Source organism: Miniopterus natalensis, chromosome 13 (assembly GCF_054644295.1).
Source record: "Miniopterus natalensis isolate mMinNat1 chromosome 13, mMinNat1.hap1, whole genome shotgun sequence".
NCBI classification, from domain to species: Eukaryota; Metazoa; Chordata; class Mammalia; order Chiroptera; family Miniopteridae; genus Miniopterus; species Miniopterus natalensis.
Window position 1 is genome coordinate 2,151,208 of NC_142093.1, and position 107,705 is coordinate 2,258,912.

Below are 107,705 nucleotides of genomic sequence, written 5' to 3' on the forward strand. Positions count from 1 at the left end.
CCGCAGCCCCCAGGTCGGGCTTCCACCCCGTCCTGCAGGGGGCACTCTGACTGCCCCGCCCCTGGACCCGCGGTGCACGGGCTCCCCGCTCCCTCCCTGCCCCCCGCAGCCCCCAGGTCAGGCTTCCACCCCGTCCTGCAGGGGGCACTCTGACTGCCCCGCCCCTGGACCCGCGGTGCACGGGCTCCCCGCTCCCTCCCTGCCCCCCGCAGCCCCCAGGTCGGGCTTCCACCCGGTCCTGCAGGGGGCACTCTGACTGCCCCGCCCCTGGACCCGCGGTGCACGGGCTCCCCGCTCCCTCCCTGCCCCCCGCAGCCCCCAGGTCGGGCTTCCACCCGGTCCTGCAGGGGCACCTCTGGCTGCCCCGCCCGCGGGCCGGGGGTGTTCGCAGCTCCTGCACCCGGGCCGCGCTCTGCCTCCTCCCGGCCCTTCACCCGGGCGTCCGGTCCCGCCTGTCCAGCCGGCTCCAGCGCCTGACCTCTCCGTCTGGAGGGCACAGTGCGCGCGGCCGTCTGTCCCGCAGCCTTCTGTGCGCGCCCCCGCCCGCACTCCAGTGTCTGACGGGGCGTTGAACCCGTTTGCTTGTCTTCCCCCCATTCGGAGGCTTAGGCCGTTCTTATCCCACCTCATCCCGTTTAGCCCGTTCACATAACTTTTATTACACCGCCTTGCTGTCATTGTTCTATTTTATTAGTAGTTATTATTATTAATATCTTACTGAGCCTATTTTATAACTTAAACTTTATCGTAGGTATGTATATGCAGGAAAAAATCGTGTATACAGAGGGTTAGTTACTATCCGAGGTTTTAGGCATCCAGTGGCAATCTTGGAAGGTGTCCCCCAAGGATAAGGGGGGGGGTGACCCTATGGGAAGAGTCAGCAAGGCATTTGACAGGTTTTCTTGATGAGTCTGTAGACACAAAGGGGAAGTGTGGGTTATAGATCAGGGGTTGGGTCAAAAGACTGAAAGCTCTCACTGAAGTGTGTCTGTTAGTGCGAGATGATGCGGGAGGCAGGTTCGTAAGTCCCAAGGACCTTCCCCTGTGCAAACACCATTTTGAGACGAGCTGGCCCCATGATAATCCCCACCCTTCCAAACCACCTCACCACCACCACCCCCGCCCCAACCCCTTCACCCCTAGTTTCTGTAACCCCAGCAGCATAGCCTGGTTAGTGAAACTGACTTCCACACAAGCCCAGGCTGCACCTGCCCACCAGGTGTGAGCCACGCTGAGGGGCGGGGACCCAGCACAAGCAGAGCTCCTCTTCTGGGGACACCAGAATACAAGAGAAAGCCAGGGGGAAAGGGGGTAGGAAGGGGTGGTTCCCCAACCTAGGTGGTCCCAGCATCACCACACAGCAGTGTGGGCTTCTCAGTCAAGAGCCTTGCAAATCCGGATCCAAAGGTGGGACTCATTCAGGCCCAGACACTGGAAAGACGCCACCTGGGCCACCTGAACCGCCTCCCCACCCCTTCCCCCAAATAAAAACCCCTGAAGATGCTTAGTGTACAAGTTGTTCTTTGAGAGAGATTTTAAAGCAGTCCAGATAAGAGCTTGGAAAGAAGCTACTAGAAACAGGCTCCGCTCGAGTCCACAATTTTAATGGAGGACGAGAGGAGGGGCAGAGAACAGATTTTCAAGAAAGTCCCCCCTTTGTTGCAGGCCTGAACTGGGGAAGGGAGAAACATTAAGTCCACAGGTTTTATTATTATACCAGGCCAGGCATTTCATTACCAAAATGCGACTTTTTAATGACCAAATGTGACTAGGTAGTATTGGCCTCCGAAGCCAAAGTTCCCCTATCAGCACGGATTCCCACGACGGGGACAAGGGCTGGGGCAGAAAGAGGTAGCTAATGCTGCATCAGGTCCACTGCTGATGCCGTGACCCTTCATTCGGAGACTCTGAATTAGTTTCATTTCATTGTGCCACAGAAACTATGTGATTTGAATCTGACAGTTGGCATGTGTTTTGAAAGATCACCTGTCTCCTACCTTAATCATGAAATTTAGTTTCATTTTATATTTTAAATTATCAAGTTTTTCCTCCCCAAAGATTAAACATTTAGGTGAGCACATCATTTAACTTAGATTCAACTGCTTTTGTTATTAATGATTTTAATTTATCTCTATTTTTTTTCTCTAAAACCAGCGTTCAGCCTAAAAAGAGCTGCTCTTCCATTTGTTTCTTATGAAATATGAAACCTTTTCTCCTGTCCTTCCAAACTGCCTGCCGAGTGGTTCCTGGTATTTTCCTAACGGTGCACCTCGAAGTCCCAGGACTGAGCCAGGTTTGGGGAGCTGGGGAGGGGGTGGGAGACGGGCTGTGCAGAGCTGCACGGGATGGCCAGGCTTCCCTTTTCAGTGTTGGTGAAAACAGAGATGATACGGCAAACAAATGGATTGAGACAGGCCGGCGAGGCTCGGTGGCTGAGCGTCAACCCATGAACCAGGTCACAGTTCCACTCCCTGTTAGGGCACAGGCCCGGGCCCGATCCCCAGTGGGGGTGGGTGGGAGGTAGCCGATCCATGACTCTCTCATCATTGGTGTTTCTCTCTCTCTCTCCCTCTCACTTCGTCTCTCTGAAGTCAATAAAGATATATTAAATATATATATTGAAATGCTATGAGTCTAGACATAAAAGAAACGTCCATGTAGTCACTGGGCCGCACGAAGTCTGGGTTGCTTAGGGGTTCACAGGAATTTCCACCACAGAGCAGCCCCACCGTGCGCTAAAAACACCTGCTGACCCTGTGGCCTGGGGCCCGCACTCCTACGGAATGAAGCGTCAGGAGCACATGAGCGTCGGTGTAAACCCCCTGGTCCGTCCTTAGTCAGTTTCTCCCTGAGCCCAGCGACTCAGAGTCAGACGCTGGTCACCTGGGCCACTTCCTCGCGGCGGACGCAGCCTGAGTCACTTCCTTGTCTACTTTTCTGATATTCTTGATGAAAATTAAGAAATTAATTAAGTTTTAATTAATGTTGACCTAACTGTGCCCCTGAAAGATGATTACGTTCGGGAAAATGCTGGGCACCGGTGTAAAGGGCGCGGTGGGAGAGGACAGTTCCACAGGCACTAAGGAGACACCTTTAGGAAGAGAGCAGTGGGCACAGCCCAAAGCTGCATAAACCCAGTGAGGGAAAATGGGAAGCCGACCCTCACGCTCAGCAAGGGGCAAAGACGACCCTGCAAGCGGTTCAGCAGAGCTGGGGCGAGGAAGGAAGCAGAGGGCCTGTGCTGACCACTTGAGTAAGCGGCTTTACTGTAAATGCTGAGGGCTGGCTGCGGGGTGGGTTTCCACTACCCGTTAGTTTTGTGTATTTTTTTTTTTTATTTTGGATGTGAGAGCCTCAATCCTAAGGCAATGTATATATAACACTTTTCTCGAGGCTAATGACTCATGCATTAAAAACATGTGCAGTGGGGAACAGGAATCAACCTTCTGGTGGCCCCTTGGCCAGAGGGAGGGCCCTTGGTCACCGGGTGCCAGGCAGCTGACTTCCCCAGGGATGACTGTAAACAGCTGGCATACAAGCTCCTGTCGTGGGCCTGTGCCAGGCTGTTCTCATGCTCACCCTGCAGAAAGGGGTGGCAACCAGCAACTGGCATCCCCCGGGCACAGTGTGTCCGGTTCTGCTTTTCCGCTGGCAGAGCTAATACACACATTAGATGTGACAAAACAGAAAACTCAAACACAGAACAAAGATACTGGAAGAGTAAAAGATAACAGCATTACAAAGTAGAAAAAAATTTACGAGCGGAGAGAATGCTGTATCTCAATGGCATTAAAAACCTAAGCAGCCACCTGGCTCCAGCAACAAGCAGATCTAGTCAGCACAGCCCTTCTTGCTATGGACACCTGGAAAAGCTGCGGGAAATAGAACATAAAATTATTTTTAAAACCACAGAGCTAAGCTTCCAAGAAAGGCCAAGCACATGAGCAGCTTACTGAGAGAGGCTCGGCTCAGGCTGACAGTTATCACTCCCAAGGAGGGCGAGGGAGGCTGGCCTTCTGGGCAACGTTCTTTCAATGGAAGAAAGGAATTTCTAACCTGATGGGGCAGAGCAAATGCATCTGCCGTCTGAGCGCTGGGCGTGCGCGTCTCTTCCACTGCTCTGCAGTGAACTGTTTATGTGAAATAGTTCAGTCTTGTTTTTTAAAAATTGGCTGAACTCAATTTCTTCCTATTATTCCTTTCTAATTAGGGGGAAGATATGTTATCATTAGATAGTTGGCGCATAGGTCTAAACTTGCACAACTCCGGTTATTTCTATTCCACTTGTGGACAGCGCTATGAAATCCTTGGCATGTCTTCCTCTCCTCGCTCGGCCTTCTCAGCCCCAGCCCCTCCTCCCGGCCAGGCCGGGTGCCAGCTCCTCTGCAGGGGTCCGACCCCCCTCCAGTCCCGCCCTGTCCCTGCCAGAGGTCCTTTGCGCCCGCCCCTAACGAAGCTCTTTCCATTTTATCTGGTGATCATTTATTAGCTGCTGGAGGACTAGGGCAGGGACTTCTTTAGTTACCCAGCGCGTGCGTAGCAACTCATTAAGCAACTGTGGAGTAATAATAAGAGAAAAACAATAAAAAGTGTTATAATGTTCGCCTAGATAGGCTTGTTCTCATCGGCCTTCCAGGGTCTTCCTTCCTGCCAGGTCGATCAAGTTAACCTTCGCGGCCATGCTCATCAGACTAAGTCAGAATAGACACATAAGGGCGCAGGGCGGAGGGCGCTGGTGGGCAGCTCTGGGCGCGGGCCGCGCTCCTCTGGGCCGTGGCCCAACTTTGGCACAGCCCTCAATCTCCAAGTGGGGTCGTTTAAATCTGCCATCATTGTCTAAGGCCTTCAGGAAAGAAAGCACCCAGACTGGCCTCACCTGTATGTTTTAACCTGCACCAGGCTGGCCTCACCTGTATGTCTTACACCCAGCATCCTGGTACAACAGCACGCCTTCATATAAGATGTTCTCCCCACACTCTTCGCCACAGTGTCCACAGCCACTCCAAGCCCCCTAAGTTTGTGATCGTGGCACAGAACCCTAGTGGGACGCCCCACGCTCTGCCTCTCAAATGCAGAACCCAGACGTGGTCAGGCAGGGAGAGGGCCAGCAGCTCCGCTCCTTGGTACGTGAGCAAAGTCGGCACCCTCTTTCCCCAGAGAGAACACGAGATACTATGTACTAATTTAAGGCTGTTTTCATTGCCTCTCAAAGTGTTTATAGTGATAACAGTTTCTTTTAAATAATTTTTAAGCAGTTAGAGACAATGACTCCTTAAAATATTATCATCGTTCTGAAGGATCCTGCAGTGAAAAAAGACCACTGCTTCTCACGACAGGCCTGCTCTTCAGTTCTACACGTGGAAATGAAAACCCCCGAAATCACAAACACACACATATATTTTTAAACTACTGTTTAATCCGTTTTAAAGACACAGAGATTAGAAAAAGACATTCACATGTAAGTTAAAAACATGGCTGAGACCCAGCAACAAGCCACTGGCGCAGCTCTGAGGACACAGGCTGGAAACAAGTGGTTAAGGAATCGCCGCGTTACAGGGGACCTGCCCCAGCGGTAGCTTCAAGATGCCACACAACCAGAACTATCTGCGGATCTGCTGAAAAATAATGCTTCTTTAAAAAAATATTCTGGAATCATAAAAACAAAACGCGCAGAACACCACATCCCAGTCTCACCCAGAGATGTGGCACGGGGACCCCCTCCTATCTGGGGCACCGTGTCCGAGTTCTCCTGGGCGGAACTCAAGGTGCTTGTAAGGCCCACAGGAGTGAAACCGCACGTCTCCCCTCTCTGCAGAAGGGTCTCCCCTGTTTCACCCGAATTATGTTTACTTTCAGTCCTATCACCTGTGTCACTGCCCCTCTGGTCCGGGGAGGCAGCGCATGCAGGTGACAGAGATGGAGGAGGCTGGTTCCCAACGCGTCCGTGTTGGATGCTGGATTCCTGTCTCCATGTGAGAAAGTCAAGAGCAGATGTGTTTCTGTGACAAATCCATACATACAGAACCAGAAATACTGAAACTGGGGAAAGAGGCACATTGTAAAAGTCTGTGACACTCTTAACTAGGAAAGAACAAAAAGGACAACCAACGACACAGCAGTTTCTCAAAGAGGTTACCCCAGAATAGACGGCAGGACCCTGTCATTTAGGACTCCAGAAGACGGCAGCCAGTCACTGTTTCCATCTCCAACACGGTATTCAGAAAAGGGTTAGTCATCCTACGGCTGTTATTCTGTAACTTTTGGTTTTTCATTACATTTCCATTTCTTTTTATAGCAGCAAAATCTGATAACAATGACTGAGAGGTGGCCCTGCGTCACCGAGTGAGCTCAAGACGGCGGTTTGCGTGGATCTTCTTACCAGTATTTATAGAACATGGGGGGGGGGGCAGTGTTGTTTGTTTGTTTGCTTTATAAAAGGTGTACGAAGACAGTTATAATCCATTTTAAAGGCAGATTAGTCGGCATAAAAACCTGTCTCTAGGCTGTTTCAGAGTCTCCCCAATGAACGGCCTGGAGAGCTCGTCGGTTCTTCACTGGGGTCCCATAATGTTTAAAAGCCTATTAAAATAAATATTTTAAAGCATATGAAAACATGATTAAGCAGCCCATCCATCAGAATGGAATCGGCCGCATCCTCTGTGCAAGAGCCTCTAAGTGCAGCTTGGCCACGGATAGTAGGGGCTCCTACAAACACCACCAGGGGAGCTTCACTTTCAATTTTCTCCCGTAATGAGAGCTGCTGTAAATAGATTTGAGCGCCAGGTGCTGCAGAAAAATTCTGGAGACACCCCCTACATTCTAATCTTTCAAACCCAAATTTGACTGGAATTTCTTCTTTTAAATGCAAGTCTTTCCGTTGAGCGTCGGGACCAGGCCGGATACACTCCCGGCTGCGGGAGAGGCTGCGAGCAGAGCCCGGCCGGAGGGGCAGCCGCTGCCCGGGGCCCGGAGGGCGGGAAGGTGGCATCTCAGTGAGGTTCGGGACTCGCGCCCGCGTAAGCCCGAGGTGCTCCACTTCTGATGGCTGAAGCCCCACAAATGCTGGTTACGTCTCAAACTCTGGACACATCACTTGCCGACAGCAATAACATTTGGAAACAATTCTTCCCTCAAGGGATGTTTTCCTTTCGGTTATAATGTGAAACTCTTAAAACCAATCAACTAATCATTCTGAACAGTTTGTAATAAGGGAACAAACAAAAAAGTATAAATGTCCAGAGCCGTTCATGAATATTCAAAATTTTAAATAGGAAAGGCTTTTGTCCTAAGTGTAAGCCAGTCCTCAGATTAAAGCATCAATTTAATAATTATTTTAATGGCAAACATTTTAATTTTTCTGGAGTTTAAAATAAGTTGTAACTAAATTAAACGTTTTAAATACCTTTGAATGAAATAACATTTGAGCAGTTATATAGTGGGAAAGCCAGGAAAGTTGGTAATTTGTATAAACTATTTTTAGCATATATCTTCAGTTTTACAAGCACAAACAGAACACACAAAGCCAGAGAAAGATAAAGGAAAACTTTTTCTCCGGCAGGAGGCGATTTCCTTATGAAAGACTCATTTTAAGGGCCACCTTCCGAGTTAATGCTTCAAAGGTTTTCCTCTGTTGCCACCGAAAACCTTGTGAAAAGTCAGGGCTTTGAAGACAGTAACCCTGACTGTGACCCTGACAGTAACCCCGACTGTGACCCTGCCCTCGCCGGGACTCTTACAGATCCTGCTCACACTTCCACTCATCACACACACAACCGGCCACAACTTTGAGAACTGACCCTTTGGGCTCATGAAGCTGCTCTGGTCCAGAGCAGGCGCCTGTCCGAGTCACAGGCTCACTAAAGACGAGCCACCGGTCGCTCCGGGTCCCCCCGGCCCCCCATCATTAGGGCCTCAGTGTGAGCCCTTGGCTTCTAGAACCACCTTCTCACTGTAAACTTTTCTCAGAGCTGGCACCTGGGGAAACCCTGTGTGTGATGTCACACAGGGCTGGGATCAGAAACAAAAACACTTCTCACACGAAGCACTGCGGCGGCACAGGTGGTGGCTGGGCGTTTTGGAAACCACTAGTATGCGGGACGTTTTAGAAGCTCAATAAATTTCCCCAATTATCCCAAGTTCCAATAAAAAACGCATAACCCATGGACACAGACAATAGTGCAGTGAAAGCCTGGGGAGGGGGTGGAAGCGGGTCAGTGGAGGGGGAAGGGGACATCTGTAATACTTTCAACAATAAAGATACATTTTAAAAATGCTTATTTTAAAAACGGAGAATAAGCCACTTGTAAAATGGAGACAGCTGAGATACCTCAAATTAAAACAACTGTTACTGTCCCAAGAAAACAAAAGCGAGAGGAATAATTACTTTTGCTCCTTTTATCTGAGTGGTACAATAATTAACCAAAAGTATAAATACGATACTGAGTGATCACCTCCGGTGGTCTCATGATGCAGAAAAGGGGAGAAATAATATAGATATGCCCTGAATCCTGTTTGTGACTGAAAAAGCTGCCAGCGTGCCCCGGGGACTCGCCCTCTGCTCACAGTGAGCTAACAGCGGCCGAGGCCGCCTCGGGGTCTCCTCCGGAAGTGGGGTGCCGATCCCACAACGCTCCAGGTGGATCGACTCACTTCTCAGAGCGCAGAAGTGTCTTCTGGAGAAAGGCCAGCTTGGGAACTGGAATCATCCCTTCAGTTTTTCTTCTAGATGACACCCTTGTGATTATGTCTCCAAAATTAACCCCAATATATGTAACGGAAAATAAAATAAATTTCTCTAAAATTAGAGAAAAGCTATCCAAAAAGCCCGACATACCACCCCACCCCACCCCCCCAAAAAAACACCCCCACCTAAGTTGATCTAGGGCAGGGGTGGGGAACATCCGGCCCACAGGCCAAAATCATTTGGTCTGGCCCAAGGCAGCCACAGGTGGGACTCGAAATTCAATAAATCTAGGAGCCTTTTTTTCCCCCATAAGTCTTTTTTTTTAAATCCTTACGAGAGGATCTTTTTTCCATTGCTTTTCAGAGTGGAAGGGAGAGAGAGAGAGAAACATCAATGAGAGAGAGACGCATCAATTGGTTGCCTCCTGCATACGCCCGGACCAGGGTGGGGCTCGAGCCTGCAACCGAGGTACGTGCCCTTGGCCCGAATCGAACCCGGGACTCTTCAGTCCTCGGGCCGATGCTCTAACCACCGAACCAAACCAGCCAGGGCATAGCTAATTGTTAAGCTGATAATTCTGTATGGCCCACGAATGACGTTATAAACATCCAAATGGCCCTTGGCAGGAAAAAAGTCCCCCACCCCTGATCTACGGGCATGAAAATCAGTCTATCTTCTAAGTAACTGGAACGTCCATCAATTATCTTGTTTTCACCGTGGTAGCTCTATGATTATAGTCACTGAGCAGGAGGTAACAGTGATCTTAGGTTCACAGGCTGAGAAATAAAATACAGTCAGGGAATAGGAACAAGTGGTGACTGTTTGTAAACGGCTAAATAGGCTGAACAAAAAAGGTTTCATTAACCTTTCTTGTTTCCACTAATGACATGCCTAGACTTGTCTGTAAATTCTAAACTTGTTCACTTTTTCTTAATCATGACCAGATTCCCTGCAGCATTAATTAAACTGAGGAGATTTGGGGGCAGGTACTTGCCATGATTACTGTCCATCCTCTCAGGATGCACAGCCAGCTCCAAGCCAAGCACGGGAAAGGGGATTCCTCGGCCACCTGCTGTTCCCCGGGAGGTAATGGGGCCCGGTTGACCTCCTCCCGTGGGAAAAGTCACCTTTAGAAAAATGGACATGTTTCGCCCGGCCGGGCGTGGCTCAGCGGTTGAGTGTCAGCCTGGGATCCAGGCGATCACGGTTCGGTTCCCGGCCAGGTACATGCCTGGTTGTGGGCTCGATCAGTGGCTCTCTCATCATTGATGTTTCTGTCTCTCTCTCTCCCTCTCCTTTCCTCTCTCTGAAATCAATAAAGAAATATTTAAAAAAAAAAAAAAATGGACACGTTTCACACAAACAAACACTCTCGTGTTTCTAAAGTTCTAAAAAGACACATTGATATTTTTGCTGATTAGGGCCTCAAAAGTTCCAAGTACGCTTGCTCTCCTTTCAATGAAATACATCGCGAAGGCAGGGTGGCTGCTCTGTTCTTAACTTCATTTGAAAGTTGACTAATGACAAAAAAGAGAGACTTACCAGAGATAGACAATTTGCATTTCATTAAATAAGGCAAAAAGAAAATAAATCCCACAAGAGGTCGGTCAAACGCAGGTGCAGTCCAGAGGCCCCTGCCTGCCCGGCTGGCTCCCAGCCCCGCTGAGGGGTCCGTGGCCGAGGCCCTGACCAGGCCGCATCTCGGCCACTCGCCCCTTTCGGCTACCGCAGCATCGTGAGGCTGGGATTCCCGGAGATGCTCGGGACTCGAGGCGAGCTCATTGTGGGGAAAATGGCCCAGGAGATAAAAGCACATGTTTCTACTTACAGAATCGAACACTCATTAACAAGTATTAACAGCAAAATTTTAATGTGAGAAGTTAAGAGTTTGGAAACTAATTTATAGTATTCTCTAAAAACGTGGCTCAGACCCAAGGACATTAAGTTTTCATTTCCCTAAAACCTTCCCAAATATGAATTAAACTGTCAAGGGGGAGAAAGCGACCAGCCCGACAGCAGCCTCCCTCGGCGGTCTCTCTTTCCAAGCCTTCGAGCCAGCCACCACTATTATTCTCATAGCCCTTTTATAATTCTACATCGTTTACGCCTGACAGATTTCATTGAAGAGTCCAGCACACTAAAAAGTTATTAAACTTTTACGTCTTACATATCACAAAAACTCAGATAAATAAGGATGAATGTGCTTCTGCCCAGCACCTGGTCCCCGCCCCGTGCGCCGAGCCTCCTGTGTCTGCCACTGGCTCCAGGCCCCGCCACCCGGGCCTGTCTTCCTTCACGCCTGCTGCCTGCCTTCATCATCTTCTCTCTCTTTCGTAAGAAAACAAGCTTCAAGTATCGCATTACCGATCTTTAATTACGTTTAAGAAATTCTTCCTAGGAGGGCTCTCTGGCTGACACAAGGTAGTTAAACTCTCCAGGAAAATAAGCTACCTATAACTTGGCATCCATGCTGTTGACAAATTCACTCTGTACTATAGTCATTTGAGATACTTTCAGAAAACCCTTCGAATACTGAGATGTTTATTGCGTTTTTAAAGCAGCCACACTCTTAAACACCCTGTCTCAGACGTCCCCAGAACTCCTTTGCAGCACATCACACGGAATATTGACATAGAGTCCTCACAATGTCACACTTGAAAATACCATTGAGGAACAATATTTTAGGAAATAGAGGGTTTAAGGCAAGACATTCATTTGGAAAAGTTCATTTCTCTCGATGGTCCGGATTGACACAATTCTTTTCCGGCCTCCGCGGTGCCTTGGGAAACACAGCGTACATTCAGCAACAGGGCGCACAGATGACCCTGCGGACATATGCTGAGGTCCTGAGTGCCCGTCGAAATCCTGGAACTATTTTCTATAAGGCGTGGCCCCGGGGACATGGCATGGGAGGGGCTCTTTAACTCCCGTTTCCAATCAGGGACACAGGAAATTCCCTACAGCAACAGCCCGGCTCCCCCACCACCTACTCTCTTTTCAAGCAAACCCAAACCCCATGAGAAGGTGCTAAGATCGGTCGCTGTTAACAGAAAACACAGCTGCCGAGCATGTTCCCATCACTGCTTTAGCGGCGAATGTCTAGAGGCTATGTCTTGGTTCTGGTTGCACACATTGTTTGTTGTGAAAAAACTATTCTGTCCCGACGCATGTCCTGTTTCATCAAACTTTTTGGATCCCGACAGCTGCACGTTTTCACGTGTGTTCTTTCTTCTTTGAGTTTTTTTCACTGGTAACAACAATAATACTAAGATACCAATAATGTGAAGGCAGTAATACCAGGAGCTAAAAGGGAAAAGATTAAATGTGGATCAATAACAACCTTTAATAACCGTACATCTGTCCACATGCCACATGCCCCCCCCTTAGGATGTGTTTATTTACCAGGCGATTCTCTCAGCCACCCCGCCCCGCCCTGAGACGAAACCCGACAGTGCGCCCGGGGGAGCTTATCAGGCCGATTGGAAGCCTGAGAGCAGCCATCACGTGGCATTCGTTCCTCTGTAAGGGTCGCGAGGCCACGGCCAAATAGACCCACGACGAAAAGGCACCGTTAGCAGCTGCGGCGACCTGAGAGTAGCCTCTCCAGCCCGCAGAGGGACACACGGAGCGAGCAGACAGCTCGGGGGTGGCAGAGACGTCCCTGCTCGGGCCGCTCCTGCCGGCTACTGTCCCTAGTTAAGTTACATGGAGTCTCGGGAAGCGAGTGACCGATCAGCAATGCTGCCACTTGACGGTTATTGTTGCGCAATAAAGAAATGTCACGCTATTAAAAATACGTTCAGAAGTCTCATTCCCCAGATGAAACATAAGCCAAACGGGACCTGAACTCCTCCTACAGCTCTAAGTCGAAGTGACGGGTTGGGAGGAGCCTGGGGAAATTCAAGCAGCTCAATCACATTGAAAAACGTGGAGCCCGGCCGGGCGTGGCTCAGTGGCCGAGCGTCGGCCTGGGGTCCAGGCGATCGGGGTTCGAGTCCCGGTCAGGGCACATGCCCGGGTTGAGGGCTCGATCAATGACTCTCTCCTCATTGATATTTCTATCTGTCTCTCTCTCTCCCTCTCCTTTCCTCTCTCTGACATCAATAAGGATATATTTAAAAAAAAAAAAAAAAAAACGTGGAACGACTCTGTTACAGGGCATTTCAGCAGGAGCAACTGCGTGTCTTCCCGCAGGCTTATCCGACACGGCCGACCCCACAGCCGTGCTGACCGTCCTACGTGTAGGACAGTGGGGGAATTCAGGGGGAATAAAGGTTTGGGTCGTAAAGGTACCACCCGTGGGGGGGGAGAGGCGTGAGATAAATAAAATACCAAATTCAAGTAATTTCTACGACAGGGACGGCAGAGGGCCGATGAAACATAAAAGACGGAGTGACGCCAAAACAGGTAAATAAAACTTAACCAATCTATGCTCTTCCGATTAACGAGATGGAGAGAATGACTCCCCGCCGAGGGCAACCCTCCTCTTCCCAGTCGCCCCGCCGCGGGGTCCGAGGAGGGGCCGCCGGCCGGCGCTTCTCTAACTCAGCCCCTCGTCCGAGGGCTGGGGGGACTCGCCCGGCCACGCGCCTAGGCCGGGAAGGAGGCCCCGGCGCCCGCCTTCCACGGCGCCCGACAGCTCGGGGCGTCCTGCGAAAACGAGGGGCCCCCGCGCCGGAAGGGCCCCGCTCACCTATAAAACGCGAGGGACGGCCTCACGGAGAGCAGCACAAACGGCACCACGGTGTAACTCACGGCCACCTGCGTCGCCATCCACGTGGCCACGTCGTACAGCAGTTTAAGTTGCGGGGATTTGAGGAAATAGTGTCTGCAGTTATTTCTCATCTGAAATAGAGAGAAACGCGGGCTTCAGGGATTCTTTGCCACTTTTCTGTAGATTTCAGGTTGTATTAAAACTAAAAATTTCCCCAAAAAGTTAAAAATAGCTCCTTAAGTCATTTCTGGTAAAGCACAGTCTCCACGTCAAGCTGACCCTGTTTTCCGTTTCTTCATAGTAACGCTGCCCCCGGCGACCGGGCGGCGACGCGGCCCCTCCCTCTCCTGGTCCCGGCACCGAGCTCTCAAGTAAATGACCGCGTCACTCGCAGCTGCGGCTGGTTATCTGTCCGTTAACGGAAGCTGGGACGGGCCTCCCAAAACAGGCTGCGGGTTCAATTCCCGGGCAGGGCACACGCCCCGGTGGTGGGTCTGATCCCTGTCTCAGTGCACATGGGAGGCACCCAAGGGATGTTTCTCTCTCTCCCTTCCTGTTTCTCTAAAATCAGTAATAATGATAAATAATAATAATATATCCTTGGGTGAGGATTTTTTTAAATCCTATGGGGGAAAAAAAAGTTTTCTAATATCACTGTTTTAATGCTCTTAGCTTCTAGAACATCTGTTTTAAAATGTGTAGATTTAACCAAAAGTCTTGTCTCTTTGTGCTGTGTCCCGGCTCCTCCCGCCTGCTGCTCCCGGAGGTCGGCTGCGAGGACCCAGGTGAGTCTCTCCGAGGTGACGCGCCGGTGCTGAGCGGAGCGTCCAGACACCATCCTTCCGAGTGGCCAGAGGGGGCCGGGGCGCCTGCCACAGCGGCTGCCGCTCTGTTCCCTCTGCCCGCCTAGGACCAGGCTCTTCCCCGGCCGGGCCTCAGGCTCTCCTGTGACCGCCCGCTTCCCTTCCTCTGCTCTTCCGGACTGTTCCTCACTTACGCGCTATGTACGCGCCCACGAACTTCCTGCCCCAGCCACAGGTACCTGTCACGCACTTTCAAACCGAATTTTCCTAGTGTCATTTCCGTGCCTAGACGGCCACTTTCCCCCATTGCTCTCACTAATGAAATAACTTCCATCTTCCCAAGCCCAAGTCCGACCGCGTCCTACTGAGGTCAACTCCAGTGGACCAGCCAAAACAGACTCCTTTCCCCTCTGGGACTTGCTGTCTGTAAACCCACAGACTCTGTCACGTATGCTTTGTGGTTACGTACGCGTGTACACACATGCACACGCACACATGCATGCATGCACACACACGCACACCTCAGGCCCCCACTTAGACCCCAAACTATGAGGAGGCCCAGCCCTTAGCCAGCCCTTCTTGGCATTTCCCTCACCCCCCCCACGACCTCACCGCTGAACGCAGCAAACACCTGCCAGTGTGTTCAAGAAGCCACCTTACCTGTAAGGGACACAAGCTTGTCCCAACACCGCCTTTGTCACGTCACTTTCCTCCGACGGACTCTCAAGGCCTCACACTCAAGTGTCCCTCTTCTCTTCTCACCCACACCACCAACCTAACTGCTCAACTGTTTCCCAAAATGCTTCTCCAGGTCCCAGCCAGGCCAATACCCCGAAGAGCCAGGGGTGGCCCGTCTGCGTGGTCAGGCCTGTCCGCAGCCCCCTTGCCCCCGGAACCAGCGCCCACAGGTTACCGCTTCCAGGAGCCAGCGCTCAGCAGGCCCGCCCGGCGGTCACCCCACAGCCCGGCGGTCACCACACAGCCCGGCGGTCACCCCACAGCCCGGCGGTCACCGCACAGCGCGCCCGCCCCTGCGCCCACTGAAGGGCCGCGTGAGGGGCGAGAGGGATTTCCCGGCACTTACCGCTCGCGCGGCCAGTGTCATCACCACTCCGGTCAGAAACGTCAGGTAGTATCCTGGGTACACCCCGTGCCAGATGGCAGACAGGATGAACGTCTGGACCGTCGGACTCACGGTGGCGCGTTCGTAACACACCCTAGGAACCGTGAGAAGCACGGGGACAAGCGGGTGATTAGGCCGCGTAAAGCCCGCGACAGTCCTTCCTCTACCGCCCGAGAGGACTCAGGGGAACCAGGGGAACAAAAGCGAGTCTCCGAGGCCACAACATAACCTGCGAGCTCAGGGACATCCCTGCTGTACAGTGTCAAGTTCAGGAAACTAAGTTTAATTCCCATCCTCTTGCTGGTACCTGTCACAGCTCAAGGGGTCACGCTGGTGTTTGGGAGTCTATACTGGTTACAGAGGAAACCAGTTACAAAAGTAACTATGGTTCAAGTTATTTTCATTTTATGCTACTTTATAATTCTCGTTAGTAACATTAAGACCCTTCCACAGAGCCCATAACACTCTTCTTTCCGACGAGTGGGCTTAGTCTAGAGTTTTCTTTAGGGAACTCGGAGGGAAACAAGATGCTCCTAAGGCATCAAACTCAAAATCGAGCAGAACGGCACAGGTAACACGGGATCAGCCCGGGGGCTCTGCAGCCGCCGGGGAGACGGCCAGGCGGCAGCGAGCGAGGGTCGCACGCAGTGTGGGCATCTCGAGGGAGACGCCCAGTAAAGGGCGTCACGAGGGGAGGCTCGTGCCCAGGGCCCGGCACAGGGCAGCCATGAAAGAAATTCGACGCAGGGAACAGCGAGGCGGAACCTCGGGGGTCCCCGAGCCGTTTCCTCACTTCATCTTGTGACCCTTGCTCCTCCTGAGCCGCCTTCACCCCCGGGTCGGCCGGGCAGATCCCTGGGGAGCCCCGCCTCCCCGGTGCTGTCCCTGCTCCCCCCCTTGTTCTCACGGCAGGGGACGCACCTGCAGAGGGCTCTGCTGTGTCTGTCACAAGGCTGTGACCTGCAGGGGCTCGGTTTGTCTCACCCTGTGCCCAACATCGAAGGATCTGCTGAACTGAAATACTTTCAAACTGGAAAGTCCAGCGCATGCGTACAGGGGTTGTCCCCTCACTTATCCTGTCTGACCGACTCTCCCATGAACGAGAGCGGGGGGGGACGCTCGGCAGAGGCCGTCACGGGCCGGAAAAGGGGTCAGCGACGGCCGCCATGAAAGCCCGGCCTTGTGGGATGTCACCCGTGTTCCCTGGTGAGTGCCAGGCCCCATGTCACTCAGCACGCTGCTCATTAACCAGGAGCCTGAGCTCAGTGCAGCCCGACCTCGGGTACCAGCTGCCAGGGGGCCGCTGAAGAGTGCCTGCGAAGGAACCTACCTTTTGAGCCAAAGAGCCGTCTGAATATTCCAATTATCGAGAAACATCTTGAAACTTGTTGACATCTGAAACACAAAGGGACTTTTTTCTCTGCCCAACAAAACCACAAAGTTTTTAATGTAAGTAATAACGTGTTGCTGTGCTAAAAATAAGTGAGCTTGACAATGATGGTAGTGGAGGGGTTTCTGTACGAGTCCTGCTTTTCCGACATGGTAACGTCAGGCCCTGGGGGGGGGGGGATGTATTGTAGGGCAGAGGGACGAGGTAAAGGATTCCCGCCCTCTTCTCTTGTATGTTAACATTTACAGGGGTGCCCTGGGATTATCCCCGAGAAACTCCTCACAGAGTCAGCAAAGGGCTCTCTCCTGAGGATGGACGTCCTCTCAAGGATGTAGAGTTAAAGACCAACTAGAAAAACTAGGGTCGTTCCTATAGGATACTCGTTCCCTGGAGCCATGCCCTTCAGCCACCCCTCCCCGGCTCCTCGGAATTCCGGCCCCACCTGGCCACCCCTGCAAGGTGGGCCCGCCCCGTCTCCCCACCCTCCCGGCCCCTCACTCAGCCCCTCCCGCTAAAGCTGCCCCCCGTCCCAGAGGCAGCCTTGCTACTGGTTCAATTACTATTAAAAATCCTTCAGTTCCTCTCTCGGACATCACATCACAACTGAGGAGAGCAAACTATGCTACTTCAAGTTAGTTACGGTCACTAACTTCTTAATGATTGACCAACCTCTATTTGCTGAATCCTCAAATTGGAAATTAGGTCCCAACGAGCTTCCCCGTTTTTGTCATATCCCCTGAAACCGAAGCCCGCGGCGTTGTTTATAGCGTCAGCTGTAGGGAGCAAAGGGGGAACAGTGTTAAGAGCCTCTGGAACAGTCTGCCTTGTTTCCCCAGAAGGCGTATGTTATCATATATATCACCGTTTACTCTTAAACAGTAAAAATGGATTTATTCTCACTTTAATCTAATAAAATGGGCTTCGATCCAGTTTTTAGGATATATCCTCATGTTCTGGGTATGAGCTATGAGGTCCGTTTCTCCTGTATGAACGACCCTAATTTTTCTAGCGGGTCTTTAACTCTATGTCCTCAAGAGGGCACCCTCATGGCTACGCGTAGGGCAAGGGACACTTCAACACATTAACAGAAAAGTCCGTTTGTTCCCGCGTTACTCACCTAACGTCCATGCAAAATAGTATTTGGGTCTGGCAGCCAAAAGAGAGACATATAGATAGATAACCTTTGTCGGCCACGAAGCGGTAGCTTGAAAATGCTCGTCGATGTTGTGCTCCACAGGGAATGCGTTCGAGACGGTCAAGTGAACCAATAAGGAGAGTCCACAGACCAGGAGCTTCTGAACGACCGCCGCCTGGAAGCACGAGACAGGGCGTCACCGCCTAACCCGCCCTGCGACGTCCTTCCCTGGCTCGGCGGCCGTGGGGCCTCTCAAAGGGTAAGCGCTCGGCCTGGGGACACAAAACGGTCAGTGGGAGGGACCTGAATGCACCCATTCTCGAGTCCGAAGCTCAGCCTAGTTGGATGCAGGGTTTTTCGATGAACCCTGAGCCAGTAACCGGGAACATGAAGACAATAGCACCTTTTTGGCCTGGAGCACAGTGAGCCACACAGCAGGAGAGAGAAGGGAGAGCTTTGGAGGGAGGTGAGCCATTCCCCGCTCACCCTCTGTCTGCAGTGACTTGGAAAGGAGGCCAGTCCTTGCTCCCAGCCCCTCGTTCTGAGAAACACGCGAGCCCCCTCTTAGTGTCCCTTAGACTTTCTGATCAACCTTCTCGTGGGACTTTTAGGTTCCGCCAGATGGATCCCGCAGGGCGCTCGCCCGCACGAAGCCCACGGCCCTTCCTGACAGGGCAGCACCTCCGCGGTTCCGGGGGCCCCGCATGCGGCTCGGAGGGCGTGAAGACTGCTCGGGGGAGGGGCCTGCGCCCCCTAAGCTCCCACTGACGACCTGAGCCTCGGAGTCGCGGCTTCCTTGTCCGTGAAATGGCGAGACTAAGAGGACCAACCTCAGGAGACCGCCGGGAGGGCCGAGTAACTGCGCCTGGGGCCCACGACAGCGCCCGGCCCGGGGGACGCGCGCTCAGAGTGTCAGCTGCTGCTCTGCCTCACTGCTGGAGTCGGAAAGCGGCTCTTAGAGGTGGTGCCATTGGAAGTAGGTCTTTAAAGGGGGGACAGGTTTCAACGGGCAAGGGAGAGAGGGGAGAGCAGGGGGAGAGAACAGTTTGAATCTGCTGGAACCTAAAGTCTGGGTAGGAAAACCCTGGAAAACCGGGTTGGCTCAGTCCCACGAGAAGGGGAAACATCCATCGCTCTAAAGCATTCTTCCCAGGAAGGAGATCGGCAGTTTCCCAAGTTACCTATTTCTGTTCTATCATGATTGTACTTCCACCGAGCATCTCTACTAGGTACTGGGAAAGGAGTCATTTCTCTTGTAAAAAAAAAAAAAAAAAAATGTGTATATTCCACTTACTGATGCCTCACCGGTGACTCTTGTGTGTGCCCTGCCTGGGGATTGAACCAGCAACCCTGGTGTATCGGGACACAACACCGTAACCGACTGAGCTACCCGCCAGAGCGTGCAAAATATGTTTAAAGGAACAGATGGGTGCATTCGAAACCTGGAAACACTGGCATCGTTAAAGGCGCAGGACTAATCAGTACGTGCGGTAAGGCCGGGAGACCCTCGAGCTCTTACGTTCGGAGACGGCTCTGCCCTCTCGCAGTGCGGTTCTCCTCTGCCGCTCCCGCCCGACTGTGTCCCGTGGTACGACCTGCCTTCGATGAAGGTGATGTAGTCCTTGTAGGAGCAGAGGGGGCCGGCCAGGATGCCCATGAAGTTGCAGTTGTAGCTCAAATACTCCAGGAGGCTGGGCATACGCCTGCGTGAACGACAGCAGCTGTGAGACGCGACCGGCGCTCTCGGGAAACTCAGCGAGAACCACCGCCTTCCCCCTCGCCGCTCCCGCCACGTCCCACATAAAACAAGCTTTATTTTCCACCTGCTTCCACACAATAAGGATCCTGAAAGACCAGGATGCAGTCGTGCTCAGCAGCAGCTCTGGACAAAAGAGCCTGCACGCAGATCCCTATGAGCAACTGCAAATTCCTCACGAGAGAAACCTGCATGGACAAGGCCTGGCAGAAAGAGCCGTCCCCACCGGTCAATCATTCGCTCATTTAAAACGTCCGTGTGCACCTACTACGCGCTCACACGCGCCAGCGTCTAGATGCCGCAGTGAACAGAGAACCTGCACGCACAGAGTTGAGCCTAGAGCTGCGGGAAACACACCAAGAATGTATAAAATATTCCCAGAGCTGCTAAGCACTACGAAGAGAAGGGGCCATGCTGTTATAGTAATAAGGCAGAGGAGGCCTCTCAGACAGGACGGCTTTGAGCAGAGACCGGGAGGAAGCGAGAGAGGGAACCGAGTGACTCTCGGGGACAAGGGTCCCAGGCAGAGGGACCGGTGATGCCAAACCCCTGGGCTGGGGCATGTGGGCAGCCCCGGGGCCTGGGAGGCCGGAGCAGACGGGACCAGGGCAGAGGAGGAGGGAGGCGGCGGGAGCCGAGATGGGGGACACCCAGGGCTTTATCCTGCAGGCGAAGGAAACCTACAGCAGGCGTCTCAATACCCTTGTCTCAAAAGATCCACAGCCCCTGTGGGCGGACAGGGCAAGGGTGGGGGTGGAAGGCCAGGCAGGAGGCGCCCTGGCTCGGGGGGGGGGGGCATCCGCACACAGGGCAGCCGTGGGTTTGCTAACGGACTGGGTGCGGACGAGAGAGAGAGGAAATCGAGGCTGTCTCCCAACATTTTTAATGCTTCGAGGTCAAGCCCCAATGGCACATGTCGCCTAAAGTCTACCAAGCATGTTAGTTCTCAGTGCGGGTGCCAGGTAAACACTGGTTAGTGACACAGGAGACTCCGCAGACTACATATACCATCATGTAAGTGAGTTAATTTTTGAGAACCGGCTCCATGTATCGATTCTGCTGTCCACTGATATAAATCATCATAAATAAAAGGGCTACGCCTGGGAGCAGGGAGCAGGCTCTCGGGCGTGTTACCGTCCCTCCTTTCTCTCTAGAACGAGCTGTCCCCTGAAAAAGCACAAACACTCTGTGGGGCCAGGGGCAGGGGACAGAACCCCTCAGACATATTTTTATAAAAAACAAGCAGAGAGAAAACAGTGTTCCCTGCCCACCTGGCACCAGCTGGGCCGCCGCCTAACCAGGGCTCCCTGTTAGTTTCCTCACAATCACTTGTCTGCCTCTCCAAGTGTTTTGAGCCGTGAGCATTTTCTCTGGAGGGCTCCCAGCTGATCAGAGGGAAAGGTCCCCAGCAGCGTCCCCCCACAGTCCCGTTTCATGCTGAGCCCGCCCCCTGCCCGGCCCTCCAGCGCCGGGCCGCGCCCTGCCACCACCCTCACAAAGGGCCTCCTTGTGCGTCCACAACAGAGCTCCATTGTCCATGCCAATGATTCCAAGACCAAAGCCGATGCCAACTTGTCCAAGTTCAGCCCAATCTCACCAAGTCAAACTATGTATCACAATTCGCAAGGACGGGAGATGGTTCTCAACCACGAAATTTGCTGAAAATAATTTCTGGCTCAACGGTCACATCCTAAAGGACGAGTCATTTAGGGATTGGGGCAGAAAACGGTAACATCTGCCATTAAAGTGAGAGCCAGGTATAATGCTATGTACGTCATGAGTGGCATTAAATGAAAGATTCGTTCTGTCCTTCCGTAAATACTTATTTGATATCAACTACGTGTAGCCCGAGGTTAGGGCCTCTCAATCTCAGCGTTACTGACATTTTTAACAGTAATTCTTTGTTGTGGGGATGGAGGATGTGTCTCCAGCATCCCTGGCCTCCACCCATTCGATGTCAACACCACTCCCTCCATTTGTGACGACAAAAATGTCTCCAGACATTGTCGCGTCTCCTAGGGCCACAATCGCACCCCGCGGTGACCTGCTGTTAGGTGATGAGGGTGCAGTAAGACCAAGTTCTGTCCTCGGGTAGGAAGGGGAACAATCTAAATAAATAAATACCATCAGCCGATGATTCACGTTGCGAAGGAAAACAGAGCAGGCCCGGGCCGGGGTGTGATGCGGGGAAGGCAGGCGCGTTCCTGGCGGGGATCGGGGTCTGCGCAGTCACCGGGGACTGAGCGGGGGAGGGTGGGGGCCACGGGCGCTTAGGTGCAGTGGTCAGAAGAGAGAACAGTTCATTCTCGCTTCTCAAAGGATCCAAGGGAGGATGTGTGTCCGGGGAAGACAATACAACTCCATGCACATGAAAAGCACCTCTGCCTGCCGGGCAGGGGGGCTGCAGAGGGCAGGAGGGAAAATGGAGCCCGGCTGGGGAGCGATGACCGCAGACCCCGCAGGAAACAACAAAGCTGGGCTGGGGAATCCCGGCGGAAGGGTGGGAGCTCAGCCAGGTTAGAGAGGGTCAGCCGTCAAGGTCAGGTGAGGGAGAGATCTCACAGAAACCGTTAACCGGCCTTGCTGGCGTGGATTTGCAGTAAGAGAAAGGCAGCTGGCCTACGTTTCTGCCCTAGGTCACTCGTGACAAAAGGTACCATAATTTTAAATCCGGGGCATCAAATTCAAAATGAGCCCAGTGGGCGAGACCAGACGTTTTCCACTCTGGTTTCTCCCACTCCTCGGACAGTGGAGCAATGAGTTGAACTAGGTTTGGGGTCTTGCCAGGTGGCTCTGTGAGAGACAGAGATGAAGTGGGACCTGCGTCTCCACTGATGAGTGGTCACTGGGACAGACCAAGGCTCACGGAGATCACGGAACCCGGGTCAGTTTAACCCCTCCGCAACGAAGCTCATTCACGTGTGTGGGCTGACATGTAAAGACCGACTCTAGGGACTATCAAAGCAGAAACTTCTAAAGGTGGGGAACACAGAAGGTGCTCCAGAAGGCAGGCTCCCCGGGATCAGAGGTGCACACCGCGGGGAGGCCTGTCTACGGTCACACACGCGGCCTCCTTCGCCGGCAGCCGCGCCCGAGCCCGTCGGTTCTAGATTTTCAGGAAACAAGCGCTTCCGAAGTTTTTCTTTACGTAAAACACGTATCTGATCTCTAATTAGATGATGTCAAGATCCTTCCAAAAAGTAAGCTGTTCCTTAAATTAGTCAACGGAGTTCCTACAATGAACGGAGCAGAAGCCAGGCCCAGGATGAGTTCCTCACACTGATGAGCACACCCGACTGGGTCTCCCGCATTTCAGAGCACGGCACCCATGCGCTGTGTGACTATCACAGCTGACCGGGGCCTGCCGCCGAGTGCTGGTCCACAGAGTGTAGCTGCAATCATTACTCAGCACGACCGCAGGGCCGCCACGGAGACCAGGGGCTCTCCCGTCTTCAGGGAGCCGCAAGGGGCAGACTGAACATGCAGCGGGTCACCTCATGGCACCCAGGAGGTGCACGCGGAACGAGGACACAGTCGGGGTGCTCTGGGGCCTTAGACGGGACGCCTAGCCCAGGCCGGCGGGGCGTGGGGGCAGGGAGGCGCGCCGAGGGAGGAGGCTTCCAGTGGCTTCCATGAAGGAAGCGCCTCCCGAATGACCAGGCCGCCCCGGCCAGGTGGGTACCGCGTGCCCCGGGCAGAATACAATCGAGAGGCACGCACCTTACAGCTAAATCTCTCTGCGACGGGGTCAGTTCTTCATCTTTTCGGAACATCCCTGAGAAATAAAAAATATATATACTTTTATCAATTACGGTTTCTCCAAAGAATGGTGTTTTTCCCACTCACACATTCATCGCTTTCCTCATTTGACATTCGTGCTCTGATCCCAGTTTGGGTATAAAACTGTTTGGGGTAATCGGCTCCTTTCTGGCTCATGGCAACACCAGCTCCACGGGCCCTCGAGCCACCCAACATGCCCAGGCCTGTGCCAGATGAATGCACACGTCGGGGAACTACTTTGACTTTTCTTTAGAGGAAATTATTACTAAGTGAAGAAATTCCCCACAGCAAACATGTCTTTTTATTTTCATTTTCATTTTTTTAAATTCTCACCCGAGGATATTTTTCCCCACTGCTTTTTCAGAGAGAGTGAAAGGGAGGGGGGAGGGGGGAGGGGGAGGGAGAGAGAAACATCGACCGGGGCCGGGGATCCAGCCTGCAACCCAGGTCCATGCCCTTGGCCGGAATCAAACCCAGGACCCTCAGTCCGCAGGCCGACGCTCTGACCACCGAGCCCAGCTGGCCAGGGCAGCAAACCTATTTCATAGTAAATGCTGTGACTCTTCCAAAGGGGCATTCGAGCGTTTCTGTTATTGGATGACTTAAATGACCATCAGGACTGCGGAAGGGACCCTGGAGCCCTGAGACCTGGGCCCCTGCCCCCCTCGCCCCTCTGGCTTCCCCCAGACCGGAGGACGTGATGGTGATCACACATCACATGCCAGATCCTAAACCCAACTTAAAGGCCACAAGAAGACTAGGTTAAGATGCAAACAGCACTTAAAAAGCACGTGAGGGTCCTCCCCAGCGGAGGGCACAGGGCACAGGGCGGGCGACACAGGCAGTGGGGCTGCTGCCGCCCAGGAAGCTCCGAGGCTCCTGCGAACGGCGGGCTGATGGGGAGGCTCCCCCAGCCTCTGAGGGACCAGAGTCTAACCCGCAGGGCGCGGGGCCCTGACCGGGCGCCTCCTATGGCACGGGGTCATTCCCCCGAGACGTAAGGTGGACCTGTAAACTCTTACACTAAAAATACGCGTGCGTGTGCGCAGAAGGGGGAAGGGCCGGGAACTGCTCAAACTTTAACACGCATGTAGCACAGAGGTGAAGCAGGAGCTAAGAAAACTTCATTTAGACCGAACGTCTATTTCCTTTATATCCTGAATTGCCACTAACGTGGGTCACGTGTCTGAATCGCACTATTTTACTTTGTTTCTGTCACCGAATCGAGTGCAAAATTAAGGTGAAACACGGCAGAGAACCCGCACACGGTAACAGCCCTAAGTAGGCGTCGGCCTTTCCTTCCCCTGCCTCACCGCCCCCCCGCCCCCCTCTCAGGAATGGCGGGGAGCGAGGGCAACGCCCCGAGAACAGATGCGCTGAGCGTGACCCCTTCCAGCGATGAGAAGTCAGTTCCTAAATTCTCACCGTCATGAACTTCGTAGGCCAAACTCGTGATCTTCTGGGTGAGTATCATCATGGGGCTGTGACAAAACAGAAAACAAATACGTTAAAAGAGTATGTTTTAAAGAACAGATGCAGGGACAAGTTTATTCTGCTTATACAACTACAAAATCCTGACATTTTCGTAACATAAAAAAAAGACCTCCAGGGAATTTCAAAGGGAGACCCGGGGGCTGCTGTGTTTGGGGAGGTGCAGGAGGCAGGGCTGCTGGGCCTCGCTCTGCAGAGCAAACGGGGGGGGGGGGGGGCTCCTCCCGAAACGCAGTCGGGCGTGGGCACGTGGGAGCAGGGCCTCAGGCGCGCCCTCGAGGTGCCAGGTGATGCGAGGCCGGGGGAGGACCCCACAGACCTCAGACGGGCCTCCACCCCACCCCGCTTTGACTCAGCCCTTTTTCCAAACCCGGTGCTGCCGGCTGCCTCAGGCTGTACTTAGAGGCCACAACCGAGCTGCCTGGGGAGAGGGGACTGGGCGCCAGAATGCAGGACGCCGGGTAAGATGCGTGACAGAACAGGACAAAACTGGAAGGGAAAGAACAGGACACGTCTGCCGCCCGGTTCCAGGAGCCAGGCCCCAGGGGTCAGGGGCCCGTGAAAGACGCCCAGAGACAGCCACCCAAAGCGCACAAGCCCCGCACACTTTTAAGAAAAGAAGACTTAAAACCACGTGACAAGTAAGAGAGCCACCAGGGTACACTTTTACAACTAGCACATTAGCTCACAGACAGAAGTGCTGCAGAACACTTAGCGCTAAGTGACTTATTAATACTTCTTGGAATTTTAATAAGACCAGGAGGCCGTGCTTGGGCCGCAGGTAGGGGTGAGTCCCTGCTGCAGGCCCAGGGCCCCAGCCCCGCTGGCCCCGCCCCGCTGGCCCCCTCCTGCCCGCTGCTCAGAGCGCGGGCCCGCTCGGCGTCCACGGCCACCCGCGGCCAGCACCAGCACCTTTAGACCCTGGCAGGACATTCATCCCTTCCAAATCGTCCACAGAGACATTCGTTCCAGGCCAGAGGGTCCTTGAACCTCGGTCCTTGACAGTCGGTCCTGTCTACAACGTCCATGAAGCCTGCGGTCCACGCTGACCCGTCCACCCAAGGCCCTGAGCCCTGAGCAGCCAGGCGCGGGAGGCAAGGAGGGTTCTCGCTGGCGATGCAGCCACAACGCCACTGTGGCGCCAATAGAACATGATGGGATTTTTTTTATGTATTAATCCTGGAGACCGAAAGTAGAATAAACGTTATGGGCCGTCTGAACCCAGGCATCTCCTAAGTGCGGACGTTTTGGACAGGACCAAAGGTCCACCGGCCCTTAAACACGTAAAGAAAGGAGACGGCGTCTCACAGCGTCGGCAACGCCACCGAGAGCTCGTTTCAAACGTTCCCTCCACTGGCCCTGGCCGGGCGGCTCCGTTGGTTGGAGGATGGTCCCGTCCGCCCACTGATTCCGGGGCAGGGCACACACGAGGTTGGGGATTAGATCCCCGGGCCAGGTGCCTGTGGGAGGCGACCAATGACGTTTCTCTCTCCCACCAATGTCTCTCTCTCTCTCAAATCAATAACAGCATATCCGTGGGTGAGAATTTAAAAAGATAAAAGAAAAAATAAACGCTCCTTCCACTGGCCATTAGATGCCCAGACCTGGACCCCTGAGGACTCACAGCTCATCCCTCTTCACCTAAAAGGCCAGGTCTCCCGAAACACTGTCAGGCGATGGTGGCGCCGAGGCCGACCTACGGGAGGGAGGAGACTCCTCCGGGCTCCCGGCGGTTCTCCTGCCCCCCCCCACAGGAAATTACTCCCCCCCAGCCCAGGTGCCCGCTGCGGGTGAGCTGTGCCAGGGATTCTACGAGCCTCTGAGGGTTACACACTGTCCCGCAGGATCCATCTCCCTGGGGGGAGACTCGTTTTCTCATTCTGCCTAATTCCATTCACAGTTCAGTTCACCGATGAATTACAAAATACCCCTCGGTTCTGAATTCTAATTCCCACGTCTCCTTAAAACATAATTAGCCCGGCCAGTGTGGCTCAGCGGTTAAGCGTCATCCCAGGAACCATGAGGTCACTGGTTCGATTCCCGGTCGGGGCACAGGCCCGGGTTGCGGGCTCGATCCCGTCAGGGGCGTGCAGGAGGCAGCCGATCAATGACTCTCATCATTGATGTTTCTCTCTCTCTCTCCCTCTCCCTGAAATCAATAAAAGATATATATTTTTAAAAAATCTATTATTCCTCCTGCCCGTGTGTTCTCTGCTCTGCGTGAACGCACCCACCACACTGCTCCGTAATCACGCGTCTGCTTCTCGGAGGCCGCAGAAGGCACGGGCTAGATAACAGCGGGAGCCGGGCCGTGCTTAGCTCTGCGCTCCAGGGCCCGGCGTACACACGGGCTCAAGGCACTGACTGCTTTGCAGAAACGTCTCACCATCTTTCCGTTTCCTTTACTGGTGACCGTTAGCCCTGAACACGCCCTTTGTTTTGTTTCATTTTTTGTTTTAAATGTATCTTTATTGATTTCAGAGAGAGAAGGGAGAGGGAGAGGGAGAGAAACATCAATGATGAGTCATTGACAGCTGCCTCCTGAGCGCCCCCTGCTGGGGATCGAGCCACAACCCGGGCCTGTGTGCTGACTGGTAATCGAACCGCGACCTCCTGGATCCTAGGTCGATGCTCTACCGCTGAGCCGCGCTGGCCGGGCTCCCTTTGGTTTTGAATTAGCCCAGTTCCACTGCCTCTGGTCCTAACTGTCACAGGGTGTGGCCAGGGCAGCTAGGGAGGGACGCAGAGGAGTAAGTTATGGACACAAGTAAAGCAGCACTGCAGTTCAGCAAGGGGCGAGCAGATGAATGACAGCCCCGAAAAGGAAAGCAGACGGGGACAGATGAGCCAGCGCAGGCGTGGGCGTCACCAGGGGACGGGGCAGCGATGGGGGGTCAGGACACATCTCCGCCCGGTGCAGCAGAACCCGGTGCGCAGAGAACACCCTTCTAAGTGAGAACGGCCCCAGCATAAGGTTAACTGCGGTGACTTTTCCTGCTCCGGCGACAGTCAGAGCGACCGCCCAACACCTCGCTCACACCTTTACTGACGTTTTAACTCCTGCTGACTTTGCCTCCAACAGTCCACCGCTCCCCAAAAGTCTGAGATGAGTTTATGTGACTCAGAAAGACCCCCCGCTTCCCTAGGGTGCAGGCTGCAGAGGGTGGAGGGGAGGAGGCAGGCGGCTCCAGAACCTCCTCCGAGCGAGGTCAGGGCTGCGGGGGGAGCCCCGCGCCTTCCAGGTGACGGCGCCGCTGTATTTCAGCGGAAGCAAGGTGTTTCTCCCATGGGCACTGCACTAGGAAAGTGGAAACTATGGCTCTAACTGTTCAGAATAAATACTTGGGCCCAGCCGGGGCTGGCTGGGGGTCGTCCAGGGCACCGAAAGGTTGCCGGTTCGATTCCCGGTCAGGGCACATGCCCGGGTTGTGTGTTCAATCCCCAGCTGGGGCACGTACAGAAGGCAACCAATCCATGTTTCTCGCTCACGCTGATGTTTCTCGTGGGTTTCGGGCAGAGAAATGTGGAGCCAGGGGTGGGGAGGTGCAGGCAGGAGGGCCTGGGGACAGCACCGGGGGTGGCAAGTGCAGTCCAGCTACCTTCTGAAGGTCAAGCCAACAGGAGTCGATGGTGATTTGACAGGACTCACTGCAGGGTTTGAGAGGAGATGCCGCCCAGGTTTCTGACCAGAGCACCTGACCGGAGCTGACCGAGAGGGAAGCGGCGGGAGCAGGGAAAGGACCAGGCATCCAGGGTTGGGGTGGTGAAAAGGCCCGCCTATTACACAGCGGGCGGAGATGGGAGAAAAGGCAGCTGAAGGCTCGTCAGAAAGCTCAGCTTAGATCCTGACCTCGCTGCTTATCAACTGGGCAAGACCGGGAAGCTGTCCAACGTCCCCTCCCAAGTTATCTACAAAATGGGGCAATAATGCCACTGCGTGGGTCAAATAAAAGAGCAGCGTGAGGGGTGCTGAGAGGCTTTCCCTCTAAACAGGAGATAAAGGGGAAGGTGAGTAATTAAGGGTGTGACAAGCCAAAGGAGTGATCTGAAGAAACGTGCAGAGAGGAAGAGGCGGGACACCTCAAACAGCGGTCATTTCACCTGGGCCTGTAAGGCCCGCGAGGCTCGGAAATGCAGACACAGCCGGGCGGGGCGGCCAGGAGGAGCGGCCAGGGCGGGCAAAGGGCGAAAGTCCCAGGGGTGAGCGCAGTTCTGTCCCCTGAGCCTCAGGCGGCTGAAGAGGGAAGGGGGAGGCAGGTGGGGGGCCGGGTGGGGCGCGCTCCGCTGAGGGCTCTGAGGGACAGCTGTCCCCTTTCTAGAGCCTTAAGAATCGGTGCAGGTCTCTGATAAAAGTCGTTACAGCCCACGGCTCTGCGACTGGGCGCGAGGTCAGGGAGAGGGAGAGGGCTCGGGTGGGTGGGAAGCGACCGGTAACCACGCCCGTTTGCTCCTGGCAGCCTGAACTACTTTGACAGCAGTAACCAGAATGTTCCCTCGTACCAAAGGTAGGTCAAGGTGTCAGGAGACTCCCACAGGCTGGCACAGGATAAATGGGACACTAGGGCTCAGCGGCTTAATAATTTACATCAAGCCTACTTGCAGCAGAGCTGCTGGGCCCGGGGGGAGAGGATGGTGCAGCAGCGAGGGGCTCCTAGGGTTCCCGTCACAGGGCCCAGAGTTGCCTAAACCCAGACTCCCGGCTTAACAAGGCTTCTAAGAGGAGGGAACGTGGCCATCGCACCTGTAGGCCAAATGCCCTGTCCCTCTATGCCGGGCAACACGGTCACCTATGAAATCGCTTGGCACCGGGCCACGGCACAGAGAATGCCCAGTGGATCTCAGCCGACTGGACCCACGGGAGTCACCAGGAACCCAAGTTACTGAGCGCCGGAGGCTATCTGCTCAGCCTGAAATACACAGGGCATCCCCCAAAATGTACACCCTCTTTAACAGCTGATGGCTCAACTGATGATTCTTTCCCTTCAGATTTAACCCACTGGAATTAATAATGGTACTGTGAATACATTATTCTGGGAAACCCTGTGTTCTTGATCTGAATGGAAAATTACATCACATGTACCTTTTTGGTGGATCCATTAAGCCGCCCCTGTGGCATTACAAACATCAGCGGTCTCCAGTCAGAACTCATTACCTGTCTTCATGCCGAGAAATGTGTTGTTCTCGCTTCCACCTGCACATCACTTATCCACGGAGGAGGCAAGCATCTGCCCTTCATCTTCTGTCTCAATACTATGTACTGAATAATCCAGAGGGGGCTCCCCACGGACCCCCAGTCCCGCCGTTTCTGCTCTGTCCGTTTACTGCTGGCCCTGGCCTCCGGGGCCTGTCTGTCGGTCCCACGTGTCTACACGGCTGCTGCTTTACCGACTCTGGGTCCTGCGCTGACCCTGCTACCCTCAAGCGCTCGGGGGGCCTCCTCTCCCTCCGAGCCCCAGCCTGGCCTGCATCACACCGACGGGTGGACCTGAGAGGCATCGCCGACCGCCGTCCTTAGGACAGTGATTCACTAACATTTCCCCGGTGAGCCCTCTCCTGTGTCCTACAGTAGTTTTATAGTTTTCTGCACAGAGGCCCCGAGCCTTCCTTTCCACATATATTTCTAGGTATTTCAGTCTTTATGGCTGCGGGAACTAGGACCCTTTCCCTATTATATTTTCTCACTGATTATTGCCGACTTAAAGGAAAGATGGGCAGCTGGACCCTGGGCCGCTTGGCGCCCCCGGGGTTCGCTCGCCTGCAGTCCTAGGACTCCGACGTCAATTTGGAAAGTCGTGATTTCACAACATTGTTAATTTCTATTATCAACATGCATACGCTGCATTAGTGGAGAACATCCTTCTTGTTTCTATTTTATATCAAATGCTTAATTCAGTTCTTATTTATCAAAATGCAAGTATTCAAAGCAGTGAATTTACCCCTGGGGTGGTACAGCTTTGCCCGCATTGCTCGGTTTTCCCCCAGTTTTCTCACCGTAGCTTCTACTTTCTTCTTTACTGAAGTGTTAGTACTGATTCAGTAAGTGTCTGCGTAATGCCACTCTGAGCGAGACCAGTTCGGCCACTGTTCTCAGGAAAATGGAATTTTCTACATGATTCGGATTCTTCTGAACATACACAACTAGTTCCTCCTTTCATTTCAGTACGATGACATGTGACCTGGGTCTCTTCTTCAAGTTCACGGTGGCCCAAGGTACTTATGGGTCCTGCGCACAGGCCCACTTTCTCCACGAGACCCGTCATCTGGGAGCTCGCTCACCAGCGTCTGGCCTCCGTTTCCAGACTCCAGGTGTATTTCAATCCCACTCAACATACTGCTAATTGGACTGTCTCGTTTTCTTACTGTATTTAATCAGTTCTGCTTTGGCTTGGCTTTGTTCTTTTGAATGCAGGTTTATTTTTAAACTGTTTAATAAAAGTAAAATCCATTTTAATCTCATTAAGGAAAAAGGGAACTTCATCTCCTACGATTCCCTTGTTTCACAGCAGTGGTTTCTCTCCAAGCTCCACATCTTTGGTCCATTTCTACTGTCAAACAATTATTTTCATAGATCCCATGATTTGATTTGTCTCATTTTTTTCCACATTAGTTGTCCTTAAATTGGATTTTCTGTCTACCCCGTTCAGATGACTCAGGACTGACTTAAAAGCAGGTCTCCTGTATCTCCTTCTAGAGAGAGCGGCCGGGCTGGGCAGAGAGAACACAGGGGTTGGTCTTCAACTCCCCCACCGCGTGCCGAGTCGTTAGCCGGTGCCCCTTATAAAGACCGTGAGCAAGTTAGTTCTTAGGGGCTCGGCCCGCGCTTATCTCCTAACGGGCACTCCGTCCGTTCTGCTACAGGCAGAGAGAGCCGCAGAGGGACCGAAGCCCCTTTGAGGGAACACAAGCCAGAGTATATTTCCACCGCTCGGCTGGATACGGGATAGAAGCAAGCAGAACATTTCATGAACGTGAGATGCCAAGAAGCAATATCCACGCTCAAGGGCGTTCTCCAGGAGATTCAGACAGCTGCAGCTCACCCCAGGACCTCTGCCCCAAGCAAAGCCCGTGGGTGCTAAGAGGCAAGAACAGGTGCTCAGAGCTGCCGCAGAAGCTGTGCGTGGCCGTGCGAAAGGCACTCGGAGACGGAGGGCGAGAAAGGGGAGCGGGGACCAGGCTCGAGGGGGCGGGTCTGCAGGCTGTGCGGCCGCAGGAACTTCGACCAGGACCGGGAAACGCTCTTAACGTCAGGATGCCACAGGACAAGTTTAACTGCTACGTATTTAAAATATTTTAAGTCAACATAAAAGGACAGGTTATCTTATGATTATATAACTCTATAAAAGACAACTTTACAAGAAGAAAATTTCTAAATTCATAAAGGGCTTTTCAACCACAATGTTTAGTAACAGCTTTTCATTTGAACTACTAAATGCAACTGTATTTTGTCCTTTAACCAACATGTTAGAATAGAAAGAAAAGAAAAAGAAAAAGAAAAAAAAAACACAACAGGCTACTAAATCAAAGTTTTCATCTTACCCTGAAAAATCAGCAGAATATTGTCCATAATCAAAGATATAGACTCTAGTAATTTGGCACACTATGAGGTATCCCAAAGCAAACACAAAACAATATCTGGAAAACAAAAATAAGCTGGATTAGTGAAAATAAAAGGTTCATTTTGTTAAAGAATACATTTAAGTAACTTATCAGACTATGTGACATGGCTGGAAACCTCAGTATTACTGGGTCTGCTCCACAATGGCTTTCTTCCATAAATGATGGAAACTCTTTCCTAGTTCCCGCTTGTTTACTGGAATCCTGCACCGTGGTCAGCGGTGAGAGCATTCGCCTGCTGCCTTCGTTCACTTTTTCCTTCTGGAAGGCCTCCGTGCACCCAATTCCGGACCTGAAAGTCACGCTCACAAAAGCATAAAACTGCGAGTACTGGTATTTGTTCTATTAATTCCTCCTTCTTTCCGGAAACCAAAATTTAGCCCAGAAATATCCGGCTGACAGGTACATTAAACAAACCCTTAATAGGACTTTTTAAACTTGTCCTCACCAGTCTACAAGCACACATCCTTTGTGTGCATCAGCTGTGCCATTGCATTGAGGCATGAAAAGGCAGTGACTTTCACAGTCTTAAAATGCTTGGAAGCGAGTCACAATAACTAAGAACATAGTACGGGGGAAGAATTTACATGGCAACAGAGGAGAACACAGACCGAGAAGCAGATCCTAGGACATAGGACACCACGTAAAGGGCAGGCCGCAAGGCCAGTTAGCGGGATGGATGGACGGACGGACGGATGGCTGGATGGGGGGTCACCCAAGTAGTTCACGACCTGGGTGGGGAAAGGGTGCTGGACCTGCATGTGCACAATTCTAGGCAGATTAGAGAATTATATCCAATACAAAACCAAAACACATAGAAGCTGTGGACAAATATTCAAATGTGCTCCAATGGGGGAAGGACTTTCTAAACACACACACACACACACACACACACACACACACACACACACACACATATAAATAGAAGAAATCAATAGAAAAAAACAATATGTTTTGCTAAGTTAAAATCTTAAACTTTTCACGAAGGCAATTCAGGTGGTTTTATGAAAGAGCCCTTTCAAACGTTAGACAAATCGGTAATTTGATCTGTTTGAACACTCCTGAGCAAAGGAAAGGGAGGAAAGCTTCCTGATGCAAATGTTCTCCAAAGTTAACATATTCCTGACAGGCACATCTGATGAAACAGCACATACGCATACTCACACGGTATTGACAAACCAAACCGAAAATAATTTCTTTAAGTCATGTGGCCGATTGCACTTTCCAAAGGTGGCTGCAGCAATATCTCCCAGTTCATAGGCTCTCCCACAACCTGACCGGCTCGCCCACCGAGAGGAAGTCCATTTCCTTTCCCACCCTGAACCCAGGCTGGCCCTCGACCTGCACTGACCAGTAGATTATAGCAGCAGTAACACGTTGCTACTCCCAGGCATAGCCCATAGTTAGCCTGGCAGTTTCTACTCCCTGCCTTTTGGAAGCTGGTTGTCAGGAAAGCGTGACTATCCTGAGGCCACCACACGTAGAGGCTCTGGAGGATGGGACAAGGAAGAAGGAGGGAAGGAGTGAGCGAGACAGGGAGGCGCCGAGCAGGGTCAAGTCATAAGCGTGAGGAAGCTGATGCCAGGTGAAGAAGAGGTATCTGCGCGGTTGAGCTTTCCCTGAATTCCGGACCCACAAAATCGTAAGCAAAACAATGTACCCATCTGTTCCAGGTCACTATTGGTGTAGTGACATAATCAGAAGAGAAATAAGTGAAAATAGGGTGCTATCAAAATGAAAGCCTGAAACAGCCCTGGCCTTAGGACAGAGTAGCAGGTGGGAGCAGAGAGGCCTGCAGGACATGGTTAGCGAAGACTTGAAGGGCAGTGAGGAAACTGTAACTGGAGGCTAGCGAGAAGGCAACCCATGCTACATAGTGGCAGAAACTAAGTAACACTGTTGCTTGTCCTAATTGGGAAAACAGGACGTATACCTAATAAAGTGCCAACCGGTTTCTTTTACATGCCTATGACAAAGTATGGCTAGAGAGAGATGAACTAAAAAAGAAAGGTGTTCAGGTCTTTGAGCTAAATTGAGAAAAAACAGAAAAGGCTCAGGACATCTTCCCAGTCAGCAAAATATTCTTGAAGTAATCAAAGTTAATATGAAGTCAGGGGTACTCTCTGATGACACCTCAGAAAGATTTAAGGGCACACCTTTCTAGAACCTCTTAGATTAAAAAAAGAATTTCTAAGAATCTTAAGGGCCTGCCTCTTAGACAAGAATGTTTGTAAGAATATTATGGGTGTTGTCCCACAGCCCTTTCAGACCAAAATAAAAGGAGACTGTCCAAGAGATCTGTGGGTGCAGCTTTTGTCTAATGCATGGCCCTTATTATTATTTTTTCAATATATCTTTATTGATTTCAGAGAGAGGAAAGGAGAGGGGGAGAGAGAGAGACAGAAACATCAATGATGAGAGAGTCATTGATCGGCTGCCTCCTGCACGCCCCGACTGGGGATCGAGCCCGCAACCCGGGCCTGTGCCCTGATCGGGAATCAAACCCTGATCGCCTGGATCCTAGGTCGATGCTCAACTGCTGAGCCACGCCCGGCTGGGCTGCATGACACTTATAATCAGATACACAGGAAGCCCACATAGTTTTTAAGGGGGTTGTACAAAATTAGACTGAAAGGGAGAGACAGTTCAAAATGAAAAGAGATCTTTAGGTCCCCAACAATCTACAGGTGTGTAGCAGCTAAGAAAGCTACTCAACTGCAAAATCTGGCCATTTCTTAAGAAAAAGGAAGGACAGTTCAGGGTGTGGAACCGAGAGCCACAGAGAACCACTTGCAGGGACTAGGCCTGGGCCCCAATCAAGGAAACAGTAACAGGTGTCTGTCTGGATTTCACAATTGCTATGGGCCAGAAATTGCTAAGTGACTTGCTTTCCCCTCCTGTTTTAACAGAAGTGGCTACTACAGTTCCTACAACTGTTCCTCCATTGTATGCTGGGTACATGAGGGACCAAAAACTTGCCTCTTTAGTTTCCTGGTCCTCAGACAGAGAAGACTTGTACTTCAGGAACCACACACAAGAAGCCTCATTCATACTAGACCTGACTTAGATCACAAGTTAGAGATCTGGAGCTCGATGTCATAAAGAGGTAAGACTTTGGGGATCTTGGGAGAAAAGTGAGTATATGTAACGTAAATTGTGGGGGATGAATGTAAATTGGGGGGAACGGAGAACAGACTGTCTCCAATAACAACCCTCCCTGCTGCGCATGTAGCTCTCTGTACATCAAGAGTTGGAATATAATTCTCCGCCCTTTGCTTCTGGACTGGTTTATGAATACAATATAACGGAAATGATTTCCAGAAACTTCAAGGCCTGGTCATAAGAAGTCTTGCAGCTTCCCACCGGGTTTCTTGTAATGTTTATCCTTGGCACGCTCTCTGAGCCCAGCCGCCGTGTGTGAGCAGCCCACGCCCATGTGGAGATGTGACGCATGGGTGCTCCAGTCACCAATCCCAGAGGACCTCCCAGCCAACAGCGACTGCCCTCCAAACAAGAAAACCATCTGAGATGTCAAGCAGTCAAAAGCAAATGACTGCAGCCCCAGCCAACATTTAACAGCCACCACCCCAGACCCTAAGCCAAAACTGTCCAGCTGAGTCTAGTCAACACGCGGAACCATGAAAAAGAATAAATTGTTGTTAAGCCACGAAGTTTGGGGTGGTCTGTCATGCTGCAATAGACAACTGAAATAATTCCTTAATAACGTTTAGCACACTAAAAGCAATAGTAATTTAAGAAACTTGGCCTTAGTCAAGTAGGATTTATTTGATAAATGCGAGTATGATTCAATATAGGAAGGCTAGTAATATATACCATCACAGTGATGAGTCACAGGGGGAAATAGTTATGACGGACACTAAACCTATGTCTTCTTCTCTTCTTTAGTTACATTTTTGTTCTAGATAATTTCATTATGGGGGGATATAACTTGAAGCTTTTACACTGAACACCAGACTCGTCTGACTGCCAACTTGACGTTGCCATATGAATATCTAACAGTATCAAACTTGACTTGGCCAAATGAGCACTCTTGACGAGCAAGTAGTTTCTCCCCAGCCTTCCCATCTCATAAATAACAAACTCCACCCAGCTGCTCGAGCCAGAAACAGTTGCTTTGTCTGTTTTCTTCAGGCCCCACAACCAATCTTCACGATGTTCTCGTCGTCTTTGTCTTTCAACAATGTGACTACAATGTATCTTGGTGAAAATCTGTTTGTTTATCCTACTTGGGGTTTGTTGAGCTTCTTGGACCTGGAGAGCAATATTTTTCATCAAATTTGGGACACTGTCGGCGATTATTTCCTCAAATGCTTCTCTGTCCCGTCCTCTCTCCACCCCTCTCCTGGAGCTCCCACTGCTCGTACGTTGGTACACGTGATGTCCCACGGTCTCCGAGGCTGTTTGTTTTAACTCGATATTGTTTTACACCTGTTCTACAGACTTGTTAATATCTTTTGATCCATCTTTAAGTTTACTGATTCTTTTTTCGGCCATCCCAAACCACTGTGTAGCCCATTAGTCAATTTTTCATTTTGGTTATTTACTCTTCAACTCTAGGACTTTCATTTGGTTCTTTTAATAGTTTCTATTTATCTACCGATATTCCCTATTTGTTGAGTCATGGTCATCGTATCTTCTGATACTTTGAGCCTATTTATAATAGCTGCTTTGAAGTTTTGGGGGTCATTTAGAGACAGTTTTGATTGGCTGATTTTCTTGCTCTGTTTCTCCACAAAAAATGCTCTAGGGGTCACCGTGTGTCTGCCTATCTCAGAGGTCAGCCCCTGATAAGTCAGAGCTTGTGGTCAAACACCTTCAGCCAGTAAGGCTTCTGCCCTCTGCCGATGTACCTGTGCGTGGGTCAGAGAGCTCACTTCATGGCCCAGCAGTTTTCAAGTCTGCCTCAGCTTTTCCTCTCCCCCAGGCCTCCGGGCCTCCCCTGCCCATGGATGCAGCCTCCAGCCAGCCAGGGTTGTGTAGGGATCTTCCCAAGTCCCTTTGCAGCTCCCTCATTTCCAGACTCCCTCTGCTCAATGCCCCAAACCAAGGCAGTTGCCAGCCCTGCCCTCGCAGAACTACTCTGCCAAGGAATGAAGCGAGCGGGTAACCTGGGCAAGAACACCACAGATTCCCACTGTTCTCACTCAGAAGTTGGCAGCTTTTCAGGAATACGTGCTTCTCAAGTTGGTGTCTTCCTTTTGGTCCATTCGCAGAGCCCTCAAAGGGTTTGGGCAAGTTCATCCAGCTTTCTAACTGTTTTGGGGGGGAGACAATGTCCCCACCTCTTCACTCCTTGATAGAAGCTCCATCAATTGAAACGGTGTTTCGGAGGCGAGCATGGAAACACTGTTTCTGTGGCAGGTAAACTAAAGTTCCAACACAGATCTAGAAGGTCAGAAACGTATCCACACCTTATGAAGTCCTGGTGGCAAAAAGCGACTGGCAGCCCTGGCAGGTTTGGCTCAGTGGTTAGAGCGTCAGCCTGCAAACGGAAGGGTCCCGGGTTCAATTCTGGCCAAGGGCACATACCTTGGCTGCAGGCTCGATCCCTGGCCCCGGTCAGGGCACGTGCAGGAGGCAACCAATCAATGTGTCTTTCTCACATTGATGTTTCTCTCTCCCCCCCCCCACTCTCTCTGAAAAGCAATGGAAAAAATATCCTTGAATGAGGGTTTTTTTAAAAAAGAGATTGGCAGAGCTCACTAGGGAGAGTGAACTGAGTTTCGTCAATGGGAAACCATCTCTATATTAGCTATTCTAACAGAAGAATTCAACAATATTTTTGAAAACCACCTTCTTTACCAGCAAAAGACATCCATGCTGTCTTCACACAAGAGTCAGAGTTCCCCCTTCTGCCCCCAGTCGCTTTAGAAAGCCACTGTCCTCTGCAGGGCCCACGTTAGACCCCTCCCTGGATACAGAGACACCCGATGCAGGTGCCTGGTGACCGGCACACACTCAGGTCCTTCCCGGCGACCTGCAGGTAACCACAGGTCCCTCAGGAACACTCCGCTGTTCCCACAGGGCAGGGCTTGCTGGCTTATCTGCCCCACCCTCCGGCCAGGCGTCCTCGCAGCAGGAACAGAGAGATCTCAATGAGCAATAAATATAATAAAAGTCAGGAGGGATTGTGTTTGTTCTTTCATGAAGCTTTATTCATGAGAAAAAGGCAAGGAGCTTAGCTGTGTTCACTGGACCAGGTGCAAACAGTGACGCCGAGACAGGGAGCCAGGCGATTCTTTCCTGTTCCCGCTGTGTTTACAGACGACAGACATGAACCCACCACCCAGCTATGGTTTGGCCTTTTTACAAAATCCAGCTTTTGCTCCCACACCTGGCTCAGGAACATAATGAAGTCAATTGTCCGTGACAAAGGAAATTTCCAAAGTTGGTTCAAATATACATAGAAAACTGGGTTTTTGGCTGTTGGTAATATGCAAGGTTCTTTTCTCTTTCAAACTATAGACTTTTAGAGTTTACGTCAAGATGGAAGATCTCTGCTCTCCCCTTCTCTTCCACGAGGCGGCCGGGCGGCATCCCCAGTGGACACAGAGATGCAGATCTTTGCGGGGCCCTGACTGGCAAGACTATCACCCTCGAGGTCGAGCCCAGTGACACCACTGAGAATGTCAGAGCTAAAATCCAAACGAGGAGGGCATCCCGCCTGACCACCAGCGTCTGGTTTTTGCAGGCAAACAGCCGGAGGATGGCCGCTCCCTGAGACTACAACATGCACACAGAGTCCCCGTGCACTTGGCGCTTGTCTGCGGGGTGGCATCATCGAGCTCACCCAGAAGTACAACTGCGACAAGACCGTCCGCTCCAAGTATTATGCCCACAAGAAGTGCAGCCTCACCAACAACCGGCGCCCCGAGAAGAAGGTTAACCAGGGCCCCTCCACCTCCACTCAGGCCCGCAGAGCGGCCTCCTGCCCAAACCCCATGGCCCAGCAGCCTCAACAAAGTTTCCCTTTCACTGGGGAAAAAAGAGTTAAAACCTTGGATTCTAGTTCAAAACATCATCTAATTAACAGTCCCCAATTCTGGTGATAAATACGCAGTAACAGAAATTTTTAATAATATCAAAAGCTACATTGGCCGACAATGTAATAATAGAATCTGTGGGCAACTGAGACACAATTGTCCACAAAAAAAGCAGCAAGCGTTCAGCCTCTTCCAGCTGCTACTAAAACCAGGACTCTAGCCTGGCCAGCATGGCTCAGTGGTTGAGCGTCGACCCATGAACCAGGAGGTCACGGTTCGATTCCCGGTCAGGGCACATGCCCCGGTTTCCGATCGACCCCCAGGAGGGGGCGTGCAGGAGGCAGCCGATCAATGACTCTCTTCATTGATGTTTCTCTCCCTCCCTCCCTCTCTCTCTCTCTCTCCCCCTTCCTCTCTCTGAAGTCAATAAAAACATATTCTAAAAAAACACAAAACCAGGACTCTGAAGAAAAATGTTTGGAACAAGCTCCACATCACCCCACCACTCCCCAGCCCAAAGGTCCTGGGCGTCCACCACGCAGGAGACCAGACGCTCTTCCGAGGCTGCATCTGAACAAAGGCCCCGATCTCCCTCCGCCGCACAGAGGATCACTGGTCTTTCTTCTATTACACTCGGGGGGAAACGATTTAGGTGAGTAGAGAAAGAGAAAAGTGGTTTGATTAATTCTGTAAAGGCCTTAAACGCAAGGGCAGGAAGGAAGGCCACGCGAGTTTAGTTTCCCACGGTCCACCCTTGGGCTTGCAGCGCAGAGGTGGGGACAGGAAGACCCGGCCGCGGCTGGGCTGGGCCGGGCCGGCCGGGGCCCCTCAGGACCGGGGCCTGGAGGGGGAGGGACCCTCCGTAGCCTGCCCCTGGCTGTGGGTTTCGGAAAGCGGTCGGCTCGTGAGCAGAGTCGCCTGGGCTGTGCTCAAGCACACGACCTAATCATTCGATACGTCCGCTGCGGGCCTGAGGGCGGGAAACTGAATGCGGCTCAGTCCCTGGCCTCTCAAGTCCCCGGGAGGCCAGCTGGCCGAGCTCACTGGCTCGTGCCCGGCGCTCGCCCCGCTCCGCCCGGGGCTCTGCGGACTGCGTGTCACTGAGTCTGGTTCGCCCATATCTTCACGCCCAGCATCTCGACGTCAGGAGTCCTCGCACAGCCGCGGCCCGCGGTCCTTTCCAGCGGCGCATAAGGTCACGGTACACGTGACAACCAGCGGCTCCTTATATTTAACGCAACACAGTTTCTCTCATTTAATCGTCACTGCAACCCTATGCGGAATTATTATTACTACGCCTAATTGGCACATGGGGAAAGTGAGGCCGGAGAGGACAGTAACGCGGACAGTGAGGCCAGCTCTGAGCAGGTGAGCGGGAAGGGGAGGCGGGCGGGTGACTCCGGTGCCAGGGTCTGAATGGCAGCGTGTCGGCCGCCCCGAGCCAATCGGAGCGCTCAGCGGAACACGAGCCCTGCGGGAGCCGCGCCAGGTGAGGGTGACTCATCCGGTCAGGAAGGGGGCGGGGGGAGGGCTGCAGCCCAGAGGTCACCCAGAGACAGGGCTCTGAAGGCTGGCAGGAATTCATGCAAACACAGAGGACCAAGTGGCAGAGTGGCGTGGGCGTGTGTGTGTGAGAGAGAACACACTGGGTCCTTCGGGCCGGGACTGGCCCCCTGGGGAGGGGTTTCCCTCCGGGTGCACAGGAGGGCAGGGCAAAGTCACGGCCCGAGGCCCGAGCCCCGGGAGCCACACGGAGCCTGAGGCAGGGCCGAGCCAGGGCCGCCCGCCGTCTCAGGAGGCGGCTCCGGCAGCAGAGCGCAGGACGGGGCTGGAAGCGCTGGCCGGGCACGTGGGCTTCGGCACCAAACTCGCACTTTCGAACCCTGAGCCCACTGAGGACGCACTGGGGACAGTGTGTCACCCTCCGAGTGGATCCCAGCACGGGGGGGCCGTGAGAGCCCAGGAGAGCGCACCCCGAGTTACCGTGCATCCAACACGAAACCTGCGCTGAATGAACGTCAGCTGTTCGCGGAAGTGCAGCGCCGAGCGGCCGCTCGCTGATAATTAAAGTTGCCTGCCGCCCTTTACCGAGGTCACGTTACTCATTTCTTTACTTTTATCACTCTCTCTGGCTGGATTTTGTTTTTAGTCCTTTACGCTTTCTCAACATTTTCGAGCTCCCGTGTCTAAGAAACAGCTTTGCCTACTCGTCTCAGTGACAGTTCTCTAATCTCTCGAGTGTCGAAAGGAAACGATGTTCCACTGATATGTGGGTTCTCTACAAGGTTTTTTTACAAATCTGTCTTTATTGTTGAAAGTATTACAGAAGATTTTAAAAATATGTAAGGCGAATGGCGCCCAGCCCAGCGCAGCCGGGGCTGTCTGTTACCTGCTAACGAAGGCAGGCGCCCTGGCCGCCCCACGGTCGATTTCTAAGCCGGGAGAAAACAGCAGGCCCGCCGCTCCCGGGGCCTCGCTAAGTTGCAGCGACAACTCAGTGTGCACCGGAGACCCGCGGCTCGCTTGCTGTCGAACCTTTGGGCCGAGACGCCCGGCGGCTTTCTGGTCATCAGATGTCTTCATGAACGGTCTGTCTCTCCCTAACTGCTCTAAATGAAGGCTGGTTAACAAGCCAGCAGCAAAGAGGTCATTTTTTTTCCTACACAAATTAATTTATCTAAACATATTTTAAAGTTATATTTTGATATTAAAACAGTACTTTAAAATCTATATTATGTATTTTAATAAATATCACCTTCAAGCACAGCGTTTATAAAAGTCTGAACAATTTTAAATAAAGGGGAGAGACGCTAGGTATTAAAATGGCTGTAATTCGTATGTTTATTTAAAGGTTAAAACCTTTTAAAAAAACATCCCAATGCTGTATCCTAACAAAGGCTAAGAAAAAGCTGGCCCCAGCCCCGGCCCCAGGCCTCAGTGGTCCTTGTTACTCTTTTGAAACATAAACCAGGATGTTTATCCTATCTGGAGAGCAGATGAGAATCTCTTTTTGTTTCTCCAACATAAAATAAACAAAAGCCTTGGAAGAATCTTGGTAAAGAAGCGATCTGACAACATACGATCCACCATGACCCCGGAGAGAGATAGTCCAGGGTCCGTTTTCACCGGCTCCCAGGGCTGACAGTTCCTGGGTCTGGACCCTGTTCAAGTGGCTTCACCTGGAACCTAAGCTTCCTCACCTGCCCAGTGGGAGGGACCCCGCCCCCCAGGACTGCAAGGTGTTGGTAAAAAGCATCAGCGAAGTGACGGGCACCTGGCATCACCCCTCATCATTTGAATTCCAGGGTCAAAGTCCAGAGGCTGCGTGAAAGCCGTGTTTCTAGCACAGGGAGGACAAACCTGCCCCTGTCGTGTATTTGCTGTGATGACACAGCAAGGCAGCCTCGCTCAGCAAGGCCCCGTTCTCCAAACGGCCTCTTCGTTTCTTACCTAACGTGAAAAACACGCCCACCTTTTATGTAGAAGTGTGGTGTTACGACACATGACTGAGCGTGTCCATCATTCTAACAGAGGGTTGGGCGGGTTCTTAATATGTCTTTCAATTCAGCAAGAATTAGGATCTTGTAGTAAAAGTGGGACTGATTTCCCAAAGTACTCAAAACCAGAAGATGGGTCCCGTACTCTGCCAATGAGAATTATTCTTATTTTAATCTTTTTCATATTTTTATTTCTTTTTAGAAGCATTCTTATTTTTCATTATAATTATCCAATTATTTTTAAATAATAAATGTCATTTTTAAAACAGAAAGATACATCATCTAATTGGATAATAGCTTCAAACTCTCTTTTGTTTTGTAACTGATTGATCGGAGTGTCAGCCACCGGCCTGACATTTAGACAGACCTGCCCTGGCAGGAGCCCATATGTGAGTAACCTGTGCAAGCTCCTTTCCCTCTAACACATTCAGATAAAGAGCAATGCCCAGTGTAACGCCTCTGTTTACCAAGGGGCGGGCGCTAGCCTGTTTATCACCACTAGATTAATATAACCCCCCACTTCCTATAAAACCTTAATCGGAGGGGCCAAGCTCCCTTACTTGCTCAAGGATGGCTGGAACCTCCTTAAAGAGACCCTGTAACACCTGGAAATAAAATTCAGAATTCAAGTACCATTCTAGCGACTTAGCAGCCTAAGGGGTTCTGACTCACACCCTTTCCCGAGGGCAAGGTTTTAGGGAGGGATGCTACGTCCTACAGACTTTTCAGAGATCTCACAGGACGGGGACATCCCATTACCTGTCACCAAGTAACAGGTGGTCTTTCCTATGGGAACTAATAATACTTAAAAACCTGAAATCCTAAGCACCATATGCCAAAGGCCACCGCATCCCTTTGGATAAAGGTACCTGCACCTTCACTGGAATGAAGAGAGCACGAAACACACACACCTGCCTTGGCTGGCTCCCTTTACCTCCCCTCCTTTCTTTGTAATGACACATCCTCAGAATCACAGTGCTGACCGCCTAGAAGGAGCACAGTGCAGAGGGCAACGGCTGGCCCTGTGCACCCAGACACACCCAGGCCCCGCCCCGCGCCCACCGCTCACTCACCCGCCTCTCCGGGAAGCAGGCCCGCCGCGCCCGCCCGCGAGGGCTGAGCGAGGCCCGGCACTGTGTGCCGGCGCAGTCCCTGGTACACAGCAACTACCGCAACATTAACTAACGGGAGAACCTGAAGTGCGGACTTTAGAACTACTTGTGGTTTCCCCATCGAAATTCAACTTTAGCCCAACACCACCACATGGGCGGCGACCTTCCTTCCAAACCAGTGCAGGCTCCGGTCCACAGAGAACATCGAAGAAAAAAGCCTAAGAGTCCGGCTTCCTTCCTGCCACAACTGACAGTCCTAATGTCCCCAAGTGACCATGCATTTCGGGGGTGAGGACCAGCCTGCCCATCACCTCTGGGCTCCTGGACACAACACAATGTCTGCTCCAGCTGGCGGACAGCGGAGCCACGGGATGGCGGGTTCCGACCACTTTCCTGCAGCTCTTACAATACCCCGCGGTTTTACTCTATTATTTCACCTTTTCTGTGTCTTCCTCGGATCAGCTGTCTTGTTGAACGTTACTTGCCGAGTCATAAAGAAAATCCGACAGCTTAGCTTCTCGAGATCAGCAGGTTTTCCACCCTCCCCATTGTAACCGCCCCACATTCCTGTTCTTTATTGTTAAATAACCGAGCTTCCTTGTGCTGTGTCCCCAAAGTCTGAGACTTTTCCCATAGGAAACAAGGTTTCCCATAGAAAAGTGAAAAAACAAAAAGCTAACATGAAGGGTGCTTAGGTTCCCACGCCCGTCCACAAAAGCCTATTTAGCCCATCAGAACGCCACAGAGGCTGGCCAGCCTGGGCGCCTCCCAAGGAACATGCCCCCCTAACTCCAGGTGGGTAGCTGGGAACACGCCTCTCCCCTCTCCCTCGGTAACCCCGGGGGAGCGCCTCTCCCTCCACACCCGCCCGCCATCCCGTCCCTCCTGCCGAAACGCCTCTGCCTTGCTCTCTCCCACCAGGAAAGTCCTCTGCACTCTCTCCTGGCGGGCCGAAGCCTCGTATCAAATCCGAGTCCGTGTCCTCCAGGAAGACCGGCCTGAGTGCCTTGCCCGTGGCTCCCTCCCGCTCGGACACAATGCACTCGGCCCCCGACCCGCACCTTCTGCATGAGCAACGTGCTCCAAGTCCAGCGCTGACCTCGTGGCCCTGGAGGCACGTGTCCTGCAAGCTGACAGCCCAGCGTCCAGGTCAAAGAAACAGGACAGTGAGACAGTGTCTCACAGCCCAGGGAAAGGTGTCCGGTGACATGTGTCTGGGAAGGGAGGGCCCGGGACCAGGGGCCTGGGGCTGGGGCAAACTTTGGGACTTACACTGAAGCAAGCAAGCTCCCGGCGTCTCCGCTGTGCTACAGCGAGAGTCCTGGCAAGACAGTCCCCTTCCCTCCAGCTGACAGGCCCGGAAACAGGCCTCAGCGGCTGCTCCCGACCTCGGGGTCTCGGGGAACAGGGAAGTCATCTCAGGTAATAAAGATAAATCACCAACCATTTTCCCATGAGTGACCTTAGAACACACGCACATGCACACACATACACACGTGCACACACACGCGCACACACACGCAGAATGAACTCTGGAGGCAGCTCTGAAACCCAGCATGTCGTCAAAACCAAGAGGAGGCTCACCCACCCTTCCTCACCCTACGTCTCGGGATGTGACTCGTAATATACTGTACTCCCCGCACTAATTAAGGAGAATTAATGTCCTAATATGCAGAACACTATATCCCTAAACACTCATTTTCTTTTTGTCTCCATCACCTAAGGTTTCCCATTTTTTCTCCTCAAAAATTTCAAAGCTTATATGGAAATATAAACTACAAAAAGCATCGAATTCTAGAATAGATAAAATTTTAAAGGTAAATTATCTAGAAATGGATAGGAATAATACAGCCTACACGAGTGTTCAATAAATGAAGCTACAAAAACGAAGCTCTTATTACCATATTTTAATTTGCATGTGGACGTGTTACAGAGACTGCGACGGCCACACCAGGGCCATCTCGTAGGGCACATAAGCAGAGCGAGCCCTGGATTTCTCCATCGGTCAGTGCTCGGGGAAGTCCGAGCCTGCATTTTATTTTTTTTTATTTTAAATATATCTTTATTGATTTCAGAGAGAGAAAAGGAGAGGGAGAGAGAGACAGAAACATCAATGATGAGAGAGTCATTGATCGAGCCCACAACCCGGGCATGTGCCCTGACCGGGAATCGAACCCCGATCACCTGGATCCTAGGTCGACGCTCAACCGTTGAGCCACGCCAGCCGGGCCGAGGCTGCGTTTTCAAGACCGAGCCCTGCGGCTCAGAGCAGCGGCCGGCACACGCCGCGCAGAGTCAGGCTGAGGGTGAGCCCAGAGCCGGGCCGCACAGGCCTTGGAGCAACACGCGTGATGCTGTACGAACAGCCGGTGTATTGAAGAGAAATTCTTAAGGTGTGAGCCGTTAAAAACATTTTAAATTAATGTAAAGGCCTAAGCAAAAAATAAAAAAGCACATATGGATCGTGAGCAGAAAAGAAGGCAGGGTAAGTCGAGTGGGTTTCATCTCACACACTGATGGGCACACGAGGCTGAAGGAGTGAGAGATTAAAATGCACACTTTGTAAGGTGCCCACCTCCTGTTTATAGCCTCCGCTAGCAACTAATACGTCAGGCCGTCTCCCACCCCCGTACGCCCACCCGACACTGAACCCTGTTCCAGCGTCAGCAGCACCTATGGGAGCAGCGCATCCCTCTGGGCACTTGCTGCAAAGGGTGACGGCGGGACTTCCTGCGACCGCGTCTCCAGGGCTGCACTGTCCTGTGACCACAGGAATGTTCGCCTCCATGCCCAGCACAGTGGCCACAGCCCCCTTGACGACCGAGCACCGGCAATGTGGCCAGTGTGGCGGACACTTCAGTTACTTTTAAATCACAGGGGCCCGCGTGGCGAGTGGCAGGGCAGGTCTACGGAACCGTAAGCGAACGTCACAGGCTGCCAGGGCCCTTCGAAAACGAAACAGTTTCCTTTAACTAGATACGAAGTTACTAACGTCCTGATTTAAAAGCCTATTTCTTTTGTTTATGCAGTAACATAGAAACCCTCTATCCTTAGCAGGCTAATCACGTTTTCCTTCCATGATCCAGATTAAAAACATACAATTTGCCCGGCCGGGCGTGGCTCAGTGGTTGAGCGTCGACTTAGGATCCAGGCAATTGGGGTTCGATTCCCGGTCAGGGCACAGGCCCGGGCTGTGGGCTCGATCCCCAGTCGGGGGCGTGCAGGAGGCAGCCGGTCAATGACTCTCTCATCATTGATGTTTCTCTCTCTCCCTCTCCTTTCCTCTCTCTGAAATCAATATATATTTTTAAAAATTAAAAACATACCATTTTTCTATCAGGTATTAAATACGGTTACACTGTGAGCCTGTCATAAAGGTTCAAAGCTGCTATACCTGAAATTCCATCAAAACATTTTACTCTTATAGAAGTTAAAACACCAAGAACTTGCTCAAGCCAGTGCCGCTGGCATCAGGAGGAACTGAGAGGAGACGGCAGGACAAACAGAGGGCGCCCAGCGGGTCAGAAACGGGAGGCCAGTCAGTGAGCTGTGGCCCACACTCCCTGTGTAAGCTCCTTGGAGTCACGCGTGTGCCCGGGAATTGGGAACACAGTGCGCCTGCCAACGCGGGTATTAGGACCCGCTGCTGTGGGCTGCCCCGGGGCCTTCAGCCCAGTACGTTCACATATGTGCCTCTCTCCCAAATTCCCGCCTCCCCCCAGACTCCACGCTGCACCACGGACACTTTCAAGCCAACAGGCGTTTGTTCAGCGAGACTCACCGAGTGTTCGCACGTCCTCAGCACCGCCTTAGCGCCCAAAACGCATGCACTGAGCTGCGCGTCCCTAAACGCCTCCCACCTCCAGGTCCCTCCATCAGAAAACGGGGCTCCCATCTACCTACTGGGCGAGCCGGGAGCCGGGAGCCACCCCCGACCCGTCGCCCCACCTGCACCTCCATCCGCCACGACTCCCTCCGAACGCACCTTCAATCCCTCTCCAGCCCAGTCACCTCCCCTCCCCACGCTGTCCCCTACGTGAGGCGCGTGTTTGTAACCGGAGGCAGTTTTGTGCCCCGAAGGACACTTGGAAATATCTGGAAACATTCATGGCTGCCACAGCCTGTGGGGGAGGTGCTCCTGGCGCGTCGTGGGGGGGGCGGCTGTGGCTGGGCCTCCTACAGAGCACGGGACGGCCACGCACTGAGTTACCCGAATCGCCGGCCTGCAGTGAGGACAGCGCTGGGGCTGAGGGCCCTGCCGCAGGCGCCCGGGAGAGGGATGCACACCGGCGACTTTATTTTTGCATTTATGACAGGTCTTGAAACAAACATCGCCACTGAGGATACTTATACTAACATTCTACTGGACCAGCCGCATCGGCGGGAAACACGTGTGTGCAGAGAAGGCGAACACTTACTTGTGCATGTTCTCCGCTCCTATCACGACCATGATGCAGTAGGAGACTCCGGTCTGCACGAGAAAGTGGAAGGCGTACCTGCAGAAAGGGAGCGCAGGTTAGACGGGGCGGGCGCCGCTCACAGCAGGTCAACACAGTCGAGGCTTGAACGTGCTGAGTGGAGCGCAGAACAGTCTCAGACAAAAATACAGACTCCTGCCCTGGCCGGTGTGGCTCAGTGGTTACAGCATCAGGCCGCCCGCCGAAGGGTTGCGGGTTCGATCCCGGGCCCTGGTCGGGGTGCAAGCAGGAGACAACCAATCGATGTGTCTCTCTCTCTCTCTCTGTCCCTCCTCCTTCCCTTCCTCGCTCTCTAAAAATCAATGGGAAAAAATATCCTCGGTGAGGGTTAACAAAAAACATAAAAATTAAAGACTCAAACCTCCAAAGCCTAGAACCCAGCGAGCCTTCTGCAGGGGGAGGCCCACAGCGCAGCCCCAGAAGAGCTGGGAAAGTGAGAGCAAACCCCGGGCCGCACGTTGGGTGCCTGGCTCCCGCGTCTCCAAGCCGCGTGAGAGCACCGTGGGTCTGGGGATCCAGGGCCACAGCTCTTTCCCGAACCCGGGGCGCACGGTGAAAATCAATCTGGACTTCAGAACAGTCCTCACAGGGCAGCGGTTCTTGGTTTCCCCAAACTTCCACAAGTCCAGCTTTGTACTTTCCCTTGCCAGTATTACTCACAAAACAACAAAAATACTAAATATTAGATTTTACTAAAGAGCACACCCCCCGAATCTACTTATTTGGAAAACATGACGGTTGAAGTCAAATGAGCTTCCTTACAGAAATCTAGTGGGTCCTCAGTTTGCAATGACCCACCTGCAGGCCAGCTGGATGACACAGTGGATTTCTAACATTGTAAGGAGCAAATCCACCCCTGCTTTGTCCACCCGTTTCACAAAACTCGGGCGACACACGATTGGGATCTCAGGTTTCAAAATCTACCCCAGTGGTCCCACATTATGCATCAGGTGCACACATACTTTCAATTTCCTCTCCCCTTTGGGGGGCATGAATAATTTATGAAAACATTTTCAAATCGTTATGCACGATTTGAAGTATTAATAAGGATCTTAACCCATGATTAAAACCACTTTGAAACCTAATCATTATGGAATAACTGGCACCTCCCACGTGGAAATGGTACCTAAATTTTTTAACAGATTTTTCCATAGAAATCGTATAAATAAGAAGTAGGTTCCATGGCAGGAAACACACACACACACACACACACACACACACACACACACACACAGAAAAGCAAATATGAGCATAAACTGAAACAGAAGGAAGCTAAAAAATGTGATTGAAACACACACTTTCAAATGAATTAGCCACCTCCGACTTCTTGCCAGCACTCACAACTAACAGTCTTCATGTGAAAATGCTGAGAGGACTGGAGTGGAACCCATTCGGGACACTTGTCTTACACCAAGAGCGTTCTGAGAACCCTTCGGGGCATATTTTTTCTTTTCTATGGGTATATTTCCTTGGGACACAAGGAATCTGTGACAACTGTAGAAGCTGAGTCTCATCTCTCAAACAGGCCACGGTTCCTTATATCGTGGTAGTTGCCCAGGGCAGGGTTCCCGTGGCAGGGTTCCCGTGGCGGGGCTCCCGTGGCCAGGCTCCCGTGGCCAGGCTCCCGTGGCCAGGCTCCCCATGGCACGGTTCAATCTTCCACCCTGTTCACAAGACCGCTGCGGGAACGGAGTCCCTGACTACAAGCCTCCCCAGGTACACCCTGAACACTGACGTGCTTATGCGTGAAACGTGTATCCTGGGACATGCTTTGGAATACTCCAGAAAGATAAGTCCAGGAAAGAGCAGAATAACAACGGTGGCATTTCAGTGAGCGCTGAGGCCGGGTGCCGGGAATATGACCGTCCGTTACATTCCTCTCGGTTACTTTGTATTTAGAAAGTTCCATCATAAAAAGTTCACACACACGCACACACACAGCCGGGGCACGATTTACAAGTTTCAACAGGATCACCTGAGAAACCTAAGAAAACTGATGATATAAATGTGATGCTGCCAAGGAGGCGGAAAAGGCCACGCTTAATCTGACCCAAGAGCTCAGGACCACACCCAGCAGTGGACTGGTCACTGGGGGAGAGTCTGATTTTTCACGAGTTTCTAGGAAACATTTGCAATTGCCAGAGACAAAAAAAAGATTAAGAAATTACATCTATTCCAACCCTCACAAGAATCAGAAACAACATCCTAAAGGAACTGAAGCGTTACCCTGCCGGCCACAGAAAGCCCTGCACCACGGGGCAGGCGGGCACGTTTACGCCCTCGGGGAAGCCTGCGGCCTGCGGCACGAGAGAGCGGGGCGGCCGCCGCAGGAGCGTGGGCCCCGCGCAGGGGAGCCGCAGCCCCCGCGGGGGAGAGGGAGGCGCGGGGAACACCGAGACCCCTCCTGAGGGGCTCTGCTCTGCTCCCGAGACGGCCTCTCTCCTGCCGTCTCTGCCTCCCAGCCAGTCACCTGAACAAACACGCAGGTGGCATTTCCCGACGCCAACCCTCCGGGCAGCCCTGAGGGAACACGCAGAGCGACTGAAGGGTCATAAATAAGAGCTTTCCACCACAAATAATTCCTCCCACCAAAACCAAACAAAAACCTCTTTCCACTGACGGAAGAGTCTAAAAAATGGCAACAGAGCTCTATCAATGGGCTTTACCAGGCTCTGAGAAGCAAGCCACTTGCACAGAAATAAAAAAAGCTATTTTAAATGGTTTATTTGTCTTGGCATAAAAGGTTTGCAAAAGAGGTGAAAAGAACTACTCATGACGGAATAAAATGTCTCTGTTCTTCCTCTGTCCCTTTTCATAAATTATAAATAGTAAATTTTCCTCTGAGCCCAAACTGAAGAGACAGGGCCCATTCTCCACTCTTTTTTTTTTTCTATTAAAAATAAAAATTGTAAAACCTTAGCCATGGCCAGTGTGGCTCAGTTGGTTGGGCGTCATCCGTGCACCAAGAGGTTGCCGGTTCCATTCCCGGTCGGGGCACATGCCGGGTTTCGGGTTCGATCCCCTGTAGGGGGGTGCAGGAGGCAGCTGATCGATGTTTCACTCTCACATCGACGTTTCTCTCTCTCCCTCTCCCTCCCTCTCTCTCTAAAAATCAATACAAATCTTTAAGAAAAAAACTATAAAACTTAATAAGTAAATACAAGCACAGAGCCCTACAGAATGTATCTTTCTACACACTCCATTCGCAAAGACGTCCAAGTCTCCATTTAAATAGGATCAAAATACTTACCACCCAAAGCAAAAAAGTGCAAGGTAAAGGCCCAAAAGAGTAGCAACGACATGTCTTATGAACGAGCTGGTTTTACTCGAATGAAGGTAAGTCCGAAACCAAAGGGCTGCCAGCAAGGCTAGGAGCTGGCCCGCGACGAAGTTGACCTGTAAAGAGAAGTTAAGACGCCGCATTAGCAACACGGGCTGGGATTTTTCATCTGATGTCATCTTTCAATTCTCAGGACAAAAAACTACATAAAATTAAGATCCTCCAGTTTACAAAGGGAACAAAAACAAAACTCGGGCCCCCCAGGGTACGAGAGCCTCCCGTTGAGAGCGAGGGGCCCACGCACAGTCTGTGCTCCCCTGGGCGTGGGCAGGGGCCCCGCGTGGCGAAGGCCGGGAGGGGCCCCTGGGAGAATCTGGAGGACACAGGGTCAGACGCAGGAATGGAAGGCACGGGCGCCCTGTGCCGTGAGGGGAAGAGGGACCTGTTGAATGACTCAGGCGACCCTGTGACCCAGAGAAAACACGAGCTCCGAGTTTCTCCCCAAATCCCCGGGGTCCAGATCTGGGCAAGGTCCCCGAGTGTCTGGGGAACGCATCCTCTTGGCTTGGAGTTTGCACCCACCCCTGGCAAGGAGTCAAGGAGGCTGCCACCAGCACTGTGAAGCAGTGGGACCCAACGTCTTGGCTCTGGGGGCTCAAGGACGGGCTCAGGAGGGGACGAATGGTAACAGGGAAGGAGCCTTCGGAGAGCGGCGGGCCCACCACCGTCACGACCCGTCCCTCCCGACTCGCGAGGAGCTACGTGGCTCTCACTTGCAGAAATGAATGAAACGCACGCTGGCGGCGGGGCCCTTTCCCCCCCCTGAACATTTCCTTCACCCTAGAAAAATAATAAAGTAAAAGGCTAAGGAACAACACCCGTTTATGGTACTTAACGACTCGAGGGTGATCTCCGTTTCTCTCTTAAGGAAAATATGTCTAAAAATCTACAAATAAAAGAAAAAATCCATTTGACATTAGGAACTTGCACAAAGAATGCAACCCAAAAAAAAGAAGCCGCCACGGATCCACGGAGACATCTCTGCCCAAAGACAGGCCACCGTGTGTGTCTCCCTGCGTTCGGGAGACGACCGGCTGAACTCTGCTGACTGTCACCAAGAGACGACTGTTCTTGGAAACAGACTCAGTACCGGCAAAGTGTCTCCCAACAGGTTCTCAGCGCCTTTTCCACCCGACAGGGACCCAACGGTGGTTTTTCTAATCAAGCAAAAAGTCCATCTGAAAAATAAATATTCCTGACGTCCATGACTACTCGCATCTTCAAAGCTTCTTGCGGTTTAAAACCTTTCCAACGATCTCTAATTCAGCAAAAACGTACAGAGCACCTCACGGGCAAAGCCTAGGAAAGGAAAGAATGCTTACGTCCCAGGGCCGGCTGGGCGACGTCAGAATCGAATGAGACGAGCGACCACGTACGGACGCAAGGAACTATGTGTCCCCTGAGGGGCCCACGGAAAGCGCTCGAGAACCTCACGGAGGAGAGGCATGAAGGGGGAGTGTCGCAACGCGGGTGACGCAGGGGTCCTGGTCACAGCTGACCTCCACCACCGTCTGAGGTCGCCCTCTCTGCCTCCCCGTTTATCTCATATAAAGCAACGCGTGACGCCTGTGGCAGAAGCAGGCCCGCCGACGTGCGGACACCTGTGTATCTGGGCCTTGGACTCCCAGGGCCCCAAAGGATAGGAAGGACCTGGGCAGCGAGCCGGGCGGAAACTCGGGGGGCGGGGGGAGCAGCTCACTTCCTGTCGCTAAAAGAGCACACGGGACACCCAGGCGCGGGGTCCCGGCCTCAGCTGCTTCGCACAGAAGGTGCTGGAATACACTGCTGCTCAGAGAACTGTCCTGAAGGGGCTTAAAGGTGAGACCTTCCCCAACCGAAACCGGCTCCGTCATTCCTGCGCGGGCGGGGCAGGCTGGGGAGGCAAAGAACGCTGGGGAGGCGGAGGGAGCGAGAAGGCTGCCCCAGCCACGGCGAGCACGCTCACGCCTCGTTTAATCCTTAAAGCAACCCGCAGTTTCCCCGTTTGACTCGACCGACTCAAGGTCACGTACAGCGGGTCCCCCAGACCGGGCCAAGCCTGGCTGACTCCGGGCTGTCCATGGCTGTCTGTGTGTCCAGGGAACGTCTGAAGGTGAAATCTGATGGCTACCGGCGAGACGTTTTACCGAGATGCCACCTGCAAAATACCACCGTCCTGTGCACCGCGACACCCACACGCGGCTGGCGAATCCAACGGAAAGGGCGCGAGGTGGAGTGCGGGCTACGGGCCCGCCCTCTGCCCCGGCTTTCTGCTCGGCGGAAAGAAGTTTAGATGAAAAGACTTCGCACGTTCTTTTTTCAAAATATTTCCGAGAAAACATACCTACGCAAAGTGCGTCTCCAAAGATCATTTGGGTTGGGGGGTGTAGGAGGCAGGCAGGACAGACGGAGGGCGCAGAAGCCAGGATGGAAAATCTTAGCTGATCTAGGCCGGAGGTGACGATCCTGGGAGCTGCCGCCCCTGGGTTTCCCCTGGGGACACCCCTGGAAGGACCCGGGGAACCTGGGAGTGGCTGCCCCTCGGGGGGCAGGATGGGGTCCAGGGGAGACACTTTCATAGTAAACCACCTTCCTGTGTATTTCGCACTATGGGCATTTATTATCTACCCCCAGATACGCGAAGTTTTAAAAAGTGATATATGTTTTCAGATTTCCAAACAAAAACTTGAGCACCGGGACTTAAGACCCGATTGTCTCGTGTCCCTGCCCTGCGTCTGCGTTGCTGGTTCCACCCCACTCAGCGTCAGGCCACGGCAGCCAGGTCTCCAAGGGCATAAACGTTTCAAACACCATCAGCCCGCCGCCCTAGAAAAACAGCTCTGCAGGCACAAAGTGAGTTAAACTCCTTTAACTGAAGGACTAGGACCTCCCCAGAAATCGTGGCAATGAATTCAAACCAAAAATCGGGGAATCTGGTTTTCATAAGCACCATAAAAATCTACAGATTACCCAGTAAAAAAAAATGCACAAAGCTCAGACGGACACTTAACCGAGTCTTCACCGCACCCGCCTCCATCCCGCCTTCTACCAAATCTGCCTCTTTCCTCCGGGTCCCCGCTCTTCAGGAAATGGGGTCACCTCCACCCGCTCCTCAGCGAGAAACTCTGGGACCTTCACTCACACTCTGGGCTTCCGACCCCCTTCAAAGCTGCTCCGTAGGGCACCTGTCACCTGGCCCATTAGTCTGACTTTCCCTTTAGGCCGCGAGCCTCTCAAAGGCTGGGAACAAAGCGTGTTCATGTCTGAATTCCTCCCCACCCCAGGGTGCAGGGCCCACCTGCATTTGTGCTTCTAATTCCCTGAAAGAAAAGGGGGGAGCAGGGGGGGCAGATCGTGCCTGGAGCATTTGCTTCAAGTCCAGGAGAGTGGACTTACGTTAACACAGCGGCTCAAATGTATCCTCCACCTTCCCCAGGGGCTTAACGCTCTTAGTATTAATTGCCACAATTAGAAAATTGCATAACCGGAAATAAAAAGTGATTATATGCCGATAAAAGTACGTTCTGTCCTGCACTCAGGACGCGCTTGCCGTTTCGTACAAAGCACAGCGCAGACGTGGCGCTTCCCGCACTCACACAACTTACAGGCCGCGGCAGGCACAGGTGACCAGCGACGACGCCGGCGGCTAGTGAGCAGGGTGCAGGCCGAGGCCCGGGGCCGAGAACCGGGGGAGGGGCTGCCCGGCCTGCCTCCGGGGACCACGTCCTGCCTCCGGAACTGCCCCGGCTGCCCATCCTGCTCCACGTGAGGAAACCGCTGCTCGCCCGGCCTCGGATCCGCCTTCTCTCCGCTCCTCGCGGGACCACGGCGCCGAGAACCGCCCGGGGAGAGCCGGCTTCCCGGGACCCCTCCTCCGAGCGAAGTTCGGCGTCACTGGAGCAGCCAGACTCCCGGGCGTAGCCCCGGGCGGCTCCCGACGTGGATCCTCAGACCACACACACCCCGAAAGCGGCCAGCTTCCCGGACGCGCCGCACCAGAGGCAGGAGGCGGGCGACCCAGCGAGACTGCAGGATGCCCGCGGGCCAGGCCATCAGGGCGCAGCTCATTCAACGTCAGCCCGAGCGGGCTACAGAAGGCCCGCGAGCTCAGAAGAAAGCCGCTCTGGTGGACCCGAGGGATTGAAAGGCGCTGGGTTAGCCGCACACCCACCTGCTGGACTGTGGCGCTCCGGTAACGCGGGCAACCGAAGCAAACGAGACACGTGCAGCCCGGGGCGAGTAATAACGCCCCAGAGCATCACCCAGAGCACAGGCAAGGGCCGCTCCGCCTCCTGTCTCAGCACCCGCCAAACTTACTCTGACCCACGACTAACAAGAGCTCGTCCCTAAACAGGAGAGGGGGGATAAACACAGGAACAAGGAACCATGGCCCCGTTTCATCACGAGGGTTCGGAGCTCCAGGGGGCTCACATGCCTGTGTGTGCATGCGTGTGCATGCGTGTGCATGCGTGTGTGTGCATGCGTGTGTGTAGCCCAGTGTCTGTCTCTGAGGTGGTTACAAATAATAACCCAGACGACTTTCTGAAGGAAGCGCAAGGAGTCTAAATTCACTTTGACTGGATGAACAATCCTAGTGCACCCACACAACAGGACGTCACCGAGCAGGACAAAGAAAGGAACTACCGTGACACCCACAACACAGATGACTCTCAAAATAATTACACTGTGAGAAAGAATTCAGAAAATAGGCCTACTGTACAATCCTATTTATGTAAATTACTAGAAAATGCAAACTAATCTCTCATGACAAAAAGCAGACCAGCGGTTACCGCGGGATGCAGGGCAGGGAGAAGCACCCTCTACAATAATCTCATAGATGTGTTTCCTTATTTATTAAATTTGCTAACAAAATTTCATTTTCATTCCGTCATTCATTTCTACTGGGACTATCGGAAGCATTAGCCCAAGTAAGCGGAGTGTTCCTTTCTGAATTTAACTCGAGAGCGTACATGTCCAGGGGCCTATGTGACACTGGGGAAAAGATACCTGCCCTAAAAAAAAAAAAAAGTCAATTTCAACCCTCCTGTTAATCTTACAAGGCTTCAAATTATTCAAGAAACTCATTTCTCCTGAGCTGCCTCATTGCCATCAGATTTCAGTTCAGTACAATATCCACTTCCAGACACGTTCACTTGATTTTGAAACTGTACTGCCTCCCACCAAAAATAGCACGCTTTTCAATAAAGATCATGCCAATGTAAAAAGAATTCATTTTTAATGATTCGCTGGGACCTGAGACACCTTGCCTGTGGAACATTAACCGTTAAGTACTTAAAGGACACCTTATCCAGATGAGCCGATGCAAGCATTTGACTTCTCACTTTTTAAAGGATTGTAAAGGTTTCAGACACTGCTACCAAAAAAAGAAATCACAATTTTTATGCCTCTTGATGTCCCTCGCTGTAAATTATCCTACAGTAAATCATTCAAAGAATTACTAGAAGGTACATTTCAGAGATTTTGATCTGTTTTATTATATTCCTTAGCACCTATTCCTGGCATGTAACTGACACTTAAATACACGATGTTAAGCCCAGGCCGGTATGGCTCAGGGGTTAGAGCGCTGGCCCTCGCACCAGAGGGCCGAGGGTTCAATTCCGGTCAAGGGCAGGTCCCTCGGGTGCAGGCTCGATCCCCAGACCCAGTCAGGGGGTTGGGGCACCTGCGGGCGGCAACCAATCGACGTGTCTCTCTGCCTCCCTCCCTCCCTTCCACTCTCTCTAAAAGCAATGGAAAGACATCCTCAGGGGAAGATTAAAAAATATATGTGTGTGTGCGTGTCGTTAAATGCTTGCAAACTCACGTTTTATGTTTCAGATCGCCATATTTTTCTAAATTTGTGTGCAATCTCTTCTTCCTGCCGCCTGATGGTATTTTAGCATTAAGCATGAGCGAAAGGCATTTTTGATATCAGTCACAAGTGCTTGCCTTCCACACTACCCGGGGACACGTGGTAAATGAGCCCCAGGAGAGGGGCGGAGATCCTCTCCCGGGGGTGCCCTGCGGGGCAGGACGCCCCGAGGCCGGGATCCGCCGGCTCCATCACCAAAACTCCGGCCCAGAGTTTCCGCGCCGGGGCCGGGAGGAAGCCGCAGCTGGAGGGCCATCTGCCCACCCCGCGTCCTATCAAATATTTACACCAACTCCCAGGTGACTGCTAAAGAGCCCCAGGCAGCTGGTAAAGTCGCCATCAAAGGCAGCAACCACGGATTGCAGGAAAGGAGCTCCATTCCGAGTTGTGCCTCAAGTAATGTATTAGTAATGAAACCTAAGACAGTCACGTCGGTAAGCAACGTAAGGTTATCCCCAAAACGTGCTTCTCAGCCCACATTTCTAAGAAGGGGCGGTAGAGATGGAATTGGTGGGCTGGGAACTACCCATTGCACGTAGTTTTTAAATGTTTAATTATTTTAAAACATGAATAAATCATCAAGAACTTCCTCAAAGACGCTGTAAGAAAGTGGAAAAGCGGCTACACGGTGGGAGGAGATGCTTCGCAGCAGGGACAGTGGGTGGAGGCTTCCAGCCCGAAGCACAGCGAGGCCTCCAACCGGCGCAGGCGGCGGGCGCCCGGCCTCCGGGTCCCTGCGGAGCCGCCGGGCCCACGAGCGAGACGCACGGTCCTCGCCGCGCTGAGCCTGCCTCTCGACACTCGGCGCGCTGGAACGAGAGCCTGTCCGCCGACACCAAGGACAAGCTCCCCACACAGGGAAATCCCGTTTCTGCAAGTGCTTCTACGTAACCCATTTGTTTAAAAACAAACAAACAAAAAACACCTGCTGGTTAGACTTGCAAGTGGCTTAAAAGCTTAAAAATTAATTTAGTATCATTTTCCTAAAATTCAGAAGTACCATCATCATAAACTTTCAGGCCGTGCAACGAAATGACCAACGCCTGCGGGGCCGGGGCCGCGGGCCACGGGGCGGACGAGGCGCACCCGGGTCCCGCACCGAGCGCCCAGCCTCGCGGGCCGACAACCTAGGGAACCAGCACTTCCAAAGCCGGGCGCCGGAGCCCCGCCTCGGCATCCAGGCAGCGCCGGGCGTGGGGGGCGCGGCGGGGGGCACAGGTAACCCCCCTGTGCCGTCAGGTGCCCAGATCGAGACAAGGCGACTCCTAAGGGGCAGGGGCAGGACGAGGGAAAGGGAGCGGACACGTAACTAAAACCATCGAAGGAGAAATTAAACAAGTGATAATTTAAGAGAGAAAGGGAGAGGTCTCATCGTTGTTCAAAAACCAGAGATTTTTCTATGTTGTTTCCGACTCAAGGCGCCTCCTCGCCTAAGGAAATAAACAGGTGCATGCGCCGGGTGTACCGATGAGGAAATTCACTGCGAAATCGTGACAGCCAAATATTACACACAGCTGAGGGATAAACAACCACGCGCCCCAACGACCAGTCATTAAACAGGCCCTGGGAAGCAATTTCACAGAGCGGGAAATGACCACCGAAAGTAAGAACAAAACGTTACAAGAATTTTATATTCAGTGTGAGCCCAACTTCATACAACAAACCAAATCCCGTTCCCTATCAGGGTACACAACGCCTGGTGAAAATACAAATGAAATCGGAAACGTGAAACACACCGACCTGTCCCGAAAGGAAAGGAACCCCTGGTCCTGTAAATCGGGGGACAGTTCAACTCGCTCCCGAGGGTCAGCGCCGAGCAGTCACCGTGAACCACTACAAAGACGGTGGCCGTTGGCTGGGGCCTGAAAGGAGGGCTCGGAGCTGGGGCGGGTGGCTACGGGGACCGCCCGGGCCCGTGGCCTGACCCGCGGCTAACCCTGAAGGTGTCCGCGTGTCCGATCACCGCTCTCGGCACCTCCCGACGTGCAGACCCCGCCCCAGCGTCCTCCTGCGGGTTGGCCTCCGCCCGCGGGAGCCTCCCAGGTACCGACCTGAGCGGATACGGGGATTTTTTATTTAGGGGGATGTTCTCCGTCTCTTCACTGCTCTTCCCAGCTTTATTCTATAAACTTGCATTTTGAGGGTAAAAAGAAAGAGCAGAAAAATTATGAGATCCCTCATTTCACCCACGTCTCGGGCTGCGGACGAACTGGAGTTGGGTTTCACTCGCCGGGTCCTTCCGTGTAAGTCACGGTTTTGCTTGGGTTTCGGTCCTGGCTGGTGAAAAGCAAAAAAGCCTGGCGCCTGCTTCCTGGCGGTTTCCGGAGGACATCCTTGCATTTGCGGGGACGGATGATCACTGGAGACACCCAACCCGCCATTTCTGATCAGCCAAACAGCACCAACAAATCAACAGTGCTTTATCCATAGTTATTGTTCCTACGTAACTATTAACATTCAAATATACAGAGATAAGCATTTAACTCAGAGTGAAATCACCTTATATATTTATCAGTTAAAATACATGTACGTGACTTATTACAAGAGCAGAATGACACTAACACTCATGAGCATAAAACTATAAACAGAAAAACAGATGAGCTGATATGAGGACTGGGAAAGGTTCGCTCATGACAACGTCAGGAAGAACATTATATCCTCTGAGCCAAATGCTTACAAATTTTTTTACGGTCAAAAGGAGATTAGATTATCTTACAATTCTATTACTTTTATAAAATGGTTTTTAGTGCACTAACTTAAAACAAAATAACCTTTCAGAACTGTGTTCGATTTTTATTGGGTTCCAGTTAAGTCACGAAAAATGACCTTTTTAATGAAAAAGCTCTACCTGGGGGATTCTACCGCCTTTATTAGCTCTGCCACCTCAGTTTCAGAAGCAGCAGCCGCCTAAGCTCACACACGGCAACGTCCACAGCGGACCAGACATTCACAGCAAAAGTATGTAAGAAATAAAGAGGAAGCAAAGCACCACAGAGGACGGGGGCACCCAGGGCCCGTTTCGTTCTCACTACCAACCCGAGCAAACAGTCTTCACAAGGTTTTAAGAAGAAAATTTCTATTGTTTTGAATCTATGAAGGGAAACGAAGGTTTGTAGAACCATTAGAGGCCTGTCGATCATTTGCAGGAGCTGGAGACGAAGAATGTTTGAGACCTGCCTGGATAATACGCAGCTTTAGCTCAGTGTTGATTTTAACACCCAGCCATAGACACCCGGCCGAAGACGGGGTTTGCTGGGCCCCATCTCCACGCCTTAGGTAACACCGGCCGGCATCTTCCGTGGGTTCTCCGTCACACTCTTTCTCACACTGACACGCAGCCGGCCGGCCGAGGGCCACGAGTCCACGGAGCCTAAAGAAATGGCATCGGGGGCACGCCTGGTGGCTTCTATCACTGCCGCAACTGCACTGTTTATGGGAACACGCTCACTACTGAATCAGCACCTCTTTATTTTTAGTGCATATGAGTAAATGATGCTGGCAAAAAAGCAATTAATCACGCCAACCCTGTGATACTCTGAGAGGGTGGGACTCGGACACGAGTTTCCAGGTGCAGTCACCATCCCAGGAGAGTGAGAAGCATCCACCAAATGCCCACGAATCCCACATCAGAAGACTGAGGGGCGCAGATCCCTAATTCCCTACAGGGCCTTTGTTCAAAAGCCGGCCACGTGATGAAAGAAGGACTTGTCTCCAATGATCTCAGAGGGGGCCACAGAGAAGTGGGGATATTCAGACCGCTTCTGGATTATTCCAGAAACTCTGTGAGCCTCAGATGACAAACTCACAGCCACAGCTATCTAGGAACGGAGACGGCTGCCCTGAGAAAGGAGCCAGCTCCCCATCCCAGGGGCGTTCGAGTAGAAGCCACACGAGCGCCCACCGGAGTTCCCAGAGCACCTCGAAGCACAGGTGCAATGGCAACGACCACCGACACCCATCGGTGCCCTGTGCACAGACGAAGCCAGGCTCAGGAGGCCCACGCGGCCTGTGAGCGAGGCTAAGGGGCAGAACCACAGCCTGAACCCGAGCTGAGTCCTGAGGCCATGATCTCCCCACTAGAATCTTCATGCACGAAGCACGTTCGCTGTTTCGGCAGCTCCGTCATCAGACCTGCCCTCTACCCTCTGGCCTGTGCCACACGGGCCTCGCCCAGGGCCTGGCCTCACTCAGCATTTCCTGGGAAGGGAGCCTGCCCCGCTCTCCTTCACAAATAGTTCCTTCACCTAGAAGCTGCACTTTGGCTCTGAGTCACCAGATACATTTATCCTGCAAGATTTTGGCTCAACCGCTACTTCGCCCTGACCAGTCCAACCCCAAGTGACAGCTGTTTCTCCCTAGATGATTCCAGACCGTGGTGGCCGGCCCTGCCCTCCCACGGAACAGGACTGGAGCCGGGCGCGGCCCCAGATAGGAGGCGAATACTAGCCACCCCCACCCACCTCCTCGCCGTGACCGAGGCCATGTGACAAAGCTCCAGCAAAAGGAATGTGGGTTGAAGTGATATGTATGTGCCACTTCTGGCCAACAGCTGTGACCACAGGGGTCCTTCCCCTCCCTGCCTGCTGGAGACCGGAGTCTCCACATTCTCCAAGTACGACCACCAGACCGATCGGGAGCCGCAACACGCCCCGTGAACGGGCCCCGACCCAACCCACTGACTCAGGAACTCTGGTCCCAGGGCCCAGCAATCCGTGTTTCAGCAAGTGCGGCAGGGGTGCTCCTCCAACCTCAAGCTTACGGTCAAAGGCCTGGAGGAGGGGCTCTTCCTCTGGGAACAGAGGGAAACTCAGCCCAGAACATGGTGCCCCACAGACGCTGCCCCGGAGCCCAACGGCCTCAACCTGGCTGGTGATAAGGCCCCGCCCTGGTGCTCTGCCTCCGAGCAGAACAAGGCGTTGGAAGGAACACAGGCCTTCCTACGACCAGTGGAACAGAACTACCCATCGATCTGGACCATTTACATCAGAACTGTAATGTGAGAAAAATTAATTTCTCTTATCTTTAGGCCACTGACGTTTTCGGGACTCTGTTACATGGCCTTATCCAAGCTAATTCCACATATCTCTCTTCAGACCCTCATTTACAGGCTGTGTAACTGTCAGTTTTCCTTGCCCCCATAGACTAGAAGCTGCAGGGCCAGAACCCTGTCTTACCCCCTCTGCATCTGTCCAGGATCCAATAAAGCCTTGCCCTGCACCCCTGGCTCAACAGACAACATCTACCTATCCCTCTGCACCTTCACTACTAACATCTAAAGTGACATCAACTTCCTTTGTTAAAAATGTTCCCAAAGGCCTGGCCGGTGTGGCTCAGTGGCTGAGCGTCCACCCATGCACCCAGAGGTCACCCGTTCAATTCCCGGTCCAGGCGTGTGCCCGGGTTGTGGGCTCGATCCCCAGTAGGGGGCGTGCAGGAGGCAGCCGATCAATGATTCTCTCTCATCCACGTTTCTCTCTCTCTCCCTCTCCCTTCCTCTCCCCCTAAAAAAAAAAATCAATAAAAACATATTTTTAAAAAAAACCACAAAGATCTGAGATCCTTGGTAGAAAGACAAACACACCTAAAAGAAGGCATGTGAGATTATAAACTACAACATACACATTTAAAAATATAAAATAAAAATGTTCCCAAAGCAGCAACATTCACTACAGACTAAACGTCCCAACTCTACGGTGATTCTCAGAACGACGCCGGTCTGTCAAGGGTCCGTCCCCAACACCACCCCTGCCTGTCTCCTTGGTCCCCAGCTGCAGAGAGGGGCGGCCTTTGGCCCCGGCTGTCCGTCCCCCCTTCCCCCCCGAGTAAGTCACAGCGAGCGCAGGACCCCGGGGCCCCTGTGCGGCACCCGGTCCTGCTGCCACGGCGACCGTTCCGCAGCGAGAGGGCCGAGCCGGGCGCTAACCCGCGGTCCCCACCCGGCCCGGGCGCCGGGCCCCGGTCCCTTCCCCTCCATCTGACAGGAGCCAAACTGCAACACCTGACATCCGCCGGATCTGGGGTAGGGACAAAGCGGGGAGAAGTCGTTTCATATCCACAGGTCCCTGCTTCAGTGAAAACGGCACAAAAAGGAAACCGACCAGGACCAGCCTTGTTCCGCTCGACTCTCCTCCCCGACACCCTTTCCCGGTTAATATTCCAGGCAGCGTTTGAAAAAACTTCTCCAAGTGTTTCCTAGCGAATGTCATATTCCTAACAAAGCTATTTCATAAATTACTGTCCAGTCCCACGTGGTAAAGCTCTAGGGCTTACGCCAAAAGCCTTCTCAGGACAGCCTCGTTCTCCATGAATCTGTATTTCCTATACCTTAAAAAAGAAACGGACTCTAGAATGAATCCCTCCGATCCACATCAAAGCTTCCAACACGGATACAGATCAGTGATGCCCAGAAGTCTCTTCAATTGTTATTAGTTTATCAGAATTTGCACTCAGATCCAGTGGAAGGCTGAAGCTCAATGCTGTGAAGCCAAATTTACCAACACTGTCCTTGGTAAATTGTGTCTTTAAAAATATCTTCCAAGAACAAAAGGGCACGTTACAGGACATGTACAGGGACCAGGATTATAATCTTAAGATCCAGGGCCCCTTAACCTTAACTGTCACCAGAGATACTGAGCACAGGCCGAGGGAGCCTCCTCCCTGCCCCGCATCCCCTCGGCTCGGCTCGGACACCCAAGCTCTACGTCACTTCTATTCTTGGGATGGAGCTAAGATGAGCAGCTGTGCGGTCCTGGCATGAGAAAGGCATGCTGACCCTCACAGTGACACACACTTCAGATTAAGCGAAAACTCCAAAGCCTGAACAGCCTGAACAGCTATCACGGGATAAAAGATTCCAGCCAAAATTCAATATACACTCTTAAAAAAACTGAAAAGTTGATCAGGGCTTATATAATGTCACCGAGGCCTTTCCGAACATGACTTTTTCCCCCCACTAGCCAGACTTAGTTTTATTTTATTTATTATATTTTTATTTTTTAAATATATCTTTATTGATTTCAGAAAGAGGAAGGGGGAGGGAGAGGGAGAGAGAAACATCAATAATGAGTCATTGATGAGCCGCCTCCTGCCCCCTGCTGGGGGTCGAGCTGGAAACCCGGGCATGTGCCCCAACCGGGAATCAAACCGAGGTCCTGGATCCTAGGTCAATGCTCGACCACTGAGCCACACCGGCTGGGCTAGACTTATTTTTTTAATGCCACACCCCATAAAAGAGCCTTCACAACTCAGATCAATTGACATTTGTAACAGTGGACCTGCGGAAAGAATGGAAGGAGAGCCGTGTGAAATTCCGACCTTCCCACCGTCAAGATTGTTCCAAGAGCCCGGCCGGGCGTGGCTCAGCAGTTGAGCATCGACCTAGGATCCAGGAGATCGAGGTTCGATTCCCAGTCGGGGCACATGCCCGGGTTGTGGGCTTGATCCCCAGTAAGGAGTGTGCAGGAGGCAGCCGGTCAATGACTCTCTCATCATTGATGTTCTATCTCTCCCCCTCTCCCTTCCCCTCTCTGAAATCAATAAAGATATCTAAAAAAAAAAAAAAAAGATTTTTCCAGGAGCTGACCCTCACTGAACGAAAAAACTAGTCAGATCAAATTTAAAGTTCTGTTGGCCAATGTAAGGATGAAATCACTAAGTGATGAAACACAAGAATTACATCTTCAACCACTGCATGACACGGTCTCCGGGCCTCCCTTCGCCCCCACTGCCCTGCGGGGGCTGTAGAATAAGTCTCAGGACAGGACAGCCCACTTCAGACGAGACTGACCACCACCAGCTCTAACAGAAACTGCCACCTACCCCCTGATGGCCAATAGGCTAAGTCTGGCCTAGGTATATTCAGGCTGAAGAAAAGAAAACTTTCAACCAAAAGTTTTAAATTACTGTCACACAAAAATCCAGAATTCCAGCTTCCCTTGAAAAATCAGCATTGGTGACCGTCTGCAGGAATGAGTGGGGGCCCCCCAGATGGCCACACTGCCCAAGCCTCAGAAAGAGGCTCATTTACATTCATGCTCTTGCCTGGAGCGCCCCGGAGGTTTTCATGTGGAATTATGTTGGATTAACTACTCCACCTGCCCCATGACCTGCTCAGCTAACACCTCACAATAAACAAAACCCCCAGGGTTTACTCGTAAAATGTCATGCTAGTCTCAGGCAACTGTCCTACACAACTGATTTCTTGGACTTCGCTGCAGGTCTTTAGATTTGTCTTTGAAACCTACTACTGTTCACTTAGATGTACTCAATTCAGTCACTATTTACTGGGCACCCAGGAGACCAGTGCGTCTGAAACTAGTGGTTTTGCAGAAGGCAGAGCCTCTCTCTGTTCCGTTTTGTTTTAAATTGATTTTTAGAGAGAGAGGAAGGGAGAGAAGCATCGGACGTGAGAGCTAAACAACGATCGGCTGCCTCCCGCACGCCCCCTACTGGCAACCCGGGCATGTGCCCTGACCAGGAATCGAACCAGCAACCCTGTGGTGCACCGCATGGTGCCCAACCAACTGAGCCACACTGGCCAGGGCTCTCTCCATCCCGTTTTAACTGGGTAAGATCACTGGACCGTCTTTCACATGTTGGAGTTTTTTCTGTAACTTAATTTCCAAAAGAAAATGAAAGAGCTCATAATTTTTGCTTGTTTGTATAAGCACAAAGCTACTTTGTTTCACATATGTGCACTGAGTAACTTAAAGACATCTAACGTTACGTATTATCTACAACCCTGACCTCCCACAAACACCGAGTTTCACACAGAAAACCTGTAAAAGGAAAAGCTTTTCTACGGGATTGTGAATCAAACGGCAAGGATGTCCCATGTTTGTCCGATGCCCACACAGGAGCGAAGCATGCGGGCCGGAGGCCTGGGCCTGCGTGGAGTGAGGTCCGTCTGGCTGGCAGCTGGGGTGCGAGGGGGGTGTCCCTGGCTTCTTCACTCCACAGGACACTGGCCCCCCGAGGAGGACCCGCTGATGACACCTGCCGGCCGATAGCCAGGCGGCCCCGGATGGGCTGGCTGAAGGACCAGCGAGGACACGGGGCTGTCCCCGAGGAGCCCTTCCGGAGGGACCCACTGAGGGGGAGGGCGGGCATGGCAGCCTGCTCTTTGGATAAAGACAGTCCTGGGCAGAGCCTCCTTCCTCCAAGTGTCTGACAACGGAGCCGATAAAGCTTCCTTCCGATCGCCCCTTACCACCCGCCGCAATCCTCGTGCGGCTGAGAAGGCTGGTCCCTCAGGTACTTCACGTCTTCTCGAATAATCAGCCACAGCCCCCCCAAATCGCCGGCGCTCTGCACACCGCCATGGGAGCAGCCCCCCTGAAGAAAGAAGGCAGCCGGAGAGGTTACACGGCTTCCCTGACCGAGCGAGGCCTGCGGCGCCGTCCTCGGCGGGCCTCGCAGCTCAGGGCCTGACCCCTGGGGGCCGCGCCGCTGGCCAGGGGCACAGCAGGGGCCGGCCGGAGGCGACCCGGGCAGGCAGAGCGCCCTGCGGCCCCGCTGCGCAAACAAGGACGACCTTAGCCACAGAGAGGTCACTGTCTCCCAGCCCGCGGGGGTGGGCGCCAAGGAAAGGCAGTGGGAAAGTGACGTGTTCCCAGGAAAAAGACCCCTGAAGGCCCCCACCCGAGCATAAGTCCCACTCCGGAGCTGGCTCCCGTCACTCCCCACCACCTGGCGACTCCTCCTGGCAACCGTTGTTCGAAAAGGTTGGACACTCACGGCATTAAAACCACAGCCACGTTGCCTCAGCACCCGTGAGCCCAGCACACTGCCTGCCACACGACACTCAGGTACTTGCAAAGGGGATCGTTGAAAACGCACCGGCAGACTGGAGAACGCGGGCGACGGGCTCAAGCCTAATGCAGGACCGTGAACCCCAGCGACACCCAGGACGCGCTCCCTCCCAACGCCACCCACAGCCCCACGGGGCAGGCCCACTGCCGCCCGTTTCGCAGAGCAGGAAACCGAGGCTTACAGAGGAGGGGTCAATGCGGAGGCCACACAGCTGATACGTGCAAACCGAATTTGAGGCCGTCTGCGCCCCTCACCACGCTGGCCCCGTGCACCCCAAACACGCTCTACGCCGAGGACGGCCCAAGCATGAGATATGACACGGGGAAGGGGAGGCCCCTGTTCTTAGAGGAGTTCGTGGCCCGGCAGCGAGCCCTGCAAAGGAAGGAGGCCTGTCAGGGCAGGTGGAGGTGGGACAGGGTGGGAGGGGGCAGGAGGCCCTAACCAGCAGGGCAGCCGGGGCACAGGGGACCCAGAGGGGGCCACCTATCGCTGCTTCCTAGAGTTGGAAGTACTCACATTTGACAAGGGGCCACTGGAAAGACCCCAAAACATGAGCCCATGACTCCTTCCCGAGACGGGCAGATGTGGGCGGTCCTGGGCCTCGGCTCTGCAGGCAGGGAGAAGCTGGTGGGTCCGGGCAGGGGAGTCGGGCAGGGGAGCCCCGATACAGAAACACTGCAGGGGCGTCAAGAACAGGCAGCTCCCTGAAGGCTCCACCAGCGACGCCCCGGCCGGAGCTGGAAGGACGAGCTCACCCACAGTGTGTGCATCTTACACTCAAACAGGGAGGGCCGGGCGGCTGGAAAGGACGGCGCAGGTCGGTCATAACCAGCTTGGTGAGGGAGGTTCAGGCTTTCGCTAAATACTGAAAAATACAGGGTTGCTGGGCCAGAAAAGGGTGGAGGGGATCTCAGGCGGAGGAAACGGCTTCATCAAAGGCATGGAGTAAAATACAGGGAAATGTACGGAGGGGAACTGCAGGTAACCGAGCACGCCAGCGGGCCCGGGTTCAAACGCCAGATGCGGCACCTCTGTGCGCAGGGCTCGGGGCAGCCGCCCCCGTCGGAGGGAGCGTGAGTGTGAGAGGCGGGGAAGGGGGGCTGGGGGGTCTGAATAGCACGAGAGGAACTGGCAGCCACACTCCGGAGGCTCGAAGCCTCTCCTTCAGGCCGCTGGGCCTCAAAGGCAAGCGCAGAGTCAGGTGGGACGCGGCTCTCACAGGGCAGGCCTCACATTTAGACACGTGACATTTTCTACACGTGAGGCTACACATACAGTCCCTGGAGACACAGGGATGGGGCTGGAAGGAGACATGGACATCACTCCCCTGAAAGCTGTCCTGTCTCAGGGCCATACCACCTAGAGTGCACCGGGATTTTATCTTCCCCAAACCCTGCGAGTATATCATCACAAGTACACTGCATTGTGTTTTGGAGGTTACATGTTAATTGCTTAAAGGCACACATTTAAAAATATATCAGAATTGTGCAACTCCTTAAAAACAGAGAGTCTTTAAAACCGTGACCAGGTAGCTCTCTGCCTCGTAAGGTTGGGGGAAGGGGTGGGTAAGAGGGAGCCTGGTCATAAATGCAGGTTCCCGGCCCTCACCCAGTAAGTCTGGGTGGAGAGCATCTCTTTTTAACAACAGTCCCAGGTGCTGCTTCACACAGGTGGTCTCGGGGCCAGGCCTTTTAGAAACACTGCAGCTGGAGGGCACTGCCCTCCTCAGAGGGGGCCCCGGACCCGCCCTTGGTGCTGGGGGCAGAGCCCCGAGGCCAACGGCTGCGAGAGTGAACAGGAATTAGGGAAATGGAAAGGCAGGAATCCACCGTCCTTTCAAAACCCATGACTGAGAAGGGAGAGAGAGGGGACCTGCACAAAAGGCTCCCTTTGTGTTCGCCAGGTGGAGAAATGAGCGACACGGCAACGCACACATCAGCGCTCACGATGTTCCGGGTGGGGCTTCAGTGCCCTCGGGAGCCACTGTCCGCTTTACTCTGCCCCACAGCGCCCGCCCGCCCGCCGAAGGAGGCGCGGGCAGGAGGCGGAGGGTGGGAGGGGGTGTTCATCCCCCCCTTCCCCGCCTCCCTCTCTCGAGTCCACCCAGGCTGGCTGGCCCCTCCCTGGAGGCCTCGGCTCCTCCCGGCAGGCAGCCCCCCAGCTCCCCTGGGGTTCTGCTCCCCGGGACTCTCCCCCGGGGCTCCCTCGCCCCTGCGGGCCCAGTGCAGCTGGCACGGGAGACTGTCGCATTCCTCCCTAACCCGCCCCATGTTAGTACTAAGTGGTTCTCAGGGTCTCCTTGGTTACCTGGTTCAACCTGCCTCCTGCCAGAACCCTGACTGATGCGTGTAACAGGAAGCAGGACACAAACGCCAAATCCAAACGCTCCTTGTCCCAATCAGACAGCAGCCACATCCGCGGCCTTCAGGCCAGGTGACCCGCAAGCGGCGCTGGCGGGGGCGGGAGGGTGGGCAGGCCGGAGGCGAAGGAAGGCGGCCGCCCCTCCTGGCCCCCGGCCCCCGGCCCCCGGCCCCCGGCTCCCGGCTCCGGCTCCTGGCTCCCGGCTCCGGGCCCACCTCCTGGCACTTCAGTTCTGCCTCCCGTTTCCTCGCCTGCACAGTTGCCACAGCGGCTCAGGCTTCCCCGGGTCATTCATAAAACCGTCATCGGATGGCTGTTCCAGGGCCGTTTGTGGCTCACTCCACCCGACAGAAATCTCGCCAAGTTCTCTCGCTGGGGAGACCCACCTGTTAACCCGGCCGCGGGCAGGAGGAGCCGCGAGAGCGCCGCTGTGATCATTTCCCGGGAAGGCGGCCCCACAGACCACAACAGACGAGACGGGTTATTGTACCCAGTGAGGCAGTAACGACATGAGGGGTGTTTTTAAAGCAGGGGGACAAAGGTCTCCTGAAGCTGCACGGACACAGAAAAACCACTTTTGACTCCAAATTCAAGACTGGACTTTAATCCTGTTTAATCGCCTCCGGCGCTGGGCCGATGGCCGAACCTGAGCTTCAGCTTCCCCTCCTAAAAAGAAGCCGTAAAGGCTGAAAATGGAATACGTATGAACTTCCCGAAAGAAAAACACAAAATACAGCCCTAAGACTTCATTTATACAGAGGAAGGAGCTGTGTACCGAACAGATACAGGAGTCAGGCCCTTCACACACTTGTTGTTTCTTGGGGTTTTTAAATCCTCACCTGGGGATGTGTTTTTATCGATTTAGAGAGAGCGGAGGGGGGAGAGAGAGAAACATCGGTTGGTTGCCCTCTGCGTGCTCCTGGCTGGGCACCGAGCCCATGACCTAGGCAGGCGCCCTGACTGGGCACTGAGCCCACAGCTTTCGGTGCGCGGGGGACGCTCCAAGCCACGGAGCCGCGCGGCCAGGGCGCGGCAGGCTGCCGGCGTCTGCGCGATAACTCACAGGCAGGTACTATTTACGGTCTTTCCAGAATCAGAAACGGGGCTTCAAGGTAAACGCAAGGATCTGCCAGAGCGCGCAAGGCTGGCAGAGCCCGGTTCCAAACCCCGACGCGGCGTTTCCGCGACAGCCCCGCGCGACTGCTTCCCGTCGACAGAGGGACGCAGACCCGGGCACGGGGAGCCCCAGGACCGCGGCCATTCCCAGGGCACGTGGCATTTCGCTGAGCCGGGCCCGGGCTAGGCACAGGGGCGGTTTCCGCTCCCGCCGCTGAAGACGTCTTCCTTCCGAAGGTGTCAGTCCGCTTCCTCCCGTAGGTTTTTATTTATACTCCCTGCAACTCGGTCCAAGAAGAATTTGCGGCTGTTTCTTCAGTTGATGAAACAAAGGACTGCGGGGCGTGGAAACTAAGCGCAACACACACTTTACGCAGGAGAAAACTCCCCCGTGTGAACGAGCGAGTGGCGTCGGGTTCAAGCTCCCCAGCCCCGCGTCCTCCTATGAGCGGGACTCCCCAGCAGGTCACCCCGGGATTCCAGAGTCTCCCGATGAAGACGGGTGCTCCGTGTGGGTGTAAAAGGAGACGTGAGAGACAAATTAGCTAAATACCGACGTCCCGAATCTAGAGCACTCCAGTGACCGTTTTAAAATAAAGTTAATTCTCGATCGGCTTCTTTGGCTGCCATTCGCCTCCTTCTAAAAGTCATGTCCTTAAAAAGGCTCAATACCAGGGCTGCACTTATTTCTTCATCTATAAAGTGGGGTTTGTCAAGGCACAGACCAGGGGGAGGGTTAAAGAGGCTAATGTTTTAAAGCACCTCTTCCCTGATACGTCACTTCATTTCACAGGCTGTCTACACAGCACTCGGTGAATACACAGAAAAGGCCCATCAGCAAACTGCCCGAGGAGAAAGGACTTCTCTTCCCCGCCCACCCTCCACGGCCAGCAGGTGGGCGCTGGGGACGTTCTCCCCCCCCCCTTCAAAAGCATATTGGCCACCCAGACCTAAAACCATGACCTACCAAATTATTTGCCACATGTTAAGACTATAAACTAAAACTGACTTTTCACTCAAGGTCAAATATATTTTTTTCCTGGAGCTAAGTAAAATTCAAGCCTTAAATTTTATCTGACTTCAGAAGGCGTTGTAAGGATTCGATTGCATAATATAATGCAAGTGGATTACTGCCTGATTTTGCAGGATCCCTAACACAACAGGTTACCTTCCCATCTTCCCTCCTCCAGACCTTCCCAAATGCCTGCATCTCCTTCTTGCCCCTCCTCTCACCCAAAAAGTTGAGCATATCATCCCTAAAAGGATGACCCTGCCCCCAAACAGGGCTGTCCAAGGAGCCCAGTCTCATCCCTAACTGGCCGTCCGCCAGGTCTGCCGTGGGGGCCGCAGAGGAAACTGACTCCAGTCTCACAGTAACCACAGCATCGCTGGGAGCAAGGAAACAAGACGGTTACAATCGGGGGAAACAATGTTTCTTTGCAGATGTTCGTTAATGTATGTTAACTAGGCTTCCTGTGGTGATCATTTCACAATATATACAAATATGTTGTACACCTGAAACTAAGATAATGTTACACTGTCAATTATAACTCTTTTTTAAGGCCAGCCGTCCCTCGTGCACACCTGCAGCAGTCTGCGGACGCTTCAATCGCATTTTCCTGAATGAAGAAAACCTGGCCTCTCCTGCATGGTCCTCACCTGGGGTTTCTGCGTTGCTGGTTTTGCAACAGGAAACGAGCTAACAAATCACGTCTTTCTAAACCCCAGCCCCCCCCCCAAAAACAAGGAAAGAGAGAGGGAGCGAGGGAGAGAGAAGAGGGCTGAGAACAACCTCAGTCTGGTAACACAGGTAAATCAAATGCAATAGAATATGCTGAGGTTACGAAAAATACTTTTTTAAAAATAGGTTGATCTGGGACATGCAGCTATTCTCTTTTGCTTGGCACCCCTCCTTTTGGGGTCTTTTGAAAATTCACCACATCAGCAACTACTAAAGGACACAATTAGTTCGCTGCTACCTGACGTCCTCTCCCCGGCACCTCGGGGCCTTGTTTTTGGCACAGCTCTCCCTTAGTCCAAACCCTCCTCAGAGCCGCCCTCTGCGTGTCCCTTGCGTGATTACCGCCCTAATATAAATGAAGTCACCTGGAGGCAAGGCCTGGCGAGGGGAGACATCGGATGTAGATATTTCCTATCTTTTTTTTTTTTTAAACCTCACCCAGGAAGGGGAGAGGTCAAGAGGGAGAGAAACACCCATGTGAGAGAGACACACAGATCGGTCGCCTCCCACATGTGCCCTGACTGAGGCCGGAGACTGAACCTGCAGCCCAGGCATGTGCCCTTGGCCAGGAATGGAACCCGTGACCTCTGGTGTGCAGGCCGATGCTCCAACCACTGAGCCACACCAGCCACGGTGACATTTCCTATCTTAAAGCATCACAGAACCTCACTTGATACTAGCTTTTACATTTTTATTTAAATTCAAGGCCTACTGAACAAACACTATGGTTTCCTCAAGGTCACACTGAAATTCCAGGAAAGATTAAACACCCAGGGGTCTAAGGCAAGATACTTTGTCCCTTTTCCTTGCCTGGTCTTACTGGGGGGCTTTTTTGTTGTTGTTTAGGTGTTTTGTTTTTTGTTTTTTAATTTATCTTTATTGTTGAAAGTCTTACAGGTTGTCCCATTTTTCCCCCCATTGCCCCCCTCCCCCTCACTCCCCCCCCCAGGCCTTCACCCCGTCATTGTCTGTGTCCATGGTTGTGCTTAGTGCATATAACTTCTCCGGTTAATGTCTCCCCACCCCTTCCCTCTCCCTCTGAGGCAGGACCGGCTGTTGCACGCTGCGGTGTCTCTGGGTCTATTTAGTTCGTCAGGTTCTTTCGTTCACTAGCTTCTCCTTAAAGAAGGCCCTTCAGCATTTCCTGCAGCGCTGGCTGGGTGGTGATGAATTCCTTCAGCTTTTCCTTACTGGTCTTGCTGTTGAACATTCATTTCCTCCCTTCTCTCCTAACTCCCCGGCAACGCATGTTCTTCCACAGGATGGGCCGTAAGTAAGTGGACAATTGTGAGTACACAAAACACAGAGTTTATTCTTGTATTATTATTTATTGATAATTATATTATTTTCCATTCCAACAACTGTCGACCTACTTTTGCCCCCGCCCTATATTCCATATATACCAATAATTTCTATCATTTCATAAACTCTACACTCTAGTAAAGAAGTTAAACTATTTTTCTGGTCCCAAGGCCCTTTTCTTTCTCTGAGATCAAACAACAGCCTTCATCATCTCCTAAATTTTCAGAACACTGTTCATTAGTTCATATCAAATTAACACACTAACAAGTTATATTTTTACACTTCGCATTTCCTGATTTGTCTTTTTCCTGTTAAATCACACGATTTGCTTACAACCCAATCTTAAGCTTTCTCTAACTTGGGCTCGGTAATTTCCATATTACAAAAATGATCTTCTATTTTGCTCAATTTTAAAATAATGGCTATTCATCCAATTTTACAATAAGAGTTTTAGTTATTCCAAGTTTTTAGTTATTAAAAAAAAGTCAACTCTGGAAACAATTTATTATCACTGTATAAAAAGTTAAGGTTTTTGTTGCTATTAACTCAATATTATTAAGACGTGCTTAGAAAAACAAACAATCCAATTAAAAAATGGGCAAAGGACCTAAATAGACACTTCTCCAAAGAGGACACACAGAGGCCTAAGAGACATATGAAAAGATGCTCAGCATCACTAATCATCAGAGAGATGCAAGTAACAACCACAGAGACACACCGCCTCACACCCGTCGGGATGCCCACCATCAGCACATCGACACACCAGAGCTGGCAGGGACGCGCAGAAAGGAAGCCTGGTGCACTGGGCACCCCTGCGGAAGGCAGTTCGGAGGGTCCTCAAAGAATTAAAAATGGAGCTGCTTATGACCCAGTGATCCTACTTCTGGGTGTATATCTGAAGAAACCCGAAACAGTAATTCAAAAGAATATATGCACCCCTGTGTTCACTGCAGCATTATTTACAAGGGCCAAGATTTGGGAGCGACCCACATGCCCATCAGTAGACCAGTGGGTAAAAACCTGTGGTACATATACAATGGAATATTACTCGGCCGTAAAAAGAATGAAATCTTACCATTTGCAACCCATGGGTGGACCTAGAGGTATTGTGTTAAGTGAAATAAGTCTGTCAGAGAAAGACAAACACCATACGATTTCACTTATATGTGGAATCTAAAAAACAAAATAAATGAACAAATAAAATAGAAACAGACTCATAGATGCACAGACCAGACTGATGGTTGCCAGAGGGGCGGGGGGAGGGGACTGAGAACCACAGATTGGTAGTCACAGAATAGTCATGGAGACCTAAGTACAACACAGGGAATGTAGACAACAGTACTGTAATAATTCTGCATGGTGCCAGGTGGGTACTGGAAATACCAGGGCATCGCTTGGTAAAGTACCTGACTGTCCAACCACTGCACACCTGAAACTAACACGAAATAATATTGTGGGGAAAAGACTTGCTTAGAGAAAACAACTCAAAATACTATACCCTTGGCTCTATAAATTCAGAGTGATCCCAAGAGAATAAGGATTGTCCAAAGGACCAGATCAAGACTGTAGATAATAAAGCAGGAAAGTCAAATCCTCAGTCCTGCCACCTTCCCTGGGTTCCCCTGCTTATTTCAGGACTGAAAAGAACTTGCTCTGGATTCCTGAGATGTTTAAAGGAGTTCATTAATATTAAATCACCTTTAAAAGATAAGCTTCATATAAATTTAAAGCTATTAGCCTAGAAAGGAAAAATTTCATGGGGGGCGGGGGGGGAGAATGTGAATATACCTTTCTCCCTAAAATAAACCTTGCTCCTCATCAGCAAAAAAAATTTTAAACTGGTATCTGCCCTGCACTTGCTGACCCACCGGCAGCAACCTCCTTCAGCCGAGGTGAAACACATAATACACCGAAAGGTCCTTCGCTGCGCCTCAGCTCGGAGAGGAGACGCGCCACAGGCAAACCCGGAGCTCTGGGCAGCGTGTTCACAGGCAGAGAGGCGACTTTCTTACAGCACAAGATCGATTCCACTGCCGGCCCTTTATTTACTCTATTAGCATGATACACACTGCAAGTGTTCAAGATGTGTGGGGCACAGGTATTTTACTAGGAACCAAAAGTTACGACTGAAATACAAGTAAAGAATTCAGATATGACCACAATGTCACTAAAGAATTCAGACTTGAACATAAGGTCGAATCTTTCTGTACTCATTGGACATACTCAGTCTATTTAAAAAAATAGAAAACAAAACAAAGCACAAAGCAGTTAGTTGTGCATAACAGGAACGGTTACCATCTCGCTGCTGTGAAACGTCGTCCGGATACAGAGGAATCCTGTATTATAAGCGAGGTCCCTGATGACATCAACGACAAGTACACATGCAAGAGGACAGCGAACCAGGGTCCTCTGTAAAGTGCAAACACTTCTGTATCAAGTAGGGTCCAAGTGACTTTCAGCAAAATGCTCACTTCATTACCTTAAGCTCTGGGCTAGAGCAATTAAGTATCTATCCCCCCAGCAACTTCCCTGAACGTCACTCTGACAAAATACTTCCCAAGTTTCTTTCCTGAGTAATCAGGATCCTGCCTTACCCATCCCAATACTGTTTCACAATAACCCTAAGGCCTTTCAAACAAACAATTGGCCTCATTTAAACGCCACCCTTCCCTACACAGTGTCAAAGGCTTTTTTGAAGGGTGGCGTCTTCTAGCTACAAGGTTGCAACTTTCTCACCTAGAAATCCTTGGACTAGTAACTCACTGGGACTTTTCTTCCTAACCTCTGCCTTCCCCCAAACTGTTGCCTTCCTTAAATTCGCCAGGCTGAACGCGAACCGTCCCACAGCGCGGCTCGCCGAGCCCTGCGTGGGTCTCCTCCACACCACGCACACCTGGCTAGCGCCCTCTCCACCTGGGCACATCCATCCTGCTCCCCCGTGGCACAGCGGGTGCCACGCGCGCAGGCCACAGCCACCCGGGTTTTCCCGAAGCCCAGCCTTTCCACGCTGTCTACACCCGCGCCCACACGCGCTGGAAGTGGCTTCGCGGCTCCGGATCGCCGGCCGCCCGACCGCCCGGTGCTCGCAAGCCCCAGGTCCGGAGCTGCTGAGGCTGGGAGCAGGGCCAAGCAGGCACGAGCGCACGTCGGTGCCCCGGGCCACCCCCCCGCGGGCGGCACCGGCACGGGCTCGGGCGGGTGGGGGCTGGGTGGGCACGCCGGGGAGGGGCGCCCGTGCCAGGCGGCGGGCGGACAATAACAGGCGAGTCGCCCCCTCCCTCCAGGGGCGGCCCCCGCGCCCCGCGCCCCGCGATGGCACACGGCCCCCGGGGGGGGGCGAGGGCGCGCCGCCAGCAGGGCCGCCGCGGGTACCTGGTCGATGGGCAGCTGCACGGCGTTGCTGAGGGGCTGCAGCAGGGTGGAGCCCGTGGTGCTGGTGGTGGCCATGGCCGGCCTGGCGCTCCGCCCGCCGCGATCCGCCGCCCGCGCGCTCTGCCCGGCGCCGCCGAGGATGGGGATGCGGCCGGCGAGCCAGCCCCCTGGCCGCCCGCGGTCGGGGCGGCGCGGGGCGGGGCGGGGAGGGGCCGGGGGCGGTGACCAGCTGGGCCCTCCCCCCGCGCCCGCGCCCGCGCCCGCGCCCCGCGTCCCCGCGCCCCTGCGCCCCCGCGTCTCCGCGCCCGCGCCCGGCCTCCCGCGCGCGCGCCCCGCCCCCGACTTCCAGCAGCTTCCAGCGCCCCCTCCCCACCGCGCGCCCCCGCGCCAGGCGGCCCCGCGGCCCAATGGGGGCCCGCGCCCCGGCGCGGCAGCCAATCAGGGGGCGCCGGCCGCCGCGCTCCGCTCCCCGCGGGCCCGGGCGGAGGGGCGGGGGGTGCACGGGCGGCGGCGGGAGGGGGCTCGCGGGGGGCGCTGTCCCGGGGGGCGGGGGGGGGTGCGTGCTGGTCTTCGCCCCTCATGCCCGGTCCCTGCTCCCTGAGGATCAGCGGCCGGCTCACCTCCCTTCGGGAGGGACCGTGGACAACAAAGGGCAGCCGGGGGGGGAGGGGGGACGCCAGACAAAGGAACGACTCGAGGGGCGCCGTCCAGCCCGTCTGGGGAAGTTGGGGACAAAGCCCGGGGCCGGGGGGAGGGGGGAGACACCAGAAAAGTGACCTAGATAAGACTCCCTTTGTCTGCAGGGTTGCTGTGCAAAAGCCCGGACTTGAGGCCAGCTCGGGTTGGGTGGCCCTCGGTCACCCGCAAGCCCACGCGGGCCTCCCCGGGGCGGGCTCAGCGGGGGGGGGGGGGGCTCACCTGCACCTGCGGGACCAGCGCGGGCCCGAGGGCCTGCCGTCCTCGCGAAGGAAGCTCAGCATCTCTAAGGTCCGTGCACCCCTGAGGCCAATCCGTCCCCAGACCCTTCAGCCGTGGGCTGTGTCCACGCGCCGCGATCTGCTGGTGGCTCGCGTGCGCCGCGTGGCTGACCTACCTGCCCAAACTTACAGAAGGCCGACCGCGGGCGCTCCTGGACACGGCGAGTGTCAGCCCTCGTGAGGAGACGTCGAAGGGGGAGGAATGCGGCAGGATTTCAGGGGAGCTCGAAATTCAAGGGTTGACCGGTCTGAATTTTTGTGGGGGGGGGGGGATCAGTCGAGGCTGATGAGAGTTTGGCCACCAGCTTTCATGCGCTAACGCTGCTCTGCAGGTGCGTTACCACCTGTGCGGTCCCCCCACGACGGCAGGTGTGTTACCACGTGGCCCCGATCTGCCCGAGAAACTGAGTCACAGAAACCGCAAGTAACTTGCCCCGGGGCGCACAGCGGAGAACGCAGAGAAAGGGCCCCGGCCCCGGTCACCTACCTCCAGTGTCCCGCGTGGACGCGAGGCCCTCCTTTGTCACACTTCAGCCCCCCGTCCAGAAATCCCCGTCGGTTAGCAGGTGTCCCGGTGGAGTCTCGGGAGACCGGGCAGCTCCCGTATGACCAGGGACTTGGGCAGCTAGTCACCCTCTGGACCTCGGCTGTCCCTCTGAGAAGGAGCCGTTGGCTCCGTCCTGTCGCCCGCCTGTCGCTCTTGGTCACTTGGCTGAGTGCAGGACCCGAGGCGGACCGAGGCGGACCCTGGGCGGACGGGCCGGCCCACCCGGCGCGCTCAGGGCGCGGGAGTCGGGGAGGCGGCAGACCTGTTAGAGGGACCCCTCCTTGGCCGTAGTCATCTGGACCCTCTCTTAATATATCCTTGGGGAATGTTGGGGTTCTTTCCCTTTTTTTTCCAATTTGGGGAAGTACAGAGAAAGCATACAGAAAGCGCACAAGCCCAAGGAAAATTTGAACTTTAAAAAAACTGTTTTAAAAGCTTAAAAGGTACAGGTATTGGGAACATACTAAACCTAAAGTATCATAAGGAGACGCCTTCGGGTCCGGAACAAATGATGTCGAAACGAAAGAGTTGCCTTAGGCTGGGTGTTTTTTTTTTTTTAGTAGCAGGTGATAGAACATAGTTCTCTATTTGGGGTGACTACAGAAGATTATGTTAATATCTATAATGGATCTTAGCCATCTGGAAAATTTAGCTATAGGTAAGATATCGTGTAGTATTTATTAATAGTAATAGCTTAAATTTTGGAGTCCGACAGACATAGGTTTTCAGCTGTCTCTCTTATTTGCTGCAAGATCGTGGGCAAGTTACTTAACCTTTCTAATCCTCTGTTTCCTCATGTGTAAAAAAATGAACATAATACAAGCAAAAATTATATTTCATAAATTAGAATTCAAAAAGTATAGGTCTTACCCACACGAAGAGCTGAGAGCTGTGCTTGGTGCATGGTAAGACTTAAAACATATCAATTATCATCCAAGAAATGTAATTCTGAAAGTAGAGACTTTTTTCCTCATGTCAAAAACACTACGTCGTGCTTTTAATGAAGAAACTTGAGACCGTATTTTAAGCTAGTAACTCGGTGATTATAGCATAAATTTGATGCCAGCCTTCTGCCCAGTTTCTGCTAATTAGACCAAAAGCTCTTAAGCTGTGAGGAAGGGAGAAAGAATTGAACTAATTCTGTGTAATGCGTCACTGTGCTACTGCGGATGACATCCAGCCCGTGAAAGCGGTTCTGACATTCCTAATTCTTAAAAGCAAACATGTATTGAGCACTTGCTATGTTCAAGGAACTGTGTGGGGTTCTGTAAAGAGCAAATGGAGCTTATCATCGAAAGGAGAAACAGTCACACGAACAAAACAGGGAGTGAAGTGTTATCAGAAAAGTACCTGTCAGGGAGATCGCTTTGTAAGGCATATAAATGTCTAATATGATATTGTATGTCGACTGTAATTGGGAAATACATTTTAAAAAAGAAAAAATACCAAATGAGGTCTTTTATTAAATATTAAAATCGAAAGAACATGTCCAGGAGAAAGAAATTTGTCTGAAAGTCGAGATACCAGAGTTTTACTCCTGACTCTTCCACTAAATAGCTGTGAACTTGAGAAATCCTCTTAACTTTTCTGCGCCTTATCATGTGGACGACAGTAACTGTGCAACCTCACAGGGGTGTCGTGACTAAGAGCGTGAAATTCATAGCAGACGAGGTTATTTTAAAGTATATTAGTAATATTAGCGTTAGGAAAGGAATTTCGACACAGCAGCCACATTTTAACAAGTTACTAATTTAGGCCAAATCCTAAGAGCACTGAGCAGAGTTCGGGTATAACCCGGTGACTGTCCACCGGCATCCTTGTCCACTCGGACGGCTCTCCCCTCCTGAAACGCCTCCGGTAATTAAAGATTGCTAAACCACCCAGGAGAAATGAACCACCTGCCAAGCTGCTTTTGTTTCATAAAACGGCATGTGTCGTGAGATTAGCATTCTCGGGCAATGATTTTGCCTATTCCGTGCCCTCGTATCCTCGAATGACTTTGGCAACGCAGGGCCTTGAACCACACACGTAATAAAAGCCCCCGCCAGCCGGCTGCCATCCTCAAGCCCTTACCAGCTAATTCTAACCTGAGATCAAAAACTGAATTTCAGAAAGTCACCCGTGAAGGCCTGACGCGTTTCAGTGAGGGCGTCACACTGTCGCGAGGGCCAGAGATATCGCACAGGAAACAGGAGGAGGCCGGCGCGGAAGGCCCGCTCCGCCCCACCCGACAAGGCCGGCGCCGCAGCAAATCGCTTTATCTTCAGTTTCACTGTCCATACATTAGGATATTTAAAAGCTAAATAATTTCAATGGTCCAAACTTCCTAAAATCATACGATTGCCAAGAATGTCTAGAATTTTTCTCTCTCCCCCAACCTACATCTAGTCTCGATTTATTTGTCAAAGAGATGCAAACGAAACGAATGGTGAAGACGGTTTGATAGTTACATTGTTTTCCGGTTTGATAGTTACATTGTTTTCCGATGGCTGGCTTCAGGGCTGCCTCTACTTTGTTACAACCTCTCTTCTTGAAAGTGTGTATTATTCTCAGTGACCTGGGATGATGTCTCTGTTCCATCTCTACACTTGGGGCCACGTTCCATTTTCCTCATAGGTTTATTTGGCTTGTTTACCTTTATATGGCTGAGTCTGGTTCTAGTTTCAATTAAAAGAACATCCCTACCCAGCTCCTGTGGTTCAGCGATTGAGCATTGACCTAAGATCCAGCCGATCGGGGTTCGATTCCCAGTCAGGGCACATGCCCGGGTTGTGGATTCGATCCCCAGTCGGGGGCGTGCAGGAGGCAGCCGATCCATGACTCTCTCATCATTGATGTTTCTCTCTCTCTCCCTCTCTCTTCCTCTCTCTGAAATCAATAAAGACATATTTAAAAAAAAAAAAAAAAAGAGCGCCCCCCGTCGTGCTTAGTTGCTCCAAGGATGCCTTGTGAAACCCTCTGGTCTCCGTGCATAGAAAACAAAGTACAAACTCCCCTGCTTCCACACATTTGCGTAATGGCATTTGTGTTGCAATTACGAAGCATCCGAAACGTGTGTCACAACGCCCACCAGGCTGCATCATAACCCTGTCCCCACGGGTCCTTGGTTCTCCTCCCTCAGGCACCACGCGGGCCTTGTTTTCCTGGGGCTGCCCGATAGTGCAGGCTTCTGTTTACCTTTAATTATAAGAAGAGCTCCCGCCCTTGACTATGCTGACTCCCACCTCTCCTCTAAGTGGGCTGGTGCCTGGGGGGACTTACCCCCTTCCGGTGCGGCCATGACAGAGAGAAAGTGGGGATTCTCCCGCCCACCCAGAGTTCTGTGTGGCCCCCCAGAAGCCCACGGCTCTCAGTGGATTTTCCTCTTCTTGGTTACAGGTGTCAAAAACATATTTGGGGGTAGGTATTTTCTGCTTAAACTCTCCCTCCGTGGCTGTCCTTTCTGAGAGGGGTTTGCGCCCTGAACCACAACCCCAGGGCTGGAGCCCGAGGCCGAGCCGGCTGGGGAGTGGGGACGTGTCTGCCTCGTGTGCAGTCTGCGGTTGCCACATCCTACCCCGCTCCCCGGCGAGACGCGCTGTCCCGGACAGGTGACTCTTCCGGTTAAACACGAGGCACCTGCCAAGAAATGCCCTTACGATCAGATAATGGCCTGGTTTCGATTTCATCAAATTATCTCTTAATTTCATCCCACTGAGAGCAGGTAACTCGTCTCTGATTTGGGTTTCTGTGTGTAAACTCTGGCCTGGGCTTCAAGGGCTGGGCGGCACCGCGCAGTTCACGCAAACTCAGCGCACCGCCAATGAAATCTGTAACGGAGGAGACGGTCCCACGGCGGCCCCCGCCGATGGTGTCCGTAGATGTATAAAGAATGGGTTGCCGCTTCCAAATGAGGCTGCAGGTCAGGTGGGAATACCCCCCATGGGAGCCCCTTTCTTAGGGCCGTCCTCTGAAATACTCCCCGACTTTGTTGAGGCATTGCCGGGGGGGGGTCATATAAAGCACCGTGTGAGGAGTTGGCCACGGCACACGGGCACACGGCACACGGGAACCGGGCTGCCTGCGTTTAAAGCTGGTTATGATTTCCTTGATTCCGGAAACGTCGTTTAACCTCTTTGGGCCTCAGTCTCCTCGCCTATAAAATGGGAATAATAATGGCCTGTGCCGCTCAAATAACTTAATGTTCAAGTCAAATTGTGAGCTCTCAGTGAATAGCAGCCACCCCCTGCCCATCACCCTCATCGCCCTCAGCGTTATTACCAGAGAAGCGGCAGGTCTCAAGGACATGGCCTCACTTCTCACGGGGACCGGCCACCAAGCCGAAGGGCCCGTTAACAGCGGAAGGGTGGTTCGGTCGGCGTATCCCCCAAACTGGAAGGGGACAGGCGCGCCCCGGGCGCAGACCTGGAGCACCGAGGACATTCGTGATCTGTTCCAGGCCCGTCTCTCTCACCTGGAAGCACTGACAGCTTTATATTTACAGAAACAGAGGACAAGCACTTTTGAACTTTTTCTTCCTAAACCCGGAATACGCTGTGGTGAGTTAGGTTGTTTCCTTTTTTAACTGTCAGTGTCTATTCTGAGCCTTTACAACCTGCGCGATGGAAAAAAGAGGGGCCAACGGTAATTTATACAAGGATTTCACGGGTGAGAGCTGAGCAAGGGGACGCACCGTCTGTAACCGGGAGTCTCACTTTGTGACACATTTAAGAACGACCCCTCTGATCGATGAGTTTGCAAATTCCAGGTCCCTTTCTGCACAGCGTGTCTGTAAATACCGTCCCCGGGCCTGCACGTATTGGTCTTTTTTTTTTTTTTTTTTTTGGTTGGTGTCCAGCCGGTAACCAGTGAAATGATCTCGTGTTATTCTAGGGCAGGAGCCAGGAACTTGACCGTGTCGCACAGGCTGTGCCACTCGTCTTGTGTAAAAGACTCCAGCGGCCCTGGACACTGGCCCGAGGGAGCGGTTAAAGCTGGTCCCTTCGGTGTCGCTTGAGGAAGGAATTAATGGAAGAGAGGGAAGGGCACAAGCCTGCCTGGTGCCACCCACAGGCCGGCGTCTCGGAGGCTTCGCAGGACCAGCGTTAGGAGAAGCACCCAGGGCGCCGGTTAAAATCCAGATTCCGGGGCACCAAGCATGGGGAGACCCAGGTGGAGCGGGAGGGCCGGGCGAGCATTTCCAGGCCGGCGCAGGGTCTGCCCTTTGCAGCATCCGTGGGTGATTGCTCAGCACACACTGAAGTTCGGGACCCAGTACTCTAGGCTCTTACTGTGTTACCTTTTTTTTTCTCACCTGAGGATGTTTTTTCCACTGCTTTCCAGAGAGAGTGGAAGGGGGAGGGAGAGAGAGAAACATGCATGTGAGAGACCCATCGACTGGTTGCCTCCGGCACGCACCCCGGGCCCGGGCCAGGGACCCTGCCTGCCACCGAGGCACGTGCCCTTGGCCTGAATCGAACCCAGGATCCATTGGTCTGTGGGCCGACGCTCTAACCGCTGAGCCAAACCGGCCTGGGCAAGAGCTTCATTTTAATGAACCAAATACAGAAATAATTCACAGGTGCTGACTCTTACACCAGAACAAGCAATTTCACTAGGTTTTATGAAGTGTCTCCTTCCGATGTACAAATAATAAATCGGGAGCCCTTTTCCCGTGCCAAAATGTTAATTAAACCCACGAGTGCTAGATTAGTACCAGTAATTACGACAACTCACATTATTACCAGGTCCTCTTTGTGATTCAAATGAAACAAAAATCAAATGCTCAGAGTAAATTCTTGGTTGCCACGTGTAAGAAAGCTAAAGATATCAGTGTTCCCCTATATTCCTGACGACTGTGAAATATCAGAAACCTGCCAACGTGGAGCCCCTGCGTTTGAGGTCCAGCGCCGGCCAACGCACCGCTCAGGTGACAGAGCTTTGGGACCAGAAGAGAATTTGGGAAGCAAAGCAAATGTGTTGGCCGCAGTGCTCAACTTTCAGAAACGCATTTAGACCGAGACCTGCGAGCCACGTGCGTGCCTATAGCCTGTGCCGAGGAATGGCGAACCGGGGGTCTCCTTGAAGGGAAAGAAACTATAGACAAATGCTAGCAGGTCATCCAGGGGGGATTGAAAAGAAGCCATTAAGAGGCCCTAGATCCATGCAGGCATTCTGTCTTGCTTTTATTTTCTGAATTTCATTTTATTTTTACTTTTCATGAAATAAAACGTGTCCAGGTTAAAAAATCAGAGAGTGTAGACTTTACCAGGAAAAGGAAGGCTTCCCGCCCGGCCTCTCCTCACTACCGGCTTCTGCTTCCCATTTTCAGATCTTATAACCGTTCCTATTGGAATTGGCCTCCGTATTTCCTTTGTAAAGGAAATATTTATATTGTTCTCAAGGCTTTTTCTGTGACGGCTCTTTCCTGTCCTCCCTGAAGCGCTACCCTCCCCAGATGATTATATCACCATCTGGGTTAAATAAATACTCGGCGTTTCCATTATTATGACCTCACAAATGTTCAAAGGTGAGTCACACAATATGCTTTAATTACGTTTCCTCCACTGCTTTGCATTTTTCCCGGAGTTAACATTTGCCTTTTCTTTTTTTTTCTTCATTCACTTCTCTGTGTAACCCTAATTCATCTCCAGATCCTTCCACACGAGTCTAAAGCTCCTATCAGCACGGTCACGTGCAGGGGGTGACCTGTCAGTTCCGTGATTTTCTGGGGGCCCTGTTCCTCCATTGTCCTGCTCCGCTCTGGGTTGGCCGCTCTCTAAACCCTGAAGTGAGCCTTCAGACGAGAGTTTCCCTTTGGGTCATGGAAGGATTCCTGTCACGTCTCTCCTGTTTTGGAACACAGCCAGGACGGGACACAGCCAAGTTCAACACCCAGTCACACCGCTGGGCTGTTCCAACAGGAACCCCACCCCCACTGTCACCTGCTGTGTGGTCCTTACCGTTCAACGGACCAGATAACATGCAGTCCCAGTGGGGCAATGTCGCCCCAAAAGGACAAAAAAAATGTTTTGGGGGGATGGAGAGTCCAAAAAAACATACCCTTTTAAAATATAGAACTCACATAAGGTACGTAAACAGGTATACGGTATGTCTGTGGCATTAAAAATCCATGGGTGGGGGTAATTAGAGGGGAAAAGATGTCTAAAAAGGCTCCTCATGGGAGAAAGAATTAAAAATTTTAAAAAGGCTGAGAAACGTTGAGATAGTCCAGGCGTTGCTGCAGGGAGCCGGGGAAACATGGTGTTGGCGTCCTAGTGTTTAAGCGGAGGACGCGGCCATCGCCTGGAGCACCTGCCAAGCCGGGGCTAGAATTTTAGGTCGAAACGCTTCGCACTTAGAACCCTGAAGACTCCGCTCCATGTCCTTGCGAGTCCCGGCGGCGCGGGCAGGAAATGCCGCTTTCAGCCCTGGTGCTCGGGGTGACCCGCTGGGCCTTCCCTCCTCCTGCTCTGAAGGCTTTGGGATGTTCTTTTACCGCTGATGCTCTGAACTGTTAATGCTCTGTCTTGGGTGGGTCTTTTCTGTTCACGTTGCCGGGTGTTCTGTGGGCCTTTCATTCTAGAAACATGTGACCTTCGATTTTCGGAAATTTTCTCGTTTCTTTGATAATTTCTCCCCTTTGTTATCTCTGTTCTCTCTCTATGAATTCTTACGTGTAAGGTATTGGACTTGCCGGATTGAGCCTCTCATCTAATTTTCTCTGTTTTCCAGCTCTGTTTTTTCTCATGTAAGACTTTCTCAACTTTACCTTCTAACCTTTTCCTGACTTACTGATTTTTCCCCCTTCAAATATTTTTCATTAAATCTTTCACAAAAATTACATACATTTCCCTCATTGAAAATTCTTGTAATGGATAAAAGTAACAAGATAACAATGAAATATGTTTCACACATTCAAAAATTTCATGTTACGAGCAAGGGAATTTGTACAAGAGGAGACCGGCCTTCAGAACAGGCCCAAATGGACGAGCAAAGACAATGGGCCCATTAACTGGCTCTCGGAGGTTCACTGTTCACATAACCACTGAGTCGCCCACTCACGAAATGTAAGTGGGACATTAAGAAAAACGAGATCCACCTTATGTTTCTGATCTTCACAATCCCGGTGCTAGACTCATACGAGCAACTCCATCAACCCTAATAGTCAAATGTTTCCAAAGTAAAAAAGCAAACAATACTCAGCCGGCCGAGCAGGTTTTGCGGCAGCTGTGGAGTTGCCTGTTCTTACCAGGAGAGTCTGACCATCATATAGTAAAAGAGCCTGAGTAATAACTAGAGAAAACAGCACGAGTCATAAAGAACACCAAATAAATAGCACTAAGAGTAAAGCCTACACATAGAAAGTCTGGATTTGAACTGTGTGCGAACTGAATCCAATGCCCATGAAATCATCCAGCTTTACGTATCATAAGATATAACACCGTATCGAAGAATGCGAATTCACATAACAGAAGTTTTCAAATACCTAACTCCAAGTTAATATTTTTACACTTGCTAAGAATGAACATTTAATTAGAAAAGGAAAACAGAAAGAAACACACATACATCTTTATGAAAAACATGTCATACGACACACGAACAATGTTTAGATTTAAGTTTTGAGGCAAGTTTACTTTTTCCTAAGTTACAGTTGTGTCAGCAAGTCTTTCTCACAAAGGTTTCTTAACAAGGTAGAAATTTTGAACAATGTTTCCACCTGTGGCCATTTGGATCTGTCAGAGCTGTGGCACAAGATACAATTGTGTTCAACCTTAAAAAGTAGCAATGAAAGCAGCAAGGCCAATGGTAGGAGGTTTTCCCTGCAGTGTTGCCCTTTTTCTGCGGAGGATACGGTCCAAGCCTTCCAGTGGATGCCAGAGCCTCGGGCAGTATGGAACCCTATATACGCTATGTTTTTTCCTAGACCTGTGATAAAGTTTAACTTATGAATCAGCCACAGTAAGAGAGTAACAACAATAACTAGTAATAAATAGAAGATTATAATGATACCCTGTAATGAAAGTTATGGGAATGTGATCTCTCTCTCTCTCTCTCTGATGCCCAATCTGATAACCGAGTCAGCTACTAAGTAACTAACGGGAGATGCTGAGCAAAGTCACATCCTGGGCAAGATGAAGTATTTCTGGAATTTTCCATTTACTTTTTCAGTCTACACTTATGTTAACTGAAACCACAAAAAGCAAAACCCCAGATAAGGGGGAGCGACTGTAGCCCCAATATAAGGTCAATCACCCCACATAAAGTACAAACTCAGTGATGCAATAGAGGAAAACCAGAGCTCGCAGGTGACAGAATACAGAAGATGCCTTCTGAGCTCTAATTTACACACATGTCCCCACCTGGGGAGTTAAATACATCTCACCCAACCCAAAAAAACAAGCGCCATTAGCATTAATGGTCCTGGTATTAGAAATTTTAGAAACTCCACTTTTGCCTTTAAAACTTCCACAGGTGACAAATCAAGATGAAACCTGCTTACTGATATAACTGGGCGGCTCCCTGAGTTTTTGGAGAATATTGAAAATTTCACATGACGTGCCTGAAATTGACATTTCCTTAAGTATTAGTTGTTGTTCATTTATTTATTTGTTTACTGGAGAGATACTAGAAACAAACCTGACAGCGTTTCCATGAGCCGCAAACCCCGTGTCCTAACCGTCTCCGCTCAGTGCACGAACCTTCGCTTGATTCCCACACACACTCCAGGAGCTTCGGCGGTGGGAAAGCACGATCCGCAGACAGAACGTTCTATTAGCTGAAATTCTGTTTGTCCATATAAATGAAACTTAAAGTATACTTTGTTACTGTATCAGTGGGTCAAATATCTTCAAAAACAGAGGACGCCTTTGATGTTTCTAGTATGATGGTCGATTGAGATTTAGACAGACACGACATAGACAAAGACCGAATTAAAAGAGAGGGCTTATTTCCATCAATAAAACGGGGGCTCCTTTTATGCCCCTCACTTTAATCTTTCAGTAACAAAACATGCAAAACAGACCTCTTACAGCTCCGATCTGAAAACTGAGCAATGTTAGAGGGAAGGAGAAAGAAGACTGAAGCTCTCTGGGCCTCTCCTCAAAACGATTAGCGTCAATAATAAAGTCATACATGAAGCTTATTAAATGACCATCAAACTGCTGAGGGCCTCAGACAGGCTTATCATCTCGGCCAAGTCCCCTGCGAGCATGTTGCGTTAGCCACAGGGAAGCTGGGCGAGTGTGGACAGACTGATAGGAAACCACCATGCTGCTGAGGACGGCGCCCAGCCGAGTGCCAGGGCGCCGGGGCCCAGGGCATCCAGGGCAGGGAGAACCCCGCCAAGCGCGACAAACACAAGGTAAGTGTGAGCCAATGAATTTGCTCCAAATGTCGCTTGTAACATTTTTGGACCCAAATTACTAAATTGTTTTTCATAGCTGCAGCCTGATATGCTATCAAGCATTTTTTTTTTAATTTGTAGGAGCTCATATTCTAATTCCTAAATTTTTTTACATGTTACTTCTAGAATGTAAAATTGCGTCAACATAACCAAATATCTAACCACTGGTTTTAGAACAGGAAATGCCACCTACAGTCTTCCAATTTAACAACTGAAAAACAGAGGCACAGAGAAGTACATTAACCTGCCCAGGTTTACACAGCAACTGAGGGGCAGCCCAGACACTTCAAGACAAACCTTCGTGGCCAGAGCTCTTTCCAGACCAGGCAGAGTTCCTGCTCAGAGCCACGATTCTTTAGATACACACCTAAAAATATTAAGAATAGAAAATTACTATCATCTAATATCCGTCAGTGTTCAAATTTCCTTGATTGTTCTATAAAAGTCTTAGTTATTCTTGTTTGTTTGAATCAAGAGATAGTCAAGTTCCCTTGTTGCATTTGGTTAATATCGCTTATGACTCTTTTAATGTATAAAAATCCTCCCTCCCTCTTTCCTGATTTCTTTCCCTCTTGCTATTGTGTCATTGTTGCCGTTGTTGGAGAAGTTGGGTCATCCATCTTCTGCAGACATCGGGTCTAGAATTTTCTGCCCTGGGCTTGGCCAGCGCCCCCCGAGGCGGCGTCTAACGCCCGCTCCTGGGCGCTCCCGTCAGCGGCGGTCAGACCCGCACAGCGTTGGGGCTTTTCTCCTCCGATAATATCTGGTTGCTCGGCGGGTGTGGGGTTCGGGGCCCGATGCTCCCCATTGGCCTTTGAATTGATGGTTCTCACAGCTGTGACTTATTTTTAATGCTATGAGACCTCGGATCATTCCGGTTTCCCACCTAAAGCCCAGTTTGCCCACAAATAGACACACGACAGAGCACAGGAGAAAGAACGGGGACTCTCATGTCAGCTTGCTGGGCATCGAGCCGACACCTCCAGACGGCCGCCGGGGCCTCACTTCCCTCGCCTGTAAGACGGGACGTTGCGAGATAACTGAGTTATTTTCCGATTCTGAGATTGGGTGGCTGCAGTTTCCCCGATTGTCCCGGGAGTGAGCCGGCTCCAGGATCAACGTTTGGCCAGAGCCTGTGTGTCCGCAGGTCCCACCCACCTCCCTGTCGAAACAGCCTCGAGGGCGAGAAAGCTGGCGCGACATTTCTGCTTTTCCTGCCGCTCCGTGGACAAGATGTGGCCCCCCAGCTGCGGAGGCTGCGGGTTCGAGCGGGGAACCAGCGCCGCCCTGCAGGCAGGGGTGGGAACAGCCCTGTCGGCTGATCAGCCCCGTGGCTGTCGAATGCTGCCCGACAGTCCTTAGCGAGGCGTTTCAGAGGCTTTAAGAGAAGACAGTCCTGAGTGTGCGCCATCGGTGAGGCTCTGTTGGCTAATTCTGACCTTTGTGTGACAATAGCTACAGTATTATTACCCTGTGGAGACCCCTGGACTTTTCACCAGTTATCTTACTTCAAAAACTATTGCTATACGTCCTATATTTCTCGAACTGTAAACAAAATAATACATTTTGCTTACTTTTAGGCATATGATTTGCAATATACACGTACACTGTATGCCAGACAATTGACAGGCCCACAGGTCACTGTCTAACATGCACGCTCACGAGGGGAAATATTGCCCCTGGCTTTCAGTTAAAAGGAAAAAACCATGTGGAGAGAGCCTGGGACAGGCACCGGGTTCCTGCTGTCTCACGAAGGCCTGGGTTGGAAAGCTGAGCACAAAACACCCGTCCCTCCCATCGGATTCGTCGGCAGAAAACCAAGCGCAGCCCCGGCCAGCGCGCCCCGCGGTCCTAGCGCCGGCCCGTCTCAGGGGTCACGGGTTGATCCCCGGCCAAGGGCACGAACCTCGGTTGTAGGTTCGATCTCTGGCCCCAGTCGGGGCTTCTACAGGAGGCAACCAATCGATGTCTCTCTCTCTCTCTCACACTCCCCCTCCCTTCCTCCCTTCCACTCTCTCAAAATCAATGGAAAAATATCCCCCAGTGCGAATTAACAAACAAACAAACCGAAAAAACAACTGAACATCCCACCGACCTTTTATGAGCCAGGGCGTCCTTCAGGATCGGAGAAAAGCGTCCCCGTGGGAGCCAGTGACATGACCACTTAGTTTCATCCCGCAAATCTAGACGCCCCGAAAAGGTCTGGATTTGAAACCCTTCAGCCGCGAACCTTCTATCTCCTCGACACCTAGCGGGCAGCTGCTGTCGCCTGTTGAATTCTGACGTCACGCGCAGAACGAGAGGAAAGGCCGGGGGACGAGACCTGGGCCACCTGCGAGCTGCCTCGGCGGAAGCAGGTTAGGAGAACGCCTGGTTGCTTAATATATAAGTTATTCTTTTGAAATATCGACAGCTGACACCTACTCAAGAAAGTAAAGCAGCGTGAGGTTGAAATTTTCTTCTGCCCAGCCTAGCAAAATACGCCTTTACCGACGCGGACGTGGTTTCTTTTCTTTAATGTCTTTATTGATTTCAGAGAGAGGAAGGGAGAGGGAGAGAGAGAGAAACATCAGTGATGAGAGTCATTGATCGGCCGTCTCCTGCACACCCCCTGCTGGGGATCGAGCCTGTAACCCGGGCACATGCCCTGACCGGGAATCGAACCCTGACCTCCTGGTTCATGGGTCGACGCTCAACCGCTGAGCCACACCGGCCGAAGCTCTCGCGTGCCTTTTGATAAAAGCTGAGTCACTCTGTGGAGTTTTCTTCTATGGTGAAGGGGCCGAGGGACGCAGCTGAGTCCACGCTTTGTAGAGATTTGATTCGACGCAGGGATCACACCTGCAGGGGCAAAGCCCTTCAACCACCAGGTGTCTCGACGTGACGTGAACTCTGTCCGCACGATTCAAAACTGGAGCCTGTAATAAGGAGCTGAGGGGCCGGTGAGCCAGACTGTAAAGCAAAGGGGCCCCGTGCTCCAGCTCCGAGGCACCAGGAGCTGTGCTGTCCTCTTACCAACCGGAGGGCCCTGCCCTTGTGTCCTGTGCGAGATGGGCCATAGGACGCAAGCAGGTACTTTAGTCACTTAGAATATTTATTAATTTTTTTGGGTTTTTTGTTTTTGTTTTTTAAATATATCTTTATTGATTTCAGAGAGAGGAATGGAGAGGGAGAGACAGAAACATCAATGATGAGAGAGTCATTGATCAAGCCCGCAACCCAGGCATGTGCCCTGACCGGGAATTGAACCCCGATCGCCTGGATCCCAGGTCGAAGCTCAACCACTGAGCCACGCCCGGCCGGGCTAGAATATTTATTTTTCAGATTTGGCTTTTTCCACTGGAACATTTGAAAGTCAATTTTACGTTAGGGTGGATCCAATCTGAGCGATCCAAACTGAAGGGTTATTTCCAACTTCTCCATGATTATTTGAAGGGCACCTTTTCGAACCTTCCTTTTAGTCTCTGACATCAGCCTTCCCCCGAAGTGGCTTCATTGCTCTACTTTAGTGCTACTTTCCTCCCTAACACTCCACAAATTACCTGCATTTTTCTTTATTAAAAACTGCACGCACGCTGCTCCAAATTGGGCCAATCTCCTTCTGCCGGGCAGTGCAGCTGGGAAATCTAACGTCTCAAACGCATTTGGCTGCTGCCGAGTTCAAATCCGTCCACCTGCGCCTTTCTCCTTCCCTGGGTAATGAGCTTGGATCTTTTTGGAAGGTGCATCCTCGGGAGAGGTAAGAGAGGCTCTTTCTCTCGTCCGCCTTAGGATGAAGTAATTCTTGGCAGTGAGCAAGCAAAGCCTTTCCTGCGGGTTGGGATTTGCACCAGGAGCAGCTCCGAGGGGAATTCCGAGAGCTCGCTCAGAACTGGACCCTCCGAGCGTGAATGAGGGGTTATGGCGAAAGGGGAAACATCCCATTTTCATGAGGGTGGCGCAGTGTCCGTGTGCCCTCTGAGTGTGCATATGTTTCTCTCTTCCGAGTGTGCTGACAGGTGAGATTTCTAATAGTACCTTTAGGAGATCATTGCGTAACTGAGGGTGGGCTGGTCTAGGTCAATCTGTCAGAAGAACTTTTTGCTCTCATTGAACTAGATGGTAATGGTTTGTTTTACTGTCTGGGAGTGTATCCGAAATATCTGCTATTGTAAATTTCCATAAGTTCATGTGTAGCTTTTGGATTGTAAAATTTTCAAGGCAGGATTCATGAATCCTGATGCAACTATGAAAGAAATACACAGACATTGTAGAATGTGTGGAAAGAACAGAAAGGCCAAAAAAAATCATCAGCCAAAGGCATTTAATATATTCTGAAGGGTGCAATTGAAACAGGTGGATAGTCCGGCCGGTGTGGCTCAGTTGGTTGAGTGTCATCCTGTGAACCAAGAGGTCACCAGTTTGATTCCAGGGCTCCATCCCGGGGGGGGGGAATGCAGGAGGCAGCCGATCGTTGTTTCTCTCTCATCAATGTTTCTCTCTCCCCCTCTCCCTTCCTCTCTCTCTAAAAAAATCAATACAAACATTTTTTTTTTAAAAAGAAACAGATAAACCATCTTTCTTTCTGACTTCATGCTTTTTGGAGATACCGTTTTCCTGGGCCGCCCACTATGTTACGGAAATAATTCTAATCTGCTTTAAGATCCAAGCCTTTTGGCCCCTGCTGAGGAGCATCTCAGCGCATCTCAGATGGAAGGTGTTTATCTCACAGCTGAAGCTATTTTAATGGCCTTTCTACATAAAATGTACTTTTTCAACTATGTAGTTTTGTCTTTTAAAAGTACACTCTCCCTGTGAAGGGCACAAGATCGCTGGAGACACCTGGAGTAGCTTAGAAAGGATAGCATAGATCTGCTCGGTTAATTTAGGACATGGCCGGAAAAGTCACGTTTACTTGTGCGGCTCTGAAGTTCTTCAACATTTCTCCTTCGGAACTGAAACTCCACAAACAGGCAGGGAAACTGCAGATCTCCTAGGAGGGTGAAGTCATCTCAGGGAAGCAAGAAGATATGAGATGTGAAATGAGCATTCGGGGCTGACCCATAGCTTACGTGACTATCCAAATGTTCAGTCGTGGTTTTAAATTGAGAACATTTGGAGATCCGCTGGGCCACTCCTTGGAACACCTTGAGAAAAACCGCTCTGCCAGGCAGCATAATTCTCAAGGCCGCATGGAAAGCTGGCAGCCGGGTTGGGTCGGGTCGCCAGGACGCAATAAAGCAAACCCATTCATCTCAATGTTCCTCGCGGAATTACACAGCGTCTCTCCCTCTGCCAATTTGTCTGCTCGCCGAATTTTATTGATCTCTTGGGATGGCCAAGCTGAACTCTAGCTTCCGAGGTTTCCCTGTCAATATCCAAGAACTACCTGCCTTTCCAAGAACTTCACTCTGCTTCAGATGTCAGTGGGTTTCAGGAGTTTGTCTGAGGCGGGAGAGACCCAGAAAGACGGGTCTTTTCTATGATGTGATCCAGCGGCACTTCCCACCAGCAGGAAAGAGCAGCTTCTGATCCCAGACAGGTCCAGGGAAGGTACTGGACACTCTCCCAGTAGGACAAAACCCTGCGCTCACTCACTCACTGTACCAGTTGTGTGACTGTCACAATAACACAGTCTTGAAAATAAACACCAAAAAAATTTAAAAATAAAATGCACAGCTTTCTGTAGACATCCTTAGGCCCTGTCTTCAGTCTGCCCAGCCTAGTTTTAGCAAAAAATCCTGCTGAGTGATTTTAGCAAGAATCCTCCAACCCTCACTATCCGGTCACTGTGGACATCTGAGGGCTCACAGACCTAAACGTAAGGGCTAAAACCATAGGCCCTTATAAGAGAACATAAGAGGGAATCCCTGTGACCTTGGATTAGGCAACGGTTTCTTAGCTATAACTCCAAGAGCAGGAGCAACAAAAGAACAACAGATACACTGGGCGACACCAAAATGTAAAACTTTTGTACTTCAAGGAATACCATCAAGAAAGTAAAGAGACAATTCACAGAATGAGAAAACAATATTTGCAAGTAATGTATCTGATGAAGAACTTGTATCCAGAATATTAAAAGAGCTCTTATACCGAAGAACTTATAAGCCTTTATGCATCACCCACGGACACAGACAATAGGCAGGTGAGGCTGGGACGGGGAGGGAGAGGGGCAGAGGGGGGCAGAGGGGGGGAAATGGGGGGCATCTGTAATACTCTCAACCATAAAATAAACTTTTGAAAAAGAAATAAAAGAACTCTTAAAACTCATACAATAAAAAGACAAGTAACTCAGTTTAAAAATTGGCAAAGTTTCCGAATAGACCTTTCTCTAAAGAAGGTGTACACATGGCCGAGAGACACATGAAAAGATGCTCAGCTAATGAGTCATTAGGGAGATGCGAATCAAAACCACAGTGAGCCACCGCGTCACACCCACCAGGATTTCTAAAATAGAAGAGACAGACAAGCATTGGCAGGGATGCGGGAAACCGGGGCCTGCGCGGGCTGCTGGTGGGAATGTAAGATGTTGCAGCCGCTTTGGACCGCTCGACGGGCCCTTGAGAAGCGAAACGTCAGCGACACCATGTTACACGATTCTCCTCCTCGGTGGGTACCCTAGTGTGCTGAAAACCGGTTCACAGGGAAACGTGTACTCGAATGTTCAGGTTATTCCTTATAGCCCCCAAGTGGTAACAACCCGTGCATTTATCAATGGATGGATGGACGGATGGACAAATAAAACGTGGGGTGTGTATCCGCACAATGGAATATTATTCCCTCAGGGAAAGGACAGGGGCAACCTTGAAACATTGTGACAGATGAGAGAAGCCAGGTGCAAAGCCAGAAGGCGCGTGATTTCACCCGGTTGAAATGTCCAGGCCAGGCAAAGCCAGAGGCAGGAAACATCGCTGCCTGCCTGGGGCTGGGGGGGGGGGGGGGGGCAAGAGATACAAACTTTCTCTGAGGCGAGGAAATGTTCTGGGTACCACTCTGCGAGCAGACGGAAACTCTTGGCCTTCCCTTCCCTTCCCTTCCCTTCCCTTCCCTTCCCTTCCCTTCCCTTCCCTTCCCTTCCCTTCCCTTCCCTTCCCTTCCCTTCCCTTCCCTTCCCTTCCCTTCCCTTCCCTCCCCTCCCCTCCCCTCCTCTCCCCTCCCCTCCCCTCCCCTCCCCGCCTCTATCGGGAAGGCGAGGGCAGGGCGGATAATGGAGCTAAAGGCTCACATCCACCACCGGACACCGAGGTACCGTGTCTGGAGCATATGAATCAGAAGGACAGTGCTCTGCAAATTGTTTTAAAATCCAGAGGAATTTTCCAGAAGAAGCAGCTGGGAGCATGCAGGCTGTGGAGGGAGCGCAGGCAAGGGATTGTTGTCTAGGATGAGAGAGCTTTTCAGAAACGTTTAACCTATGCACCAGCGTTGCTCTGATAAAAGTAAACTTTCAAACTTCATGCTCAAAGTTACTAGGTTGGCGCCCACTGTTCCTGGGCCTGTTTTTAAGCTTCCATTTCACATACGTGGGTGTGTCTACAACAGACGGTGTGTTTCGCGAGTTTTTGAGGGTTCGGAAGCTGTCCTCCGGGCGCGGCCGAGCGAGGCTGCCCTTCTCACCAGCCTGTGGCGGGCGCGTCTCACCGCGAGCGTGTCGGGCCTGTTCTCCCGCGTTTATCCCAGTTTCTCTGAGGCAGCGGTTCCCCTTGACACGCTTGAAGTTTCCTGACGATCCTAAAGAGGTTTAGTGTATGCGTTAGAGCTACTGATTCATCATGTTAGAGACTGAAACTGAGAAAAATTTAAAATATGTATTCATTTGCTCCTTTGAAAGAGAAGATTGGGAAACTGAAGTTTAGATATTAAGTAACTAAGGCCACATCCTGGAGACAGGACTCAAATCCAGCAGAGTTGTTCCCCCTCCCCGAGGCCCACGACCTCCTGCCTGGGCCTGGCAGGGACCCTGGGATGGCTTCAGCTTCGGGGCCGCCTGGTCTCTGTGTCCTGAGCTCTATGGGGAAGAGGTGGGTGGGTGGGGGTCCAACCTGGGGGAGGACACGTGTGAGAAATGAGGCGGTCGGGGCGATGGCCGCTTTTACAAGTTGATGTTCAGTGGCCCTTGCTCCTTCCAGGACTCCACCCCCCCCACCCCCACCCCGATTCAGGCCAAGTCTCTTGTTTCACTTTTAAAAGCAGAGTTAGGCAAAGATGTCACCTGCATTCTCCAGATAGTCATCTTCTCTCCCTTCCTTTTGGCCCGGCTCAGACAGACTCAGACTACGCCACTCAGCAGAAACCCTGTGCGTCTCTTCTCTGGAAGTGGCCGCTAGGACCAGGGCCCATCTCGTGTATGACCTATGCCAGTGATTTCCAGCCTTTTTCATCTCATGGCACATCAACAAGTTACCAAAATTCTGCGGCACACCAAAAATATTTTTTTGCTGATCTGAAAAAAAAAAAAAAAAAAGGTGTAGTGTTGATTCCTTGACACGGAACAGCTATTGTTGCGTTGGCTGTTGACTTTTTTTTTTAAATCTAAGGGCAAAGAGGTCAGTGCCCCTGACCACACAGTCAGGGGTTGCATGTTTTAAAAATTCTTGCTGCACACCAGTTGAAAATCGCTGATCTATACACATCGGGAATATCGCCTCTTAGAGCAAAATGATTCATCGGAGTAATTACCATGAGAGGGTGGAGCACACGCAGGACACCCCTGGAGTCCACAGTCGCTGGGAAGGACAATGCAGCGTTCCAAGTAAATGACCAAGAGTCATGAGAACTGTGCCTCCCTTCAAGGCTGCAGAGTGTCCGTATGTCTGAAATACACACTCAGTCTACAGGATGGACCTTAGACATATCCATGAGGCCTTTGGACTTCCATAATCTAAAATATATTGGCTATCAGCTTCCCCTGCTTCAGCTCCTCCCAAGTTCTGACCTCCTGTCAGCTGCTGATTTATGCTTTTACTCTTTCCCCGGAGCCTGCACACAGAAGCTTCGTGTTAACTGATCTGTACAGTATCCTCTTTGCAATGAATTATTGCTTTCATATCTTTATTCCTGGATAAGAAATCGTTTATGTAATAATCAGAAGGGCCCGGCCGGATGTGGCTCAGCAGCTGAGCATCGACCTACGATCCAGAAGATCAAGGTTCGATTCCCAGTCGGGGCACAGGCCCTGGTTGCGGGCTCAAGCCCCAGTAGGGGGGTTGCAGGAGGCAGCTGATCAATGACAATGAAGATGCTCTTATCATCGACGTTTCCCCCCCCTTCTCTCTCTCTCTCTCTCCCTCCTTCCTCTCTGAAATCAATAAAAGTTATATAAAAAAAATTTTTTTTTTAATCAGAAGGTAAGTTAGACACCTACGGGGGGAGGAAGAAGCTTTCCTCCATCCTTCAAGCCTCTTTCGGCTGGTCTAATGATTAAATCCACAGATTAACGAGAGAGAAATAACCAAATTTAATTACGTACGTGCATACGGGAACTCCCTATACATGAGCAAGTCAGGGGCGACCACGTACCTGAGAGGTTCAGAGACAGAAACTAAAGTGAGGTGTGCGGGACATTCTGAGCCACGGATGAGGTCAGGCGCGTTGGAGCCTCAGGGGGGAGGAGGCCACTGCAGGACACTTGGAAGAGCAGGTGTCCAGTCACCACCAGTTCACCCGGCCAGATAGGTCAAAAAGTCATCTCTCATGGGCTCTGATTTTTGGCAGGGCCCGATTCCGATTCTTCTAGGTAGTTGGGAGGAGGGAGCAGGAGTTTCTCTTGAGCCCACAGGGTCTCAGTTGCCTTGAGCTCAAAACAATACACATACCACAGAGGCACATCTCGGGGTGACTCATTCTGAACCCCTACACACCCAAAAGGCATCTTTAAAGTAAAAATTTTAGAGACTTTTTTGAGGGTATATAGGTGTGTTTTTATGAAAACCTTATAAGGTAAGATTCCCACCTTGTGGGTAGGAAAAGGGCACTCTGTGAAGTCGTTTACAGGATTTTACAGTGACTAAAGGGGAGAACCGGCACAGGACACTGCCTGTTATAACTCACTCCCCTCCTCTCCTCATGACTTCCAGACGGTAACACTCGCCAGAGGTCCTTCCTGGACTCCCCGGAGGCCCAGGGAAGAGCGTAATTCCATCAGGGGCCGACAGCCTTCCACTCACCACAAATCTAGGCCGCAGCCTCAGCTCCTTCAGTCTGGGTCCCATTTCTCAGCGGAGTAGGAACTCTGGTGGCAACGCTGCATCTGCCCCTCCTGCACTCTGAAGTGGAGTCCTGCTGGTTCCAAAAAATGCAGCTGATTTGGGCCAGAAATCTCCTAGGCGTCATTGTTGAGCTGCTCTTCCCTGGGAGCGGAGAGGGGGTCTTGATCGGGTTTTGGCCACTAGGAAAATTTGCTTCTTGTGTTTGCTTAAGTCCCACATCTGAGAGGAACATTATAAAGAATTACCCTTAGGCTGGGAAAGTGTGAGTGTGTGTGTGTGTGAGTGTGTGAGCGTGAGTGTGTGTGTGAGTGTGTGAGTGTGTGAGTGTGTGTGTGAGTGTGTGTGAGTGTGTGTGAGTGTGTGAGTGTGTGTGTGAGTGTGTGAGCGTGTGTGTGAGTGTGTGAGTGTGTGTGTGCACTCTCGCCATAGCCCTATCAGGCCTCTTGCACTTCGGGCTTCATTCTTCGCAGCCGAGTCCACTTGGCCAAGGAGGCCGAGATTCTCTGCTAAGAGGCTTATGGGTAACGGGTCTCATCACTGGTTGTCACCGGGATCGGACTGGCTTCTCTCTGGAGTGAACTGGAGAACTGGAGCAGGGTGCCTGTCGGTTCCACCTGAGAGGCTCCGCTACAACCAACACCGGCGATTTAATCTCACTGGTGCCCGGTCCCCACGCCCGCGAGCTGCGTGGGCCGGGCAGCGATGGGTTGAGCGTGGGCTGGGGGGTCAGGCTGACCAGCTTTGCAATCTTCCCTCTTCCAAAACTGAGCCTGCGTATGAGGCTCACTCCCTGCCCCCGTGTCCAGGCCATACGTGGTCATTCTGGGAGGCTCACTTAGAGCCATCTGGGAGCAGAGGAGGCGAACCGCTTAGGCATGGCCAACACAGAGCACGGAGCAAGTGTCATTTACGGTGGCTGCTGTGGCGTTTACTGGGCTTCTTAGAAACGGCGGCAACCAGGTTGGGCCGTGTTTTCACGGCTCCTCTTAACGACCATCTCGGCCTGAGGTGGGTCAGCAGCATTCCCCTTCTCTAAGATCACAGACGGGGACAGCAGGTGACACTCGCTGAGGACCTGGCCTTTCTACAGAGCCTCATGCTGCATCCCAGCTCCACCTGGGAGACCTCTGGAGGGTCTGAGGGGATCGGGGTCCTCACGTCACCACATTCACACAGGTGGCTCCCTCACCCGCCAGGATGCCCACTCTCCTCCCGTCGGGGCCTGGACTTCAGACGTGGGGATCAGCTGACTCCGTTCTGCAAACGTACAAAACTGATCTCTCTACCCGGCCCCCACCCTCTCGGAACAACGGCCCTGCCTCCCTCTGTCTTCTAGAAAGACGCCTCTCAGCGCCCAAGGCGAACGGTCTTTCCTCTCAGGAATGTCTGTCTTAAGGATTTCCCAGTCGCAGGGTCTGATTTCTTTATGTAATAATAACGCCAACGCTATTCCCTGCTGGGCTCCGATTCAGTTACCGGGGGGCTCGTTTACCGGCATCCTTGGCATCTGTTGCTATAATTTAGCTCAAACCGGGCTCTTCTCCGCCACCGTATTGTCAGCCCCGCAGTGTCTTCCCGGCCGCAGTTCTCTCCTGACAACTCCCAGTCGTCTTAGGTTCTCGGAGAACAGCCACGGGGCAGCCCGGTCTCGCCGAGGTACCGAGTGTCCCTTTCTAAAGGCCTTTCCTGTCTCTTTTATAAACGTGGCTGGGATCCGTCTCCTCTAAACAATTCTGTTGCTCCTGCAGCGGTAGGTGTGCTGCTGGGGTGACTGTCATTGCCGCGAGTCTCTCTGTGGCTGTTTCCTTCGATGTGCTTCCTTGGCGCGATGCTGCTCCGGCCTCCCTGGCGAACGTCCTGCCGAAGAGCACCCACCCCGCGCTGCTGTGTGCGGCTGGCGGCCCCAGTCAGGCCTGTGGCAACGAGACCTACCCGCTCCCCTATCAAGGCAGCGAAGTACCGGTCTCATTATAAATGCATTTTGTCTAATGTGATCTTTATCTTGGCAGCTTATCCTACATATCGCACTGGCTCGATTTTTCTAGGGAGCTGAGAAAAAGACTTCAAATAAGACTATTCCATTATCGGCATCCGATGGAGACCATCATTGTTGCCATCATTTGGAATCCTTTGCCACAAAGAAACCTGGAGGCAAAACGCGGGAGACAGAAGAGATGGGACGTTGGAAAGGGTGCCCCCGTTTCAGATGGAGCCACGGCCGGTGGCTCCGAGGGTGGCCCTGCGCTGAGATTCCAGGTTCTCCGCGGCAGGTAGGACCCACCCCCAGCTCCTCTGCTGCGTCACCTCCCTGCGACTGCTTCCGCTCGCCAGTCAGGTGTTATTTGTTTTTGTTGGTGTGGGGTTTTGGGTTGTTGGCCCTCACCCAAGGATATTTTTTGTTTGTTTTTATTGATTTCCAAGAGAGGAAGGAGAGAGAGAAACATCCATGATGAGAGTCGTTGATCGGCTGCCCCCTGCGCGCCCCCCGCTGGGCATCGAGCCTCAACCCGGGCCTGTGCCCTGACCCGGAATCGAACCCTGATCGCCTGGTTCATGGGTCGACGCTCAACCGCTGACCACACCGGCTGGCCAGGTGTTAGGTGCAAGCAAACACCTGAGAAGCAGCATTGCCGAATAAGGAGAGACCAGGGACAGGTGATGGCATCTCGGGATCAAGGCAAACCTGCTCCCAAAACAAACAACGCAGCCCACACATCCGGCAGCTCCTCGTTCCACCTCAGGTCACCCCAGTGCCCCCCCGCCCGGGGCAGCTGGCCCTCCCCTCCTCCTGCGGGCACGGCCGGGTGGGGCCGCGGGACAGGGCACTCAGGCGGCACGGGCGCTGGGGAGGCCGCCGGGCATCACGTGGCTTGTCTGGGAGTAGCCTGGGGTGTGCGGTTTGGGGGAGGAAGCCACCCAAGGAAAGCGCCGTTTTTCTCGCACCTGAGAAAGGGCCCATGTCACAAGCACGTGTGCTTCACGCGCTTGACGCTGACCTCGACCACCTGGCCGAGGCGGGCGGGTCAGGCTTCTCCCCGACGAAGTCCCCCCGTGCCCCCGACCACGCTGTCCTCTCCGGAAGGAGGCCACTGTGCACCCCACACGCGGAGAGAGGGCTGTGCGCCCCCCGGGGGCAGCACCTCTACCTAAACCGCCTGCAACTCCTCTGCGCGCGGGGCTGTCCCCTCTCCTCCCCGGCACCCAGGGACCCGATTCCCTTCTCCACAGCCCGCCTTCCCCAGAACGTAGAATAAATGACTGTACAGCATGTCTCCTTCTCAGATGGCTCCCTTCACTTCCCAGGGTGCCCTCAGCCCCCCGTGTCTCCGCAGGGCGTCAGCGCGTCGCCCTCCTTCGCTGACCAGTGTCCCGCCGTGTCGTGTACCCCGTGGGCCTGTGGAAGGGTCTTTAGAGAAAACGAAGCTCGAATGGAGCCCCGAGGGCGGGCCCTGATCCAGTGTGACTGGCGTCTTTCCGAGGAGAGGAAAGTGCGCACAGACACCCCGAGGGACGGCGAGCGAGGGCCAGGGAGAAGAGAGAGGCCTCCCGAGGAGGCGGCCCTGCCGCCCCGGCCTCGGACCCCAGCCGCCAGACCGGGAGAGGTCACGCTCCGGCGGTGGGACGTTGTCGCGGGGGCCCCAGCAAGCCGAGGCCGCCTGACTCGGGCAGAACGCAGGCAGGTGCAGGGGTTAGGTACAGCTGCTGACCCGTCCTCACAGGCGGTCACGTGGGTCTCAGCCTAAGGAGCGGTTCCGCGAGTCTGCGCGTCTGAGTCTCGGTTCCAGGTCAGGCCTCCACCCGCCGCCTGGCCGGGCACCTGCCCTGTGAGTCCCCTCGGCCTCTGGCTCCCTGTTTACATAATGAAAGGATTTCACTGGATCACCTCCTGGCTCTCGGTTTCCAAGTCCATGCTCAGTTAAATTGTTAGAAACCCCCACTGGCACCCGTATCCCAGCTTCTGCGAAGTGTGCTTTGGGCAACACTGGAACTGAAAGATCCTGGGACAACCCCCCCCCCCCCAAAAAGAGCTAAGAAATTGGGGAAAGCCTGTATTCTGTATCCCACTTTTTGAAAGACCTAAGGCCCATTCTCACTTTAAAGAATCTGAAAAAATAAGGCCCACAGGAGAGGAAAGAAAACTGCGGCTCTCACCAGCATTTCCCAAGCGGATGGGAGCCCAGGAGACTTTTTTATAAACATCCCGAGGTGCTAACACTCCACAGGCCTCGCTTGGACAGGGCTGTCACTTCCAGTGCTAAAGAAAAGGGATCCTGACGCCCGTTCAAACAGTGAGGGGGACTTTATCCCGGATGCCTGCACCGGCGTCAGCCCTGTCACAGCGGGACAGAGATCGGGCTCAACCCCAACACAGCCTGGGTTGTGGGCTCCGACCCCAGCCGATCGACGACTCATCACTGATATTTCTCTCTCCCTCCCTCTCTCTGAAATCAATAAAGACTTTTTTTTTTAAATGTAAAACTTCCAACTACTGTTCATCTGAGTTCACTCAGAACTTGAACTTGCCGGTTATGAGAATGGGAAGCTGACTAAGCCACTGGGAACGAAGTTATATTTCCACCCTGTGTTTAAAAGCTTCTAATTGTTTTATCTGTCTGTGCCGAGCACTGTGAGCGTCAATGGTTGGTGCGTCTCCATCAAGCTGGCTGCAGAGCCTCTTCTCACGACGTGTCTGTCCCTGGTGATGACCACCTAGGGAGGCCAAGGCCACGGTTAGGAAAAGACTGAGCTGTTTGAAGGTGACCCTCCGGGGACCCTGGCTGGTGGGGGGAGGATCTTCCCGTGGAATCTCCACTGTGCAGCCCCGGCTTTGATTTCTCTCCCTGAGTCCAGAGAGCGGAGGTCAGCGGGGAGGTCAAGGATTCCCATCGATTTCTGGATTTCCAAACTCCCTTCCATTTTGGCCTGGTTGCTCTTTTGTTTCGTTTGTTGTTTGTTGTTAATCATGACTCGAGGATATTTTTCCACTGATTTTTTTTAGAGAGAGTGAAAGGGGGTGGGGGGGAGAGAGAAACATTGACATGAGAGAGACACATTGATCGGTTGCCTTCCACACGTGCCCTTGACCGGGAATTGAGCCCACAACCCTTTGGTGCCTGGGCCGGAAACTCTAACCACTGAGCAGCGCTGCCCAGTTACTCTTTACTATTTCATCAGCTCTCCAGTGCCTTGGACAGAGTTTCAATAATAATTATCTGCAGTTCTAGTTTGTATGAGGAGTTTGGGGCCTGAAAAAATAGCCCCCCATAAGGAGAAACGAGAAGTCCAGCCTCCCACCAGCAATAATAAACGCGCTGGACGCTGCCAGAGCGCCAGTCGCTGTTCGGACGGTGTCACATCTGTTATCTACTTGATGAAATGGGGGACGGGCTGGAGCCGGGAGCCGCCAGCTCTCGACCCCAGGACGGCTGGATGCAGATCATGGAGCCCGGAGAGAACATCCCGGTCACCCTGGAGGAAACGCTTCCAATCGATAACGGGCCGAAGAAAATATCCTTATAATCACTTCTAAAGAAAGAGGCTCGTAGCCCGGCCGGGCGTGGCTCAGTGGTTGAGTGTCGACCTGGGATCCAGGCGATCGGGGTTCGGTTCCCGGTCAGGGCACATGCCTGGGTTGTGGGCTCGATCAATGATTCTCATCATTGATGTTTCTGTCTCTCCCTCTCCCTTCCTCTCTCTAAAATCAATAAAGATATATTTAAAAAAGAAAGAGGCTCACATGTCCTTCGCATATTCTTTTAGCCGCTTATTATGCGGCTGACATTTTCTTGGACGCCAATTAGGTGTCGATTAACCTGCAGGGGAATCAGAACACAGAGGCGAATGGAGATGATCCCTGACCCTAAGATCGCAAGTTACTTGGCAAAAACCCCTCGGCAGGCAGCGCCGTGTGACCTAACTCAGTGCAGGGCTAGAGATGAGCCCCGCGGGGGCCTCCCCAGGCGGAGGGGTGGCGAAGGCTCCCTGAGAAGGTGCAGCCTGAGCTGGAAGAGCCGTCTGGGTAAAGGCTGGGGGGAGAGAAGGTGCTCCGACGGCTGACACGCAGCCAAGGGCCCGTGTTGAGCAGCAGCGGGATTCGCGCGTGTGCCCGTGAGGTGCCCGCTGAGGAGGCAGCCGCAGACATCACTGCCCTTCACTGTGACCACGCGGGGCCCTAACTCGGGCCCTGAGCCTCTGGGGCGGGCACGTGCGCTGGGGTGTCTTCCTCCAAGTCTCCTAAGGCCCCCCTGGTGCCCGGGACCGACCGTGATCTGCAGAGCCACCCGGGAGGGGGCCCGAGCTGGAGCCACCCGTGTCCCGGCGGCGGGAGCTACCAGGCGGCGAGCTTCCCCCGGGACAGGCGAGTAGGGACCCGCGGCCGGGACCAACCACGGGGAAATGTGCTGACCACGGTGACTGTCGCACTCCTCCTGACCAGCACGAGGTCCCGGCTAAAACTGGGTGACGATTATGAAACGGCGGCCACTGCCTTACGTAATTCAAGTCCCTGGGATTTGCTCACGAAGGGAATGAATGCGCTTCTCCTGCGTGAGAGCTAAGAGCCTAACACTTCCCCAGACACGCTGAGCGTAAAACAATGAATCCGGGGACATCAGGCCGGGCTATGAGAACACAGAGCTCGTCTCAGCATTGCCCCCGGGCACCTCGGCTGGGTCGCAGGGCCCCCTCCCTCCTGCTTGTGGAAGGAGGTCGAATATACGCCTTTACTTTGTTTTCTGAACAAGGGGGTTGTCTAGCCAGGGAATCTAGTGTTGCTTCTATTTTTAGCTCTGTTACAGTGTATCCATGTTAAAGGCCTCAGGCCCTTCAGGCAAAAGTAACAACTGAAGGTTAAATAAAACCCGGGAGGAATTAAAGCCGGGAGCCGGCCCTGTGGGAACTTCTGTGGGAACCGAGAGTCCACAGCCTCCAGCGGCTCCGGGAGCTGGAGCCAGGCTTCGCTGTCAACTCACTGACCTTCGGTTTTGGCCACAGTGTCCGCGTCAGTGTTCGCTACAGTATCTCACCAGCTAAGGACTGTTTCTCTAGGGACTTTCACTAGGATTATATGACAGTAAGATAGTAACAGCGACACCACAGAAAGGTCACAGCTCCCCACAGTTTTCTTTCAAAAACAACATAATAGCATCAAAGTAACTTGTGGAGGGAACAGTCATCTTAATACAAACATTCTTTTCATTTTTTTTACGTTTGTCTTCCAGTCTCGGGCCATATCTTGTGACATATCATAGCATACAGACTTTTGCAGTCTGCTCTTAAATCTTTATCTCGTAAAATGTTTTGATGTTTATCCATACGTTTAAAAACGAGCCTTTTTAAAAGGCTGCGTGTGGACGACGAACTGTAAGTTTTCAGACGTTCTCGCGTGGTTGGATATTTTAGTCACAGGCAGCGTCTGCTGTATTAGAGAACATGCAGAGAACCAACATCAGTGTTTTCCTTCACCATAGAAGTGCGCTGCTTTCTATAAGGTCGCACAACTTTTAGGGCGAGCTAAAAGCTCCAGTGTCATCAGATCATCTCCTGCATAGAGCACTTGCACTCTTTTTCCTTTTTATAACTTGGTGTAAAATGTTCCCTAAGAAAGGAAATAAAGAACTGAGCAATTCTAATAATAAACTAAGCACATGGACGCTGCCTGCCACCTGGAGGAGCTTTGATTCTGTCCCCATGTATCAGCTCCATCGCTTATGGAATAATTAGAAATCTCCAGGACATTCCAGAGTGTCTCCCCCTCTCCGCCCTATCCCACCTGAGGAGAGGGCCGCACCTTCGGCTCTGTGCTTAGTGCCTTTTGTAAGGCAGAATACAAAGCAGCCTCCACAAACACAGTCCAGCTCCTGATGTTTTTTACAGAATTATTGCCCGTATCCCACAGGAGAGGCGATCGGGGCTAAGAAGGCAAATTACTAGCTCAAGGCCATAAGGCGGTGCTTCGGCTAAGCCAGGGTCTGAATCCTTTTGTGTTTCTCCAACGATCATGCTTTCTGCCACGTGCCAGTGGCCCCAGCTGACCGCAGAATTAGCCCACCCAGCATCGCTCTAATCCACCAGCCCTACCCAGGATCACTCTAATCCACCAGCCTCAGGACGAACAGAACACTGCGTATAGACTCTTAGG

General features: G+C 52.3%; 1 protein-coding gene across 2 annotated transcripts; it reads right to left on the reverse strand.

Annotated features, from left to right (window-relative positions):
• Positions 1-10,946: 10,946 nt before the first annotated feature.
• On the reverse strand, positions 10,947-77,557 carry MBOAT2 (membrane bound glycerophospholipid O-acyltransferase 2). Of its 2 annotated transcripts, XM_087823322.1 has the most exons (13): positions 77,474-77,557; positions 51,831-51,976; positions 48,521-48,598; positions 32,412-32,507; positions 24,810-24,865; positions 23,325-23,379; positions 19,368-19,551; positions 17,831-18,023; positions 17,383-17,486; positions 16,654-16,718; positions 15,285-15,417; positions 13,377-13,528; positions 10,947-11,986 (listed from the first exon to the last, which is right to left on the reverse strand). In XM_087823322.1, the coding sequence occupies exons 1-13, from the start codon at positions 77,546-77,548 to the stop codon at positions 11,761-11,763; spliced, it is 1,563 nt and encodes a 520-aa protein (XP_087679448.1). In that variant the 5' UTR covers positions 77,549-77,557; the 3' UTR covers positions 10,947-11,760. The 2 variants fall into 2 exon arrangements, with proteins under 2 accessions (XP_087679448.1, XP_087679449.1); XM_087823323.1 differs by lacking the exon at positions 32,412-32,507.
• Between the last annotated feature and the right edge of the window lie 30,148 nt (positions 77,558-107,705).

Bases quoted from the DNA above. Each gene is read 5' to 3' on its own strand.
- MBOAT2 (XM_087823322.1), bottom strand. From the start codon at position 77,548: ATGGCCACCACCAGCACCACGGGCTCCACCCTGCTGCAGCCCCTCAGC. The intron at 23,380-24,809 runs GTGAGAATTTAG...TTTATTTCTCAG, and splicing joins GGCCTACGAAGTTCATGACG to GGATGTTCCGAAAAGATGAA. The intron at 16,719-17,382 runs GTTGGTCAATCA...TTTGTGTTTCAG, and splicing joins TGAGGATTCAGCAAATAGAG to ATGTCAACAAGTTTCAAGAT.